Source organism: Tetrao urogallus (assembly GCF_951394365.1).
Source record: "Tetrao urogallus genome assembly, chromosome: 1".
NCBI classification, from domain to species: domain Eukaryota; kingdom Metazoa; phylum Chordata; class Aves; order Galliformes; family Phasianidae; genus Tetrao; species Tetrao urogallus.
This window is the reverse complement of record NC_136813.1, coordinates 181,472,169-181,616,347: the sequence shown is the minus strand read 5'-3', so window position 1 is coordinate 181,616,347 and position 144,179 is coordinate 181,472,169. Positions and strand designations below refer to the sequence as shown.

General features: G+C 39.2%; 3 protein-coding genes across 3 annotated transcripts; 2 read left to right on the top strand and 1 right to left on the bottom strand.

Annotated features, from left to right (window-relative positions):
* Positions 1 to 29,233: 29,233 nt before the first annotated feature.
* On the top strand, positions 29,234 to 74,769 carry GSAP (gamma-secretase activating protein; the record flags this gene model as incomplete). Its single annotated transcript, XM_079548683.1, has 31 exons — positions 29,234 to 29,318; positions 32,050 to 32,123; positions 36,135 to 36,191; positions 36,843 to 36,912; positions 37,295 to 37,351; positions 37,473 to 37,561; positions 37,966 to 38,035; positions 38,678 to 38,727; positions 39,921 to 40,025; positions 40,938 to 40,997; positions 41,616 to 41,659; positions 44,268 to 44,353; positions 48,596 to 48,673; positions 51,928 to 52,005; positions 52,432 to 52,524; positions 53,768 to 53,985; positions 54,293 to 54,362; positions 55,071 to 55,153; positions 55,797 to 55,850; positions 59,804 to 59,929; positions 60,343 to 60,398; positions 60,748 to 60,779; positions 62,979 to 63,040; positions 64,576 to 64,671; positions 68,665 to 68,735; positions 69,265 to 69,359; positions 70,577 to 70,696; positions 71,576 to 71,637; positions 73,415 to 73,519; positions 73,626 to 73,719; positions 74,669 to 74,769. The coding sequence occupies 31 exons, from the start codon at positions 29,234 to 29,236 to the stop codon at positions 74,767 to 74,769; spliced, it is 2,541 nt and encodes an 846-aa protein (XP_079404809.1).
* Positions 74,770 to 76,095: 1,326 nt separating this feature from the next.
* CCDC146 (coiled-coil domain containing 146) lies at positions 76,096 to 142,104 on the bottom strand (the record flags this gene model as incomplete). The annotated part of the gene is made up of 18 exons (XM_079547306.1): positions 76,096 to 76,299; positions 77,260 to 77,508; positions 78,426 to 78,563; positions 79,691 to 79,819; positions 86,151 to 86,379; positions 86,989 to 87,213; positions 89,196 to 89,360; positions 89,455 to 89,543; positions 90,902 to 91,072; positions 92,274 to 92,369; positions 95,550 to 95,736; positions 96,652 to 96,879; positions 98,314 to 98,387; positions 99,017 to 99,193; positions 99,818 to 99,875; positions 107,671 to 107,880; positions 112,953 to 113,035; positions 141,949 to 142,104. 18 exons carry the CDS (start codon positions 142,102 to 142,104, stop codon positions 76,096 to 76,098), a joined length of 2,868 nt encoding a protein of 955 aa, XP_079403432.1.
* Positions 128,063 to 132,228, top strand: FGL2 (fibrinogen like 2; the record flags this gene model as incomplete). Its single annotated transcript, XM_079547317.1, has 2 exons — positions 128,063 to 128,801; positions 131,522 to 132,228. 2 exons carry the CDS (start codon positions 128,063 to 128,065, stop codon positions 132,226 to 132,228), a joined length of 1,446 nt encoding a protein of 481 aa, XP_079403443.1.
* Positions 142,105 to 144,179: the final 2,075 nt, after the last annotated feature.

Here is a 144,179-nt window from a genome sequence, read left to right as displayed (position 1 = left end):
TGTGCAGTACAGCACTGCTCAGATGCAGAAAGAAGGCTGCACACAGGCTTCCAGAGTGGTCCAGAAATACAGTGGTGACACCATGCTGGCTCCAGTAAACAGGAAATCAAACCAGGATGTAAACTGGACTGCTTCCATATTCAGTAACGCTCAGCTAAAAATAAACAGCTTGAATAGAGGTAAGAAAGCCAATTCTCTCTGAACTCATTTTTAAAATGACAGTTTTCAAGATCTGACAGAACATTTCAGATTATATTTTTAAAAAGTCTTAATGTTGACTTATGAATATTTCTGTGATGAGATTGCACTTATATCTAGAGGGGCTTGCATGAAATGGAGAAGAGAAAGCCTTTTCTTTCAGAGAAAAATAAGGCCCTGGAGACAGAAGTTAAAGATGGGCATGACTGCCCTATACACACATCAAGGTATTTTAAAAAAGAAAAAAAAAAAAAAAAAAAGAGAGAGAAGATTCTACTTTAGCTATTAGACAACACTGTCATGAGAATAAATAAATTCATTGAGAATGAAATTTAGAAATGGTTAGGTATCTTATTCCAAGAAGAATGAGGAGTTCTAAAGCAGCCCATGCAGAATGGCATCACACATTTCTCATGGCACCCCCCACACTCTTTATTTCCTTATGAGTTTTCTGATTTCTGACTATGCCTCTCTCAGAAAACAAGTCTTTCAGAAAAGGAGTAACTCTGCAGCACGTATTTAAGCAACTGTATGGGAACTGCTGAATCACGGCCTGAACCTCTGATCGACCACCTGAGGTGAGCAATGAGTCAGCCCTGGGAGCACAGGTGAAGGTAATTCACCTGCCCTACCAGAAGGGGTGGAGCCCGACTGCACCTCTCCTGACCCCATTTAAGAGCTGACTACCAGTAGGGAAGGATCTCTTTTGGAGATGGCTTCTCTTGGAGTTTTCTTAGAGAACCCAGGGTGATGGTAAGCTTTCCATCTGTTCTTCTTTGGTGTAGTAACTAGTTTAGCCTAACTACCTCATTATTTGGAGAATTGAATTAAATTGTTAAGCTGAATCAATTCAATCTTTCTTGAATAAGGGTGATTAGATATGTGCTAACTTTCAGATTATGTTTTATTGAAATATTTTCCTACTATCTGTGTCTGCTTGCCAGGGATGAAAGTTAAAAGATAACGAATAGCAGCAATGTTGATGGAAAAGAAGACAATGCAGGAGGAAGGTTAGAGTCTGTCTGCTTAATAGTAAGTAAGAGTAGACTGGCATGGCCCTGAAGGATAATTCTTGATGCCTGAGAACAGCAGCAAGGAATGGTCACAGGAGTGAAGTGAATTACCGTGATAGCCACCGGTATCCCCACCATAAAACCTGTATTGCAACAGCAATATGGAGTAGCCATCAGTTAGCCACAGACATTCCTGGCACATTCCATTAACAGCTAATCATTGATGTGAGTTTTGTGACACTGATGTAGGACATGCAGCCAAGGAAGCCAACTGACCCAGCATTTGAGGAGGTGTCTTTCTTCAGAAAGTCTGATTCAATCCTGGCTCCTCAGACCCAGTGGGAGTGCTGGATAAGTACATAAGTCACCCCGTGTTTTCTCCCCCTGAAGTCCAGGAGTGCTTTTTTAGGAGGACAGGGCCTGTGGGATGAGGAACACAGACAGTCTTGGCTGTGAGCTGAAGATCTTGGTTCTGGAACCATTGTTCTGAAGCTGCTTTGAGGAGACAGGTGGGGCCTGGCTTATTTGAGGCTCCAAGATGGGTATCTTCAGTGGCATGGGCAGAACGTAAGCAGAAGCCATGAGAAAGAGGAATCACAACATAATGGGATATGCAAGCACAGAAGGTAAGGGTTTTTACACAGCCTAGATGATGGTAAGATGTAAATGCAGGCTCCATGACAATGCAGTTCGATTGAAATTCTAGCCTGTTTGTATTCTCAGTGTCAAGGACTTCCTTTCTTCATTGTTGCTCTACTATTGATTTAAATATGTCTTTCATGTTCTACCATAAAAAAATGTCATTAGTGCATTATTACCTTTGCTTGTTAGTGAACAGAACTATTGAATGGTGCTGTGCCCAAGACTGCATTTTGAGAGATTCCCCTTGTAAGCAGCATCCCAGGAGATCACCTCCTAAGGACAGCCCACTGCTTTCTTTGTTTTAGAGATTTTCATATTTACCTTACACTCCTTGTACTAATCACCCTTGACTGAGGCTGCATAATAAAATACATGACCATTTAAAAAAAGTCATGAAATTTCAGCTTCTGCAAGCAGGCTATGATGATAGAACATCCTTTCAAAAAAGCAGATCTGCTGGCAATTCTATTGACACTTGCACTAAATGTGATAGAATTAAATAATTAGTAGAATCAAAAATATTAGCATGATCTATATAACATCCAGTAGATAATGCAATTTCATTTTCTGAGTATAGAGACTTTGGGCTTCTTTGTTTTACAGTAACTAAAATAGATACTAAAATCCATAAATTTATGAACTAAAATAGGAAGAGGAAGCAAACAATGATTCAGCTGTGATAAAAGAATACTTGCACAAAGGATGAGGGTAGAATTCAGTGCAGCTGCTACATTTCAGCATTAGCAGGGGGGCAGAGCAGCAAACAAAGTTATGCTTTGGTACAGTCAGCATCTTGTCACATGTTAAAGAAACAACAAACCCAATTCGAAGGTGTGCACAATAGAGAACACACCTGAGTACTTCTTAATGATGGCAATATTTGCAAGCAATACACAATATATGAAGCAGATCTTTTCCATCAATATTTTTCTGAAGTTTCAGCACATGCCCTGTGATAGATGCACTGCCTGAAATTTGCTATTTTTTTTGCAAATGGCCATGGGTTTTCTGTTTTGGAGGGATGTATGCACAGAAGTGGCAAGGAAATCTCCTGCAATAAGCCACGTAATTGACAAACATTTCACAGATGAAATCTGTTATAAATGTGTAGACTGTCCTATTGGAGATACCTGCAGAATCCATTAAAATCTCTTTGGAGTGCATTCTTTTCCTCCCAAATAAGTAAGAACCTGAGAGCCTGTAACATAATAATCCAATTATTATTATTTTTTTTTTTTTACTCTGTCTGGCAGAGGCAATGAATAGGTAATATAGTGCCTGAATGCTTTGAATGCTAAATATCAAGCTACAGAGAACCAAAGTACTCTCAGATCCACAAGGAACTCCTAAAACAGAATGTTAAAGAGGATGGTTGTACTGCTTAATGGCTTTAACATGCTTTTAATTTTATCCTTTATTTCCATCATAGAAAGACAGGGAAGTCAACGGACTCGTGGTATTGTAAAACTAGTAGAACAAAATGAACTGCCTTTTAATAAGCTCTGTAGAATTGCAGATCCTGAAAAGCCTGATCTATGGCTAAGTTCATATTCTCATATCTGCATGCTGCCTGATCTTTTGTTCTCCTTTGTTTCATTCTAAATGAAATTTGAATGGTCTCTTAGATTCTCACAGAAATGGACATCCAAAAAACAGCACTAGCAGACACCAGGATAAGCATGTTACAGTGAAGAAAAGGTACTGTGGTGTTTGTAAGGAGTGGTCATGCGTCACAAATCTACCCAAGTCTTCAGATAGTTAATAAGCCATGCTGGCAACATAGATCTGTCTGCTTGATACCATCTGCCTGGATTTTCAGAAGGCACTGGAACAGTTGCCTCCCTAGAGGCTACAGAAGAAGATAATCAGACATGAAGAAATGTCCAGAGGATGGGAATAAGGGAGAGGAACAAACAATTGCCTTTCACAGTAGAAAGAATCACATGTTGTGTTCCACATGGCTCTATGCTGAAGTCTGCATTGCTCAACACAGGTCACAATGATCAGAAAACTGTAGAGAAGGAATGAAAATGTTTGCTGATAACAGTGAATTAGTCAGTGATATAGACTATAGATGACTGCAGACTCAGAACTTCTGACCCAGTCACTTAATGACTAGGCAACAAAAGCTCCCTGTCAGGAGATGCAAAGTGAATGCAGACAGGATGCCAGCAATCACTAGAAAAGGAATCAAGAATATGTGAGAAAAATATCCCTTTGCTGTTGTATAAACACATGACACGCCTGCAACTTCCAGAGTGTTTGTAGTTATGCATTCATCTGAAGAAAGATAGAGAAGTATGGTAAAAAACACACAAATTAGTGCAAGCATGTGCATTAGCAAGTGTGGTTACTGATATGGAACAGTTGCAGTAAACAGAACAATTGAATAGATAAAGGCTTTTGTCAGTAAAAGCACTAAAAAAAAAAAAAAAAAAAAAAAAAAAAAAAAAAAAAAAACATGAGAAAATAAGGATTGTTCTGGAAAGGTGAGTAGGAAATTTTTTTTCAGTGTAAAATATGAAAAATCAAATAAAAATGAGATGCTAGCTTCTGAGAAATAATAATAAAGAGCAAAGTCTTAATTCATGTAATTGACCAGTTAACTGGTAGAATTTGAGACATTGTGGATGCTGAAAATGTACCTCAATTTAAAAAAAAAAAAAGTTTGAAAGAAGACACCAAGGTCTATTCAATATAGAACCACAGCATTTGGTTTAGGAAATCCTAGAATGACTGATCACTAGAAGCTCATAAAATATTTTGGAAAGGCTCTGTGCAGGATTCTTATAACCTTTTTTGGGACACTCACTTGGTGCTCGCTCTTGGAAACAAAGCATAGGGCCAGGTAAATATCTGATCTATATATATTATTTATATAGAGATAATATATATAAAATATGTATATGATCAATATATATTGCTGTAGTTTGAATTAGGATTATAAACTAAGAGCTTCTTGCAGAATGCTCCTAGAATTTCTGGGTTGTGCCATCCCTTCCGTGCATGTGTGACCAAACTGCTGGCATGGCTGCTGTTTTCAGAGAAACATCAAACCTACTGTGCACCTGGACCCAATATCTCCAATATTCTGTGAATGTCCATGTCAACCCTACATGCTCAACTGCATGCTTGTCATCAGATATACAGGGAAATGAGCTGCTGCACACCTAAAAATCCGAGATGAGTATATCTCTGCATCTGACCAGACGAGATTTCCAAGTGAGAAAGATGATATATTCATGAGAAAACAGAAGGATGGTAGTTCTACTTGGAATATCACTTTAATCTGGAGTGAATGAGGCTTCTCTGACTTGAAAGACAGGTTTTATATCATTTAGTGGTTGTTTTCATTGTCTGCAAATGAGCTGTCTTTTCTCTGCTTGGTGGTAGGTTCCTAGGGTTTAGTTTGGTTTCTTTTCTTTACCTTGCCAATTTTACGTGGTTCAGGTCATGAGAACAGGCTTATACATCTGCATTTTTTGCCAAACTCATCTTTCTGGTCTGTTACACATGTGAACAAGGCTCACGAAGGGTAGAGGTGTGGCTTGGTAGTGAAGTAAACCAAGATACATAGGGTCTTAATCATCTTCATTTGGCTTAGTGTTTGCTTTTTATTTCGACACAGTTTTCAAAGTCCGCTGACCTCTGAATAATACAGGCTTGCAAGTGTGTCTATGAAATCTCCATACCTTTCAAATATTTGCAATTCCTGAGGTATTTAATGTGTCCTGTTATCTGAAATACATTTATCATGGATGTCATTTGCTAACGCTGTCCTGTTGTGATTCATTTCCTCGCTGACTAACAAGTTACTTAGCTGAATTTCTTCAGTAAGAGCAGTGCGATACTCCACTCTGAGCAGTTCCTGGTCACAAGTGTGCTCAATTTCATTACCAAACACTTCCAGGCTCTACTAGCCTCACACATCAGCATAAACTTACTGGGACTTTATCCTTAGCATTCTCTGTAGAGTGAAGGAATCTTTTTCTTTCTTCCTCAAGTATTTTCTTTTAATTATTCTTGTATGTTCTTTCATCAATGCAATACTAACACGAGTTCTGTGGGATTTTCTCCAGATATGTGCATTTTCCTCAGAAAAAGTATTTTTTTTTTTCTCTTAGGCCTGGTCCACTTCCTACAGCTCATTCTTTCTTCTCTCAAATGTCTGTAAGAACTGAGTTTTCTACCAGCCATCCAGAAACTTGGGCCTTTTTCTTCATTTAAATCCTAGCAATATTTGTGTCTATTTCTTAGAGGTCATTTGTAGATCAAGGTAACTGCGTTGTCTCTTGTCTGCATACCTTCTACATCTGCAGTTGAGTAAGGGAGGCCTGTTTCTCAAAGTTCTTTTCTAGGCCTCCATAAGGTTACATGCTGTACTTTCTCATCTTTTAAGCTTTCTCCCTGAGAACTTGGCAGCAGAGAAACCAAACATTCCTCCAGAATATTTTTGAGGTGTTTGTTTCACAATTCACCTATCCAGGGCTGGCCTAGACTGTTGCCTTTGCTGTCACTCTCATTCTGCCTGACTTCAAGCTTTTTGCAGATGCACTGTGATTTTTTTCATGCATCTCACAACCAAACATGGAAAGTTTCCTTACTGTTCCTAAAATGACTTCCTACTTTTGTGAGGAGGTTGATGCTTTTGCCAGCTGCTGCATGACAACAGATAAGCCTTCTGGGGACAAGGTGAACCAAATCTTTCTCTGCTCAAGCACAGTTCTGCTCCCTCAGCACTGGTGTCCTCCATTTGCTCCATTCCTGCCACAAGGCTGCTCCAAGGGCTGCTTATGAGGCAGCCCAGATGCCTGCAGCATTTCTCTTGGTTCCACATGCTCAGGAGCGAGCAAGCTTTCCTGCATACCCTCTGCTTTCAGCAGTCAGTCCTGTGTAAGAATTCCAACACTAAAAAGCTGGGCCTGCATTGGTTTCAAATGCTTGACTTCTCTGAAAGGAAGCATTATACTTGTGAATACACTTTCATTGCAGATTCCTTTCATTTCATCGCTGACAGCCTAACAAATATAGTTCATCAATACTGAACAGACTAATTCATAGTTTACAAAGAATCATGTTTTAAACAGACAAATGCCCCAAATGACAAATGTGCTGCTAACAGCCCCTCCTATTTGTGCCAGGTCTTTTGCACAGCCGAGGCCCCACCAGGGCAGTGTGGGGATAGTGTTTATGGCCTTTTCTGAAGGTAATTATTTTTGTGTAATTATTTTGAGTATTTTTGAATGTTATTACTTCATTTGGTTGGGTGCATGTTATGGCCTATGAACACTAAGGATTTCATCCTCTCACTTCTTTTGTGTGCATTATTCATCACAAAGCTGTCTACTGCAAACTTCTTTGTTCCACCCTGACAGCGATCTCAGGTGGTTTTTCACAGGTAAAGCTGATTTTTAGCAATGCTTATGATAATACACTTTCTGTTACTATTTTCTTGCCACTTTTTGAGTTGGTCATTCATAACGGATTACGGTAGATGGTAACTAAACGTAGTCTTTTATTCACTAAGAGCTTTCATGCCTACAAGTTGAATAAGATTCAAGAGCCAAGCTTTAAAAAGCTTGGGTCTTACTTTATAAGCTTGAAATAGCTGTTCACGAGACAGGCAGAGAGGAATATCGTCTGGTCAATTTTTCTACCAGGAGAAGCAGTTAACAGAGAGAGAGTTTTTCCAGTGATGTCGGTTGGAATAGGATAAAATTAGGATTAGGAATTCAGTTTAAGTACAGAAAGTATAGCTTTACTGAATGCACTCGATATACATCAGTGTACGTGTAACCACAGGTGACGTCCATTGATCCTCTTCCCCGTTTCCTTCTCCTCTCAAATTCAACAGGTGGGACATGCTACAGATAATGGTGCCCCAGCACAATGGTTAGGTAACAGTCTACTAATGATATTCACTAAAAGCCTTATCAACTAAAATTATCAACTTGTTTATTTTTATGCCCCCTCATTATTTTTTGTGATGGTATTTGGTAGACACAGAGATCAAGGGAAAGATTTCAGCAACTCAAACATTAAATTTAATTGTTTCTTTCTAAAATTTCAGTAAAGAAAATAGAACATTTCTGTAGTTACAGCCACAGCTGGTCAGATCCCAGTCCATTGAGAAACCTCCATGGAGCACTCCTCCACAGCCACTGGCACACTGCAGCTGAAGGGGATCCTGCTCTGTGACCATCCTATGCTATGGTTACCAAACAGCATCTGAGAACTGGCCAGCTTCTGCTCTTGACACTATTTCATATCCAAAATCTGAGTTCCATGGTGTAATCATGTTAGGCAAAAAAGTAAAATGAACTTTATTCAATTAAAATGTGTTACCTGATAGGATACAATTTGATTTCCTTCTATCTATAACAGCAAATGGTGACCAGACTCTTCTGCATTCACAAATTCAGAGTTCTCTCAAATCCCTTCTTAAATTTTCTTTTGTAAGCTGGAGAGTCCAAATCTATTTTCTCTTTCTTCATATAGAAGATATCCTAGCTGTTCAGTATTTGTAGTTATAGCTGTCATCTTTGGCTATCTTGAATATTTTTTCACCATTTTCAGTCCTGAGAGCCGTGATTTTTTCATACGGGTTTTATGACTGTTATTGAGTAGTATCTACCTCCACTTCATAGAATAATATCCTTCATTATGAAGCTGAGAACCCTGAAGAGAATATTTTCTTTTATTATATGATACCTCAATCTAAAGACTTGGTGGGGGGTCTCAGATTTTAAAATCTTAAAACATAAAGATATCTGGGCTGACATGCAGAATGTCTCCCCGGAGATTGAGGTGGAGGCCGTTAGGGAGCTCCTCCTCCATCTGGACAGTCACAAGTCCATGGGACTGGATGGGCTTCATCCTAGGGTGCTGAGGGAGTTTGGTGGGGGTGATTGCTAAGCTGCTCTTGGCTATCTACCAGCGCTCCTGGTTGACAGGAGAGGTTCCAGAGGATTGGAGGCTTGCTGATGTGACTCCCATCCACAAGAAGGGCTGTAAGGAGGATCCGGGGAACTACAGGCCTGTCAGCCTGACATCAGTGCTAGGGAAGGTCATGGAGCAAATCCTCCTGGGAGAGATCACACGGCTTGTGCGCGACGTCCACGGGATCAGACCCAGCCAGCATGGGTTCATGAAAGGCAGGTCGTGTTTGACCAACCTCATCTCCTTCTACGACTGGGTGACCAGACTGGTAGATGAGGGAAAGACTGCTGATGTAGTCTACCTAGACTTCAGCAAAGCCTTTGACATGGTCTCACACAGTATCCTTCTGTGGAAACTGGCTGCCCGTGGCTTGGACAGTTTTACCCTCTGTTGGATAAGGAACTGGCTGGAGGGCTGTGCTCAACGGGTGGTGGTCAATGGAGTGAAGTCTAGCTGGAGACCTGTTACAAGTGGTGTCCCCCAGGGGTCGGTGCTGGGGCCCATCCTGCTTAATATCTTCATTGATGACTTAAATGAAGGGATTGAGTGTACCCTCAGTAAGTTTGCAGATGACACCAAGTTGGGAGGTGGTGTCGATCTGCCTGAGGGCAGGGAGGCCCTGCAGAGGGATCTGGATTAGCTGGATCGCTGGGCTGAGGTGAATGGGATGAGGTTTAACAAGGCCAAGTGTCGGGTTCTGCATTTTGGCCACAATAACCCCATGCAGTGTTACAGGCTTGGGGATGAGTGGTTGGATGACTGTGAAGAGGAAAGGGACCTGGGGGTGTTGGTTGGTGCTCGGCTGAACATGAGCCGACAGTGTGCCCAGGTGGCCAAGAGGGCCAACGGCATCCTGGCCTGCATTAGAAATAGTGTGGCCAGCAGGAGCAGGGAGGTGATCATCCCCCCTGTACTCAGCACTGGTGAGGCCGCACCTCGAGTACTGTGTCCAGTTTTGGGCCCCTCACTACAAGAAAGACATTGAGGCCCTGGAACATGTCCAGAGAAGGGCAACGAAACTGGAGAGGGGTCTGGAGCACAAGTCTTATGAGGAGCAGCTGAGGGAGCTGGGATTGTTCAGTCTGGAGAAGAGGAGGCTCATTGCACTGTACAACCTCCTGAAGGGAGATTGTGGTGCAAAAGGGTCTGGCCTCTTCTCCCAGGCAAATAGTAGGACCTGAGGAAACGGCCAGAAGTTATACCAGAGGAGGTTTAGGTTGGATATTAGGAGAAACTTTTTCTCTCAAAGGGTGGTCAGGCACTGGAATGGCTGCCCAGGGAGGTGGTGGAGTCGCCGTCCCTGGCAGTGTTCAAGAGGCGCCTGCATGAGGAGCTACGAGATATGGTTTAGTAGCTTGTGGTACTAATAGGAATGGGAGGGTGGTTGGACTAGATGATCTTGCAGGTCGTTTCCAACCTTGTGATTCTGTGAGATACTAGAAACACTGGGCCACCCTTGCTTTCTGGGATCTCTAATAACTTTGTGAAACAGCACATCACCTACAGAGGTTTTGTTGATTTTTCTCCAACATATCTTAAGTAGGTGTTTGCTTTTTTTGTATTATTTGTGTACCTTCTATCAATCTCCACATATGGCCTTCCTGTGTTTTAGAATACCACCTGAAGACTTGTCTTCTGTAGCCTCTATCAATAACAGAAGAAAGATTATTAATATTTGATTATCATTTATTCATTTGTTTACTGGATTATCTTTTAATCTTTTGCATTGTGTGCATACTGACTCAAGATAATTTTAATTAAAAAAATAATAAAATGCATTTGCAGAGCTCCAAATGTTTAATTGTAGAGATAGGCTTGGAGGCTGCTTGGAACTAACTCATAGCTTATGTGTGAGGTTTTCTCTTAACTCCAAAGAGCCGTAATGCATTTAGATCTTTAGGTGACTGTGCGTTTGATGCAAAGAAATATCTGCAGTCCAGGCTGGGCTGTAGAAAATGCTAATTACTGGTTATAATACTCCCTTTTCTTAATGTCAGATTTTCTAATGACTCCAGTGGGCACAGAGCACAGATGTATCATCCCATTGCTTGTTCGTTTTGAGAAGGAAAGCCCATTCCAAGCAGTAAGAATTTTTCTATGAACTCTATGTCATTTTTTGTTTTAGGGGAACCAAATCTCCAAGTCTTCACTCTGGAAAGATTTCACTGAAAGTTACTGCTTAAAGTTAGGACCACAGAAGACCATTCTTCTCCAGAAAGTAAATGCATGAGCTTAACTATTTAAAGTGTTGTTTAACCATAAGAAATATTTCTTCAAAGTAAGGAAAAGCACGTCTGGCATTTTATTGAACTTCATTTCTGGAAAATGTAAATGATCAGTGTCAAAAATGTCAAGGCCAACACTTTATCTACCTCAACATATTTTTGCATATTTCACATAACTCCTCATCGATTCATTCGAAAAAGTGCACCTTATGTGTCTATTTTCCCAATGCTTTAACTAAAAACTTTCATGTATGAACTATAATTTGCATATTAGGAGCCAATTTACAATGCAAAAGTCCATCCTAATTTCTGTATGCAATTCAAATTACAGGAATAATGATGCATAAGCAAAAAAAATCTACATTTTGAAAATGCTTATCTTATGTAGGCAATACATTGCTACTGCACCTACAAAAGAATATTATAAAACAGTTAAATATGTCTCACAAGTCACAGCAAAACACACATTGGCACTCCAAGTACTAATTTGTCTGCAGGAAAATTAGCACCAAGAAATTTTGCTGGGAAACAGAGCACTTGGGTTTTCCATTAGAGCACTGAATGCAAGATGTAGAGTCATTAACATTTTTTATTTGTTCCTGTTCTTCCAGCCCATGTGAAAATATGCACTTAATTTGAATTTTCTGTAAAAGTCCCACTATATTTCAAACAGAATACTTAGGTCTGTGGTAAACAGAGAAGACTCTGTTGCCTGTCTCCTTTCAGGGAAGGTGCCATCACCAATTCACATTCAGGAATATGATGTTTCATCTCAGCTGGGAGGTTTGGAGCTGAAGAAAGGTTAAGAGAATGCAGAATTTGCAAGTCTGTACTTTGCAGCTGTACGAGTCTCATCTCAGGTAATACTGGAGGAGGATTTGTACAGTGATCAAGCCAAGCATCTAAACAGTTATCCAGCACTGCTACTGAAGTGTTACAAAGGAGGCTTAAAGAAAGGCAGGAATACTCACACTTTGCTAGTTTTGCCCCTGCTGAGTTGCTTTGAGCAATTCCTCTCCTGAATGCCCATGTCATATCCCCACAACAAACTGCAGTACAACTACTGCCACTGGGAAGAGCCACCATTCATGTCATGGTGAGACCAGACCTTGGGTTCCGTTTTTGCCACTAACAAGAAATACTATTTCTGTTCACAAAAGGAAAAACAAGTAGCAATTGACTTAATTTATAGAATGGGAGATCTATTATAGGCAGTAGGAAAGTAATTCCAACGTAAATTCTACCAAAATAGGCTACCTCAAGAGGCTACAGCTGAGAAAGGATTTAAGAACCAGAAGTTTTAAGAATGGTTGGGCATACTTTTACTGAAGATAGTGTAGGATAGAGCTGACCAGTGCAGTATGGGGGGACAGACAAGGACTGATCCTTGAAATCCCACTCAGCTTTTCTGTGCTGTAGTTGCACGGGGAGAGGACTCTCCACAGACAGCAGCACTGCAATCAATCCTGGAATTAAATGACTAATTCAAAAATGATTATATAAGTGAATAAATTTAAGAGAAAGGAAATGCCCTTACAGATTCGTTCCTACTCTTTATCTCAAGGTTGCATATTATATTGGGTCAGCCAAGAAAACAAATACCATATTCTGATGCAATCCAGTTCTGCCTGTGCTACCCACATCACTGTTTCTTTTCCCCCTATCTTGATTACAGATCTGAGCCTCAGAAGCTTAAAATTGCAGTTGTCAGAACACGAGGTCATTTGAGTCATTGCAATTTTCAGAAATGTGGCTTATGCCCTCAGAATTTTCTCAGGGAATGCTTTATCATAAATTCAACACATTTCACACCACCCCATCTTTGCGAGACTTGAGGGGGACTTTCACAAAGTGGGACAAGCCAGCTTGGGTTTCTGCTTGTTTTCTTTGATTGTGGAAACATTTGAACAATACACTCCTGTTTTGTCCATTCTTATGGCTAACTGCCTACAGCTCTGGTAAATACATGGTTGAAATGAACAAAACCGAAAACAGCCGCCCTACTGCAGCTATTTTGTCTGCATCACCCTTTAGGCAGGACAAACCCATTAAATGGTTTGGTTCAGCTCGGCCTCTCAGCCAAAGTCTTCACTGGTGGTACTCCTTTGCTGTGCGTAAACCTGACTTTTGCTCTCTTCAGCTTTCACAAATTTACAACTTTTTTTTGGTAAAAATCCCAACTCTTGAGTTAAATATAGTCTTGACTGTTACATATGGTAAAATTAGAAACTGAAAGTTGAAATGACATATTTGAAAATACTCAGTTATTCTAAGTTAGATGAATTACTTACCAACACCAATAAGGAAAACCATCAACAAAAAACCCGACCACAAAAAAAAAAAAAAGGAACCAGTGGATAAATTTCAGACATCTTCCCCTTAAAATATGATTGTATTGCCACCAGGAAAATACCTCTCTATCTAGGCTCTGGGTAACTAACAGCTGATTTTAAATGTGCATCCATACTTTTGCCATAAGTACAACCTGTAAATATGCGAAAGGAATGCAAACATTACAAACATTACATCAAAATTTTAATCCACATCAAAACTGAATTATGTTCCAGTTTCACACCAGAAAATCCCCAGTGCAAGTCAAAAGCACAAGCAGTAGCCATGAGCATAGAAAACTCTAGCTGAGCTTTGAGCAAAAGCTTGCTGCACCAACTGCACCAAAGCAGGACTAAAATACACTGGCACAAAAAGCAGTAAAAGTAAGCTACGTTTATTCTCTAAATAGCAGACAGAATAAGTGCATAGTATTTGTAGTTCTCACATGCTTCAGAGGATTGCAGAGCATCTAGTGGAAATCTTTCAAAATTGCCAACCAAATTGATGGACAACTTGTTTATACATGTTACATTACCGAAATTGGACATTACTATATTTAAATGAGATTTTGTTGAGGTTTTTCATGTCCTACTAGTTTTAGACTAAACCAAACAGCATTTTATTGAAGTTGAAGCATTTTCTAGTCAGTCTGGCCTGAAGACAAGCTGTAAGTGACTTTAATTCAGGCACTGTTTCCATTAAAAAAAAGAGAAAGCCTGCATATACTGCACTAATCATGTTAAATTATTCTTGTTGCATACAATTTTTTCCAGCCTTTATATTTATTAGTTGTATTTCCAAGACTTTAATACCTGCCTCTAATTCTCTTTGCATTTATTTTGTATTCTATATGAGTTCTTAAAGATGAAAATCTAAAGAAAGATCTGATTATGGTATTTAAAATTCATGCTGTAAAATCTAAGTTCTTGTAGCTGCAGCTACGTACTTGTGGGACAGCAGCATTTGGGACAGTCTGAGACCAATAAGCCAACAAAATTACTGCGACATTGGATTCACTGTTGGACAGATAAAAATAGAAGATGATGTGTGGTATTTGCAGATCCTAATACAGCTACACCTTACTGTTCAAATACGCCTGCTTTAAGCAAAACTGATACACGCCTTACACACAAGTTTGTGCTAAAACTTGCAGATTTATCCATCAAGCCAGTAGTAATTCCTATGCTTGTTTGCTTTAGCACCACTTATACCCCCATCTAGTCCAATCCCAATGAACTAGGCAGAATGAGATACCCTTCACCTTTACAAACACAACTCCCTCAGCAAACTACCGAGCCTGAGCCCAGTTTAGCTCAGCAGCAGTCCCCACTCATGGCTGCAAGTTTTGCTAGTTCATTATTTGCACACACTGCTTGCATGGCTTCACATTATGAAATTGCTAGTTATAAAGCTGCTGTGAGGGAATAACTCTCTCCCTTCCTGCTCTATTGGCTAAACAGCTTCAGAGGTTTCGTTTCCTAGGTAATTCTCAATTGCTTGGATGCTTTCATTAGCCTTCGGCTGCTTCTTGAAAATTCCCTTTGTAGCCTGGAGAAGACAAAGCCTTCCTCCTTGCATTAACCACAGGGCTCTTCCTCCCCCTTAACCACAGACTGCTTCTTACTTTGCTTTCTGAAGCAGTCACATAGCTATTGCAAACTTTGTGTGTCCAAAATTCACAAGTAAATTCATGGCATTTCACCTGAAAGAGCCAGTCTGCTCTGATAAAACTGGTCTTCCAGGAACAGCAGTGTGTTTAAAAACTCCTAGCTTCCCCTGCACATAACATGGCTGTTATCAAAACTGTGCTCAAAGAGAAATCATTACAACAGAACTGCAGAACTGGACAAAACCGAAGCTAGCAGGCACAAGCAAATATACTCATATGGTGTTTTTAGTCCACTGAAAGCTATTCTTACACTGGTGGTTTGAAAATGAGAAGTATACAGTGCTCACCCTGTGAGCCTGTTTGCTTGCTGGAGAAGGTATGGCATTACAGACCTCCACATCTTAAAATGAAGCACTGGGGGGATCTCTGTGGCCTGGGGAACGTGATGCCCTGGGAATCCCATCTTTAGATCAGTAGACATAGGATAAAACTCTGGTCTGCACGTTGTGCGTTCACTCAGTGCTCTCAGGTCACCCTCAGTTGCATGAGCAAAGCCCAATCTGTGGGTTGGCAGTGCGGCTCTGCAGGACGCTGCCTAACTTTAGAGTGGCTTCATCACACTGTACTGTGGGGACAACAGCGCATCTTCTACTTTCATCTTGTTTTTAAGAACAGTTACTCCTCTGCAAACTTTCCATACATCAAACAACTTTGAACCTTTCCAGAAATGACAAACAGTATACCAGCAGTGGGCTGAATTACTTTCCACTGACTTCACTGGCTTTAGTTCAGGTAAATGGGGATGTGCTGACTTTTAAAATGACCTATGAATCGGATCTTAACATCAAGAGCCAATAATAGCATTTCAGAATTTTCAGCAAAGGAGATCAATACTGATCACGTTTGCTTGTTTTTTTTCAATACTTTTTTTTTCTTAAACTATCATAGCTTGGTTTATTTGGAAGAAGGAATGTCAGTGATGACATTGATATCTAGAATAAAGAAATCGAATAAAGAATTGATATCTAGAATAAAAGACTGTGTCATTACGAAAAAGGAAAGCCTTCAGGAGCCCAGAACATTCAGAATTCAGGTTAGGTACAGTAGAAATAACAATAACGATAATAATAAAAAGTAGCAATATGTATTTAAGGTACCCTAACGACTGTAACCTCACTTTAGCATGAAGTCACTCAGCAATCAACTCATTAGAATTAGAACATTCTTTGGTGTTTTAGCTCCTAAATAAGTAAAAAAAAAAAAAAAATTAATGCTGTATTTACTTTTGGATGTAATTTTTTTTCTAGCCGAGAACACACCTTGAAGTTATTATTCATGGAGTCCTTACGAATAAAAATTGTGAAGAAACATTCACCCTGCACAGTATTGCACAGCAGCACTCTCTTTAGGCTCAGTGCAGAAGCAATTCAGAGCAACTCATCTGAAGCCCTTGAATAATTCAGAGGAAAAACGCTGGGTGAGCATCTTGCTCCCCACAGCAGGATCCACTCCCTGTGTGCCCATCACCTCCCTGCACAGCTCTCTGCACAGCACCACCAGGACATGCAAACGTGTGAACACCGCAATATAAGGACATAAAACTATTAGAGAGCTTCCAAGAAGGGCTGTAAATATGGAGAAGGCTCTGAGGGCAAGGTGTGAGGAGAGGTTGAGCTCCCTGTGTTTGCTCAGCCCAGAGCCGAGGAGCCGAGGGGAGGCCTGATGGCGGCTGCAGCTCCTCACAGGGAGCGGAGGGGCAGCGCTGAGCTCTGCTCTGTGTGACAGCGACAGGGCCCGAGGGAACGGCATGGAGCTGCGTCAGGGGAGGGGCGGGAAAAGGGGCGCGGGAAAGGCTCTGCACCAGGGGGCGGTGGGCGCGGAACGGGCTGCCCAGGGCTGTGGGCACGGCGCCGAGCTGCTGGAGTTCAAGGAGCGTTTGGACACTGCTCTCAGGATCTGATTTTTGGGTGGTGCTTTGTAGAGACAGAATTTGGACTCAGTTATCTTGTGGGTTCCTTCCAGCTCAGGATATTCTGTGACTCTATTGAAACTGCCAGGCACGATTGGTCTGTGTGGTGGCCACTCTTCCTCATGGGCCACAAGCAGGCAAGAAAATGGGTTTGGCAAGCAGTGATGCTATACATCTTCCTACTGGAACTGATGAAATCGATTCATGTCATCGTTCTGAAGCCTTCGGTGTGGAGAGCACCAAGCGCAGCCTGCTTCTACAGCGGTTTGGCCATTCACACCAGCCTGCTGCCCTAGCAAGAGCTGCCTTTCAGTTCCTGCCAGCTCCTGACACAGGAACTGCAGCACAAATGCAGTGTGATCTCTAATTGGTAATTAACTTTAGATGGGTTCTGTGCCTGTGAAAAACAAATGGCTCATTTACATGCCTTCATAAAAGATACTTATGGAAAGTAAAGTAGTAAATGGAAATTAGAAGTCTTAGGAAAGAATTTGACAAGCAAATAGGCAGTGTTATAAAAACAAGTCACAGGGAATCTTATTACAATGGAAGAGATACAAATTTTGGATCCATGAGTTTCCCAGCAAAATAAAGAAAAACAACTACAAAGGATTAAACCTCTGTATAATATGCAGTCATAGAAAAGCACTAAGAGTAATGAGGATAAGAAGTAGAGGATAGGTTTTGTAAAGAGACATTAAACAGATTCCTTGCCTTAAAATAAAGATGAGAAGTAAAGAAATTGTGATAAATATATTTAAACTCCTGGTTAAAGTGTAACTATGCACTAGTTTTCTTAAAATAAAAAATAGGGTACAGTGAACAATATTATCAGATGGGAGAATTAAACAGACAGATGTACTTCTGCATTTTTACCACATCATGAAACTAATTGTCACAGGAATTTCTGGATGCTAAAATAATCAGTAGTTTCCAAATTGTTTTGATCCTTTCTGAATCAGAAGTAGTAGACACAGCCTTTCATGTTCTTTATAGCTATCTCTTAGCAGTGGACACTGACCACTCTCAGAAGCAAGATGCTGCTTAGATGGAATTAGATCTAATCCAACACCATCAGATTCAGTTAATCTGAAGTTTTATGCAGCACAAATAATCACTTCCATTTCGCCTTTTTTTTTTTTTTTTTTTTTTTCTTCCCAGGAGAGAGCAATGGCTAAACTCACATTTTTCTTGTAATACAAATAAGGCAACAGCAGAAGGATTGCAAAGTAAATAACACAGAAGTTAATATAAACTGATCAATTAAAAATGAGAAACAGGCACAATACATTTAACTTCACTTTTAAGAATGAAAAAATTAATGAGATAACGTTCTATTTAATTTTCTAATAGTATCATAAGTCTGCTGTGCAGCATGTGTATGTATCTACAAAATTAACACTAAAGAGATTTCTAGGAATTATACAGCGAGAGTTTTTTAGGACAAGGTCAAGTTGTTGATGGTCTCTGATGACAAACTTAAATAAGCCTAAAGACAGCGTGATGGGACAGCAGCTCTATCTCTATAAAGAACTACGCTCTTTATCATCAGAGTGTGATGATGAAATGGAAAATCAAATGCAGATACCTTATTTCTGTCTTCTAAAGAAAGTATTCCAAAACGTTTATTCAGAAGTTATCCAGGAAAGACTATACAAATAAAAAGCCTCTAGTAAGAAGACAAATTTAAAAGACTGTATTTAACTTAGAAAAGATTGAAAAGAGCACTAGACGACTAAAAAGTGCTATATAAGAAAGATGCGGCAGGAGTTTGAATTTAACTCAAAGCAATTAAATGAAGACAAGAATATTTCTTAAATAATTCTCTTTTGTACCTCTCTCTTACTTCTCATGTACTCACCAATTAGGCCGTAGATAAAAAAGATCACCGAGGCCAAAATTTAAAAAGGAATTATACATCTTTATGGACTACAAGAAGACACAGAGTTCTAATTAATCAGAACATCCTGTAATATTAAATGTTCATCTTTGTACCACATATCTGTCTATTTCTGGGGAAATCTGACAATTTAGAGATCAGAACGAAACTCAACTCCAAAGACAGTTGCAGAATATCTTTAGTTGACAACCACAGTGCTTCTTGCAACTTTCCGTGCAGCATCTGGAACTGACCTTTTCTGAAGGCACAAGGAGGGGAGTGCAGAAGAATAGATGAAGGAGGAAGCTGGCTGGTCCATGCTTGTAGGGAAATTGATCTAAAGCAATCTAAAGCAGCAGTGCTTTGGAGGTAAGGAAGTGAACCTGGAGACCTTAGGGGGGAAAAAAAAAAGACAAGGCATAAAGACTGCTCCTTTCAGACATCAGGCTCAGTGACCTTTGTCATTAAACAGGAGGACTATATAAGAGAGCTGGAATGAATAAAAGAGCTGAAATTAGAAATATAAAAGAAAACAAAAAAGCTCCAAAGGCTTGTGAAAGTATCCCAACTGGCAATATCAAGAGATGATGTCAAATGCTGATAAATGCATGACAGTGCTGATTGAAGGAACTGCTTCAACTCATCATAAACACAACTGATTCTACCTTTACTGTAACTACTCAAGGAAAAGGCCTAGGCATTTTAACAGACAGCTAACTGAAGACTGCTATACTGCTCATTCATTTTCAAAAGAACAAGTAAAATACAGGAGCTACAAACCACCTTCGTATAATATAATAATGATTCATATATTTAATAAATGTAGATTTGCCATGAGTATAATTCAAAGCAGGGAAACAGAATTGTTTGAGATCTGAGTCAAAAAAAGCACCAGGGACTTAGAAAAGCACCTGAAATGTTGGATTCTTCCACTTTAAAAGGACAAAATAGGAAAATGAGATAGGAATCATAGAATCATAGAATCATAGAATCACTAAGGTTGGAAAAGACCTAAAAGATCACCCAGTCCAACCGTTCACCTATTCCCAATAGCTCCTACTAAACCATGTCCCTCAACGCAACATCCAGTCTTTCCTTGAACACCCCCAGGCTCGGTGACTCCACCACCTCCCTGGGCAGTCCATTCCAGTGCCTGACCACCCTTTCTGAAAAGTAATACTTCCTCATGTCCAGCCTGAATTTCCCCTGGCGTAGCTTGAAACCATTCCCCCTGGTCCTATCACTAATGACACGAGAGAAGAGGCCGACCCCCAGCTCACTACAACCTCCCTTCAGGAAGTTATAGAGAGCAATAAGGTCTCCCCTGAGCCTCCTCTTCTCCAGGCTGAACATTCCCAGCTCCTTCAGCCTCTCCTCATATGGCCTGTGTTCCAGACCCCTCACCAGCTTCGTTGCCCTCCTTTGAATACGTTCCAGGGCCTCAATATCTTTCTTGCAGTGAGGGGCCCAAAACTGGACACAGTACTCGAGGTGCGGCCTGACGAGTGCTGAATATAGGGGAACAATCACCTCTCTGCTCCTGCTTGCAACGCTGTTTCTGATGCAAGCCAGGATGCCATTGGCCTTCTTGGCCACCTGGGCACACTGTCGGCTCATGTTCAGCCGAGCATCAATCAATACCCCCAGGTCCATTTCCTCTACGCAGTCCTCCAGCCACACCGCCCCAAGCCTGTAGCGTCGCCTGGGGTTGTTGTGGCCGAAGTGCAGGACCCGGCATTTGGCCTTGTTGAAACTCATCCCATTGGCTCCAGCCCAGCTCTCCAGCCTGTCCAGATCCCTCTGTAGGGCGTCGCTACCCCCAGGCAGATCCACGCTTCCAGCCAATTTGGTGTCATCTGCGAATTTACTGAGGGTGCACTCGATGCCCTCATCGAGGTCATCTATAAAGATATTGAAGAGGACAGGCCCCAGCACCGACCCCTGCGGAACACCACTCACGAGAATGTAACAATGTATTTTGGAAAGATGGTATCTGAACTTTATCTATTTAGAACATTTATAAATGGAAGAATCATTCAGACAAACTGAAGGATAGTAGACTGTTGAGAGTGTTTTTGATATAGACCCACCTTTCTATTCAGCTTCACTAATGATGAGATATTAGCTTCTAAGAAAGGTAATCATTGTATATCATAAAGAAAAATAATTATTAGGAACAACAATAGTAGTTATAGATCATGAGGGTTTTTTTTTTTCTGTTTGCTATGGACTCTTTGCATCTTTTACTTTAACATCTAGTAGTATCCACGTCTGTGATACTGGTGTATATAGATAACTGAGCTAACCCAGTGTGGCAGAAATGTTCTAACGATGTTATGTATGATTTACTGGCTAATTCATGATCGTATGATACACTGTTTTTAAGCTATTACAATCATTTGCTGTTATGCATCATCAAAATTTAATCTGTTTTTTTTTTTTCAGAAGGTTCGGCTCTTCTAACATAGGAATATTGGCATAATTATGACATTAAATGATACAATTTACTGTTGTCATGTTGAGCTTGTGCAGTCACCTCACACTGCAACGGTATTTTACTTTAAAATGATTATGTATCATTGAAAAACATGACTGTTTTATTTAGTAATAATTGTTATGATTCAGAAACTTGGTAACTGCTTTTTCTAAAGATAAATGCACTCTCTTCCAAAATAAGGAGAATTCAATTGTTTTGTTTGTAGCTGTGAAAATCTAAAGTACGCAGGCTCAGTTTATCCCCGTGGTACTGGAAGCTGAAATTGGTTGCATATTTTTCCCTTGTTTTTGTATATATAACATTGTGAAAATAATATATGCATGCTTAGGACTTGATTCTATGACATTTACCAAGTGCAGATGAACTGGGCATCAAGCCTGCAACATCATACTGATGAGAATATGCTCCCCATGCCAGGTCAGTGAACAAAAGCTCTTCACATGAGCAAGGCTATAAGAACAGGCAACAGGAGGTGATAAGGTCAGTCGTGAGTTTTGGCTGAGTCATGGTTGGAGGATAGGGTCCTTACGGATCCTATAAATACCTCATTGTTGAAAGAGGTCAGATGATAGAATTCTGAATGTATTTTGGAAAAAGAAATCGCCGCGTGACTAATGAAGTACACCCTCTGTGTTTATTAATGTGGCACTTATTGGAACTAATGTGTATAATAAAGATATTTTTAGCATGTGCCAGGGAAATGCATTCAGATTTGAGAGACTAATCTGAATATATTTGAATTGCTGTACTGTATCAAAGGAAAGGTTGTTATGATACAAATAAGGTATTAAAAACTAGTTTCTACGGATTCCAGTGGAAACAGGAAATCAGGCAAATGATACAACTATGGGATTTTGTCATCTAACTCACATTAGCTAACAGGGCATACCTGGACTGTGCTTATTGTAAGTGGGAAGAAGCACAGGCCCCGTGGACAACTAACCCAATCCCCAGGTTGTGGTTTGGCAGAAATGGAAGAGGTCCTAACTGTGCTGCAGCACTGAGACCTGCACCGCCCCAAGGCCCTTTGCCCAGCACCAGTGGTTCGTTCCCACTCCTGTACAATATTTTTGTGGGTATAAAGGTTTCCTCCGTCAAGGAGGAAACTTGATGGGTAGGTGATATTACAAAGACCACCTTCTGCTTTCTTCTCTCAGGGTTCTTTTTCAGTTGGATCACTCCTCTGGTCTTGAAGCCATGCCAGAGGTGGTGGCCAGGCAACGGCCAAGAGCAATGCTGGGTGAAAACGACTGTTTCTTTCACACCAGAAGCAAAAGGAAAATGTTAGAAAACCTCCAGCAAAGGCTCTGAATGTGCTGTGCGGCTCTGCCACTTCACTGCTGCCAGTACGGGGAGGTCTCCTATTCTTCTGTTCCCTTCCCTGCTGCCAGCTGCACATTAACAGTACTTCCTTTTACAATAACTACACTTGTAAAAGCCTTCTGTGACCTGAGACACCTTAATCACATGGCAGAAAACTAAATCATTAAATAAAAATCAACAGACTTCGTGGGTTAACAAATAGAGTTGGATCACAGAAGCACCAGATGTGCAGCAGGGCTGGTAAACAGAGGCAGGATGACCTGTGGATGAGGGAAAGAGGAAAAAAAAAAAAGCAAGCAAGCAAGCTGGGGGGGAATACAACACCTCCTTTCGAGGCCATGAGTGGTTAGATCAGCTGCTCGTCAAACCACACCCTCAGGGACTCTTTTCAAATTGCACTGTGCGATCTAATTGCTGACATTTTCTAATTGCAGCCCTGCTTTCCTCCAGCTGCATGCGGCTGGTTGGTATGATTGCAGGTGGAGGGAGTGGGAGGCCCATCCGCTTTTGGGTTGGATTTACAAAATGTGCCCTAAAATAAGTGCTAGTCTTGGGCTGTATCAATTGCTCTCTGGGGTTCTTATCTTTCTTCATTAACTAGTAGTAGACGAGAAAAAGTAGTCACACCGGAATCCTATTTTCAAGAAGGTGAAGCTCAGTGAGGGTAAATTCAACCAATATGTTCATCCTGTGCTGTCCATGTTTATAGTCCCCAGTGTATCTTGTCTTTTGAAAGAGTGTGTTAAATGTTTCTTCTATATTTTAAAATGAACACAACACTGAAAATAAAAGCATATCTAAAAGCTAATTGGAATTAATATGCTGATAAATGCATTATTACATCTATTCCTTAACAGTGATGAATCTGTTGCAGAGTATTGACAGTGTTCTCTTACAAAGCAAAACGAAGTCAAAACTGAAAGATTAGAAAGGAAAAAAACAGCAAGCTTCAAAAAACACTACTGACTAGACCTAATAAGGCTGTAGCTGGAAGATTAAACAGAGCAAAGAGTTCCTTCAACAGCTGTCGAGACCATGTGTGTTCACAGAGCTTTCATCAGTGTTAGTAGGGGTTATTCTGTGTGAAGAACAAAGGAGTCTTAGTGCCTGGGCCATGAGGAGAGAACTGGTGGGGAAAAAAAGGCCACTTGGGATATGGCCACAGATTGTGTTAGGCCCTGGTCTGTTTCCCTCCCTCACTTTGAGGAATACCTTAATTGTTTGCAAAGTCTCCTCAACTTGAAACACGTTATTGGCTCGAGAATGTCATGGACTTCAGTTGAACTATTTAAAGAATAAGGTATTGTTCAATAGAGCATGAATAGCACAACAGAAATGTTATCATTAGTAGTTAGAAGTTAGTTAGTAGTTATCCTATGATTAATTATTAAACAAAGCGTAGAAAAACATGTCCACAGAGCACTGGATCTGTAATGGATACTGACTGACTTCCATGAATCTACTCTGTTTTATGTTGACAATTTGTGGTGAAAGATAATGAATGAGACATTTTTCACATGCTGAGATAAGGATTTTTTACTCTACCACTCTTGAATCACAGCTTTAATTCTTACTACAAAATACTAATGGTATCTTATTTGTTTTTTTTTCTAGAGGATTTAGTAAACATATTGGCCATCTCCTTGAGGAAACCAACTGACTTACATTTTGTGTTCAACTGCTTTAAAATGTTCTTCAAGGAAACAACTGTGCAGACAAGATCACAATAAAACCTCTGTTGCACAAGCGGTGGGAAAAGAGGGTGGCCTTGGTAAGCAGTACTTTCAAAAGAAGTTATGAGCTGTTTGCCAGGCTGTCATGAGTTTAACTAATTATTTCAGATATTCATTCTGTCGGTTCCCACTAAGATAAGAAGTCTTAAGTATAATTTCCTGATGTGGAACACATCAATGATTTATGGCTCTGTATACAGTTTTTTCCTTCTCATTGATAGGCATGAACGAGTCTTTATTCTGTTGAGAGCTGAAAGGCATGTTAGACTGGTTAATGCCAAGTTGGCAGTCAATCATATCAGCCTCACACTTGCTTAAAGGTATGATTTTGTAATTCCTGCCTCATGATCTGTTTGTAAAGTGATGATAGGCACATGTGCAATTAGCACAACAACTTTTGCCAGCGGCAGAAAATCTTGATGCAGGTTGCAGTGCAATCAGTAGGGCCACTGTCCCTGGATGATAGCTGTGCCTATTAATGCTGACTTTGTTCAAGAACCACTTCGGCTAAAAACTCCAGGGAGGTCCTCCCATTAATAGGAAAGGAACAGATTCCTGATTAAAAAAAAAAAAAAAAAAGTAGAAAAATGTAATCTGTCATCTTTTTCTAAGAACTTTTTCTAAGAGAAACAGAATAGAAATAGAAAGTGAAATTCCTGGTTTGGTTTCGCAAAGAAAAAGGAAGAAAAAGTCAGAAATGGATTATAGCACTAATTTCACTTGGCAGAGACAAGAATAAGCATTCTTTCTTAAAAACAAGAGCTTCTTCCTCTATCTAGCAAAGCTGACCTTACTAGGATTATATCAGGATCCCTGCCTTAATGCAAAGCTCACAGAAGAAAATGTTAAGGGTTATTTTTTTAGATGTTTATGGTTTTTGTGTCAAGCTTTTAATTTTCTGTATGTGGACTGAATTGGTATCACACTCTGCACTGTTACTTGAAGTACACTGAATGAGTCAGTTTTGTGGTTTCCAAAGAATGTGTTGTGCTTCTAGGAATTCAGTCTGGATATTTGGTCCTGCAGATACGGCCTATAACACGTATAACCAGATTGCCAGTTCAGGAAATCACAAGTTTTATATAATGAGATGTAAAGCTGTGAATTATCTTTTACAGTTGTAAAGGAAATAGATGTTTGCTTTGAACATTAAAGGTGGAAGTGAGGGAAAAAAAGCATCAGATAACAAGGGGAACACTGGAAGAGAAAGAAGAAACTCCATCCCAGTTAAAAGTATTTGGCACTATTCAGGTGACAGCTGCTGTAGTGAACACTTAGGGATTATCTTGAGGAGAAAGAGCACATGTAGCTTCCTTTGTGGCACTGCAAATTCTCATGCAAGACAGCTTGCTTGCTCTGCCCCACCTTACATGTTAGACTGTACAAAAAATCCCAAATCTGCAACGGTCTGCTGTTTCTTGAAAGATGGGCTATCTTTTACATGTTAGTAATCAGGCACTCTGAGTTTCACTTTCAGGTTAACGCTGACATGAGTTCTCAGCATTTTATGATCTTTCCTATAACAATTTTTAAAAAATTAAATCAGAAACTGCATTACTTTCTGAATTTACTGCAAAGCTTGTTTATTTGAAGTATTTCTGGTATTATCTGTGCTAGATAAACACATGAACAGGCAGGCAAACCATATGTGTTCTCCTAAATATGTTTTCAGGAACTGAATGCAGACATAGACAGTCCCAATGTACACCATTACTGTAAATTATAATGACAAAGTTAAAATTCAAAAATAAGAAATTGCCAAAAAACATTGTTCATACTAGATAACTTTGAAATATCATTCATCTTGTAGTATACAATTCTTGCTCCTTCAGATTTCACTTTTATTTTGTTAATAGAGTGGATTATGTTTTAGGAATGAAAAAAGATGTAACAAATGAAAGTGTTTTCTGAACCAAAAAATTGTCATATTTTTCATATACAGTTGTGTAATTCTTTTGAGGAAGAACAAAAAGAACAGCTAATTACTCCATGGAATCAAAATTACATTCCTAAGCTCCCAGGGTTCATCAGCAGTGTTGGATCTTGAAGAGTCACAAGGAAGCTTCTATCAGTGGAACAAAAAACAAAACAGGGAGAAGTAATATCATACCTTTTTTATATGGATAAGCCACTGGAAAATAGTGGTTTTCAAATAGTCTGCTATTCAACTGAGAAACTCAGGAATTCCAACTTAATTTCTGGGAGGACTGTGTGACTTTAGTTCTAAACAGGTTATAAGCCTATGTCTTGTTTTTTCAGATTCTTTCTTCTGTTCTGGCTCCCTGCTCCTTTCGATTCCTTCAGCTCTTGTGGATCCCATCTTCCCCAGCTCTACTTTGTTGCTTTTCCTGTGTTTCTGTATCTCTGAAGCCTGACAGTCATCCCTTCCTGTTTCTCAAATCTTTTCATCTGTCAAGCTACCATTTCCTCCTATGTCTCACTGCAAAGACCGGTAAGTTCTGAGAGCACATCTCTTGGGTTCAGAGACAAACATCAGAGATGCTTCCAAGTTCCCAAGACAGTGCAAAGGAAGTGAAGTCCCACTCTATCCCAGCAGTCTCAAGAAAAAGTGTGTGTTAACTTTAGGGAGGTAATACAAATATTGGTAGTACAAAAATAATGAAGAGCCAATCCTTTGCAGTGGGAACGCAGGCTCAGCAGAAATTTAGTTTTAAATCTCTCAACAGGAAAGGCTTTTCCTTTCACACCTGATGTGAAGCCTTGTACAAACTTTTACCACAGTTTTACTGAATAAGGACTGTGGAATGGATCCCAAGCATGAGCCACAAGTGAATGAATGGATCTCTTCTATACCCAATTGTTTGTATACCTACTCACCTGCTTATATCATATGAGAATATTTTTCTTTTTCTTTTATTATGTTGACTAGCTTAAGTTCCATGGCACACTCAGCAGTTACTGTGGCTAACTCCTGCCTCCTGCTCAAAGGCCTTTCACATATTGCACAACATACCTTAAAAGAACAGCATCATCTTTTGATTCTCAGTCTCTAAATGTTAGAGAATAATTTATTCATCAGCTTTGTGGGCTGTCTTTTGAGAACTCTACTGTCAGGATTGATTTTGAAACAAAAGCACAGTGACGGTTGTTCTTTCTTTCCTTAAAAACAAAAACAAACAAACAAACAAACAACAACAACAAACCATCAAACTGGGGAGTTCTGTCTAAATTTCTTTTTTTTTTCTTTTTTTTTTCTTTTTTTTTTCCCCTTTTGCATTTGGAGAGCAGGCTTTTATCCTCCACGTTTTCTGCTTTATAGTAGGACAATGTAAAATCCTGCTATTGGGCCTCATCCTAGCCTTAGCTGAACTCTACAGCTCATGGCACAGGAGATTTTCTCCATGTGAAAATTTTCCTTTTTGCACATAGTTAGAGAATCAGTCATTTCTTGGGCTTGGCTTCCCTCCTTTGCTTTCTTCTCTTTTTGAATCAACTCCAAACATTTTTGCATTAACTCCAAATAGTCATAACCATGAATTATCCCTGCCTCATCTCTTAGAAAAAGCATCAGTTAGGGATCTTATATCTGTTCTCTGCTTCTACCTTTAAAATAAATATACCAGTCAAGACCTATTTCAAAACAGAGAAAACATCAGCTGAAAATTCTTGCACAATCACTTGATCCAATTTTCTTTAAGAAAAATACTCATCCTGAAACTTGTGATAGAATTGTAAATGTTATCAATAGTTTGAGAGAAAGCAAGTCTGCTTTGCATTTGAGTGACAACGTGCTTCTTGTCTGCACTCAGCTAATGTACCTGATTCTGGCCTGGTCTTTATATAGCCCAAGCTTAGCAAGGAGGGTAAAAACTCAGTACTGGCTGTTAGAACTGGCTGAAGCTGCTCTGTCCTTGCGGTGCAGTGGTTTGGTACGTGCTACTACGGCCTGTCCACATTTGTGCCACTTTTAGCTGCTGACATCAGCGCGTGCCAGAAGGGAAATGGTAATTACAGGCAGACTATAGATAGCCATGAACAGCATCTTATCAGTGCTACAAGTATTTTCAAATGCTAAAAAAAAAAAAAAAAAACAAAAAAAACCAAAAAACCCACAAAAACCCACCTAAGCAAACAAAAACCCAGTAACTCAGCCTGAAGACCCTGAGGATCTCACCAAGCTTTTCCCCCTCTGCTGTTTTGAGTTGGATGGAAGGAAGGATCTGGCCAGGCCTGGTCTCAGGGTGCATCCCACATTCCGAGCTGCTCTGTCAAAGCCATCTGTGCTGAGAGGCTCAATGTGCCCAGCACACACCTGCAGGGTGTGTAATGACAGAAAACAGGGACTGTGCAGGGACGGGAAATGCTGAACGCTGCTCAGCCAAACGTGGGGCTGCAGACCCACAAGCAGGGCGTTCTGTCAGTCACCGCTTCCACATTCGTCTCTGACACCAGCCCTAAACCATAGGCAACTGCTTAAAGTGCTCTGAATCTTTCTTCGAGGAAAGCCTGAGACATCAATATTCCTCGCAGCACATCTCAGGAGAAACATCTCCTTCGGCCCCTCATCTCTAACGGACAAAACAGACCACCTGAAGCCACCAGCCGGCTGCAGACAGCGCGCGGGGACTCACAAGCGCGGCTCCCGGCGCCAACGTCCCGCAGGTGGCAATGGGAGCCGCCGGGCTCCGGGCAGCACCCGGACCGCTAGCGGGACCCGCACCACCGCCCCGACTGAGGGGGGCGGGACCGCGCTCGGCCACTCCGCGTGGCCGCCGGTTGATTGACATTCACACCTGCCAATAGGCGCCGAGCGGGCCGTAGGGACCGGCCCGTGGCGGAGGCCGCCCCGCGGCAGCCGGCGCGGTGAGAGGCGGCGGCGGCCGGAGAGTGGCCGGGTTGGGCCGCGGGGCTGCCATGCTGCTTCGCCTGGCGGCCGAGTTTGACCTGCAGAGGGACGTGGTGCCCTGGCTGGCGGCGCAGGGCTGGGCCGCGGCTCTAGGTAACGCTGCGCTGGCGGGCGCGGGGCAGCGCCGAGCAGAGCCCGCTCTTTCCTTCCCTCCCTTTCACCGCTTCTAGCCGCTGTCCTCCGGCAGGCGGAGAAACCGGGCCTGGCGGGAGTCCCCGCGAGCCGCTCCCGGCGCGGCCTCACCGCTCCTTCCGTCCGGGCCGGGCCGCCTTGAGGCCACAGTGGGACGGGAAATGGCGGCGGGGCGGGCGGCCGACCCGAGCTGCGTGGGCTGAGCCCGCCTGTCCCGCTGCTGTGCGGGGCTGTGCCGCTCCGAGCTCCGTGGGCTGAGCCTACCGCCGTGTCTGTGTGTGGGGGGGGGGGTTTTGCCCTCCGTCAGTGCGGCCCAGGGTGGCGCAGCCGGTGCCCTTGTGGCACTTCTCACGTCCGAAGGAACTTGTGCTCCTCGCACATCATTTGGTTCTTCACGCGTAGCCCTTTCTTCCCTTTTGTTCCAAAAGGAATTTTAACGTCCCTCTTTCTTCTGCCCCACAGCCCTTTCTTGGGAAAGAAAGAAAAACAAACACAAAACCAGCAACACAAAAAAACGCTTAGCCGAAAATAAAGCAACCGAAACTCCCCTTCTGTGTGTGTGGTAAATAAGTGCTAATTAAAATCGGGCGAGAGCAGGTGGTTGGGAGCAGTGAGTGTGCCGTGTTGGTGGCCCTGTGGTATCGCTGTTGTGCTCGTGGTAGTTCTCATCTGTCTGCTAGGAAGCCGGGAGAGTTCTGCTTTTCTGAAACTGCTGAAAGCCTTCGTCTGAACATCGATTTGAACAGCACGATAACCGCGGCTGTAGTAGGAACACGGGCTGGTTATGCACTGTGTCCAGGTCCCCTGGTTGCTTTTAGTTAACTAACTTACCTCCCTCTTTAAAGGTTTGCTGTCCCACGGAAAGCCTGTGTGGCTCTAAGTCAGAGCGTATCAGCTCCTTTGGCTTCATAAACCAAGATGCTTCCTATGGTGCCAGTGACAAAATCTGTTAACATTTATTTCACTTACACCAAGAAGTACACAGAGGAGCTGTGAGGCGTAGGGTTTCCCCCAAAGGGTTTTGAGGTAAAATTCTGAAAACTCATGTAATCAGTTAATCTCTGTGTTCATTGTGGAGGTGGCAGGAAGGCATTCACCTGTGCTTGGGAGTGACAGACTTTTTATTCAATAATTCTGATAATATGGAATCAGAATTTGGATTGGAAGGGATGTCTGACACAATACTAACGTTTCTGCTAACATTGCATGTTAGCTTCTGTTTGTGTATACTCTTTGTTTCCTCTGAATGTGATGCTGATGTATTAGGAATGTGTACATGGGAGGTTGGAATCTTTAAAGATTACTTTAAATATCAGAGAAATAATATATAATTATAATAATCAGAAAAATAATTTTGCAGAAAGCAAGTCATTTTGGGGCATCCTGGTCCCTCTGGTCAGTGATTTCAGATATTTCAGTTCTCTGCATTTAACTGTTTTATTTTCTGAAGACTTGAAAGCCCTGTGATAGCATGTGAGAATTCCTAATGGTGTGAGAGCTGGGAGTAGCTGTGATCAAGGGAGAGGAGTGGTAGGTGAAGAGAACCAGCCCAGCTGTCTTAATTCCACTCATTTTTGTATGATTTCCATATAATGGCTTTCAGGAAATCAAAACACGTTGTCTTGAGCACGTTGATAAGACTTGTTTGCTGGGCAGGCAGGTTGGATTGGATTTGTTTGCAGCCCTTCATCTGCTTGGTGAAGCTGTGAGATGAGGAAGAAGTTGTGATCCTGCATGCAAAGCTTTACTGCAGGACTTTCCCAAGTCAGGGTTCATTGCCACTTCTCCTTTGGTTACATATTCCCACAGACAGCGTATGGCGACATGTAATTTGTATCAAACACCAAGCCAGTAGAAAGTGATGTATTGTTAAATATTGGCTGAGGATTTTCTCTGTCCTCCCACATCAAAATTTTTCACCTCTGCTAATGTTTCTGAACAGTTTTTTTCTTACCACCACAGTCTGCACTAGCAATGTTCATAGTATTAGGCTTGTGAAACTAAGTTTCACAGTGCTTTCTCCAGTTAAGGCTTTGTGGTAACTGCAAAGTAATGCTTGCCTGGAGTTGCAGAGAATTCTTCTTGTTCATATTTACACACTACCTTTATCTTAAAATCAAGACCAGTCATGCAGCTCTCAAGCTTACTAAGAGCAAAATTTCTTCTTTAAATATAAGTTCCATCCAAGATAAACACACTTTTGGTGATTACTGTGATTAGAATACAAAGAATTGAGAAGAGATGCACTTTTGTTATCTGTGCTATGGTATCTTACTTTTTTTTTTCTTTTGCCCCCAGTGTTTTCCTTTCTCTTGTCCTGCATTGCTTAATTCTCTTCTACCTGTAAATATATTGCATGTATATACAGTTTGGTGTTGTGGCTCTTGTTTTTGTTGTAGAGCTGATCTCTGAAGGCATCATTTATTTCTAAGCATTCCTTAGGGAGCTGGGGCAGCTGACATTTTTCCTCATGCTCCATCTATCTCTGTGTAGTGTTCTGAGGACCTTTTGTTTTGAAGTTTGAGAGTTAAATCACAGCATAAGAAATATTTTATCTGTTTTTTTTCAAAAGGTAGTCATTTCTGGCATGTACAAATACATATATGTAAAACGTACCTGGTATCTTTGTTTAAAATGTGGCTGTGTATGAGGAACTAAAGTGAAAATCTTGTGCCTTTTGTTATCATTTCAGATACTTCAGAGAATTCATCAGCACTTTACATTGTAAATGTTGAAAGAAATGGAAAAATTATTTATACCTGGAAGGTAAGTCTGTCTCGGAGCTTTGTGAAAGTATTCCTGAGAATATTACTGTGTGTTTGCCTGTACTTCCTGGAGTCCTTGCATGAATTTATTTATTTTTCTTGCAAAAAGAACTAGAACATAAAAACCTAGGTTGCAGCTTGGACATTTGGGCAATGGGGAAATATCCATCTCCACTTCAGACAAACATTAAGAGGAATGAAGTGGAGAGTAAAGCAGTTGATTTCTGGGGGCCAGAATCTCTCCTTGAATGAAAAACTATTTCCATAACAGATAGAATCTTCATAAGCAGCATGTTCTTTCACCCTGAGGTTTTTTTAGGGAAATCTGACTGCTAGATTCATATGCGCTGCTTCAATTAAATATTCAGTCCTACCAATGTGTATGTTAAGATGCCCTATTTGTAACTCTAACTCTGCTACTACCTTTTTGTTGCTTTAAGATGCATCTGTAGCACTTCATTGTGTGTAGTCTCAAGTCACCTTAGCTTATTCAATGTACTGAAGTACTAGAGCTATCCTTTTCACATCAGGTTGAAATTCATGTAGTTCCAAGAAATTTCTGAATGGTTTGGGAAGGTTTCCCCTCGAGGAGACAAGCTGTCGTTCTTTGCTGTGCAGCTCAGAGCAATCTGAAAACTCGGGTGGATTCTGGAGGGTCTTGGCTCTTGGAAAGCACAAAGTGGAGATAGTAGGCTCCAGCAGAATAGAGCTGCTTTTCATTCCCCTCTCTCTCAACTCTCCAGCTTACCTAGGGTTAAGGGAAGAGGTGAGGCCTTCATCAAGGTATAACAGACTTTAACTGTGGGTGGCTGTTTCCTTTAGTACGTGCCTAGGGAGGAGAATCTGTAAGACAACAGTAATCATAAAAACAATACTGAAGAAAGTGTCAAGTTTTGCATTGCTTGAAGTTCTATCAAGATTTAATGAAACGGATCCATCTAGCTCTCTACAGGAGACCTGCATATGTGTGATGTTGCTGCTTTCCAGTGCCAGTGGAAGCTTTGAGTGACTCCTTCCTTTCTTGGGCTTTTGGTAGAAGAGTCCAACTGCCTTGAGTGTTGTTTGGGCTTTTGCAGCTGGTGAAAGGGGTGAGATGTAGCTGGACACCCCACCTCAGCGTGGGTGTCTGCTTGCATGCTAGGTGTTTGAGCTGACATTGTAGTTGGTGCAGATGTGACAGAAGCTGGAATTTAGAGAAATGGCCACCTGTAGCATCCCATCTCCCACAGCCTTTGGGAGAAGCTGTACAGAGTGGAGGAGGCAGACAAATATTCACTAGGCTCTGTTGACTGAAGTGCCAGAGATGCTGTGGAGGATTCAAATGTGTAAACTTAGCTCCCTGAATCTGGAAGTGAAGTTCACCCAAGGAGTTACAGACATGTTTGCTGTGGCTTCCTGATCTGAGGAATAAAGGGATCTCTGCAGCTGGTGCGATGTGTGTGGTTGGATGAGAAAGTCCCAGAGCTGAAGGTAGCAAAGTGCAGGGCTGTGCTGCAGTTGATCAGCCCTAAGGAGATGACACTGTTGCTTCTTTTCCTGTTCTTTTACTGCTACAAAGTAGTCAGATCTTTCTCTTCTTGGGTGAATCAGCTGGCACAAGAGCCAGCACCTTGGTTCTTCCTCTACTGAGAGGGAGCTGGGAGTGGAACAGACAGGGACCTGAGTTATTAACGCTGAGCCTTCTGTGCTCTGTTAAATAAGCTGCAGAAATACCTTGGGATGGTGATACTTTAAAGCAGTACTGAAATACTGGGGCTGATTTTTTTGTCTCAAGATTAGAATGGTGTTTCTAAAGAGTCTCTTAATGAGAAAAAAAAACAAGACAGGTGTTGGTGGGGCTGTGTGTCCACATTTGTCTTTTTACTATTAACAAGGATTCAATGCAATTGTTTTCTTTACTGATACAGTCCATTGATGATGTATGCATACACTTCTGTGCTTCTGGAGTTAACCTTTCAGGAGGAGTATCTGTTCATATTTATAAAGAAAGGAAAAGAGTGTATGTGTCTTTGTGAACAAGGAGTAGTGTCAGGCCCCAGTTTGACACTTCTTTTAGATTGTTGCAGGCTTGTTCTAAGTGATGACTATTGATTGCACTTGGCTGTTTTGTTCTATTAATGAGTGTCATCAAACTAGAATGCTTACTTGGAGAAAACAGAGTGCCTTTACTATCCATCTGTTTCCTTAAACTTACTTTAGAGAAATCACGATTACTGTAACTACAACTACAACCAACTACAGATCTTACTCAGTTCCTGAATGAAGTTCAACCTCTCTCTTTTTCTCTCTTCCCCCTTTCTCTACAAACTATTTATAACTCATGAGCTATGACTGTTGCAAGAACAGCTATATGTGATTCTTTCCTCAGCAAACTTTATCAGTGACACTGTTGGTGAGGACAGTGCACAAGCAAGGATGTAAACTAAGCAAAGCTGGCTTGTCCCCTAATAAACGCAAATGGAAAACAGCCTTTACCAAATAGAAGAAAGCCAAGTGCATTCCCCTAAAGCCAGGAATAGGTGGAGAATGAGCTTTATGTCAAGCATGTTTTGGAGTATTGCACGTAGATTTAAAGTGTCTGTCTTTTCTTACACTGAGAGTTGGCTTAAAGGAAGATATTTTTAACAGTTATGCTTCTGTTTTGCAAAACTGTAGGAAGAATCTTTGCAGAGAAGCTGATGGCAAGTGTATTAGCTTATGTACAGAAATGGGCACTGGCAGTGCTGCTACCAATCTTGTAAACTGTATTTTTCAGTAGCTAAGTACTGTGGGTAAGAGTTTCAGACACTTTTGGAAAGAATGGCTGTTTGTGAAATCATTTGCTTGATATTAAGTTAGTAGGCCTGAGGCTTGCATCTTAACATAAAGACATTTTGTTTTCCTTGTTTAAATTAGAAGAATTTTGTCATTGCCACAGCAATAATGAGATACTTGCAAATAGACCTTTGAGAAAGAGAATACTCACACTTTTGTTTTAACATCACAAAGCAAGATGCTTTGTAAATAACCATAGATTTCTACAATCTCCCCCCACCCCTCAAGCAGCAGTTAAAAACAAAGATGTTTACTGTTTGAGTACAAGGCTATGTAGATGGATGTAATTTCAATTTAGCACATGTACTTACAGTATGCAAGTGAATTACAGCTTCATTTGAAATGAAATGTGTACTGTAGGGCAGAATTGATTTTTTTTAATTAAAATGTACTTTGAAAATTTGAAGTGTGGTAAAATGCACCAGGAAGAAAGTTGTCTTCTCTAAAGCCTTAGGAGTATCCAAAACAAAAGAAAATCATTGTATGGTTTGTATCAATAAGCAGCAGGCTAACGGTGTAATTTGCACGCATGAAATATGTTTGACTTTCAAATAATTGTTTCTTAAGGCAGAGCTGAAATCCTTTTTCCAACCTGCAGCGAGGTCACTGGAAGCTGTTGTGTGATGATGTTTCTGTGCTCCGTTTTGGAGCAGTGAGGTTTGGATTCCCAGCCTGCAGGCTTCCTGGGCCAGCATAGTTTCAGGTGAATGGTTGGCTGTGTGATTGGTGCTGCTCTCAGGGCTTTGGGTTCTGTGATCTCAGATGCACCTTTTAAAGACCAAGCATGTTGACACAACATGGGGCACACCTCACCAGATGTGGTCATCTTTAAGTTCTCTTCTAACGCTGTGCATTCTGTGATCCCTTTTGTTCTTAGAGTTATCTTTTCCTTCCCGTACTGCCTATAACTAAAAACAGCTGAGAACCAAAGTCAGAGAGGGGCACATGGCATATAGCACAGCTTGTTGACTGTGTTTCAGCTTTGCCCTATGTGTTAATTCTCAATCAGGAAAAAAAAAAAATGTTCTTGCCTTCTCTTCTTGGAATGAGATAATTAGGTACCAAGGGAAGTGTAAGTGGGTGTGTGTCAGTGAAAGAGGAGAAAAAAGAGGAGAGAGGAGTAGGAAAAAAAAAATTACCAAAGGTTGTGTTTAAATGTGTATATGCATTGTCAGTGTTGATTTGTTTTCATCCATAGGGAAATCAGAAAAGTACCCATATTGGATTGTATGACATTCAAACTAAAGAGAATGAGGTGAGTCCAATACTTCTGCTTGGTAAGGACAATGCTGTAGAATTTTAGGTTTTGATGCCTTACAACACAGTATGTTATGTCCATAAGGAATTATGGGTGTGTTTGAAACAGAGGAGAGAATGGGAAGGTTCTGAAATTTCACTCAGTGCTGTTAAGAGTAAAGAACCTCTGCATGACTTGGGAGCAGCACTGTGTCATGCCTTGAGTCTTTGTTTCTGTACAACTAATTGAAGACCTCTTTTCTCTCTGAGCACGTCCTTAAAAATAAATGTTCTTCTGTTTTGTTATGTGTATCTCTTCAGTCTGGTGCTTCTGCTTATGGTTCTAAAATGGAAGGTCCCACAGTTCTGTGGCTGGAACCATGATGAAGGTCCTTTGCAAATGGGTGAAATTTCATATTGCTGTAAAAGTTTGCCGTGCAGCTCCAGTGGCAACATGGAGCTCAGAAAAGCTAATAAGAAACAAACAAATGAGAAGAAGTAGTAGTACAATTGAGGCTTAAAGTATGGTTTTTCTGGCCTTGGAATTATTTGGTTCTGAAATTAAAAACACAACAAGAACTGGTCAGCAGTGTTTTCCTAGGGAGGAGTAATTAAAAGATTTTCTTGATATAATTAAAATATAATTTATCATAAATGTACTTCTCTGTAGCATCTCTATACGTTTGAGAAAGATCTACGCATAATCAGTTGTTCAGTCAACAGTGAAAGGACGTTACTGGGTAAATATGTTTCATCAATTTTTTTTTGTCATGGCAAAGATAATTTAGTTTAGTAGTATGTTGTATTTGTGTCTTGAATTACTTCAGTCTGTTTTGAGCCATATGTTGCTCACAGCAGTCTGTGCATTTGAATGGATGCATCACCAAAGAATGTAATTGATGTACAATCAGTACAGCTGTTGTTTTTGTTGTTTTATTGAAAGAAAAATTTGGTTTGCTTATTTCTGTCACTTGCATTTATATATGCCTCCTACATGTAGTGCAGCTCCTGCTGGTCCTTAAAATACAGATTTTTTTTTTGGTAGAAGTTTTGGGATATTTATTCTCCAAGAATGCTCAATGAGATTAATAGCAAACATGCTGTGTTTTTTCTCTTGCTTAGCAGTCAGCTTCCGTCAGTATACAGAGGAAGAAAGAGTGACCCAGCTGTTACAGTCAGGTACTGCAAGTGCATTGTTTTAAACTGTTAGAAGTAATTTTTTTCCTTTTTTTTTCTCCCTTAGCAATATCACTTTGTACTGTAAGAAAAGACAGTTACCTAAAACATGTCCTTTTTGCAGTGTCCAAGTATTTAACCTTGCTGATTGAAATTCATCCCGTTAATAATGTGAGAGTCCTAAAGGCTGTGGATAGCTGCGTTCGAGTGCAGGTAAGTCATTCAAACAATCTAAATACAACTTTAATAATTTGCTGTGCAAAAGTGATTGAGTGCAGAAATGTCTCATGTTTCTTGGAATGTTACAGAGATTATGTGCCAATGTTTTCATAAATTTGAAAAGATGAGAAACATAAAATGTTATATTTCAAACATTTCTCTTGAAGCCTGCTTCTTTTTTTTTTTTTTTTTTTTAAATCTCTGCAATTCACCTACTCCTACAATAATAGTGATTGATAACTTATAGTCTGTAATACTAGATGTTCTTATTAATTGAATATCATGCATGTGCTTGGCTTTATTTAAACATACGTAACTATTTGGCTAAATAGATATTGTAGATGAGTGTTGTAAACAACTTTGGTTATTTACTTACTTCTGTAAAACTTCCTGTATAGTTTCTTTATCCAGTGGAAGGCAGAAATACTTCTACAAAAAGTCATCTTTTGCTCGTTTCAGAAGATAAATGTGAGTTGATATTTTGAGAATACGTTGTCACTTTTTTACTTCAGTCTGATCGTCATGGATTATTTTGTCATAACCTTTTACTGTGGGGAAAAAAAAACAACGAGAAGAAAACCATTCTCGGTGTCCTGAATGTCTTTCAAAAACGGTGTGCTTCACTGAGGCTTTTTTCCAGTGTTAGCAGAATGGCCGACTTTGCATTTTTTTCCCCTTTGTTCATGCATTCATTGATCATCTTAACTTTTAGAAAAGCTGAATTAAACTTTTGTAGCTGTTTGTATAAATTCAGAGCAGCCCAGTTCATTATGACAGATGGTTTATGATTTAACAGCATAACGGAAGGGATAAGAAAGGGACAAAAGCACCTTGGATCCAGCTAACTGTGTGTGTTCAGCCTAATCTAGTGGGATCTTCACTCTGGTGAGAGTGAGTGGATAGAGGGGGACACTTGCAAAAGGCAGTTCATCCCTCTTACCTTCCCCTCATGTCAAAGAATGAGAGGCTTTTCCCATCTTTTTGGAGAAACCCATCTTTGCTGCTAACCTAGATGTCATCTATAGGTTCCTAGAGATTAGATTAATTAACTATATAAAAGCATTTGAAAATGAATGGCTTTAACTTTAAATGTTTTGTGTTGTTTTAAAGACATTGAACAATTTGATATCCATGTTGTCGCAGAAGAGGAACACAGAGTGGTAAGTCTTGAAAAATCTTGGGGTTTGAGGGTTGTTATTTTGCTTTAATTGACAGTTCAAGGGTCTGTTCTGTAATTCTAGCTGATTATTTTTGTAATTTGACAATGTATTCCTCTAACCACAAAGCTGATTAAAAAAAAAAAAAACTATTTAACAAGTAATTTGTGAGGAAAGTTAGGGTTTTTTGTTGCTGTTGATCTAAACTTGTCTGGATGTTACAATTTGGAAGAAGAAATTGTATATATTTCTTTTTAAATCTTTCAATATATTTGTAAAATCACCTTCCTAATTTTTCCTTCTGAATGCCCACGTATCCCAGGAAATAATTTATTTAAAACAAACCCTTAGAACACAGTACTCTCAGTACTGTGAGTGTTTCAACCTTTTCTTTTTCCCCTGTAATCTTTTTTTTCACATTTTAAACATTAGTTAGTGTTCAGCAAACTGATTGTGGATATTCTGCTTAAATTACTAATCAGCATACTTCTAGTATAGTGACAGATTGCATCATAATATCCAGTGTTTCATTTTATGGAGAAAAACTAGTCTTTGGATGGCAAAATATTAAAGTCCTGATTTTTCATCATTTTGAAGTCTTTCATGGTATTCTAAAAGTGTATCATTGCTTTTAGAGGCGATGGATTTTGCGTGGTGGTTGACAGTGGAATAACAAGTCTGTGCTGTGATGACATGAAATCTCTCTCCATCTTTCAAGAGAGCATTCATACAGTCCTAAAAATTGTCCAAAATTCTGGCTTGTACTCTGCTACCAGTACTCCTCTCTGTCACGAGTGAGATTTTAGTTTGAAATCCTTTTCAGAGCTAAGCCATCTTCCCTAAATAGTTAATGTAGCTGGTTCTAAACTGGCTGTGGTATTTCACTCTTCACCCCTTCTCTTGCCTTTGATGAAGGCTGACATCTGTTTTTCTTCATATACTTTGCGCAGCAAAAGCGGTGAATTTCTTGTAGTCAAGGATATCTCAGAATATTTGACAGTTGGAATACCCTGAAAACTGATCTTGAACTTGAGCATCTTGCACACAGCAAAGGTGGTTCTGCTGCTACTAACAGGGGACATGCTCCCTTCAAGTACCATAGTATTTGAGCCCTTCTGTTGTTGCACAAACGCTGTGTGTAATCATCAGTATAGAACCGTGCTTGATGACCTCTAATGTTCTTTCTTTCCTTTTAGGTGATTCAGAACTCAGGTCAGCTTCCAAGAGCCAGAGTTGCAGATGATCTCATTTGGGCACAGTGGGATATGACAGAACAAAGACTCTTCTACATTGTTCCAAAGGTGAACTAAATGTCATTCAGTTTTTTTTTCCTGTCTCGTGGCAACATAGTTTTGAGTGTATGGGGTAATAATAGAGCTAGTTGGGTTTTCATTATAGCAGTCTTTATTGTCAGTGTCTCGAAGAACCCAGATCAAAAGCAACACTTGCCTTGACTGCCATTTGTGTGCATGCATGAAGTCGGATAGGCTCAGTGGTTCCTATAAAGATTGGTGAATTTGGTAGTTTTCTTTGCTTTAAAGCAGTCTTTTATTCAAAAAGATCTAAATCTACTGAAAAGCAGTGAGTATATTCCTTCTTTTCTACAGAGTTCGTATTCAGAAAGAATGTTGTACGCGGACTTGTTGAGTCCAAATGAGGACAAGTTCATGGCTAGAAATACCCAAGTTCTTCACTTTTTTTTTCTTTTCAATTTGACTGAAGGACTGTTTGCACTTGATGTATTCTGCGTACATAAAAATCTGCTTTTCTCACCTCTTAGCCACCAAATATGCGTTAGGAAATAACAGGAAGCAAACTGTAATTGTGAAACAGATTCCTGGTTTTGTTTCTGAGATACCCTTTTTCAACTGGCTAAAGCCAGATATGGTTCCCTTTTCCTCATAGGTAGCTGTGGAAAAGTATTTTTAACCTAGTGGAGAAGGAGAGAGAGCTTGTGTGAGGTATGCTTCAAGTGAAGGCCCATGCAATTAGAGGTGATTGGTAGATAATGATCTAGGACAGGAAGGAAGTTTGTCAGAGTGCTATTGTGGGGGGGTATATGTGGTTTTTAATGTCTTCTTTTGTCCGCTAATTTCTACATATTTGTTAGCAAAGAAGCGTGTGTGTGGAACAGTGCGTTGTCTGGTCACTTTTCAGTCTGAGAAATACACTTAATTTTTTATTAGCTACAAAATGTATCCTCTTAATTGTAGGAATCAAGGAGTACTTTAAAATGTGTCCAGTTCTACCCTGATGAAAATTTTAACTCAACAGTAAGTCATTAGTATTTTTTATATGATAGTTTTGGGTTAATTTTGTCTTCCAAATACTAATAATGAGATCAATCTCAGTGTTTGTATAATCTCCGATAGTAGATGTTTTGCAGAGGGAGACTGGTTTGGGATTTGCCTTTTGGGAGGGAGGATGTTTGTCCTTGTTTTATGTTATTTACAAAAATACATTCAGATTCAGGTTATGCCATAGTAAGGTAATTTCTGTGCCACTAGACAGCTATTGACCTACAAGTAAGTGACATTCATTACATCATGCTGACACGGTACTCAAGTGTTGAAAAATGGGGTTATCAAACTCACTAGACAAAAGCTGGATAACCGTGACAGTTTTAGCTATCCAAAGACAAAGAGCAGAACATAAAATTGTTAATATACTTCCATCCCAGCAGCTGAATTACTTGCAGTTGATATATATATTTTTAAATGATCTCTTTTCAGATTGATTTTTTTGTGATGGTGATTAGAGGATACATAAACTTCTTTGTTAAAATGTTCAATCTGTTGAAATGTGTGTGACACATTTCACTAGGATGAAGTATTAATCATGCTCAGTAATTATACTGACCTCAGTAAATGACAATTTTCTTTTTTTAACAGCTGGAATCACAACTGGATATTTCTGTAAATGACAAACGAGTAAAGTAAGGTTTTTTTTGTTTTGTTTCCTTTTAATGTATGGTCTAATACTTTATAAACCTTGGTAAATTTACTGTTAGAACCATGTATCTGTGTTTGGAGTTACCTGTGTTGGACTGGTACATAACAATTATAGGAACACCGTCCAAACCTCCAAACCTCGTATTTTCCTCAAGGATAGCAGTAAAATATAATTCTGCCCTTGTCTGTTTTTTTGGTACTATTTTTGAGAATAATTTTCCTGGAGAGTTAGCCATAGGCTAAAGAGTCCTTTCTCTGAGTATTTGGTGCCTATTTAAAGGGATTTGCTTCATTCTTGGACATGCTGTATTAGCGATGTTGAGATTCCTGTCAAGGGAAGCTCTCTATTTTAATTGTTGTGTTACATGTTTTACTGATTGGTAGCTCCTTTTTGTTGTCCATGAAGCAGTGCCTGTGTTCTTTTTATTCTCCAGTATGCTATTTCCAAGCAGCCTGCAGTTTCAAAGGCTAAAGACACTTCTGATTCTGTCTGTGACTGTGGTGCACATGGGTGCATCTGAGCTGGTCTCCTTGAAGCTTCCTTTGAAGTGAAGAAGAATCTAGTCAGAATAGTCACTCAGTCATTTTCATCTCATTGTCACCTTTCTACACGCAGTTGAATTTATGTTTCAGAAGGGCCTGTGTTTCTTCATCAATAACAACGGAGGTAAAAGCTACAAGTTCAGATGTCAGTAATCGAAGGTCTTACATCCTGGACAGAGCGTCTCAGAAAGCTCAGTACAGTGCTGCTGCAGTTGTAGGTTGCCCTGAATGAGTACTATGTATTTTGCAATTAGTACTGAAAAAAATTCGAGTCTTGTAAGAGCTTCAATACTATGTACATGCATATATTTTAATAGGTAAATACATATATCACAGAATCACAGAATTGTAGGGGTTGGAAGGGACCTCCAGAGATCATCGAGTCCAACCCCCCTGCCAAAGCAGGTTCCCTACAGCAGGTCGCACAGGTAGGCATCCAGGCAGGTCTTGAACATCTCCAGAGAAGGAGACTCCACCACCTCCCTGGGCAGCCTGTTCCAGTGCTCCGTCACCTCACTGTAAAGAAGTTCTTGCGCATGTTTGTGCGGAACTTCCTATGCTGCAGTTTCCAGCCGTTTCCCCTTGTCCTGTCTCCACTCACTACTGAAAACAGTCTGGCCTCGCCATTCTGCCCCCCACACCTTAGATATTTATAGACCTGGATCAGGTCCCCTCTCAGTCTTCTCTTCCCAAGGCTGAACAGACCCAGTTCACTCAGCCTTTCCTCATAGGAGAGATGCTCCAGGCCCTTCACCATCTTTGTGGCCCTCCGCTGGACTCTTTCCAAGAGATCCCTGTCTTTTTTGTACTGGGGAGCCCAGAACTGGACGCAGTACTCCAGATGAGGCCTCACCAGGGCAGAGTAGAGGGGGAGGATCACCTCCCTCGACCTGCTGGACACACTCTTTTTAATGCTCCCCAGTAAGCCATTGGCCTTTTTGGCTACAAGGGCACACTGCTGGCTCATGGCCAACCTGTCATCCACCAGGACACCCAGGTCCCTTTCCGCAGAGCTCCCCTCCAGCAGGTAATATATATGTAATATGTATGTGTGTGTGTATATATATATGTTTAAATTCTTGCAGAAAGGTATAAATATCCACATAGAAGCAAAATCATTTTGGGAGGGGCAGTGGGAAACCAAACCAATCAAAAAAACCCCAAATCCCCAACAAAAATAAAAACCAACAAAGCAGATGGACTGCAGTTTTCTATTGCATGTTCCACGTGGGAAACATGGTACTTGTTTCTTTCAAAGATATGAAAATGGGAACATCATGGAACTGCAGTAGGGGAGGAGGTTCAGACTGGATATTTGGAAAAAGTTCTCCAGTGGATGTTCAGGCTCTGGAATGGGCTTTGCAGGGCAGTAGTCATGGCCCCAAGCTGCTGGAGTTCAGGGGGTGTTTGGATTACACTCACAAACGTAGGGTTTGATTCTTAGGTAGGTCTGTGTGAAGCCAGAAATTTGGCTTGATGATCTTTGTGGGTCTCTTCCAACTTGGGATTTTCTATTACTCCATGAAAAACCATTAAATTACAGCCAGCACAAGATTGAAAAAGGATGTTGTGGTAACGTAGGATCCATCTGAGGATGATTTTATCCTTTCCTTTTCAAGTACACCCACTGAAATTGGTGTGCTTACTTGCAGATTTAGATGTAGCTTGAGAGGTACAAGAGTGGTGCAGTTGGGCTGCAAAACATTCTGAGTTCTCAGGCACTCTGAGTTACTGGATTTTACATGCTTCATCAGAACTAACTTACATTTCAAGCATAGGAATGGTTGGATTATACTGCAATAAATGAATATGAAATCATGCAGTTGTATTAAAAAAAAATTTCTAATAACAGTGCAGCCTTACGATTCTCATTTTTGGCAACATTGAGATCATCGGTTGAAGCCTGATTTAACTTTCATTAGACAATATTTGATTATAATTCAATTAATACGTTTTCATTACGTTATGACTGTTCTCATGGTCTTTCTGTTGTGATAAATCCCTGTGGATGAAGGACTGTTTTATGTAGTCCTCTGTATTTGCTCCTAGATTTGTGAATTTTGGATACGATGACTGTGAAGACCCAGATGTTGCATCCAAGTCTTTGAATCTTCAGGTTTTTACAAGTAAAGCAGGTAATGAATGAGTGCAAATTTTGTGATATTACGGTCATCTCCACATGTAATTGTCATATAGTGAAATCATAATTGATAACTACAAATTCCTTTGTGAGGCATTATACACATTTTTTATTTATTTATTTATTTATTTATTTATTTTTTGCAAGTGTGAGACTTGTTTATTCCTTAGATTATGCCTGACGGAAAACTGGGGAGAAGGCAGCAATTGTGCACTACTTTGTTGTTGTTGAGTTTATTTATCCTCTGAAAGCTTCATGGCAAGTTGAGCTGGAGACTAACTTGGGTTTTATATATTAGCTCTAATAATAAAGCTGTCAGCCAGAAATGTTCTGGTAGCCTAGCTCCAAAAAAGTGATGTAGTGTGTCCATACAGCAAAACAGGTCCAAGCATGTGATACTAAGGACATTATGCTTAATGGTTTAATATGTGAATGTTGTGGTGTTCCTGAAGCCTTTAGGATTTAGGGCTCTGCCTACATCCTAATGCATGTTATGAGTTGGTGTTTTGTTTTTTTTCTTAAATACTGGACTCAAGAGACATCCGTTCATCACAGATGTCTGCAATTTCAATTTCTAAATTAGACCGTATGGCCAAGCAGAGAAGGTATATGATTAACTTTTAAATGGTCTACAGAGTCATCTAGAGGCACAATTTGTTGCAGAGATGCTTTTACATCTCGCTTTTTAAGGATGCTTTTATGCATGCAGGTGAATTGCTGAGGCTGTACTGAAGTGCCTATTAATGCAAATAAAGTGAAATACGGTTTCCTTTTTTCATACAAAAGCAGATGATACGGTTAAAAAGATTAGAGAGAAGGAATTAGCGGTAAGAGAAAACCACATTTCCATTTACCAAATACAGGTTAGGTTAATTTTGTTCTGTTAGCAAGACAAAGTCTTTTTCAGTTGCATTTCATACACAGACTGCACGTACAGTAATGGAAGAAGTTATTGATTTGTGTATACGTGTTTCCTTTTCAAACTGCGGTTTGATAAGGTTATTTTAGATTCAGGCACTACCGTTTAGATCAGGATGAGATTCAGTCTTCCTCCCTCTAGTGTATTATTTGATTACCCTGAAGTAAAAGGTTTTTGTTCCATCAGACAACGCCGTATTTAAGTTTTGTGGAACCTTTCACAGGCTGAACATTGTGCTTAATGTAAAACATAATTTGACAGTTACACTTACTGAATCACTTCACTGTATTTGGCTCTTCACTGAATGTTGTTTGAAAGTGAGGATTACATTGTACAATTCATTTTGAGTAATGACAGTTTGAAAAAAAAATGGTTTTGATGCTCAGACCATATGCAGTTGTTGAAGGACAGTGTGGGTAATCACTCTGAAGTTCCCTTTTGCATTTCTCATTTGTGGTAGCTTACAAGATGACTGCAGGCTCTTTGAGGCACGAATTGTGCCTTCTGTGGAGCTGCTAGCATGCTTCAACTGTTAATGCTGATATCCCTATTTGTATCGTTTAGATATCCCTGGCACAAAATAATTGGCATAGCTTCATAATTAAATATTCAATGTAATTTCCCTTTTGGTTGTTATTGAGCACCACCAACCTGACCTCTGAATGAAATCATTCTTTCTCAAACTTCTGTAGTAACAGAAAAGTAGCTCTGTTCCTTAGAACTCACAAGACAAAATGTCTCCAGATAAGATCTCCTGTGTACTTCCAGATTAGCTGAGATAAGGCAATTCTGGTCTCAAAATTACCCTTGTATGTTAAGAGTTCAATTGTTATTTAAACAGCACTGGACTGTAAAGTTTTCTTTTAACACTTTAGAAGTACCTTTCAGTTGAATTTGTTTGGTTCTGAAAAAAATGCAAGAAGTAAGATGGCATAAACTGAGAATTACTCTCACCAAAATGTAACTGCCTAAAAGCTAAACATCTGGACTATAATTCAGGAGAGAAATAGGCTCTCCAGAGGATGGTTGCTTCTATCCATATTTCTTCATTAGCTGTGTAGTGGAAGTCTAGATGAGAGCTGAAGGATGGCTGAAGTTAGTCAAAGCAAGTCACTCCTGTGCCAGTACGAGTAAGCAATGCGCAAGTGCAGCGTCATCTTCAACTTGTGGAGCTCGATTGCCATGCTGAGAAATTTTTACAGCCTTACATCTGTTCTGCATGAACCAGAATCACGAATTTGAAGTTAAGGTTCCTACAGGAAACTATTTGTCTTCGTGTGTTCTTCGTGTGAGACTTGCTGTTTCAGTGGTATGATGTTTGCTTCTGAAATGGCAGAGCTGTAATTGTTGTTTTCTTACTGCAAGTGCAGTAACTCGCTGCTGCCTAAAGCGTTAGTTTTAAACGCTGCTCTTTTTTCCCTTTGTTGTGATTATTTTCCTCCTTTTATTTTTGAGAAGATGTGAGTCCGAGTATGTCTTCATGTGAGTCTTCTGATATTGTGGCTCATCTATTTGTAAGGGATTTTGAAGTTGATAGTATAGGAGACTTGGTTATGCAAAGGCAGAAAGCTTTAACCATAGAGATGCAATAGGATAACAATACAAGCCTACCCCAACTCTCATTTGCAGAGATCACTGGTAAGGGTAAGAAAGGAACTTCTCTCATGTTCTCAGTCTTTGACTGCACTAATAGGACTGTCAGGACAGTATCAGATGTAATAATGCTTGGACAGTTGCTGATCTGAGTGTTTTCATCTGTGTTAATAAAGCACCATTTGGTATTTCCTATTGTTTGTAGTTCAACTTACTGATATTTCACCAGTATCCTAGTGTTGAATATATACATCTCATTAACAGTTGTCCATAGCCACTGTTCTTTGTGATCAACTTGCATGTACACTCACTGACACTTCAGTCTGAACAAATTGACTTGCACAACTGCTGTACAATTTAGAGAGCGATGTATACAGTAGCCTCCTGCATGGAAGAAAGACATTTGCAGTTGGAAGGGAGCTGTTCGTAATAAATCAGCATTGTGGATTGCTGGAGCTTTTCCATTCTTCCTCATGAGTCCTGATGCTGCTATTTTAAAAATTATGCGTTTTCTGAGAGATGCCAAGTGCTCTGGCAGCATGCCCTGTCCATTTAAATGACTCAAATATCCAAGCAAAACTGTATCAAGCTTCCTATCAAAATTCAGTCAGGTAAGAATAAAAAAATGACACCTCAGGAAAGGATTTACCTTCTCCAGAAGTGTGGTGTGTTTCTGCAGCTGTACCAAGGCTGTGGTCTGAAGTACTAGGCATTTAAACAATAGCATACCTTGGTGACTGCGCTTCTGTATTTGTACTTTTTCTTTCTTGTGCTTTTTTTTGTGTGTATGTGTGTATTCCTTGTATATACAGGCCTTTATTTTTCACAAAATTGTATTTGTTTGTTGTTAATTTTATTTATTTATTTTGTCCTAAGTGATAAACTTTCAGCAAAGGTAAAAGAGCCAACAGTTACAGTTCTCTTTCCCAACTATATTGGGATAATGTGGTTAAGAAGCTGTTTCTGGTATGAATGCTAAAGCAGCTTGCCAAGCATTGGTGAAAGCTGATTAAAGTTTTTATAAGAGATGGATGAAGGGCTACCAGCCAATGGAATCAAAACAGTCTGTCAGTCTGATTTGGAATTAAGGTGGATGGAGTAGAGGGAGCCGGTCTTGCATGGGGTACTGTATTGAAATACTGACTGAAATAAAATTGAGACAAACTTTGACTTTTTCCCTAAAAAAAGAAGTAAATAAATAAAAAGAAAGTAAAAAGAAAAAAAAGAGGTGATAGCTCTTCGAACTGGAAAGGGAAGAGTGCCAGTGATTTTTAGTCAGAAAGCTCTACTAACATGCCATGCTGCTGCCAATATCGAACTACTGATTGGAAAGTAAACAAATTGTGTTTTGCTGTGTTCCATGCATATTTGACAGTCTCTTAACGGAAAATATTTAGATATTAAAACAGGCTGTGGAGAGAAAGGCTTGGTCAATGTTGTGGCTGCAAGCAAGGCTTCTACTGACAAGGTCTAAAAATGTGCCACTTCTAAAAAGAACTGGTCATGTCAGAACTCTGAATTCCATTGTGCCGCTCTGCCTCCTCTCTTCTCCCTTACTGTGTTTCCCTAGGTAAATGATGCTTCGAGATATGTGGTCTACGTTACTGTAACTGTTATTTTTTTTGAGAGGTTGTTATTAGGTTTTAAATTGAAACAGTCTTGCTTTAATTTTGTGCATTGTGGACAGTGGACCAGTCAACTTCCTTTTCCTTTTTGTATTTTTAGGAGGATTGTGTGTGTGTTGGAGTCTTGCTTTGGATATTCCTGGGGAAATAACATACTCCATATATTTTTTACATAAAGGTAAAATTGACTTGTTAATTTATACTTCCTTTGTTTTGGAGAATGACATTTTGCTGGAAGAGTGGCGGAATGCCTTGTGAAACGACCACTGAAATCTGCAGACAATAAACTGCTGTAGCTGATGTTTTAAAGACTGCAGCTGCGTTTGTCTGCAGACTCATCTTTCCTGCTGCAGACTTCCTGCCTGATGCTGAGCTAATAGCTTCAAACCAGTGACTTCATGAGTGGTTATTAGTTGGATCCCTTACTTCTAGCCAGATTTTTTGACATGTTGAGCACAGACAACATCAGTGAAGTCTGTGGGAGCTGCAGGTGTGTTGTGCTGATGCCTTGAGGCATTTGTATGGGAAACAGAACCAGCAGCTCTTAGCTTGAATGTGGGTTTAGAGTTCCAGTTCAGCATGTCATTTTCACAGCAAGAGGTGCAACACCCATTGGTTTTAAGAACGGTAGCTGTGTAAGTGGTGTTTCAGCTCTTAATTTTAAAATCTGTCTTTTTCCTTGTAAATAATAACATTATTCTGATCAGAGCATGGAACTTCCGATTGGCAAGATTTCTTTCTCATTTGATACGTGGAGGACAGAGGTGAATTATATCTCGAGTGACAAGCTGCATAGTATGGGGTAACCATGTTCAAGTGAAAACATGCTTCTTCTGCTTTACTTTAAGTTTTTGCTCTCATGTGTGAGGAAACTTTCCGTGAGTTGGTTGCTCTAACACGTCACTTTGCTGCTGGAATGTTGTGGGATTGGGCAAACTGCATTTTTTGGTTCTTGAAGGCATTAACAAATGGAACAGTCCATTTTTTGTGTGCCAGTACTCTGCATTATTGCTGCTGCTTATCTCCAGTGAAGGACTGGCTTCTTCAGGTGTATGTCCTTCACATGTAGCTGAAGGGGCACCGCACTGCTTGGAGTCAATCATGGCCTGTATTTGTATCAGGAACAGAGTGAGGTTAAATAACTGTGATGCTGACCAGCTGCATCTGAAGTGATCTTCATGAGATGGAGTTGTTGGTGTAGAGTTGTTTGTAGATTCACGTAAGAATCACCATTCATGGATGGGATTTATAAGACTGCTCTTGAGGTGATGTGTACAAGCAGCAGAATACTAGAGCATTTTGAAGACATAAGTTATTTTAGTCTGTTCTGGAAGCTTTCCTCTTTCACCTGGAGGAGGTGTTGCAGGTGAGGCTATACACTCATAGGAGAGACGCAGCAATGTGCTGATGAATGTTGCCCTAAGTAGTGATTTAACAAAGCAGCTTTGTTAACTTAACAAATTTGTTAACTTAACAAATTTGTGATAACAAGGTTACTTGATTATGTACTGAACAGAGAACAAAGTCTGACAAAACTGTAAGGAGAACCCTCCTGTTGAGACTTGAGGTTGAGGATGAACCATCTGGCCAATTGTTTATGTCTAAAGCATTATATCTTCAAGTTTTAGGCCATTCCTACTTGTCCTATTGCTGTGCAGCACTGAGGAGATCCTCCCCTTATTCATTTGTCTCCCACCTCCTGTTAGATATTTATAAACATTAATCAGATCCCCCTTCTGTCTTCTTTTCCCCAGGCTGCATATACCCAGGTTACTCAGTCATTCCTCATGAGGGAGATGCTCCAGGCTCTTGGTCATCTTTGTGGACTCCTTCTAAGAAATTCTTGTCTTTTTTGAACTGGGGAGACCAAAACTGGACAGAGTACTCCAGATGTGATCTCACCAGGGCTAAGTAGAGGTGAAGAATCACCTCCCATTATATATGCAATAACTCCTTCATATCACTCAGTACTGAATAGCAAGGTAGCAAGCTATTAGCAGATAAGTCTTTCAGTCTTCCAAGATTAAAGTTTCAAGAAGCTGGCTATTACTCATCCATATCTGTGACAAGTAAGGAATCTCTTGACCTTGAGGAGTAACCTTGAGAGGCATCCCTGCCTCCAGGGGAAGATCCTGGTGTGCGGATGTGCAGGGATTGCTTAATAAGCTCTGGGCTGTCCCTTGTTCAGAGAGTATGATGTCTGACTACCGGTTCCATCTGCATACCAGCCGTGTGTGGTGAGTGTGTGCTGTCTGAGCCTGGTTCAGCAGTCACGACCAGACACCTCCATCGCAGACACTGCTGATGATTGTCGTCTGAGCAGGGTGATGAGTGAAAGGTCAGGGAGGGCGGGGGGGAGGATGCTGCCCCCACAGGAGTCCCCTCAGTTTCTTGTTGTAAAAACAGAAGTGATGCCACGGGTTCTGTAGTGGTGGTATTGGTGTGCATGTGTGTTCAGGCTGGCAAGCAGCAGAACAGGGTGGTGAGGTATGCTGATTCATTTCAAGCAAACTTCAGTTGGCATCTTGTATGAAAAGCTATTTTTCTTAGAAAACCCTTCACCTTTAGCATTAGTGTTGGTCTTGGAGATCTCACTTTTCTTTTTTCTTCATCAGAGAGAAAGCATATTTCTGTGCTATGGTCAGGAATAGAAATCTATCTCCTTGATAATTTTCATATTTTTTCTTGATGGTTCTGTAGACTGTGGACATATGTTACCTTTAACTTTCACACAGTATTAAGTAGCATCCTGATCATGACATCATTCAGCGTTTAGGATGTCACAGCATGGAGATCAGTCATTTTCTCTTTAGCCGTTTTAATCTCTAACTTTTTTGAGAGACTGAGAAAATGGAAGAGATGTATGTCATTCCTACCGGATGCCAGAGGAAGTTTGGTGCAAGCCTGGAATAAAATAAATGGTTGTGCTGATGAAAAACCCATGCAATCAAGGAGAGTCTGAAATTTGCATATGTTTAATCAAATCTTGAAGTAAACTATAGCAATAAAACATGATCGAACTGGAAATTTTTAAAAGCAATTGAAAGGTCACCAAAATGTGAAGCTCAACTATTTAAAGTATTTGGTGGTGTTTTTGTTGTTGTTGGGTTTTCTTTGTTTGCTGAGGGTGGTATCCTTACACGGGTTTGCTCTGTGTTGGGATGGTTCTTTAAGCATGAGTATAGGCTGTGCATTGTGTGGCCAGTTTCCTCGCTCCAGAGAACTGTGTTGTGTGGGTGAATGTCTGCTAAGAATACAGCAACTATGTTTAGTATGAAGTAAATCCATCTGTGCAGAGAAGCCTGTAGAACAGTCTTAAAATATCGCTGTCTGGGTATATTGACTGCTGAAATTTTAATCTATGAAGTTCTATATACTTGGCTGGTAACAGATGGTGTTTCTTGTTTCCATTTATTTATTTATTTTTCACAGGGTTTAGCAAAACTTTTACAGTTTCTTTAGAAAGACCAGAAACTCCTCAATTGAAGGAAGTGGCCTTTTTGAATCTTGGTAAGCTACTCATGTTACTTCCCTGCTTGTTATTGTCTGTCCCCAGTAGTGGAGACAAAGGAGTAAACTTTTTCTAGAAGGATTTTTTTTCTTTCTGAAGTCGTTACATTACTCGGCATTTGATATTGCTCTACCTTACTGTTAGTTAGCAACTTCCTTTGCAACTGATGCAACCTCTGCTCAGGAGATCAGCTGCTGAGTTCTTGAGTGTCTTCAGCCTCTTGAAACCTCCCTTGGAAGTCTGAATGTATTGCCTGCATTTCCTGTGTTAATACAACAGCAGATTCTAATTAATTTCTTTTGTATTTCCTAGTTGTAATCAATCCATAAAGGAGAAATGGGCTAAGATGAGAATCAAGTGAAACATTCGCTTATTTGCTTTAAGAAGCTAAGTGCTAAATTGACCACTGTGATTTCTTTAAATAGACTATTATGTGGCTGCTTATTTGCCTGGACAGTTCCTGCACCTTCTGAATATTCAGCATCCTGACCTGCTGTGCTATAGTTTATTTCTGACAGGTACAGTACGACTGCTACGTGAAGTTTTATTGCATTAGAGGAAACTTATTAAAATCTCTTTATAAGGAAGTTGCATTTGGTCAAGGCTTGGTTTAATGCACAGTTCTGAAAGAGGGAGACTGAAAAACGACTGAGAGATGTTTTGCCACTTTCCATTTTAAAAAGTGTTTGTGAAATGACACTTCATACTTCATCAATTACATACTTCTTGCTTATTATGAAATGGAAGGAGACCTTTCACTGAATTAGAAATTCTTTGCTTTAGTTGCGCAGTTTCCCTTCCCCCATCTTTGCACATGCTTCTCAGTCCTCTGCTGTTCTCAAATTTCACATGGAGATGTAAATTTGATTTTACATTTCCTTCCTCCAATTGAGTTGCTCTAAATGTGTGTGTTTGGAGGATGTGGGGAAAGGAAATCTGTGTTTCCTTCACCTGATCAGGCTGATGCAATTGGATTTAGAGTCTCATCTGAGGCATGTTATTTCATTTCCAATAAACAAATCTTTATGGGAAGTGGGTTATTTTTGGAAATGGAGGACTTTTGTTTGGAAACAGAAGCCCTTTCTTCTAGTTGGGTGAAGGAAAGGTAAGTAATGGGGACTGGCACAGGGGTATCACATGGAGCTAATACTTGTAAATACCTGATTAAAAACTATTCTGCTAGAGATGAGTACAAAGCATGACAACTGTGTGGTGGGCCCACTTCCTCTGATGAACAAGGTCTGTAAACATACTTTATAGTGCTGTGTTGGTGAACCTTGGAGCTAGCATAAGTGAAGTGGCTTTGTCTGATGGTTCATTAAGTAATTGTAGTGCAGAACTTTTCTGTTCTGGCCATTGGGAGACATGGTAAGCAGTCCACCAGCACAAGGTTATATTATGATTCTGAATTTTCTGAATTTAGGCAGTTCTGAACTGTGCTTAAGTGCCAATTCTACTGTATCCCTGTTAGTAACCCTGTACTCTGTTCCATTCTGTGTACTCTGATTTGTGTTATGACTGGGTTCTGAGCCTCAAATCTATGCATCTCCACTTCAGCAATTAAATGTGGACTGGGCTCCTGACTTAGTTCCTTTACCTAGCCAGAACTATTCCATCTTCTCTCTAGAGCAATATCAGGCAATTGGAGCAAGAAGCAAACTGTTTCTTACTGTTGGGGATCTGGGAGTCTTGAGAGAAATAATGGTAGCAGGCAAATTTTATATTCTTAGTCCTTTTTCTTCTCAAACCTATGTTATACAGGTGAGGATGCAAGAATTGACATGTTGCCAAACTGCTCCATCCAGTCCCCACTTGTGTCAACGGTCTTGGATTGCGACGTAGGAAGAATGTATGCAGTGAGCATCAGTGACAACGCCTTAATGAAGTTCCTGCAGAACAGCAAACGAGACAGTGAGAGGTTGGCAGCTCTGCACTGTGCTCTTCTGTGTGTCAGAAGTACGACAGACTTGGAAATGAAGGTGGGAAAAGAATATTCGCTGAGTTCTCTTAGTGACTGATGGTCTCATACTGAGCTTGGTCAGGGTTACGATATCAGTGAAAGAAGAAAAATTCTGATTCGTATGTACTTATTGCTGGTGGCAAAGGCTCATCACCCAGGCTACCCAAGGTGCTTTATTGGTCAAAGCTGACATAAAACGTTCGTCTTTATGTCATGACTTCATGCAAAGTGTTAGTAATGAAACCAAGGTTTCTGCAGTCCATTTTAAGTCCCTTACTTGGCTTAACAGAGAAATGTGAAAATTTCCTTTGTTCTCATTCTGACAGATTATTTGGTGGCTTTCTGAGAACCTATCAACGTGTCATTCTTTTGATCCTATTCAGGAATTTATTATTGGTAAGGTATTCCTTTTCCTGTATGTTAACTTTTCCTGCATAATCTAATTATGACTTAAGGAGAAGCCACAGTGCCATAAACTGACTCTCTTTGAACTTGTTTGTTATGATCTACATTAGCTGACCTGCATATTGTGGCGTTGGAGGCCATTTCAGTAGTCTAGAATGTTATACATTCTCTCAAAATGAGAATGGTAGTATAACTTTTAAAGTGCATTTTTCCGTCTAGTGATGCAGATAGATTTATCAAAATTTAAGGTTACTGGAGAGCGAATTCTCCATCTGGCTTATGTCTGATATCTGGGGTGTAAATAACTGGGATTGGAGAGGAGGAACAAATCTCTTTCAGCCCAGCCCAAACCGTTTTTTTCATAAGGACTTGGCATATCATGGCGTTCTCCTGTAATAGCTGATTTGTCAGCCTATCTAGTGTGTACACTGTGTGCCTTGAGCCTACATGAAAAGAACCCCTGCAGTGCTGAGCTGTAGCCAAGCAGCTGACTGGGCCCTGCAGCCATCTGGACTTCCCTTCCTCCTTTTGTGCAGAGTGGGATGAGTTCCACCATGAAGGAAGCTGTTTCAGAGACGGCAGCAGGATTTGTCCCTAAGCAAGTGTTACATAGATAAGGAACTGACTATGAAGCCTCTTCTTGATAACTGGTAGTTCATACAAATCTCACCCTTCTATATCTTTTTACGTTGTGTTCAGCCTCCCTGTACTGCAGAATGTGTCCAGAAACCAACAACCTGGATAAACTCTTGCCCTACACATCACTGCTTGACTGGACTGGGGTAAGACAACAGCTGGTGCTATAATAACTAGAGGAAGTTTGTTTTTTTCCTGCTTTAATAAAGCCTGTAATTTACTTGTATACATCACCTTTTCTTAGACGTGGTCTGAATTCACATCTGTGTTTTATGCACATTTTATATTGTCAAGTCTTAACCCCAGTGATGTTTTCCACGAATCCTGTATTTTGTCAACAAAAAACAGCATTTATGAAATGAGAGGAGCTGCTGTAATGGAATGGATAATTAAATGTAACGGTTTTCGTAATGAAATACTAATTTAGGGATGATTTTGTTAAGTTTATAATGAATACAAAACATGCTTGACCAGCAAAATCCTGAAGTTGCTTCCAAGGCAACCAGCATTGCTAGAGTTAAGATTCGTAACTTTAGGCAAGAGCAAATGACACAACAAATAAAAAAACTTGATTTTTTTTTTGGTCTATAACTGTTTTAGTTTTATCTTTTTCTAGATGGGATGAATGAGAGACATATCTTCCTTTCTTCTTTTTGGCAAACTGAACGTACAGTTTTTGCTAACTAGATGATTTTGCAAAGAAAACAAGTATTTGGATATTCACTTGTATACCTTTATGGGTGTATGTATTGTGTGAAATTATTTATATTTTATCATTTCTATTGGTAGGTTATCCCTGGAGTAGCATGTGCAACAGACATTATTTCTCTACCTGTGCTAGAGGTAAATTCTAGTACAAAACCACAGTTGCTCATATTTGCAGGTTATGAGCTGCTTTTCTGGGGGGTGGGGAGGAAAAACGGATGATGGTGGTGGTGGTGGGTGTAGGCTAAACACTAATGAAGTAGTGTCACCACAGCCCTGTGCAAAAACAGAGGTGAGCAGAATCTTGCTGTTTGAAATGGCTTATATGTTTACTAAGATGTTGGTTAGCCTTGCTGACGTTTGCTGGCTCAAAATGGTGGGTTTTTTTACATGCCTTTTCTGAATAAAAATTTTCCATTCACCAGAGAAGTTCTCCAAAAACTAATTATTTTTAAATTTAATTGATACCTCTTCATTTGTGACTTCATTAGATTGAGGCAACCTTGACACCATGAATGTGTAGGATTACATAGCCCCACTTTGATATGCTGGAGGGTTAATTCATAGTGCTGCTGTTGGTACCAGTGGTTCGTGACCTGACTTTTTGTCCAAAGCATCCTGTGATTGCAGTGATGTCAGGGCTTTAGCTATCTGAATCTAGACAAATTCCTGCACTGTGTGGAAATGGTGCTGAGCTGGATAGGGAGAGTACATGCTGTAAGTGTAGAAAACTCTATTTTCCATTTAAAACAAGATGAATGATTCTTCCTGTCTTCCATTCCACTCCCTCAGATCCATTTTGGAGAAACATTTGAAATCTTCTTAAGTGCTCCCCACAAAATCTGAAAGATGCTTTTAATAAGCAGCATGTTGTGGGGACTAATGTGAAGAGTCAGTGCTTGAACCCAGCAGTACTGGCAGCGTGCAGCAATAGACTCTGGATGCATGAGAATTTTATTTCTTTAGCACTTTAGAAAGGTGAGAGGCTGTTTCCTCCCTGACCCTTGCAATTAGCTCAAAAAGCTTAAATTTTCATAATATCTTTTAAAATTGGTGAAATTACCCCCCTACTCACTCACTCTTCAACAGTGCCACAGATATCCTGCTGCAGATTCCTGTGACTGCTATCAGGGAATTGGGCATTGTGTGCTTTGCTTGAGAAGGCTGCCCTGAGAGGTGGGTCACCTGGGAGAATCAGATCTTGGGAAATTTTGTTTCTAGATAATCCCTGTCAGTTGCTGAGGCCAAAGTTAGTATGTGTTTAATTTGTCTGAGATTGAACCTCAAGCCCCTGGGGGCAAATGCCTTTAGCAGCTATACTTCCTGATTGTGGAACTCATTTCCTATGTGTCTGAAACCTAAACAGATTTAAAAGGTCAGAGTTGAACTAAAGACAGATATTTCCTGCTATTTCTGACTGCAAATTGCTCTGTCTACTAAGTCCAAGTATGGTAGTACACATGACAAGGCTTAATGCTTTGGCTGCATTGTATTTCAGAGCCACCATAGCTGGTGGGTTCACTTAGTCGTTGTCAGAAGTCAGGTGTTGGTGATGAATCCGGTTCTATACAAGTATTATTTCTTTCGCAGCAGGTCTTCTGGTATTGCAGAGAAAAGTGATGAATTATTGACCTGAAAAGCTCTTTAGTGTCCTCAAGCCCATGAATTGTTGAGAGCCTTTGGAAAGTTTATATTAATATTCACAACAAAAAAGTTTTGTTATTTGGATGAAAGTGTTTTCTATCACTAAGTTCCTGTTCAGCAAGTGATAAGGAGATCAGGGGAGTTGGAGTAGGTGCCCTTTTATGGTCTCTTCCAACACAAATGATTCTGTGATTCTAATGGGGTGACAGTCAGAATAAGATTGTCAGAAACCTTTACATAAGGATTATAATTAATACAAGCCTGATATTTAACTTTGAGCACAGAAACCAAGCTTAAAGGAGTGCAAGTAGGCTTTATGAGAAGGGGGAAAGAAATGGGTGGGAGAAAGAAGGGAAGAAAATGGAGGAAGTCTAGAAGAATACAGATGTATTGTGCAAGCAGTTGTCACAGAGATCAGAGCAGGCTGAGCCGAGCCACAGAGGCTAAGAGTGAAGCTTCATAGTGTAGCTGTCTGTGCAGTTAAATGATAAGTTATGTGGCTCGGAGTGCCTTTGCTGCTAGCCAGAAGTGTCCGTGCAGTTCCTCAGGAGAACACGTGTGCCTCGTAGAGGTCATTGGTATCTTTCAGCCCTTCACTGATGTACAGTAGACTGCTGTCTCCGGCTGAAGCAGCACTGCTTATAAAAAGGCTTCATGGAAGTTTTTCATGGATTGCAAACTGGAAAGACCTGACTAACTTCTGATAGTACAGTGCCTTCAAGGTGTCCATAGGTATTAACTCAGACTCTTGAGATGTCTGCAAAATAAGTACCATCTAAGACACAGGGGGGGACCTTCTCTTTCCAGCTTCTGGACTGATGATCCTCAAGAACGAACAGATTTAAAATAATCTTGTATTTTAAACTTTTTGTCTCTTTAATAAGATCTAATACAGTGCAGGTTTTCAGTGGTGTCTGTTTTTAATTCCAAAGTTTACCACTTCCTGTTGCAGAGTCAGTGTATTAAAGAAATACACTGTATTACTTCCCACCCCCATCACACATCAAATAAAATTCACCGTGGTCTGAAAGCAGTTTTGCTGTGATGCTGCTGTTGCAATTGCATGAATTGGTCACTAGATGATATCCTTACACTGTATTCTTGATGTTTGTCTAATTTTGAGAGGTAGCACAGGCAAGATGCTGCTGTAGTAGGTTGAAGAGCTGATAGTTGCCTCCATCAGGGTGAACACGTGGTGCCATATGCATGCCCAGTTTTCAGCTGCTTAGTATAACATAGAGCAAAAAGTACATTTATTTTTCTGCTGCATTTACAACAATAAAACAACAGTTAGCTCTGTGGCAGCAAGAGAGAAGCGGCTAGCAGAATTGAATCTCTGCATTTAATTTTCCTTGGCTAATTGTGTTTCATAGTAGGAAGTGGTTTGAAGGGCTTTTGAGTTTTTTTTCTAAGGTTATTGTAATTGTTGAAAACTGGAGGAGAGAGCAAAATCCAGTATGCTATCTCAAGTCAGATGAATATTGAGGACTGTGTAGTTTTAAAAACCTTTCTGCCTTCAAATGTCAATACTGTAATATGTGTATTGAGGAGATAAATGTGTTTAAAAGGGACAAGAACTGTTGGTACGATCAGTTGTTTTAAAAAACTGCCACAAAGAAGTGCCTTAATCTCATCTTTTCCTCAGTGATGACCACATTGCTCTTGCTTAATAAACAGTGGCCTCAATCTTTATGCCCAGTCAGTAACTAGCTCAGGAAGACAGTGGGGGTTTATTTAGTTCTTTTTTTTTCCCTCCTCTTTGTTTACAGTTTAAATTAATTCCAGCCTTACTGTCAAAGGCTTTGGAATTGCTGTGGAAATGTTGGGATTTTGTTTCTTTTCTGAGGATAAGGCTCTGTTACTTGAGGCTGGCAAACAGGAGTTGGCAATTGAAGTATTTGAGCAAACTGAAGACAGTGGAAGCCTCCATCCAGATGCCAGAGTCATGGAACAGAAACCCAGAGTGGGGCTTGTTTGACCAAATGTAAACACTCCTGTTCTGAGTCAGGTGCCTAAGGCTCCTTTTACAGTCAAGTGAAACTCTGCACAGTAGAGCCAATGTAATCTGTGGTGCAGTTCTTCCCACCCAAAACCAGCCATCAGAAGTATGTCAGATGAAATCAGACCTAGAAGTACCCATGTCTTCCCAGGAACTTAATAGAATTCTGAGGCATTGCACAAATATGTGCATTGCAGGCATGAGCTCAAGTAGATAAGTGCTACTTGTGCTGTCAAATTAAGGAAATAAAACTATTGGAAAAAAATAATGCAGCTGATTTTGTTTTTAATTTTTTTTTTCATTTCAATTACAGTGAAGCTACATTTACTGCAGTTCTTTCCAATTACTTTGTGGGATAGCCATTAGATATTTCTAATAATTTTCTGATATTTCTAACAGATATTTCTAACAGTGCATGTATTTATGTTTTCCCTGCAATATTTTGCAGATCCAAAACTCTAAAGGCTTCTGGGAAAAACTCGACTCAAACTTGGAGAGTGTGAAGTATGCAGAGCCACACTTGCATTACCACAATAATGTGCTCAGGAGGGAATGGCATAGTCTCTCAGAAGAGGTAAATATGTGTGCACTGAAGCAGTCTCCAGAGCTGCTGCTGAAGAGTGGATGTTTTAAACCCAAAGACGGAAAGGTTTTTTGTTTTTTTACTACAGGGATAAAGGTATGGAAATCTGATTATGAGAAGTGCAAAGACTTGCAATCATTTACTTATAAGGTGGTTGCCTGTAGCTCTGACTTTGTGAAATCAATGCGAGAAAGTAAACAAAAGCAGAACTTAGAATACCTGTGTTGTTAGGTGGGTCGGTTATGTGTGTCTGTGGGCATCGGTATTTGAGAGGTGGGCTGAAGAATCACTAAGTGTTATTTCCATTTAAAATGACAGCGTCATTTCTTGTGTGCATTTTATCAGGAAATATTTTAATTGACCTACTTAATTTGTTTTGGGATTTTTATTTATTTGTAAAACAGCCAGAAGAGAGAAGAGCCTCAGCATATTTAAGGAGTATATTTGAAAACGCCAAAAAGTAGGTATCGTTTTGCATATTTACTCCTTCTTACTTTGTTGAAATGTGGTGAAGGGTTTAGATTTGTCATTTAAATAGCTGATCTGGTATCTGATCAGATATCCTGCTCCGAAGATGAGCGTCCAGCTGAAGATCATTTATGACAGTCCTTGTAGTTGCTGCAGGATGATCTGAAATATCTAGGCTTCTAGAGCTCAGGAATTTATTGTAAATGTGACCAAATGTAGATTTCTTTAATTTCATTAGCTACCTTTGAAAGACCAAAGGGTTGTTTAAGCTTTTTAATGTCCTTACAAAACACTTTAGAGTAATGGTTGTGAAATAAACTGATTTTTGTTTCAAACCCCAGGGTGCTTTCTCATCTGGATGCTTGGGACTCTGGTAAGTAAAACTTTTGTAGGCCTTAGCTCTAGTGTTTGTTAGGATATTTCCATCCAGCTGTTGTCAGCTAAAAGTAAATAGTGTGTGTTGCCAGAGTTTGAGCCGTTAGTATGAGCAGCTGTTAAATAAACACTACTATAAAGCTCTCCTCTAAGGTTGTATACTGTCTAGAAAACCTTTCTAGTTAGGTTCTTCTTTCATAGTGAATCTAGCTTAATATAAGCAGTAAGCCCTTGTTTGCCTAAGAATTTCTTCTCCAGAATTTTTCTGCGAGTATCAGTGATACGATGTTCTGTTGTATCTTGCCCACTTAAAGCTGCCTTCACAAGTGTTGATCACATATTTTATTGCAAAGAATTTTCACTGTGTTCATTGCCAGCCCCTAGCACTTGTCATTTGTGCTGCTGCTGATTATTGCAGTGAGCTCTGATTTTTAGGGCCCTGTATCAACTTTGGTTGCCTCATGTTGAAACTACTGACATGTTTTCTAAAGGTGCATATTGATAATGATGTTCAGCTGTTTATAAAGAATTTCTAGGTAGCTGCCAACAAGTAATAAGCATCAGTGTAGTGCATCTTGCCTGTAGATCATCCTTCAGGTTCTTTAAAAATAAAGCAATGGAAGTCTTTTAAGGTGAAATAAATGTCTTTCAGGGTGCATGCAGAGATGATTAGAAAGGGCTTTATAAAAAGTTAGCTGTTCTCTAAAATACTGACTTGATTTTATGTTATGTGGTGAAATAGAAGTTTGTTTCTCTTCCTTTGCTTTCAGTACAGGAAGAACTGATGAGGAAATCTAGAGTATTAAATTTCAGTAGTTATTATAATCTCCTTCTGTGTAGTTGGAGGGTTGTGTTCCTTAGTGGTCTGCAAAAGGAGAATCTCAACAGACTTAAAAGATGGGCCCGGGTAAACCTAAGGAGTTTCAACACAGTGAAATGCAAGGTTTTGCACTTGGGCTGGAGGAATCCCAGGCATCCATACAGACTGGAAGGAGCGATCCTTGAGAGCAGCCCTGTGGAGAAGGACCTGGGGGTCCTGATGGATGAAAAGCTTAACATGAGCCGGCAGTGTGCTCTTGCAGCTTGGAAAGCAAATGGTATCCTGGGCTCCATCAGAAGAGGGGTGGCCAGCAGGGACAGGGAGGTGATTGTCCCCCTCTACTCTGCTCTTGTGAGGCCCCATCTGGAGTACTGTGTCCAAGTGTGGAGCCCTCAGTACAAGAAAGACAGGGAGCTGTTAGAGAGAGTCCAGAAGAGGGCCACAAAGATGGTCAGAGGGCTGGAGCACCTTCCCTACAAAAACAGGCTGAAGGAGCTGGGCTTGTTCAGCCTGGAGAAAAGAAGGCTGCAGGGCGACCTCACTGCAGTCTTTCAGTACTTAAAGAGAGCCTATAAACAAGAGGGGAATCAACTCTTTGAAAGGGTTGATAACTGCAGGACAAGGGGAAATGGTTTGAAGTTGAGGGAGGGAAGATTTAGGTTGGATGTCAGGGGGAAGTTCTTTACAGAGAGAGTGGTGAGGTGCTGGAACAGGCTGCCCAGAGAGGTTGTGGATGCCCTGTCCCTGGAGGTGTTCAAGGCCAGACAGGATGGGGCCCTGGGCAGCCTGGTCTGGTATTAAATGTGAAGATTGGTGGCCCTGCATGTGGCAGGGGGGTTGGAGATTCGTGATCCTTGAGCTCCCTTCCAACCTGGGCCATTCTGTGATTCTGATTCTGTGAAATCTGAGTAACTAAAGCAACTGTGGGAGAGAACCAGGCAAGTGGGAGGTCATTCTGTGGTGTTTCTACTTTCTGTCTATCCCTTTCCTTAGAAAACCCATGCAGCTCTTTTGCCTTTTATTAGTAAATAACAAGGTCTAAACAGTATATGCATTTGCACTGTGTGGCTGGGAGATTCTCTTTGTATTCCTTCTATACAAAATCACCACGGTATAATACATCTCCCATAAATATCAAAGGAAAGAGTAATGTCAATGAAGTGTAAAACAGTTTGACAGCTTGTGTTCCTCCATGCTCATTGTTAAGTGCAAAGATGGCAAATAAGGGGTTATGTTCCATTGCTCGGTTTTCTCTTATGAAGTCCTTGATTCTGTCACTGTGTTAGTTCTGTATGTGAGTAGATATGTTAACAGAAGGTGGAGATTTGTGTTTCTCGGCGTCATGCCCTTGAATGACTGTGGCTCTGTTTATTTCAGAGGAAAGACTGGTACCCCTCTTTCAAGAGGAAGATTATCAGCAGCAATTACTAATGGGATTGGTATGTGCTTTTGTCACAGTGTGCACTAGGGGACGCACAACCTCAAAAAGTGTAAAGAGTAAGATAATCAGTTCCAGTGCTGAGTGGAAGCTCACTCAGAGCAGCAAGGGGACAAAAGCAGTGTTTCCTAAGTTTTGGAGTTCTTCATCGTGATATCACAATATGATCTTAATAGGTCCTGGTATCATTAGGCATAAGGGAATAACAGGAATGGAAAGTTGATCTGTCCAAGTGGTTTTCTCCACTACAACTTTTTTTTTTAAACTGTTTTTCAGTATCCCTGAATTTCATCTTAATCTGTCAATTATTTTGGGACTACTTCACATCATTCTAACTTTCTCCACCTTCTACTTCCCTCAAAAATATACAGACCTTGCTTCTCGACACCTTTTTACTGTCTCCCTTTCCTTCTGCCTCACTATAGGACTGCTATGGCTATTCTGAGGTCACTCCTCTTTTGATGTTCTTTTTTTTCCCCCCTGCTGATGTTCACTAAGTATCTACTATCTTTATGCTTCTGGTACTAAATCCTTTCTTACATCGCCACCTATCCTCCCTCTGTTTAAATATGCATCTTTTCTTATCTCTTGCTGTCAGATCTAAATACAGCTCCTCAGCTTGCATTGGAAAGTCTTCACATATGAAGAGTGTATCAACACTATTCTGTCAGTCCAAATCTAAGGCAAGTTCTCATTCTTTGCAGTCTTGCTATCTTTTTTTCCCAAGTTTTGCCTCTCATCTTCTGAAATTTCTCTACATCTCTTACCTTAAGTAAATTCAGTGAGATCCAAAAAAGCAGATCATCGCTGTCCTTTGTGCTTTCCTGCCAACTGTATTGTTTTCTTGACATGTGGAGATTAATCTGCTTGAAGATTCCTGAAGTCTGAGATTTTATTTACCTCAGTTTTTCTCTGAGCTTTGGGGGAGGGGGGCGGGAAAGCACTTTGTTGTAATTCTCAGTAAAGAACTGCATAATGAACAGGCTATGTGAGGTCAGAGTATTTCAGAAAGGACAGGGTAGGTAGTGGCATGGACTGTATGGTAGCAAGTAGCTGATTTTAAACACTTTGCAATGAATATTTAACCTGAAGTTGTCATTATTCACTCATGTTCTAAGTCATGTTCCATCACTGCTAGCACAAATTGTACTTGTGCTGGCTTTCTCTATTGTAAAATCCCTCAGATTTATTCATATGTAATAAACACAAGTCAATGTTGGTGTTAAAATCTTTATTTCACCCTGTTTCCTTGGTTTGATCCAGAGAGATTTAAGAAGTGTTAGCTTTTTCTCTTCAACATCATTGACAGTAGCACCCATTTTCCTGAATTTACACCAAGTAACCGTATTGAATATTTAGATCTGCTATTGACTTTGAAACCCCAAATTCTCACACAATCTTGCCAGTCCAAGCTGGAATTTTGTCACAGGAAGAGGGTTGTGCAGGTTGCTGTTGGTAAGGCCCTGCAAATGGTGGCGCTTTGGCATCTTTTTGAAGAGACCACAAGGACACTGAATTGTTGGCTTCTTTTCCTAGATGTTTGCTCAGCTAAAGGATCATCTTATGAGACATCTGCAGTATGTAGGAAAAAAGAAGATTGACCAAATAGTGCTGGATTATGTTTCAAACCTGGTTAGTTTTATTTTGCTGTTATTGGTGTGAGCAAACATATTGCTGGGTGGGGAAGTGTGGTGTTGGATATGTGCTGTGTGTGTTTTGTATGTTTTCGTGGGAGAGGGTTGTTTCTAAAGATGTTAAACCATAATTTTTTTTTGTTTTGCTCAGTAATGTGTATGTTGATAAGGTAAATAATACTTAAAACTAAAAAAGAGTTGTTTTGGACTCCCGGGATACGAAAGAAAATTTCCTTTACAGATTGTAGAAATACGGTTTGCTCCTGGAAGTGAAAATCTGAATTCATCCTGAAAGTTGGAAGAATGGTCTTTGGATTCTTTTCAGTTCTTATGCAGTACATTGATGCATACTTTAAGAAATTAAAATGTGATCAAGGGAAATAGAAATTAGGAAAAAAGTTTCATTCTGATATGAAATGAGAGTTAATTATTGCTGTTCCTGCCTATTGGCTTCATTGGGCTTTTTGTGTAACAGATCCATTTTGCTTGAATCCATATGAATTATGTTGAAAACTTCCTTTCTAGATTCCCTGTTTTTCATTATGTTAAGAGAAACTTAAGAAAAAAAGCTGTAAAAACTGTCGTGCATAGAAATTATCATACCTGTTTTTATCTGTCTCAGCATCAAATCCCTTAAGTACACAATGCAGAATCCGTAAGAGTTCATCTGGCAGCAGGGAAATCATGCTCTTTGTCTTCTTGCTAGTCCTGTCACCAGATTCAGAATTTGATCCATGCAGCTCAGGAAACTTTCAGGATGTGGTGCCTGCATCTTTTGTGAAGTCCTTTGCAGATCAGTTCTGTTGTGAATGTTCTCTGAACTGCAGCAAGTTCTGCTGGGGTTACTGGCTTTTTTTTATTCAGGCCTTGCTCTTGAGCTTTCCAATCACCAGAATATATTTTCCCTGTCTTTATAGGAAAAAAGAAAAACCTAGTGACTGATGAAAATAGGAACAGGGCAGCTTGAACAAAAGCTTCATGGCTGATAGCGGTGCTGAAAGAAGCAGAATTGAAGTGCTCATTCTCCTTTCATTTGGTTTTCAGTTATCATTTGTTTGTTATTTATCTAAAGTAAAATAAAATAAAAAGCACAAAACCTACTGAAATACTTTAACAACCTTGATCTGCTAGACAAAATTATTGTAGACTGAATCTTACAGTCAAAACAAATCTCAGCCCTTCACACCCCCACCATCATTGAAATCTTAGGATTAATATTTTTTCTTTTCTTTGAAATTTCTCTTACGGCAAGAATTCTTTCATTTCCATTACAGACTTCTTATTCTTAGAAAAACTGCTATAAACAAAGATCATATGTCTCTCAAAATTACTTCTGGCCTTTGGTGGGTACATGTTGCTGGGTGCTCTTTTGACATCTTTAAAAATCATTTAATTGTTAGGCTTGGGTTTCCTCGCACCCAAGGGTGAAACTGTATCCTACCTTTTGGGAAGTTCTTTTGGGAAATGGAATATTTTGATTCTTTCTAGTTTTCTATAACCTCAGCAGTGTGTAGCTGAGCCAAGGACGCAGGAAGAGATGTGAAAAAAGATTTACTCATCTGTTTGCTTTCTCAAAGGAAGCATAGTGATCAGACAGCCTACTGACACGGAAAAAAGGATCAGGATAAACTCTGTCTCTGTAAGTCTTTGCAGTGGGTGCACCTCTTTAGTAGATAAGCAGCCACAGACATCAGATGTGTTCTCAACTGCAGACAAATAATAGGAAGACATTTGTATTTGACTGTTCTCTGAAGAACATCTGCTTCATATTCCCTTCCCAGGAAAGGGGATCTAGAAAACAGCAAGACCATATTTTTCTCCCTTTTCTCCTTTGCTCCTGATCCTTCTCTTTTAGTCACCATGTCTTTTCTATAGAAACAGAGTTGAGAGAAAAAGAGTTGAGGATTTGTTTTTTTCAAATGACTTCAGTGAAACTTCCCTTCACTCAGCACCTTTGCCTGAAAATGTAAATGTTCAAGATAGCAAAGTACTTTGCAAATGTCAGCTGAGGGCCTGCTGTGTGCCCAGTCTCATTGTTGATCATGGTTTCTGTTGCTAGTTTTGAGTAGTCAAAGGGAAATGGCTTCTGATACTTGCCTCTTGTTGTACCTCCTTACTGAATAAAAAATGATTTTGCCATGAAGGCTTTGGTTTAGCTTCATTTTGTTCCTCCAGAGACCTGCTGCTGGCTCTCAACAGGAGGTTGCCTGCATTCCTTATTTAAAAGAGACGTTTCCTTTCTTGTATGTACTTGTGGGTGGTATGCTGAAAACTGTTCAGGATATGCCTTGTTCTGTGTGATGTCATTTGTGACGGATTCCAGTGAGCTGTGTTCTTGGTGAGGTTGTCATGTCACAAGTTCTTAGTGCTTAAGATTTAAGTAATAAATGTAATAAGTAGGTTGGCTATGATTTTAAAAGATGCTTTCTTTCTGTACGCTGCAAAAGCTACATGATTGGCTGTGTCCTAAAGCAAACGGTGAAAATAATTTTGTTATACAAATAACGAATGAGTCTGGTGTTCAAGAAGCTTTTCCTCCACCTCAGATATTTATCTTCAGATCCATTTGAAAATGCAGCAGAGGCCTTCGCTGCACTCTGTGCTGGCTAGAGAGGGAAGTCATTTTGGCAGCAGGTGTGGTTCTGATGATCCTTCTCTGAAAAGTGGAAATCACTTATTTCCTGGAAAATGAGTGGAGAGAACCTGCTGTTCTCCAGGGATATTAAATGGAAGCTTTCCATGGCATCCAGAAACCAAGTATGGAAAGTATCAGGTGTTTGTTCTAAGACAGCCACCTCAGTACCTGCTGTGCAAGGCTAGATGAAGTCCTGAAGGGTGGAGGTAAAAGGTGCTGAGTTTTCTGGCCAGTGCTGCAGAGGAGAGCACTTGAGAGTGGTAGTGAAGAGCAGTGTTCCTACTCTGATACTGACTTCTCTTGTGTGTCTGCGCACCATCTAGGTCAGAGCCTGTGACAAGTTAGAGGCTAGAGTGGGCTAGAAGGAAAACAAAACAAAGCAAAACAAACAAACAAACAAAAATTCTCTAGAAAGAGAAATAAGAATGGGAAAAGGCATTCCTGGATTCTGGCCATCTTGAAGGGAGAAGGTTTGTTACTTCTTGTGACACCTGTCTGCAAAACAAGGATCAGCCTTGTTTCCTGAGAGCTTCCTGGGGTTGATTTATTGCAGTTTGAGGCCCAGAGATAAAAGGCGTAGAGGAAGTGTCTCAGCTGTGTGGAAATGAGATGTGGAAGTCATTACATATGACAGCCATAAGGACTGGCTGGAGGGAGTTATTTCAACTCTTTCATGCGTGGTTTCTCTCTTTCAGCTGCTGAATGCTAGAAAATCCAAGTTTGTAGCCTTTGCATGCTGACATTGCTCTGGAAGCCAGCCTGGGAGCACAAGGATCAACAGTGTGGGCCAAGAGATTGTTTTAATTCACTATAGACAAGAAGGGAACTCAGTAGAGCCAGATGAGCATTTGCTTGTCTCATGTTTCCTCCTTGCCTGGGTTAGATCTGTGATTCACCCTGTAGACTGTTTTTCAGCAGACTGAATATTCTACCACCTTCAGCAGCATCCAGTGCTGACTGAGCCACAGGCACCTTTCCTTGCCAATTGCTCAGTCAGTTGGATGTGTGGTTTTCAGTTCCTTGGCAAATTGGTCCTTAAGAATTTGATGCGAGAGCATGAGATCGGTTGATTGCTGAGAAGCAGAATGTGTGAGAATGTGCTGTATGTCTTGCATAATGCTTGGATGAACTGAGAGCACTTACTGTAAACTTCAGGAATGGAGCAATCCAGCTACAGTTCAAATGTAGCAGTTTATCATTTTAAGCCCCATAGAAAAATAAAAATATAAATGCTGAAGTTTTAGTGGGAGTAGTCCTATGATAAGTTCACGATCTAAACTAGTAGTGAAATAAATGAAAGCTGGGGACCTGCTATATACAGGCTTCTAGAAATGTTTGATCTTTTTTTTGTTCTAGCTGAATCTGGTACATCGAATAATGAAAGAAGTTTGGAAGCTATATCAGCTTCATTCCTGCATCTTCTGCTTGTAAGCAAGTCTTTTTTTTTTTTTTTAAACTTTTTAAAATGTGCTCATAATAATTTTGGCCTTGAACAGTCAGTGCTGTGAGTGTCACTATGGCTGTAATTCAGTCTTGCTAATGGTCCTGCTGGCCCTATTGAAGCCAACGTGGATATTAATCATACAGGCAGTTTTATGACTAGAGTTCAAAGCTGCTGGGTTCACAGTGCTCTCCAGCTGGATAGTGGGTGTTGAACAGCTATGAAAGCCAGGTCACTCACAGCAGCACCCAGAATATTTCACCTGTTGATACCGGGTATTGCTAGAGCCTTGCAGGTATGCAGTAGTAGGGATGAAGGAGAGGGCATCACAGAGACTTTGTGTGTGAGCATTTAGAAGAACATCTAGTGCTGCAGGGTGACAGATGCTGAAGAAAGAAAGATAGCATTCCATAGTGATTAAATGCAAATGCACATTTACTGCACATATTGTTTGACCACAGTACTCTGGTATGTGGGCATTTCAATTCCTAATATGCTCCTGTTATGTTAAATAGTGATGAGAGAGGAAGTGAAGCAGAGTTCAGGGTGTTTCACATCATGAGTCGAATTCTGGAAGCTGCAAATGGCATGTGTATGCCTTTACCTCCTGGTAAGTGCTATTTTTTACTGTTGTAACGCATATCAATTCCTCCCAGGAGAATACAAGTTGTAGCATGTGTGTCAGGTTAGCTCTGGCAGTATTTAAATCTCTTCAAGACATTTGTGGAGGGAAAGGTCCTCCATAAATGTGTGCAAGTGAAGTGAAGCGTAACTGAATATCTGATACAAATAGAGACAACAAATCAGAGGTTCAGTTAGCTGTTTTCAGTTTCCAGTGGAGAATGTGGGTACAGCCATAGCTCACAACTAAGATTTAGATGACTTTCCCTTAGATTTTATAAGACAGCTAGATTCAAATGTCAAGGGCGAGAGGGGAAAATCCTTTCCTGGAGCAAAACCAGAGTGTTTTTTCTCATGCTGTTGCTCTGCAAATGTTTTTCAGTTTTATCCTGAACAAATTGCCCCTGGTCTTTCTGAAGGAGATGATCTGTAATTGCTTACAGTCTTTTCAAAGCACTCAGTTATTTTTGTTAGGACAAGGCTTTTTAACATTGAGTGCTTAGGTTTTCTGTGGCTGAATTTGCCAATACAGACAGGGAATGTACAGCCAAGCTGTAGATTTGGACTGGATTCTAATCCTTTTAAGAATGCTCGTACAGAAACATTGAGCTTGCTGTCCTGCTGTTAAGCTGTCGGACCAAGGCCTGGCCTGCCTGTAACTACAGAATGACAGAAACAGAAGAGTGTTCTGAATTTTATTAGAAAAAAATAGCTTTTGCTTTCTGATTCTCTTTGAATCTCTTTCTAGTTAGTGTTTTTGAATTTGGTTTCAATCTGGTTTTGGTATGAGGCCGTGCCTCGAACTTACACTGTGTGGGGCAAATGCTGCTATGTGATGGTGTTTTGTGGTTCAAGACCATCTGGCTGATGCTCAGTGAGAAACTGAAGTCTTAACATGGTCTGTGGGAATGTGTGGGTAGCAGCCATATACTGCGTGTGGCGAGGCCTCAGCTTTGATAAATAATGACACAACTCTGATGTAAGCCAACAATAAGCTTGGAGAAGCTTAATGATTTCGGGTCCTTAGCTTTCCTCTTTCTGATAGGGTTGTGCTTGACAAGACTTAAAGATAAACTCATTTCCTTACTAACTTGAAATGCTTAGAAGTTGAGGATAGCGTTGGCTTTAGCTACAGTAATGCTAGTCAATGCTACAAACTTTGAAAGATATTTCCTTTTCCCAAACAAATTTGTCTTTCCTTCATAGGTTTTCATACTCTACATTTGGGGCTTGGTGTTCGATGTCTTCCCCTTCATACTCTCCTGCACTATATTGATAATGGGGTTCTACATTTGACAGAAACCTGTGTCAGGAAACTGCTGAAAGGTACTGTGAACATACTTGTTATGTTTCATTTGCTTAACAGACAACTTGTTGGGTGTGATGTCCTTTCAGCCATTCAGATACAGCCACCATATATCCTGATCAGGAGACTCAGCTTCTTCTTTATGAGTGCTGTTACAGTGAGGAGTGTAACTGTCTGTGTTGCTTGGCTGAAAGGAGAAAATTAAGAGTCATACTCTATGATTGACCCTTACTGTAGTAAACAAAGAAATATTGGAGGATTTCTGTGGTCATTTATAACTAGAAGCCCTATATTAGGAAGTTAAATAGCAAAATAAGTAAACAAAGGCATAACCTGACTTAGCATCCCAGTGTTTTTAGTAAATTTAGTAATTGCAAGTTTAGTGTACTCTAAACATGAATCTATTGTAAATGTATCAATATGTTAACTAAAGGCAGGGGTTAAAACCAGTTCTGTATCATCAGGAGCAGCTGTTTGTGACTTTCCCCTCAGCAGGAGGTAAGCAGTGTGTTTCTACAAAGGAGGCTTAGAAGCAAACTAGCATACAATAGGAATAATTGGGGCATGAAGCACTGGAACAAAATGGGGAGTGGTACAAAGTAGCAGTTGTAGGTGCAGTTAGAATCACAATGGACACAATGTTTATATTAATCTATGCCTGATTTTGATAAATATAATTTGAATTATTGTACAAATCATTACTTAAAATAGTGAAGCTGTATGCAGATGTCCAGAAGAATATTCGTATAAACTGTAAAAGTAACACTCCTACTAACCCTTATGTGAAATAAAAATTTTTGTCACAGAAATAGTATTTTTTTGTATGTCTTCAGAGGAATTTGGAAGTTATGTGTTTGCTACTAAAGAGTTTGAGTTTTTTTTCCACCTTTCTCTTGCAGATCTGGATGACAATGAGAAGAATGAAAAGCTGAAATTCAGTATTGTGACAAGGCTTCCTGAGGTGACTTTGGTTGTTAGTTCTTAGAATTTGGAAGTGGGTATGAAATTCCTCCCTGTGCATAGGATCCAGTCAACAGAAGACTTAGCTGTGACTCACAGAGGACACAGAAACAGACTGAACCTCCAAAGTTTCTCCATCTGCTGTTCATAACCTATAGGGTACCTTGGTAACTTAAATTTTAGGTTTGTCCATAGTTTTCAATGTGTCCACTATCTTGCAGCAATCGAACAGACAAGACTGTTCTGAGTACTCACACATAAAATAGTAATAAGGGTTTAGAGAGAATTTCTAAATATTTTTGTTTGTATTTTCAGTATCCACAAATGTCTTTCTTATTTGTAACCTTCTTGTGCATTTTTTGTTTGTTTGCTTATTTTATCAAATGCTTTCAAAAGCTGGTACAGTAGGAGGTGTAAATTCTGATCAAATCAGAGATCTGTGGTGATTGAATTACAAAATCTTGGCCTCACCCCTTGGTAAGGTGTTTGGGCACATGCTCTTGATGCTCCTTTGAAAGTTACAACAATGGGAGATTGCTTCTTTCTTTTCCTTATTCAATACTACAGAGGAAGCACAACATCTGTGAGTGAGTGAAAGAAAATCAGGGATCCCCCTTTGGGAGTGCCTTGCTGTAGAACAGGCTTTTCTGGCCATAAATTGCTTATTGTTGTTCATTATGGACTGTTATGTGTAGTTCAAATGGCCAGAAGTGCTGCTAGAGTTTTCCTCTAACAAGGGCTTCTTTATTTGGCAGTAGTTTTGAGAAGGGGTAGGGAAGGAGAGCTTTACAAAGTGCTCTTTGTCCTCTGTATCTTGTTTTGGGCAGGGGTTGGTGAGTTGAGGTCATTGTGGGGACTCTGAGCTGTCAGCCCCAGGCCTGGTGGGTGGGGAACACCATTCCAAGTGCTCTGACTTGTGCTTCAGGGGAAATGCACTGCTAGTTACACACAGTCAGCTCAGTGCCTTACTGTGTCTATTTACAGCTTTGGGAAAAAATGCAGAGAATAGTTTGTTTGCTTAAAAGGACACTTTGGGGTGACTTGGACTATTTTGAGTTCAGGTTACATTCACTAGATGACTTCAGAAGCAAGTATTTCAGCAACGCTGAAAACCCTTCAGCGTTTCTTACATGAACTCTTTCAATAGTCTGTATTTCATTACAATTGGAAGTGAGAGGAAAAAGAATTTAGACTGGGAGAATAGCAGGAAAAGCTAATTTCACAATGTGTTCATGTTTGCTTTCTTACTGATTAGGATTGGAAGCTTTGGAACAATTCGGTTTGGATTTCTTGGCTTCAGGAATGTGAATCAATTTTGCCATTTCCCAGACAGTGCCCTAAGTAATGGGATATAAATTCTGTTCCCAGTATCTTTCCTTGTTGGCATTCTGTTTTTGTAAGCTTTCTGCTGTTCTGAACACAACACTGATAAGTTGGGCATTATTGCTCTTTCTGTGAGAAGAATGATTCTGAACCACAGTCGCAGTAAAAAGCAGTCATTTTATGCCCCAGTTGATATTTCAGTACACATGCAAAGTGGGACAGATTTAATACTGATTGATTGATTGAAACTTAATGAGTAGCTCAGTGGGCGCTGAGTAGCAAGGATTTGATCATTCCCCATGTTCTGGGGGTTTGTGATAATCTCTTAGTTACTGGCAAAGTAGTCTGTGTTAAAGCCTAGATTTCATTTTTTTTTTTTCTCCCCTCCTATTTTTTCTCACTATATTTCCACTGTTCTGTTTTGTTACTGATCTTTTGGGGATTTTACTTACTAGGCTCTTGGTCTAAAGGCCCGTCAGTTCTGGGATCATCCAACAAATGCTAATTTCCTTGCACGGAAGTATGTGAAACTTTTGCTTGAAAAGCTGGGGACCAGGCAGGTAAGACATTGTTAAGATTCCTGACCTTGCTGTCTGCCATAAGGCACTGAAGGTAACACTGAAACTTGGTAGCGTGCAAACTAATCTGAACTGTTCTCACTTACAGTGTAGCAGGCCTGTCCCTGAGAGATACCCAGTCCCTATAGAATTTTTGCCTCTTAACTACCTGACTAATGTGCTGGCAGAGATAGAGAATCAAGGTAACTTTAATTCTGTACTTTGGAAGATTGGTAATTGCTACCCTTTAATGCTCACACTGCTATAAAACTCTAGTGATGTCTGAACATGTAGGTTTAGTTGTTGACAGGAATCAGAGTGCTTCCTCACTGCGTATCTTCTCATTCAGAATCCTCTGTGTTGAATGCAGTTGCCAAACTGGCATACAGAGTGGTGATAGCTGTTATTCTGTGTTTAAATGGGGAGAAGGGCTTGTACATTACTTTTACAGCATGGTAGCTAAAGCATTGCCTTTTGTCCAGTAAGTAGAGGTAGATCAAGTCAGATCTTCCACTTCAGAGAAGAATGCTCCAATGGGGGGTGTGTTTCTAAGCTGTTCCTTTTTGTGAAATGAAATTCATGTTAGTCACGGTACTTGCTTCATGCAGTGAAACAGATGCATCCAAAGATTTTGAATTCCACTGAAAAAGCAAAATGCCCTAAGGAAGCATTACACTGCTTAGTGCAGTTGGCTATACTTTTACTAATAAATGAAGTAAAGGTGTGATAGGGACCTGAGTGTTAATACAATATTCTCATGTATGGATATCAGCCTATTTGGAGGAGGAAAAAGTTAAACCATACTGATGCATATAAGAACATGCTAGCACAAACAGCTACTATGCTTAAATCTTATTTCACTTTCCAAGGTAAAATTAGTATGGAAATTCCTAGCAGCCTCCAGAGATAGTCTAGCTTTCTTCCACATGGGGCATAATTTACTGATATCCCACTAACAGGAAAGCGTATGCCATGGGTGAGCATCAGACAACTGCACTGAAAGCTGTAGGTATTTTATTTAGATGAAAACACAGTTCCATCTAACGCCTTACCTTTTGGTATTGTGGGTCAGGATGTTTAGTAGACTGCAGGACTTACTGTACAACAACACTTAGATTTGCAAATACTGATTTTCTAATGGTGTTTTTCTAGGTGTGCATTCGTATGAAAAACAAGATCATATTGATGTCAGGTTTGTGGAGGAAGCAGCGCTGAAACACACGATGATGCTCTTGGGCCTCAGATATTCCTGAAATGGCTTTCTTCAACTGCGTGTAAATTGTGGTACTCAAAATCATTCGCATACAAGTGTGCAGCCAACTGTGATTTTTTTTTTTTAAACTTAAATGTCATGTTTGCTAATTAATCTGCAGTTTTGAGTAGGCCACCATTACTGACATCAGCTACTCAAAGTAGCAATTGTCCAGTGCACTAAGACTGAAATTACTGACCTCTAGGTAAATTGCAGAGAAATGCATCTGACGCAGACCTGGGTTTCCAACACATCTGGGGTTTCAGGTCTGAAGTGGTCAAATCAGTGGAACTAGTGGGTACCAAAACATGCTGTGAAAAAATATTACTCTCAACAGTCTCAATGAGACAGACAGTGCTGGAAAGGGTAGTCCAGCTGTACAGTAACAAAAAATTGGCCACTGTTTACTCACTTAGACTAATAAAGGCATTTCTTGATGTGATGATGTAAAATAGGTAAGAATAACAAATGAGGCATCAGTCTTTGTATATAATCATCAATAATGATACTCATTCCTTGTGGTGGTCATGTATTGTCTTACGGTACTTCTGCCTTTGGAGTGGGATTCTAATATATTGAGCTATGTAATTAGCACAAAATGTAGTCTCCTTAAATTATATGGGAGAGGGATTTTATGTATTTTTTTTTTTTTTTTAAGATGCTTATAATATATTGAATGCAATGCAGGACAAGAAGAAAATTCTTTGGAAATGTATCTTCACAGCAGCATGGAATGAGGTTTACTGAATTTTTTCCTTCTAACTTTTAGTATTATGTTTCAAAACTCAGCTTCAGGAAGAACTGCTGGAGGTTGTTTTCTCCTCATTTTCAACTATTATTTATGAATAATTGAAGTGGGTTTAGTTTTTGGTGTGCACTTTTTCCAATTTTGAACAGTGACATAAATTTTTGTCAGTTGAATAATTTTTTTCAGTCTTGGACTGTGGAAAGCTGTGGTGGTGTATTTGTGTAATATGTGGAGACTTCATTCATGTGCTATTGGTAACCAGAGAAGATCTTCTACCTTATTCTTTTTAATGAAATGTGCTGTAAAATAGATGCAATAAAACTTGACCTGAAAAAACAAAAGTGTGGTATGATAATTACTCATTTTAAAATACTGCAGTGCATTTGGCATACCAGGCTCCACCTAGTCAGAAGGAAGGAACTTGTATCACTGAGTATTCAGCTGTGCTTCTGGCATTAAGTACTACTTTGTTTACTGTGTGGAAGTTGGCTATACTCTAATGGGCATTTCATGTAGTCTGAATGCTATTGTGATACTCAGCAACTGGTAAGGGCTTCTCTTCCTCCTTGTGTTGTCTTCTCAGATTTCAATTGGCTTTATAATTGGTTTTCTGAAATGTCTCATATTTGAACTGGGTTCGCTTGGCTTGAAAGGAGCCAAAGCGCCGTAGGGCCGTGGCACTGGCAGGCTGTATGCATCGTCTGGGACATAAGCAGTTGGCCGTGGTTCAGCTGTTGTGAGGACATGGCCGGGCACTGCAGCTTGTTCCTCTTCTGCAGCCTGCTGTAAAAGAAATGCATTGTGAGCACATCATGCCTACTTGTTTTAAGGCTGCAGTCAGTACTCTTCTGAGCCAAAGCAGAAGATGCCCAATGAGCAAATAAAATGAGTCTAATTCTTAGCAAATCAAGAAACAAGAAAACACAGATGGGTATTTAAGTGTTCATTGAAAGGAAAGCATGATTTATTGACCATGTAGGTATGAGTTTGTCCTTTTAAATACTGTGTAGTTTGGGCCATATTGCTGTTGTTGAGAAAGAAAATTAGATGAACTTGCAGTAATTGCAATAAGTGTGCACAGACCATCTCAGGAACAAGATAATGGTTAAGATGATAATAGTTAAGATGCTTCAAAGCTCAGTTTGCATTTATGCTGACAGCAGCTGTTCTTGAATACTATCACTGTACTGAAAGGAAACTGGGTCATAATATGAAAAGAGTGAGTGACAGAGGTTTCTTATTCTAAACCAGGTGACCTGCAACAGTTCTTCATGCCTTCAGGCTCTTTAAATGTAGGTACTATGTGTTCCTCTCCCAGCTTTGTGTTCATTTCAGATTTCTTTGGAGAAGGGATCGTATAGCAAAGCCAGTTCCTACCTGCAGGTGTTCTCTCAATTATTGAATCTCAGTTGTATTTGGCTATCTTATCAGTTAACTCAAAACACTGTCACATAAAGCAAGATCTACTTTTGATTATTGAAGTAATTTGAGTGTAACATATCCTCTGCTTAAGGTTTTTATGACCTGCTCTATGAGCAGTGTGCCATACTGCAGTTTGTAATTCCAGAAATCCACAGTGTGCTGGTTTTGTAGTGGCCTCTGTCTGTCCCATCATCTCCACCAGCTCCTGGAGCCCATGGTTGTCAGTGAGCAGCTGTGCATTGAGTTAGTGCTGCTCTTTCAGAAGGACAAGCTAGAGCAGGGAAAAAGGAGGAGCCAAAGCATAACACAGCAAAAACTTACTCTAGCTCTGGCCTCTGCTGCTTCTTTGTGCATCTTCTCATTGCGTAAAACCTTCAACCATTCAATCTCTGTCTCTTTAGGAGGAGGAAGGCCTTGATCTATCCTTGATGAAACAATCATCAAAAACTCTTCTCTGTCTCTCATTTCCTGCTGGAGTTTAATGGCAAGTGCTTGCTTCATGGATAACTCTGCCACAAGAGCCATCATCTTCCGGGTCCTGTCTTTTATCTTCTTCTGTAGTTCATTTATCTGGAATCAGAAACCTGAATTATTCTTAGCAGGGGCATGGACAGAAAGGGAACAGAGTGGGAATCTGTGATTCTGACTGCAGAGACGTTAAAAATGAAAATGTAAAAAAAAGCATAAAAGAGCTAAAATGCTGTTTTTAAAGTAACATAGGGGATTGGTAGAGCCAGAGCATGAAACTTCTGGCACACTGCCATTTGTACAGTAATTTGTTGGCCAATGGCTGTAATTTCACAAAGGCAAATGGCAGCCATGTTATTTCTTTCTGTAGAAAATGAAAGGTTTCCTCTAGAGATTTTAAGCCTGAGTGCCAGAGATAATAACAAAGAAAAGAACATCAGCCCTGGCCTTGTTGTACGTTAATTACATCACTGTTGTTTGTTTTTTTTTCTCTTTCACTGGGTTTGGAGCTATTTGGAGCTTTTTCATCAAGGAGGTGGGAAGATTTCTTTTTTTTTTTTTTTTTTGGCTTCTACTGTGTTATACACTTCCTAAGCAATCTCAAGTAATTTACTTAAGGATCAGGCCTCCTGTCCTTCCATTTTTTGCAGTTTTTGTTTAATATCTGGATTAGCTTGCTTTATGAAAGTATATGCCAACTGCATAGCTTCCCTTCCTGCTTTGTATCTCGTGTCTGGAAGCACTTGATCTGAGAAATAACTTAGTGCACATTTTGGTGAAAGATCAATTGATGCTGCAATTTTCTTTCAAAAAGAGAGTCCATTCAGTCCATTCCTAATGCTCTTGCTGTGCCTTTATTACTGTGATTACTAAACGTCTGTCATTTCTTCAGACTAACGTACAACCTGCCCGTCACTGATTCCACCTGCTAGTTCAGTAATTTGCAAGCAAGTCATCTTGCCTGCTGCCCGGATAGAATTTTGTTTCCTAGGGGCCAGTGAGCAGAGTGCCCTCCTTACCCTTGTTGCTAACAGCAGCGTGCCCTGCTTCCCGTTCTCTGCTGTGGCACGGATCTTGTCCGTGAGCCGGGCAACGTGTTCGTAGATCATGTCTGTCTCCAGCAGCTTCTCCTCCTTCTGTACCAGCTCCACCTCCAGCTGCAGTGGGAGGAATATGCACAGCACAGGTAAATGCTGGGGGAAAGTGAAACGGAAGGTGTTCCTGTGGCTGCTTGGAGACACCTTTGGAATTAATGTACTTAAGCAGCAATATTTTTCACCAGCAGTTTTCCCAAATTACATCAGCATTACTACTGCTTTGCCATGATTTTAGTGAAAACCATGATTTTTTTTACTAGTGATTTTTTTTGTTTTGTTTTGTTTATAAATTTCTGGTTGAGTTACAGGCATTAAAAGTTTCAGCTCTTGCTTGCAGTAATCTTCCCCTGACACCTTGCTGTTAAAAGTGAGCTCCAAATACAAAGAAAGTACTGTGCAACTGAAAGGACTTTAAAGCATAAGGCGAGGTTGAATGGGAACATTAAATCTATGTTATGCATTCACAAAATCCAGTTTTCTAAAGTTGGTGAGGTTGGTACAGGTGGGCTATGACCCTATGCCCACCCAGCCCTGTTGGGATCCCTCGCCTGCCAAGGGACACGAGGAAGTTAAGCAAAAAATGCAAGGGGCCCCAGGAAGTGTTCCTGTTGAATCACTGCAGTCAGCCCTTCAGTAGGAGGATGTGGGTGAGAACTGCACTGTGCTCGCAGGTACCTGAATACCTGCAGAGCAGAGAGGATAGTGCATTGGGATTGTCAGACCCACCTGAAGAACAGAATAGAGCAGGTGTGTTTGTTTTTTTTTTTTTTTCCCCTGTAAGTAAGATAGACAATAACTAAAAACATCATGGCTGCTCCTTCTGTCCCTTTTCCTTTCTGACTTTGTGCAATACAGGAGGTGCCCTGAAATTGGCTTTTGTATTGGACTTAATGTTTTCCTATGCAGCTCCAGGGGGAAAGCACCACAGGGGTGCAGCTGGCCTGGGAGCCTTTGGGTACCAATCTTTTCTGGGTCTCTGTTTGGAGTGGGGACAAAGCAGAAAAGCCAATCACTGTGGAGAATGCTGGTTTAACCCTATGTCACGTGTACAGGTGTTATGTTGAGAGGATGGTGGGCCTGCCTTTGGTTCACATGCATTAATGGTTTATTATTTTGCACACCCTTTGCTTTTTCTAAAAGAACTCAACCTGCAGTGTTAGGGGCTGTGCAGTGAGACCTGACGCTACCTGTTCAATCTTCTTCTGCAGTTCAGGTGGAGACGGGTCCTTCCCTCCCAGGTCTCGCTTTCTGCTCTCATTCATGGGGTCAACAAAGATTTCCTCCATCTCTTTAATCCTGTCCTTGCACTGGGAATACTGGCAAACAAAAACACGCAAGGGTTACTTTCCTGACTAGAAGCAAAAAAGCCCTGTTATTGCAGTGAGGGAAGGTCTTGGTGTGCCTGGTGTGCTGTGCCTCTGCAATCAGGGTGCTCAGGTGCACAGCTCATGGCCATGCTGCACTGCCTGAGCTCAGAAGCAGGACTGCAGCCTTGTTGGGAGTGCCTGAGGTGCTCTGGCAGCACAGGCCTGTGTCAGTCTGTGCTGGTCCAACACTGAGAACATTTCCCTACACTGTCAGAAATGGCACTGTCTTGTCCTATTGGTAGTGAATGTGAGAGCTTGTGCCACAGAAGGGTTCTTTCAGGTGAGTGGTTTTAAAAGAAAAGAGGGGAAATTTAGGTTAGATGCTGGGAAGAAATTATTTACTCAGAGGGTGGTGAGGTGCTGCCCAGAGAAGCGCTGGGTGCCCCATCCCTGGAGGTGCTGGGTTGCATGGGGCCCAGCACAGCCTGAGCTGGTGGGGCAACCAGCCTGTGGTAGGGGTTGGGGCTGGCAGGCTTTGAGGTCCTTTCCAACCCAAACCATTCTGTGTTTCTATGAAGGTCTTCTTTCTAAGACATAAATACAATTTCCTCTCAATGATTCCTTGAGCTCTTGTTCTCTTGACTATGTGTGCAACAGAGCAACCTGTGTATCAGTATAGCAGTCATGTCAACCAGGGTTTTTCTCTGAACCACCAGGTATCCTGAAAAGTGCCTTGACTGGAAGATATTTTTTACCTTCTGAAAGTTAGGGAAAAAGCAGCAGTCCTGGGGGTAGATGGTCAGCATTGGCCATGCAGCCAGGATGGGAAGCTGGGGCTGGTCACATCCCTTGGGCCAACACAAGGGTGTGGATGAGGGCCACCCTCCATCACTGCTGTCAGTGAGTGGCAGGGCCTATCTGTGCTGCAGATGGCTGCAGCTCTGGGCAGAGGAGAGGGGAACCCTCATGGAGGAGAGCGAGTCCTGAGGACCAGGCTGGATGGGGTTCAGCTGCCCGGCCTAGTGCAGTGTCTGCATCCGCAAGGGTGGTTGTGAGGTGAGCCCAGGCAAGTCACTGCTGGCAATGAAACGCTGAATGTGTTTTGTACCCAGGCTGGATGTGGCTCTGGGCAGCCTGCTCTGGTGGTTGGCAACCCTGCACATAGCAGGAGGGTTGAAACTAGATGATCCTTATGGTCCTTTTCAACCCAGGCCATTCTATGATTCCCAGAGTACACAGATGGAACTCCACGTCCTCTCAGTTGCTTGCTGAAGGAGTGACTGGGAACATTTCCTCATGTCTGGACTCACGGGGCAGGCCACAAAGGCTGTGTGCCTGATGTGCACCTGGCTATCTGTCAGCACACCGTCACACCCTCTGCATTTGTTGGAACACAAGCATGGTGACTTCCCTGTTAGTGCTAACCTGCAGCAAGGGGTGGTGACATTGTCGAGGAAATGATGCTCACAGCTATGGGAAGGGTCACCACAAATACAAAGTGATTGTTTTGCCATTGCTATAGGGACAGGGTTTATTCACTGGAAGAGAACAATTCATGTTCAACTGCAAATTGGAAAACTGACAGTTATTTGCAGGTGATAATGAAGTGTCAGCACTGTACTTGCTCTAAGCAGCTCTTTTCTGGGAAAAAGGTTCACGCAAATCTTTCCTTTACACTTTGTCTAAGAACAGACAGAGTAAAAGCCCTCAATATCTGTGCTGAGCAGCTTCCTTGTCAAATCGTGGTTTGATATAAAATGCATGCCCTTCTGCATGCAACTCATTTCAGGCGTACTTAAAGGTTTATTTTAATTTTAAACAGCTGAAAATGGAACCTAGCAGTATCTGAGAACTACAAGCGGAAGAATGCAAGAACAGGGTGAGCACAAACAACAGGATGCAGTGCTGGTGCCAGAGATCTGGGGCCAAAGGGCTCCAGCAGCAACACAGCTGCAGGCACATTGCTGGAGGTGGTGGTACCTCTGTGGGATTAGTACAGCTCCCTGTGTTATACAGGTTTGAGTTGTTACTTCAGAGAAGGACTGGTGCAGAACAAACACTGTCTGAACCAAGAAAAAAAAAATCCAGGTTTCCTGATAAATGCTTGGCTTACTTTTACAGATGATGGGAATTAAATAGAAGCTAAACCAAAAATATGGAAAGCAAAGCACATTTGGAGATAACTGTGACATCATGTGTGTGCTTAAACAATGTAAGGATAGGTAAGTCTTAAAACCAGAAAAGACCTTTCTTGGAGTGTGTTTGATACAGGGAATGGGAAAAGGCCCTACGAGAATGGCTTTGCTGTGCTTGACTGTAGATAGCAAGAACTGCTGAAGAATGAAAAGATGAGAAGGAACACGGAGCAGATAGAGGGCTGCTCGGAGAGGGCAGGGCTCATGTTGATTCTGGAAACCTCAGGGAATGTAGGGGGGTATCTCTTGCACTAGAAAAGAGCAAATATCACATCTGGTTTTTAAAGTGGGGGGAAATGGAGCTGCTGAGTATAGATGTTATTAATATTTATGGATGTAATATATAGAGATATAATTAATAAATCACTTTCTGAATAATAAATATGAAAAAAAAATCATGAAGCTTTCTTTGTAAATAGCTGGAAAATAAAAGACTATGAATAATAGCTAACGTAGTTGTGCCAAACAGTTTGATCTCCTATTATTTAACCTGAGCATGGATGAGAAATGGTAGGTATCATACAGTTTGATCTTTACAGAAGTTCAGTATTGTTTCATATGATCTCATCATAAACAAGATAAGGAAACAGGTTCTGGATGAAAATGTAAGGTAAGGACTACATCAGGAAATGTACTCACAAAGCAAATGTGAATCAGTACATCATGCTGTTGCAAGAAGGACTACCAACATACTACCAACATAGAAGGGCGTGTAAGCAGAAATGCCACCTGCCTGAATGAATCCTTTTGCTCTCAGCCACTGCCATTAGGTGCTGCACTTGAAGGCAGAAAGAAAGGAAAGTAGAAAAGAAGGATTGAAGCAGTGCTAGCTCTAAGGGCTGATGCAAAGGAGTGCATCAGTGTTGGGCTGTGCAGCCCAACAAAAGCATGGGAGACGAATGTGGCTGACTTTATTCCAGGAACGTGAAACGTTGCCTCAGGGAGGAAGAGAATGATCTGTTTGTTGTGTCCCTGGTGGATGAAAAAGAAATCTAAAGGCCTACACTGCAGCAAGAGCGGCTCAGCTAAAGGTTAAGAAAATTGTTCCTGTGTTATGGAAGTGCTGGGGCAGCTTGCCTGGGGAATAGGAGCTTCCACCAGGAAAGAGCAGCTGTGCCCTCATGAATGGCAGGCAGCCCCACTTGGGGCACAAGCAGGACTGCCACGAAGCTCTTCTCTCTGCTAGCCCTGGTTTTCTACAACTGATGCTGTGGTCCATAGATTTTCAGAGGCTGTATTAAAACTTGGATAAACTGATGCCAAATGCTTCTGTGCAATTATCAGTCCCTGTGCATTAGTTTAGCTCAGAGGCATGAAAGTGCCACCTGGAGCACTGTGAGCTCAGCAGGTCTGTTTGTTGGACTAATTAATGATTAGTGCCAGGTATTTCTCACTGTTGAAGGTAGATTAGTCCTCATGGGTTGTTTCAGTCAGCAGGAACGTGATGTGCAGTCACAAGTAAAAGCTGTATAGTTTGATGCCCAGCTTAAAACCTTGTCAGGTATTTATTGTGTCAGATAGAGGAAGTGCTTCTAAATATTTCTGATTTTATTGCTTTACACTGAATGTAACAAAAATACCTACTCCGTCTTGGCAGTGCTTTTGCTTAGAACCGATCTAGTGTTGCTTGAGATAAAAATCTATCAACACCTGTCATTTTTTTGAGAAACTACATGGCATTTGATGGAAAGTGTAAGAATGGAATATCCATGGTTTGATGATCGAGCAACTTGTGTGGAACACAGGAGGACCACGTTACATTTTTGTTCTTCCTGTTTTGCCATGCAGCCCCAGTCTGTGCTTCCCCACTTCTGAGTGGGTACCACAGCCACCAGGCATGGGGTCGGCAACTGTAGTCTATTGAATATGATGCATTCATTCACCTTCTGGTCAGAGGTGCATCTCTAAAGAAGTAGATAACGCATCTTAGAATAGCTAACTTACTGATGATGAAAGGATCTGGTGGGAATATGGGAGGCTTAGATTCAAATGATGTCTCAAAAAAAAAAAAAAAAAAATCAAAAACATTTCCTTCCAGCTTGTTTTCTTTTCCTTCAAACACAATCCCTGTGTTTGAAGTGTTACCTCTAATGTATCTGTGGATGGAAGATTGTTCTGCATTCAGTGCCAGAAAGTTCAATTCACATCTAGAGTGAGAAAAGGGGACACAGTTCTGGGGTAATGGGGAAGCTGGGAAATGTGGGAGAGAAGAAAAGCAGTACAGAAAAGAATAAGATGACAGAGTTTGGAAAATACCCGAGATTTAAGGAGACAGGCAGTGTAGGAAAAGAGGAAAAAAGAAAATGTGAAAGGTGCAGAGACAGGATTTGTCCTGCCTAATGCAGATAGTCTAAACTGTATTTCAAAAGTAAATGCCTTCTGAAATACCTTTCCTACATGATTCAAGGATTCCTGTGCAGTCCACAAGGAGAGGTAGGTGCCCTGAGGACAAAGACCTCCAAGAGTTGTCAGGATCTCCTCCAAAGGCGAAGACACCTAACTCTTTTTGTTAATACAGAGCCCTTACCATTGATCTGTATAATTTGCCCAGTGGGCTCTAACTTCAGGCCAGAATGCCTGTTACCACTTCTTTAGGCTTCAGCTTGGCATCAGAGGTTGGGTTCACAGGAAGGATGGATTTAGACCTGTACTGACCGCATCAAGTCAAGGTCGTGTGCAAATGAGCATTGCTGTAAAAGGCTTTGCACATTGTAACCAAGTGATGCTGTTGGATGTCAACATGGGGCCAGATCTGTAATCAAGGCAGGAGTTAATGATCTGATCAATGCCAGAATTCAGTTTAGGCTTATGACTTTTATTTAAATCAAGGTGATAAAGCCAAATGATTTAGAGCGATTTCTTAGTAGTCATAATGGTTATTACCAGTAGAAGGAAGAGTATTAATGCTAGAATACCTGACAGCACAGGGAGATGGCTGGGCTGGCAGCCAGCTTGAACCACGTAATGTTCCATAACCACAATATCTAGTGACAACTGATTATTTGCCATTGTTTGCTCAAAAATCCCTAACTTGGGAACATGCATAGAGACCGTATCACAACACTATTTTCATTCTGTTTTACTTCATGCTAAAAGATTTAAAAAGCTTGTAACAGCAGCCTCCCTTCAGCTCTTAACACAGACCATCATCACAAAGGAGAAAGTTTCAGGAATGCAGAACAGAAAACTTAACACAGAAATCATCTGCGCTTTGTTGCTGCGTTTGTGACTCTCAGTCTCTTTCTAAGTCTTATCTGGAAGCATTTCTTATTTTCTTCAGTCTATCATCTCTTTTTATGTTCTTTTTAATTCATCATTTAAGTCTGTAATTGCACTGTGAAGCTCTTTGAGGTATGATTTGCATAAGGTATTGCACAAAACTGTATTTTATTAGCTGAGCATACAATCTCTTTAAAAGACCAGAAATAAGAGAACAGTGCAAGCACTATTTAACAGCGAGGCACAGCTCCATCCATGCAATTACAGATGGCAATGGTACACCATAATTTTGTGTAGACATTAACAGAGTACGTGTGGAAAAAATTACCATCTGGAGATAAGGTCAAAAGTAAATGGGCCATTTCAGAAAGCGGGGAAAGAATGCCCAGAACAATGACCAACGCTGCAGTTTGTTAATTGTTTAATGTCATGTTGTAACTAGAACTAAAACTTACTCTGTTTTTGTATAGAAGGAAATGTATGCGGCATCACTGTGGGCAGCAGTTTCCAGAGTAGGCTCAGGGTCAAGGTTGAATTGGGCTGTTATTTTAGAAATGTGAAGAGCTAAGTATATTCCCCAGCCCTCCACCTACCCCATCAATGCAGCTTTAACAATTTTTATCTCTGTTCCCATATTTTCCCCATGACTGCCATTCTCCAGCTTAGTCATCTTGACATTTACGGCCCTGGGAGTGCTAGCTGGGATGGAGGGTATGCACATGGCAAACGGCGTCAGTTATACACGAGCTAGGAGCTGACACATTTCAAGTTACAAATACACATCGGTGCTTTCCTGGACTGGTGTATTAATGAACTTTCTCTTTTAATAAGCCTTGTACACGCTGACATATTTTATACAATAATTGTTTTTAAATACAGAATTAGAGAAAACAAAAGGGGAAAAAAGGGGCTTCTTTCCCACCAACCTGTATCTGAAGTATGACCAACTCTGCGTCCAGGGCTCTCTTCATTGGGAGCGCTTTGAGCCAGAATTTAATCTGTCTCTCTTTCTCAGCCACCTTCATCTTCAGAAAACTGATTTTTTCATCCATAGCTTGCATCTCAATATCTCCTTTTCTACACAAAAACTCTTGTACATTTATTTTTTCATATAAAATACATATTTCTTCTTCTCGACTTCTAAGCAGAAGGCCACTGCAATAAGCCCAAAAGGAAAAGGTAGGTTTTTTTAAAATTTTGGTTGATATTCCTTGTATTTCATTCAAGAACATAAAAGGTAAATTTAAAAAATGATAGCAATAATCTGGGAAATATAGCAAGATTTCACAGATGCTATTTTAATATCACCATAGCATTTTAAAAAGAGAACAGAATTACAAGCTGAAAATCGGAGAACACATCTACCAAGATTGCTTTGGTGCTTCATACCATTGCTACAAGCTTTTTTTGCCCTCTACAGCATTCATTTGGAAAGTGGAGTAATGTGATTGGAAAGCTTTTCTCTACACCTCCATATGAGAGTGGTGTACAAAGCACAGAGAGCAGAGGCTACAAGCTCTCAAGGCATTCAGCAGACAAGGTACTGTGCTGTCCTGTAAGAGATCTGAAGAATGAATGGCTCCAGCAGTGGAGAACCAGCACACACATCCAAGACACACAGCAGCACAGGCGTCGCAGGCTGCTTGCGAGGCACCGCAGTGAAGGTGTCTTTGGTATTCTTGGTTAGACTTATCAGAAATCGAAAGGTATCGCTTCATGAATTTCAGAATGACCCACTTTACTGCATCACATTTACACACGTACCTCTCGTTTTGTTCCTCAATGGCTCTTTTGTACTTTTTGTGCAGTTGCGCAATTTCCTCTTCAATGCGGATAACAATATTGGTAAGTCTGTCAAGATCCAAAACCTGTTGCTTTTTCTTTTCGTTCATTTCATACATGACTTGTATGACTTTGGAGCAATCGTTTTTGAGACTCTCCTTAATTGCTACGTTATTTTTATTCTTCATGTGTTGTTTCTGCAGTTCTCTTTAAGGTAACAGAAAAGTAGGAAAGTTTTGAGTCCTTTCAATTTGAAAGCAATTGCAGCACAAAAAAGCAGAGCTTAAACTAATTGCTCAATTGCACAGAGAATCTTCTATGTCACCCTGCTTCAAGGAAGCGTGACAAGAGGTAGAATCCTTTCCTGAGAATCGCCTCTGTACGAGCTCTTTCCAACTTGAGCAGATCTGGACTACGGCCCAGTGAAATGCTGTAACTGGAGCCTGCACCACAGCTCTTCTGCCCTGGGAAAAAACTTAAAGAGTAGAAGTGTGGACTGCAAGTTCTTAATGTGCAGTAAGCCTGTCCTTCTCTTCATTTACAGTTTGATATTTAAATAACACGGTTGTGACTGAGGTCTCCAAGCTTATAATACACTGTATCCCAACATTCACACGAGATAGAATGTTATCAATCCTCCTATTTGAAAGATGTGGGAAAAACATCATAACAAAAGATTAGAGATAAATCACAACCATGCATGAAATTGAAGAAGAGGCATTGTTTCTGGAGACTGCCAGCCACTGGATGATGGTGCCTTTGCTCAGAAGACAGCTTCTTGTTGCCATGTGGAGCATTGCTTTGGTAACAACAGGGATTCAGACTTATTGCATTTAAACTGCACTAAGTGTCACTTCTGGACTGAGGCTACTTTGTGTACACTGGGAAGATATTTGTTAACGTACAAAAGAGGTAGTGAAAGAAGAAGCACTGTCTCCTATTAAAATATAGAACAGCAGATGAAATGCCCTGCCTCTCATTCTCAGTTCCGTCATGTAGCTGCTGAATTACTCTGTGCAAAGCTGTGAGATTCTTTCTGGTTCATTTCTGCTTTTTATTGGAGAAATGCAGTGAATTATTTAATAGAATATGAAAAAAACTATATTTTTGGACTGATACTCTGTCTTCTAAATTGAGTAGCTTGCAGTTAAGTCAGGGATACCATGATGGATTTTTATCCTTCTTTCTCTTCTTCCTCTCACAAGTAGTTTATTAGGAAGGCCTAAAACATTTTAGCACAAAACATCAGCTTGCATATGTCATCAGAATCCCTTCAGTCCACGAAGTGCCACTTCTTTTCATCTTGCTCCAGCATGGCTTTGAACTCAAGGAACATGGAGATTAACTACACATATAGATTGAATTTATCCTGAATGCATTCTTAGGCATGGCTGTGCAATTTTTTTTTTGATGCCAGAAAACAAAGTTTTGGGCAAAATGAATTGTTTCTAAACTTAGTTTTGGCTGTGCTGTTTTGCTCCTTTCCCAGCTCCCTGCTTTCCTGGCTACTGATTTCAGAGACGCTGTCACTGTCTGTATAGCACCAAGCAGAAAATCACCACTTGGATGACAAAGATGGCAAAAAAACATCTCCACCAAGCAATGACTGATGAGAAAACAGAATCACACACACCAGCTGCTCCTCCTCAGCTGTCAGTGTAAGCTTTCATTTTGATCAGGCTTGCCTAGAAGTTGAAGCCATGTTTTGTTTGATCTGAAATATTATCCAATAGACTACAGTTTGAGTTTGAAACAAGAAGCTCATTTCTAATTTAATAATTAATTGGCCATATTACTAGCTAGTGACTCATTTACTGGTACCATCCAGTCTATTGTGAACTGTGTATGGACCTCCTTTTGCCAGAGGATGAGCACAACAGAATTGTTCATACTCATATGCTAGGGGCTTGAGAACAGTTATACGAAGAAAGTATAAATGCAGTTTTTCACTTGAAAGGATAGGAAAATGAGAAAGAAGGCAGACAAACTTCAAAAAGGTTTCCTTCCCATGCAGTAATGCCCAAACTAATTGTAAATTGTTAGGATTGGAGCAGATTCTGTAAGGGTGTTGCAATATTTCTTTGTTTGGATCAGGTACTAAAAGTCAGGGTAATAAGTGAGAATAGGATTCTTTCTAAGAAACATTTTCCATTTCTACATCTGTGATTTACAGCTTATTTAAAACTCACCTTTCTTGGGTTATAAGAGTATTCCTTAAAGTTTCTCTTTCACTTGCTTTTACTTTTATCCGGTCTTTAATTTCAGTTGTTTTCTGCTGAGCAACATGCACCAAATGTATACATTTATTCCTTTCACTTTGGATTATATCACACATTTTAGCAACTCCTTGGAGTCTGAGGAGAAGTGTGAAAGAAATAATTTTTATAAGTTTAGGCATACATTATCTGGATAAAAATTACTTTATCTAGTGTGTAATTGTTTTCTTACTCTTTCTGGACTCTTCTTTTCCTCTTTTTATACTGTTCTATTTCAAGATCCTTTCTTTTTATTTCTTTAATAATATTTTGAAGTTGCATCTGAAATTTAAATAGAATTCAGTAAGTGCTTTAATTTTTCAAAAAGAAACAGAGCAGCTCTCCTAGATGAGGAAAATATGGGCAGAATTCTTCCAAGAATTTGTTTTGATTACAGTGAAATGCCTTTATTGTAATAACACTAAGCAACCCAGTCTCTCTATGTATACTATAAGTCTTACAATGACTGCTAAAAATGTAGATAATTTATTTCATGCTCATTTTGAAATGAATGATCCCTGCTACCTGTAGTTCTACTGTTTTTATTAAACAGCCTCCAGTTCCATCTCAGTGTAGTTGTGCATATACACTGTTGAAGTTTTATCTTGAATTTATGATGCACTTTTTTTAAAGAAAAATTCTTTCTTTACTTTTCTGCCTTCTCAGTAGTCACTGGTGATTGAGTAGCATGGCACACTTACATTCCATAAGGGCTCTGCACATCTGATTTCAGTTCCATTCAGTCCTTACTAGTTTGTGTCCTTAACATTCAGTGGACAGACCTTCTCTCGCCCACTGATATCAAGAGGATGATATAGGTATTAGAAAAAGCTGGTGGATGTCTGGTTGCAGTTCTGAACAGGAGCGTTTACTAGCAAAATTATATTCTTAATGTTTTGGTCCATTTATGGACTTATTTTTATTCAATTTGCAAAGCCTGAACTGCTCCTTTGACTCTATTTCTTTAGACAGTCAAAAATTCACAATGTGCTGTAAGGATAGCCTACCCAATTTATTTTAATATGGACATACACTGTGGAAGTGTAAACAGTTTGTTCCTGGTATTTAGCCAGAAGAATGGGGGATTTTTCCCTCTTCCTTCAAATTAATAGAATGATTTGCATATGGAAGTGTATCAGGAAAATAAGAACTGGTGTCTCTCCTTGGAGTGAATAGTAGTTCTGGGTATCTTCTGATGTCCATACATTTGCAAAACAAAACAACCTTCTTGTACTTCCACTGATCTCAGTTGGGGCTATCTGCTTTTCTGCCTCTTCCGTAATTGTTCATTTTATTCTGTAGCCTTGAAAGAAAACATCCTTTCAAACACCTTATTTCAACTGTAGCATGATATTTTAGTGCACTGTTGTACTGCACCATAAATTGCTACCAACTAACAGAGTACTGTGAGCTGCCTGTGTTAATCATGGAATCCTTAGAGTTGTAAGGAACCTTTAAATGTCATCTGGTCTAACTCCCCTGCAATGAACAGGGATAGTTGTGATGAACATTTCCAATGGAACTTCAAGGTAAAGTGGGAAACGAGAGCCTATAAGGTTTTTCTCATTAGTGATTTAATTTCTTCATATAGCAGCTTTTGCTTTAGAGCTGACCTTCAATTATATGAGATATTTTGATACCTGGACTTTCTGCACTTCCCTAGATTTCTGTTCCTTCTCTTCAACTTTCAGCCAAGTCAGCTGTGCAAGTCTGGATAACTCGCTGCGGCATCTTTCCTGCTCCTTGAACAGCCGGCCTTCTTCAGCAATACATTCCTCTAACGTGCGGGCATCCATACCCGATACCAGCTCCTGAGGAAATCAAAGTCAGTTCTTATGCCCTGACGTATTACCAGTGTTTGAAACACTTTGGGTTTATTTACAAAGCATACCTTACATGGATTTAAAAATAAATGAATAACAAAACTGACTTAAAAGTACCATTTGAAGCACCACGCACAATCCTGTGGTAACATCAAAATATTTTAGCACTTACAAAGTTTCTGTTCCTCCATCCAGCAGCACTTCCAGCTGCTGAATATAAAAGCAAAGAATCAGGGCATGCGGTAAACTGTGCTGCAAAAGGCTTGGAAAACACCTTCTATGCTAAGAATCTCAAAGAGCTTTGTGTCCTTAAAGCAAGATAACTGTATAACGAGATTGGATTTTTTTTTTGTAGACGTACAGTGAACAGAAGTTTGATAACAAACTCCTCAAATCAAAGGTCAAACACTTAAAAAATAGAGTGACTGAAAGCTGAAACTAGTCAAACTCTGATGACAGTAACCAGACATTTTTAACATGGATTAACCCTTGACACAATTTGGCAGGAACTGGTCCTTTCTCTCCCAGTGTAATTTTGAAATCAAGATTTGGCCTTTCCCTAAGTCTTTGCTGTAGTTCAAAGGAGAGTTTATTCGGGGAACTTCTATGATCTGTATTGTACTGGTGATCAGTTCAAATATCCAGAACGGTTCCTTATGTAACCTTCAAATCAGCTTATTTCAGGATGAGGTGAATGGATGAATTTCTGAGCTCCACCAGCTATGGCGGACCATTAAGGACACAAACAGTGACATGTATGTACCTATGCATATCCAAACACAAGCTGAATCCCACCTGACAATTCTAACGACTTCAAAGACAGCACAAAAGAAAATGTATATGAGAATAAGATAAGAGAATATGAACTTAGGAAGAAAGTATGTCTAAAATTTACTGCTTATTATAAAGTCATCCAGAAAGTGGCAAGTAGTAATACTCTTGTGAATGAGACATCTGCATTTCCAGCACATTTGACCCCGGTGAATATCGACAGACATCCACACATCTAGAGGAAGATGTCTGCACCTGTGGCAGGGAACTGTAACTAGAGGATCATTAAGGTCCTTTCCATACAGATCAGTCAGAAACTATCACCATTAAAAAAAAAAATTAAAAAATGGTTCCTTTATTCTCATGACAGAAAACCAATCATTACAGGGAATTAATATGAGAATGAAGAACTCATCACCTGTTTAGCTAAACATCTCTTCTTCATTTCAATTTCCTTCTGCAGTTCTCGTCTTCTTTCTAGTAATACTCCATTAATTTTAGGGATAGCTTCTGCCTGCAAAAATAAATCAGGCATTCTCAATGATGGCAACAAGAGGTGTGAAAAACGCAGAAAATCTATTTCAATTACTTATACACATGATGAAATTATTATTTTTCTGTCTTGTTGCAACTCTTAATCCAAGAGTTACTGGTGGCTGAGCAGAATTCCTCAACACCATGCCCAAGTTTCTGAAGGTTTTCTTAAACATTACAAAGCCCAGTTTAAGTGATGGAATGCATAAGTGTTATGTTATCGGTTTAAATTGTGAAGGATTTTCCTGTTTCCTGTTTCTCCCTGAGGCTCCAGGAAGTCCAAGTAAACAGCATAGCTATGTACCACTTTTTCTTATACGTTATGGGAGAACCTGTTTATTCAGCCAGATTTTAGAAAGAAATGCGAGAAGGAAGAAATTACTTTCTGATTAAATCTGAACAATCCAACTAAAACCATTTGTGTGATAGACCTTGTGAGGCACCAGGTTTTTTTGGCCTCACAGCACTCTGGTATTCACTTGCACTAAAAGAAAGGATAACATGGCATGGTAAAGGTCAAGCTCTGAGGTTACTTGCTATTTGATTCCAGCTCTAGGACAGGTCAGATCTGACTTAGATTTGCTAAAAGGTCAACATAATCCACGCTAAACAAATTGCTTTCGCTCTCATGAAGGGAGTGAACACAGCATTTCTGCAGTGTACATCAGTTACCACTTCTGCTGTGCTGTTACCACTTCTGCTGTGCATTTTTGGCTGTGGCGGATGCGGACACACATTTCCAAAATGAGATTCTAAAGGTGCCGTCAGGCTCCTGTGTCTGGAAGCAGAAAGCTCCTACCAACATCTTTCATCCATTAAAGTCTTCTGTTGGCATCAGGCAAGACTCAAGTTTGGCGCTTTTGGCAGGAGACCAGGCCAGGGAGAAGAGCAGCAGCCCTGCCCGGGGCTGGAGGCAGCCGGGGCCGCCAGTTCTCTTTCACACAGAATGTCACTTTAGCAATAGCTGACCTTTCACAACTTACTGAGAAGAAAAAAAGTTGAAGGAAGTGTTCATGTGATTTCCTTATTCTACAAACCACTTTGTACTTAGCACATCGCTTAAACTAGGAGAAATCTGGGGAAGCATGTTGATGGACTGCTGCCTCTGCAATCACACTGTTATATTAGCTATTATTCCTGGTGAGTTTTTTGCTTGGAATCACCTTGAATATTAAAATACGTCAACTTTTGTGCTCCCAAATCTTTCAAATGAAAATCATCTCAAGATAGCAAATGAAAGCAGAATTGAGCTTGAACTGCAGTTCTCACTCCAGTACTGCATGTGAGCTGACTGCTGCAGGGCAGAGGTGATTTCACATTTTCTCATCTAAAAGAGCCAAGAATGCTATCAGAGAAAACACAGACAATGGGACAGATGAGCTGAAAAGACTGTACTGTCCTGGCCTGTTCACGTTGTCACACAGCAGCATCCTGCAGCTTCTGGAGAATGATTCTACTCTGAGCTCCACCTTTATCTCTGCTGGCATTCCCTCTCCCGCACACCTCGTGGTGCTGCAACTTGCAACACAAATTCAAGCCTGCAGTATAACCCGGTGTTAGCACTGAGGGAATCCCCTGCAATGCAGCTAAACCTGTATGGTTCCATTGCAGGTCTCTGGCCCTTTCACACAGTGTAAAGGGGTTGGGTTGGGATCTCACCCAGCTCAGTGAACTTTAACCACATCTCTATCAGTGAATGACGGGGCTTGGTTTTAATATCGCATGACTTTGAACAATTGTGATCCTCCCTCCAGAATTCTTTCTTCAATAGCAACACAGGACAAAATTCAGCTTCCCAGATTCTCTGAGCTGATACCAATAGAAACGCAGCATGATCTTTAAGATCCAAGTCTGGAATATGTGCATCCCTTTAACCAATAGCTCAAGAAATTCGGGTTAAAAGTTTAGGTGTGGTTATATAGAGCTTTTCCTCTTCCCAAGTGTGCTACCAGGTAATTAATGCACGTGTGAATTCAGGAGAAAATGTCATCTTCATGTATAGAAGAAGACATTAAAAAAAAAGTCTGATTGTCAAAGATTAAATATTACTGAGTAATGTTTAGAGTTGGAAAAAATAGCAAAGCCAAGTATACGTGGGTTCTGATACCATAAAGTTACGTAAAGAATTTTATAGTGATGCAACAAAGAGTTCCTTTTTCTGCTTAGAAGGACCAAGAAAAATGGTGCTGACACAATGTCATGTTAAGAAACATCAACTCCTTGTACTTCCAAATCAGATAATTGATATATTATTATCCTGCAAAAAAAAATACCGACTAAGCATGGTGAATTTTATGAGTGACTTACAGTCTAGAAAGAAATGTAGGAAAAAAGCTTAAGAAAATGGGATTAGAAGAACCAGTGATGAGAGGAAGTTATTGGGAAAAAGCAGACAAAATAATGTTTTAAGAAAGAATGGGGAGAAGAAAAGAAAGGAAATGCTTCAAGTAGACAAGCAAACTAAAACTGCTCTTTAATAGCAAGGTAATAGAAGGCACAAAAAATAGAGTAAATCGGTATGAGAAGAGTAATGGGTGATACACTAAAACAAGGAGGAAGCTGAGAAAAGAGAAAGTTCAGTGGAAATGAAGGAAACATAAGGAAATATATATATATATATTTTTTTTTACCAGACTATATAGAGTGCTAATTTCCTGCTCCCAGAATAATGTTAAACACATCATAAATTATTTGCAGCAATGTTCAAGCAATCTTCAAACTTAATAAAGATGATCATTGTTATCTGATGTGAAACCCAGGACCTGGGTAATATGTGGCTATGTGGCCTTATTTGCCTGATACAAACTTTGATGCCAGCAAGCAAGCCGCTACGCTACTGCACATAGAAAATGATACAGTGCCTCAAAGGAGGACATATGCCACAGTGCCAATATAATCAGTGCCAGCTCTAATTAGGATGCTCCTTTAATTACTGTTTCTTAATAAGAGCCCCAGTATGGGTTCACACAGTATTCTCACTACAGCTATAAAAACTGAGAGCATCCTTAGTCAGTAGCTGTGGCACTCTTAACACTTCTCTGTGCATAAGACTTAGAAAAGTCTTATCCTACTCCCTCTGTTAGGATTAGTCCAAGTATATCATACATGAATTTTCTGCAAGAAAGTTTGGAATTCTTATGATCAATGTGTTCATACAGACCTCTAATTTCAATGTTTTGTGCTGTGACTTGTCTTGTTCCAAGGACTCATAAATCATGTTCAGCTGTAGCTCCATCTTTTTCAGATTTCTCAGTTCTTTATCTTTCTCTACTTGCATGTGAATGAGAGTTTCCCGTTGTTGCTTTTTGTCAAGGATTTGTTCCTTTAACGCACGGTTCAGAGAGTCTCTATAGAGATAAACAGAATTTCAGAGACAGGTAATTTGAGCAAGATGTGTTTGCATCAGGCACAATCATTTTAATGGGGTTTGAGTACAAAGTAATTATCTCCAAGCAGGAAGACAAAATCATGATGTACTGCCACAAGTCACCTTACAATTAGCCGGTGACAATTTTATAACTTTAAGAAATGATAATATTCCTAATTATGTCAGTGAGGTCTCACAACCTGTTCTAAATCTGCTACAAGTCTGTAGAAGATGAATTATTATAGGAAGAAGACATGGTTTTTTGGTATGTTTACATGGTCATGACCCTCAAATATTTCAATTCACAGTGCCGCTATCCTTTAACATAAAACTTCAAAGGCAAAAGCATTTGTGCTGGGAATATGACCATGATTATACCTGTACTTTGTCCTCAGGAGTCAGTTGAAGCTTATGACTGACTTAACAGCTTATTTTAGTTTACCAAGTACATATAAGATCAAAATTTCAAAGAGAATATGAAAGCTATGAGTGGCCAATTCCCACTGAAATTATGGAGTATGGGGCAGAAATCTATGAGTCTCATCTGAAAATGAAACAGCTGAACTTTTTTTGCTTAGTTTGCTTTCTGTGGGCTACACAGAGAAAAAGATATTGTCACTGCAGGGAGAACCATTTTCCCTTTCAGAGCAAAATGCAGAGCTTCACTCTCCCAGGATTTTATCAAACGTTTCTACTTCTTGATGTTCTTTTCTGAGCCAGATCCCAGAGACCAGCAGTTTATAGAAACATTCCTGAAGACAAAACCAACTCTGGTATTTCTGCTCCATCATGGTTGCCACATAGAACTTGAAAACATAAGCAAAGCAATACAAAAAGAGATGTTTCAGAACAAAGTGCTCCCTCACTCTACACAGCTTACATCTACTGCTCTTACCTCTCTACCAGGATCACCAGTTCCTTTTCTCTGCCAATTTCTAGCAATCTTATCAAAGCAGCACACTCTTGTTCTTTGCTCTCCTGCAAAGCTCTTTTTCCATCCAATTCCTTCATTACATCTTCTCTTTCTTGCAAGATATTTTCTGTCCCTTTGTCAATGTCTTTCAGGGCACAGTTTAACTCCTGCATTTGGTTATTAAGGTCTGCATTTTGATTCTCTGCATCGCTGTGGATATGTGTTAACAAAAGAGTAGAGGTTGACATTGCTACATGTGTATTTAAATGACAAAATTTAGGTTGTCAGTGTTCACAGGAGCACAAAATTATTTCAAAGCCACAGCTATCTGCTTGAAATGTACAATAGCAAGCTACTAATCTTCACATTGCAAGACAGTTCTGCATCAAACTACAAAGGATCGCGGGGATCTTAGCACCAGGACAGTGTTAAAAAATGGTAACGGAGCTCTGTCAGCATCACTGGATCCAGGGTTGTGATGCTTCCAGCCGTCATTCCAAGGCTGGAAGCTCAGAGTTTGTGTCTGTGACCTGTCTCAGGTAGAAGGACTCATTTAAATACTCCATTAATAATCTACTAAGTGCACTCACTCTTTAAAACTGCTTCTCTGTACCACAATAGGGAAGACTTCTTGTACGTACAATAGCAGAGTCACATTAAACATTAAGCAGAGTTTTGAGGAGAAAATAAAAGAAAGCTATCACATAAATCTTAAAATTGAGAAATTTAACATAGTCAACCACCAACTTTATTTCTGACAGGGACTGCAGGCAGGCAAAACAAAACTCTCTGTGTATCCCTGTGTGCTAGCAGGGCACATGTGCTCTGTTCAGCTGGATGGGCACTTAGCTTCCAACAGCTGGGAGCAACCAGGCTGACACTGCAGGTACCAGATAGATTTTACACATGCAGAAAGCAGCACATTATGCTCTGATGGAGGACAAAACAGCCACGAAAATAGAGAAAAAAAAAAGGCTGCTGACTGGCTGGCTTTCCCAGCTGAAATATTTGACAGAGTTCACACTGGGACCTTATAGTAAACAGCCTCTGCCTGACAAACCGCTGTGTATGCATGGAGGGAAAATGCTTGTTTCCTTGGGTCAGACCTCCACCTGTGTGAAAACTGCTGCAGTTTCCCTGAGGCCAGTGTAAATAAACTTATGTGCACTCACTGAGATCTACAACATATAAAACAGGCTAATTGCTGTGTTACACACTGCACATAACAGCTTAACTTATTAACCATTGAAAATCCACTAAGCAGATCTGATATATTTTAATTACTGTAGTGCAGTAAGATGGTTAAATAATTATCAGCTTTGTTCTCTATTTTTTTGTGTGTGCTTAAATTATATACAAATATAGAATAGTTTTGGTTGAATAGACCTTAAAGATTATCTTATTCCAGTCCCCTGACATGGACCGGGACATCTTCCAATAGATGAAAGTATTTAAATGGAAAGTATTTCACTGCATAAGCAACATTTTTTAGAAGGGTGCATTGATTTTGAGTGGATTATCAACACTGTTTTAAATGATGATCCTAATTTCAATCAACAGCTACTCTCTAATGCCTGTGTAACAAATGGATGAAAACAAGGAATACATACATACATATATTTATTTTATTTACTAAAAGCGTACATTTTTTTCTGATTCATCTTCTCAGCTTCCTTTCTAAGTTGCACTGGAACACCAAGGATCTTAACTAATTCATCCTAGCAACAAAAGACAAAGGTTAGGTTCATAGCCTCACAATCTTGGGTGATTTAACAGAATTAATACTTATATAGAACTGCTGTGAAACTTTGCAAGAAACCTATTTTCAAATTATTTGAGCTTATCTCAGGGAACTGTAGCTGCTGCTTTTGAAAATAATTACTGTTATTTACCATGTCATTATGTCTGAAAAACAAGATTCCCACTTGGATGCAATTAATATGCCTGCATATGTCATCTATATCATGAAAAGGAAAGCTGCAAAGACCTGGGTGCATTTTTTAAAATTCTCTGGACAAATCTGCACTAAGCTGGATGTGTTAGAGGAGCCTTACAATAACACAACAGAGCAAACACGACATTTTGCAAAGCACTTTTACTCAAAACCATGACTTCTATTATTTCCTATAGGAATAACAGTGAATATGGGACAGCAGTATATCTCATGCTTATTGGAAAATGATAAAATCCATACTGTAATGCCATTAAATGAGTTGGAATGACAAGCAACATCCTCTGCATCCTTAGACTGCACTGTAGATTCACTGCATCCTTAGACAAGAGCAGGCACCCACACACACATACATGCACAAACACAAAGATATGTGCATAATTAATTCTGTGTTACTTTTAAACCGTCCTGGACCTCCAGAAGCTTTTCCACTTCTTTCTTATCTATTATCATCAGCTTCTGCTTGGATAAAATGTCTTCTTTCATTGCGTTAACTTCTGCTTTCCTTTCGATTACTTCTTTGAGGAGCTCATCACAATCTTCTTTCATTTTTTTAATTTTCTTATCTGCTTCCTTTAAAAATGAAGTAGGAGATGAGATCCCACAGAATCACAGAATCACAGAATCACAAGGTTGGAAACGACCTGCAAGATCATCCAGTCCAACCACCCTCCCATTCCTATCAGTGCCACAAGCTACTAAACCATCTCTCGTAGCTCCTCATCCAGGCTATTCAGATTATTTATTTCATTCATTCAGATATTACAGAATTCACTGACACTGAATGATGCTAACATTTTTTACAAGGTATAAAATATGATCTTTTCTTCTATTGATAATTAGCAGAATTTTATTTCCAACAAATATGCATGTGTTCATCAGAATTTGACTGCAAAAGTATTTTGCATACTCACGTCCTATAACTTGTAGCTATCTTTACCCATTTGCTGCATACTGTAAAAAAATACTGAGTAAACTTAGGAATATCCAGATCTTTTATCAATCAAATAAGCACTGCTTCGCCTACAGTCATCAGACCTGAATTATTTGCTATCATCTCCTATAAAATCAACTATCTATCTTTCTACGTAAGTTAAAGATGTTTATAGCCACGCACTGTGAAAATATTTTCAGAGATGTTTTGGTATATTAGCAGACAGAACAGAAAACAAGTCTTTTCTCACATTTCATACTTACACCTTGCTTTGGAATTCTTTCATATTCTTTTTCCAGAAGTCCTTTCTCTTCTTGCAAACTGCAGGAGAATCAAAGCAGAGCTAGATGTATTAGTAATACGTCAAACAAGCTCAAAACTGAAGCCTCTGTTCTGCTCCACCAACACACATGGTGAGCTATCATCAGGGACAGCTTAAGGGTGTTCAGATGTAAACAGAGATTGCTCTCTACTAAAAGATAGGTCATATTGAAGCAGCATTTTTTCTAGTTCACATATCTAACCATTTGATCTGGACTTTCTTAGTCTTACCACCTCCTGTACGGTTGCTTTTGTTCCTCCTTCACCCTTGTGGTAACACTAACAAAGTTAGAGAATCAGAAACATGCTACACACTTCAACACACTTCACAGCACTTCAACATAGAGCTGAGGAAAAGGAAAGAGTAGGTGTGGAACATATATCCACAAAGAGATCACATGCCAATGAAAGAGCACTTGGGGGTATGAAACTTTCTTCCTTTGATTGCTCACATTCACACTGTAAACAGCTGAAAGTAAAGTTCCTCAAATCTAAAATGGGCTCCTGTGACAAAATACTCCTGAAAAGTGACCAGGGACATAGGCTAAGGCAATGGGACGTAGTAGCAAACTATACTGAAGAGCCAAGGTGACCACTGAATCATAGAATGGCCTGGGTTGAAAAGGGCCTTAAAGATCATCTATGTCCAACACCATTGCAATTTCATTTCTGGCATCAGAGACAGATGATGGAGAGCAGAAGGAGGAAAGGAAATATAGGAGAGCTCTGGGTGTGTTTTCAGCCATGTTGCCCTGAGAAAGTTGAAGAAGTGGCAACAAAAATGGAGCTGAGTGAGCAAGCATGTTAGACTTAAAACAGGAGCTTCTTGATGGCAGATAGGTAAAAACTGCCAAATATCACAAACTAGCCTTGGAATTAGTGAGGGAATACATCAGTACAACCCCAGTGCATGCAATGAACAACAACCTAAATGAGGTATATGGTCTACAGCAGCTTGCATGTTAGCACAACCAAATTGAGCTTTAGTCATTGTAGCACTGGCAGGGGAATTAGTAAGCAGGTTCTCTCAATACAATTAATATTTGTGATGACACTTTTTGAGTCTCAAGCTATAAATGAGTAATGATTACAACTAAGGAGCAAGTGAAACAAAATTATTTGTCCCAGATATACAAAAGAATCAACTTCAAACAATAAATCTGTGTTTTGTTTCTCCAACATGAGGATGTGCTGGTCAGTTCACCTGGAGCCTCAGGGTTGTCTGCAAGAATCTGCTATCCCACTCTTTAAATAAAGGGAGAATTAACAGAGGCAGACAGGCTTTCATGAAATAGTTGTGTCACGCAAAGGTGTAAAGTGTGGCAAGAGAACCCTGGAGCAGCCTTGACTGCGCAGAGCAGGTAGATATTACAGGTCTTCTGAATGTGGGTCACACTGAAGAGAGGCCACCCATCAGTATTTCTTCGATACCTTCCAGGGGCAGCTTCAGTCTTTGCAAGGCGGTGGTTCGCTTTTTGGGTGGTAGCAATGGTGGGGAGAGATCAGCTGACTGGTGGCCTCCTCCTCGTGGAGAATCCTTTGGATCTCTTGGTCACTTCTTTATTAGTGTTTTTTGTTGTTGTTGTTTGTTTGTTTGTTTGTTGTTGTTTTTCCCAGTAACTGGTTTCTTATGTTTTGTGTTTTTTTTCTTCAAACAAAAGGAGCAAAACTTCTATGCATAAGCCCCAGATAAAGACTTTTCAGTCAAGGGAATAAAACAGTTAAAAGAGAGCTGAGCTGACAGTGTTGCAATTCAAATGTTCGTGAAGAACAAGGTCTGACTCAGATGAAGAGCAAAGAGGAAATAAAGACACAGAGTAGAGCTTTTTATTTACAGTACGTACGTACATTTGTTTGCGCAGAGTGCAATAATACCTCCATGGGAACTGCTGTGTCTGAAAACTGATCTGAATGCCAGAGAGAATGAGTGTAGGAAAAGTTTTTCAAAGAAAAACAAATAATTTTAGATCAACCGTCCCCCCCCAAAATGATGAAAATATTTATAAAGGAAAGTTCCATTTCAAAATTGAGAAACTGCAAAGAACAAGATCACAGACACAGGTATATCTTGCACTGTACAGTGCAAGTATAAGTGAGCAGACAGAAACATCGGGTGGTTTCTTTGCTGAAGTTGGTTCAGGAGTTACTGCTTTTATGTCCCACTGGTTATAGACAACAAGGGATCAAACTGTGATGAAAATTGAGCTACTTTGATTTGGTGATAGAATATTTGTTCCCGTGTACTATGCCTCTGAACTACAGCTGAGACCTACGTTGAAATGCTGTGCTGGTCAAACTCAATATTTCCACCCACTGACAGGTTTTCTGAGTGTATTAATAAGTTAACAGTGACAATTTGTATTCCCAGCATGTGTGGGCAGGATTCCTAGCAGGACTCCTTGGGACTTGCATAATCACACTAATTGTAATGAATGTTCACTCTGCACAAATACCCACAACTGTCTGATTGCCACAGAACCTGATTAAATAAGTCCTGCTCAAATGGATTAAAGACGTACTGCAGTGGTCATCATCAGTCTGCACTGTGCCCTCTTTTATATTGTGCCAGACAATCAAAAGAACAATCAAAAAAATTAGGAGGAGAACACAGTTGACACTGCTTTTCTTTTGTCACATTCCTCACTCATGAGGACAGATTCCTGTGGAGCCATTCCAACCTCACAACAAAGACTCTGCCATCCATCAAAAGTAAAATGATTTGAACACCTCGTTTTCTGTGACATAAACAAGGGCAACAGGACACTGCAAGCACCAAGTGAAGTTGCCAGAGGAGCTGGCATGCTGACTTCTATTACACAGAAAACAGTGAAGGGATAAAAAGAAAATGGGGGCAGAAGGAAGAGGTGAAAGACAGGGCAAAAAGAATAGAAAAATGAAGAAGGGAAATACTATTTTTGAATGTAATAATTTCAAAAAATGTGAACATTTAAAGAATTTACTACATTAGTTTTACATACTTAACATTCACTTTTGCAGATTGCTTTTTTTCATTTTGTTTTGCTAAAATTCGTATTTTCTCCCTGACACTGTTAGTTTTTTGGCAAAACATTATTTTAGTTTCTGAAAATTGTTTCCATTGGATGCCCTTTCAAAAAACTGCCTTTAAAAATTGCATTTCAAGTTTAAAATGAATTTTAAGTTTCAAATCTGGACTTAAGTTAGGTGCTAAAACAAAACTCTTTCTGTGCATTCAGTGAATGCTATTGGTGTGATTTATCTTACCCTTGTGAGGATATGGTTTCATGAATTGTTATGACTCAGTTTAATAGATTACCACCAGTAAATATTGAGCATCTCAAAGCTCCAGGTTTCTCCTCAGCTCTTGGCCACAGAACTCTCAAGGCAGCTCCAGGGTTCCTAAGAAACTACTCTGTGAGCCAACATAAGTCATTAAAACAGCTAAAAATCACCAAATCAGACTTTTTACTTCTTTTTCTCTGTTAGTGAGTTTAACTGGGTCTCAGAGTTGAAGTGACTTATGGGTGTGGACTAGGGCAATGGAAAGGGAGAGGAGCATACATCTGGGAGCAGGAAAGGAGTGTTTGTGAGTGTTTCTTACCTTCTACTTATCTTTGTGAAGTTCAATAGCAGAATCATGCATTTAAAGCTATCACGGATGCAGATGTAATGAGTTAAAAAAAAAAAAAGCATGTGGAAAATTGGACCATTAATGAAAATGCATTCCAGACTTTTCCCTCAGAGATGTCTACAGCTGCAAACTGCTGCAGAAATAAAATAAAATTGTCAGAGAGATTAAGAAATGCAGTGGTAGTTGTCAACAGAGGTTCATTTCAGTTCCTCCGCAAGCAAAAGAACATTCTCAATGCCATGAATCCCAACACACAAGGAAGTGAACTTCTTCAACTGCTCTTACACATAGTTGGGACTGCTGAGGTACCATAGAAAGTGCTCAGCACTTCACAACTACAAACCTCCCAGCTAGTGACCACAACAACATATCAGAGCTGACAATTTGCCAGCGTGGCACTCCTGTAAGGCTCTTAACGCTGTTTAGTTTGTACACACTGGAGAATGCAGTCATAAGATGAGCTGGTACCAACTTCAAACTGTAATCTAACTTATTTATTAATTGTAATTCTTTACTAGATAAATTACGGATAAAAACTTTTCCCTTTTTAATTGCTCAGTGACTAATACTGAAATAATTGCAAGCATTGAAGCAATTTTCCATACTTGTAATGCTTGTACAAGGACAAAATCTGTTTTGCAATCCTGATTTGTCTGCAATAGCACACAGAACTTGAGTGAGTAGCCATTTTGTGAGCTGGGTAACTGGCTATGAGGGCTGCGGGTTAGACTGGGGCTTTGGGAGAAAATTGTTTTCAAGAATCAGGCACACTTAACCACACAGACTCTAGGTATAAATAATTTAATTTTAAATTAATTGCTTACTATTTAAAGTTTAGGTCATATATTCATTTATATGACAAATTCATTATTAATCAGTAATGAGCAATAACTGGTGCTATGATCTAATAAAGCAAAGCAGCACTTCCTTGTTTTATCTCAAAAGCCAGGGCTCCAAACCTCACATGGGCAGTAAAATAAATTTTTTCGTCAAGACAGAACCCATCTTTGCTGATCATATCAATCCATTTTCAGTCTATATTCTTACTGAGGCACTTCCAGTTGTACAAAACAATAAGTAATTAAAACAAAAGATGAAGTACCACCTTCAGATGTTGAAAGATGTATATGATCTGGAAAAAAAAAAAATGTTTATAGAGGCAAGAAGACAGGAAATGAAAGATGGAAGCGGAACAGAGAGAAAATATTTAAGTGACAAAAAACCCCAACAGTGCTATGCTGTATCACGATCATTCTTCAAGAGAAAAAGAAGGGACTACAGAAACAAGGAAATGGAAGGTCTTCAGAGTCTCACACTTGCTTCCATCTAAGCAGGCAAGATCTTACTTGAGACTCCTAAGATAAAGATAAAGCAATAGATAAGAGACACAGATTCCCTTCAAAGGCTTTTCTTCTTCACGTTCCATTCAAAAAGGTAAATAAGCAATATGTTTGTTTTCAGGCTAAACAGCCATTAGTCATAATTCCCGAAATTTTGTTGTAAGTGCCAAGCACAGCTGGGACTGTTATATTAACACAGTTGGACAGCAAGGGAAACTGTGCTCCAGAGAGACCGATGGCCCAGAGAGACCGGACTGCGAGAGGAGATTCTATCCTTCTGAAAAATGAAGGGAACCAAGCAGACACCTAACACCTTAAAATGACTCTAAGACACCTTACAGTATCTTTGGTGAGGTTTGCCCCCAGGCTGTGAGACTGCTCGTGCAGACCTACATGTCAGAAGGTATAATTTATTATGTGGAGAAAACCATCAGGCACAGAGTTCTTCATTTTACATCAATGCTTTTCTTAGAGAACCTGCTACTCATTACCCTATTCTGCAACGTCAGTTCCACTTATTTTACTCAAACCAACACATTCCTTCTTTACAAACATATTAACATCTGCTGTCTGTTTTTTCTCCATAGCTTGTTTCTTGTTTCCACATCTACATTCATTTATTCATTCCTCACATTGATACGCTACTCTGCCAGTCCTATTCATTCTACCCTTCTTTGGTAAAAAAAATCCCTCTCATCTCTGGCAAGTTAGTGTATTCTCTCCCAGAGCGCAGATCCACAGGTAACTGAGGCATGGTCAGTTCACACCAACCCCACAACAGGCACGAGACCTGGTGCTGCCATGAGGCACAATGCTGAATAAGGAATATTTTTAAAATCTGTGGCTCTTCAATTTAGAATGTGGATAAATGAGGGGGAATGCAACAGTGACCCATCAAACCGTCCTGCAGCACTGAAGACAAATAGGGGTCCAGATGTCTGGCCTCATCCAGTACAACTATCAGCATGAAATGAAGCTGCTAGGAGTCAAAACAGATGATTTAGGCTTGAAATAGATAAGTGGAAGTGCTTGTGGAGTTAATCTGCGGAACTCATTGCCCAGAGTGTTGCAATGCCAGAAGTTTATATTGGCTTAAGAGGAGACAGGAAAAGTTGAAGGAAGAGGGATCAGCTGAGGATTCTTAAATAAAGAGGAATGCATTTGGCTTGTGAAATCTCTGTCTCACAAATGGATGACTGCTGTGCTTTTGGTCGCTCTTAGGTACTGTGCCATATGGACTTCGGATCAGACCATACGACTGGGTTTGATCTCATGCAAAGCAAGAGGCCACAGAGGGGAATCATAGAATCACAGAATCATAGAATGGCCTGGGTTGAAAAGGACCACAATGCTCATCTAGTTTCAACCCCCTGCTATGTGCAGGGTCACCAACCACCGGGCCAGGCTGCCCAGAGCCACATCCAGCCTGGTCTTGAATGCCTCCAGGGATGGGGCATCCACAACCTTCCTGGGCAACCTGTTCCAGTGCGTCACCAAGCTTCTTATAAAAGTGAAATAACATTTTTCCCACTATTGCTGACCCAAACCATATATATTTTTAATTGACGCTATAAGATTTTAAATTCAAATTTAAGGATCAGTGAAGAAAATGTTCAAGGGTAACTGAATATCTAAGTTGTGTTTCTGCAGGACATAGAAATCTCCATTTAACTAAAGGTAAAAAGTAGAGTATGAGTAGATATCCCTTAATCATACAAAACCCACCATTTCTTTGGAAATGTAATACAAATTAGTGAGAAATGTTTGTAATGAGTGAGGGGAAATGGGTCAAAAAGCATGACATTTTGAACAGTGTGTTTCTGGATTGCTTGTAAATTTCAATACATTCTGTATTTAATAATTTTTCAGGAAATCTCATGATGCTTAGTTATCTCATAGCAAATAATTTTTTCCAGATGATTTCTCTATTTCTCCCACTCCCAGTTTACTTCCTTCTCAAGTTTCCCTCTTAGAGAAAACATTTGGCTCTTCAAAAAATATCAAGGAAGAACTGCCAGAAAAATCTACTCCATGCAGCTCATACACTGCCTCTGATTTCCTTGTAGAAGATTAGTTTTAACCGCTGACTTGCTGACATTACTTATCTAGCTTTATGTGCCAACTGAAGTATTGCTGGTTTGAAGATAGGTAAAAATGGTGAACACTCCACAAAGTGAAAATATGAGCTCATCTCCATAGGAACGTATTTTTAAAAGTACAATGGTGTTGTTTGTAATTTTACTGTAGAAGCACCAACTACAATACACTGATGTGTAAATGATTCAGTACAATACTGTGTAATAATTTTTTATAAAATTTTCAATATTCACATCTTTCACAGCAAATTTCTCATTTCTCAGATGTGAGAGTATAGAAATGATTTTCCTATTTTAAATAACTGAGTAGAAACTCCTGAATAAAATGTGTTTTTGATGTTAAAATAGTGTTGAGTCTATTTATGACATTGTTTCCATAAAATCCCAGTCACCAGAGCTCTGAGATACTTTAGCCATTAGCACTGAAGGTGTCCTTAGTATTGAAGTTATCCTAGACTAGAAACTGGTGCTGAAAGTTTTGCCTCTCCAAACATTAATGGTACAATATGATAAAACTAAAGTTGTATTTCAGAGGATACCTTCTAAAATAAAAATTATCTACAAACCACACACGGGAATAATTTTATTAATCTCTGAAATGTCCTTACTAGGCAAGTTTGTTGCAATTTGCTTAAAAATAGCTGTCAAGAAATAGATCCACGTATAGTGGAGACTGAAATTACATTTTGTTATTATCTTTTTAGATAAACTATGATAAAACAAGCAGAGATTTGATTGTTATCACCTACCATTTTATCCTGAACTGAATTTCATGCTCTCTTTCTTTAATAACGTTGTACTCATTTTGGCAATTAAGAAGCTGTTGCCTTAATCGGCAGACTTCACTGGAAGATTCTTCAGGGAACTGTTCTGCTTTTTCCAGTTCATGCTTCTGTTGTTCCAGCTCTACACTAAGACGTTTGGCTTCCCGCAACAGCTGGATCTCAGATTCCTGTAAGCTACATTAAGTAGAAAAACTTAGATCTAAGCACAAGCGTTATACTTACATTACTTTACATTTCTGTAGTATATAAAGCAATGTTTTGGAGATGAGACTGGATTAAGTCATGTGCAATCTGGGTGGATCTCATGGCTGACCCTGATCAAACAGGAGGTTGGACCAGAGACCTCCTGAGGTCAGTTCAAACCTGTGTTGTCTCACGAGAACAGTGAGACTTGTTGAAAGGGGATCTTCTGCATCTAATCCCATTTAATTTTAACCAGATAAAAGATGGTCACTTAGTCCAAGTTATTCAGAGTTATTCATCTAGCACCTCCTAGAATCAGTGAAGAGATAGCAATTCTTTTTAACCCAAGGGGTGTGTGGTATCAGGTAGTGGTTCAACTCACGGATTACATGGAAAGCATTCTGAATAACTGAAATACTCTGGAGGGATAAGCAACATTTTACTGCTTAGCTTCGGTAACTACACAGCATGCAGAAAAGGACGGAAGTGAAAATCTGGAACCTTTGCTTCCTGGCATGAGAAAAATGCACTTTTTCTCCCACGTGACCAGCAGTGACAACAGACAAGTATGAAGATGAAAACCAGAATTAAGGTTAAATCCTAAACAATTAAATTCAGGAGTAAAAGTCCCATTCACAGAGAGTAAACGCACCCCTTTCAGCACAAGTTACTGACTCAAGAACACAGGAAAGGGATTTGATCAACAATACAAAATGTTTTATCACATCAGTGTGCTGACCAGTATCAGGGCAGTATTCACCAGTACAGGGCCCAGCCTGGGCTGTGCAACACCTCAATGTTCTTAGCTAACTCCCGGACATGTACCCAGTGCTGAGCCATGTGTTGCTGTCGCTGGAGTGTTACCAGCAGCTGAAGCAGCTCACCTGATGATCTGAGGCTGCAACTACATTTGTGGACTTCTCTGGAAACATATTAGTGGAACTGAGGGATCATCTGAAATCACCTGTGCCACCAAAGTTTGGCTTCACGAAAACAACAAATTGTAATATTCTGTCAGTGCTAACAGACTGGTGCTCACAATATTCTTATGAGTCTGCATGGCGACAGCCAAATAATGGATCTTAAAAGCTGCTATTAAAATACACTGGTAATTATGGAAGAGTCTTGTTGAACTGCAGCGTGAAAATTATTATACATTGTTTGATAGACCAACTTAGTCTTCTTGCTATTGCTATCACTGTACATGCCTTCTCAATATTATTGAATTGTAAGCTGTATACAATGGCATGCTACAGTTAATCAGAAGTAATGAGGAAGAATAAAGAACTTAATCACTTGCCCTTTATTAATTAAAAAATGTAATTTATTATTTTTTAAAAATTATTGTCTCCTGTACTGAGAATCTCTACACCAAATTCTAGCTGAAAGATGACAATTGTGAGTACATTGAAAGCTAAGTAACAACAAAATTACATCACACCAAAGAACAGAACTAGGATGGTAACTGTAAAACATAAAATACACAGCCGACTACATGGTACAAACATGCTGAAATAACAAAGAAAGAGTTTTGTTTTGTGTAACATTTCTAGTTAAATAACCACTTCCTTTTTTAGAACAGAAAATAAGAAAACCACAGAGAAACAGGATATAAGAGTGTGTCTTTATCATGAACTTCATGCTTTGACGTATTTATATAATAATATTTCAAGGAGAAAATTGTTTGAGGTATCTAGGCAAGATCCTAAATAATGCTTAGATCTTACTTAAATAAGTCAAAATAATGAAACTGATCTGGGGAGAAAATATAATTGGATGCAATAATACACACTCGTTTATAAAATAATTCCTCCATTAAACATAAATTAAACATAAATTTTATATAAATAATAATTATATATAAAATTACATTAAAAGTTCTTCCATAAAAACAAAACTCTTATTATTTATTTTTTTCAAGGTAATAAAAAGGAAAAAGCAATTAAAAAAAAAAAAAGAATAAAGTAAAAAACAGAATCTATACCAGATCTTGTTCCTCATAGTTACCAACAGTATTTTTTCATGTGAAGGTTTAAATTCCAATGAAAAAATGATTAGAAATCTACACAAAAAATGTTTAGACCCTCATGTGTGCAAAAATATGTTTGCCCAGTGTGTGATGTAGCAGCTTGTGGATTAATGAAGTGACTAACAATTTCATATAGACTTAAGAAGATAGGATTCCAAATTCATCAATGAACTATTATTACTTTCTTACAGCTTGTTGTGTGAGAATATTTGTATTTGGCTCCTCATTGGGCTTTGGGCAGTCTGATCTAGGGAGAGATGTGCTGGCCCATGGCAGGAGAGCTGGACTAGATGATCTCTAAAGGTCCCTTCCTACCCAAAGCATTCTATGATTCTGTCATTTTGTGCAACTCACAATTGAGCCACATGTCTGTTTGGCCAAAGAGGTTTTCTAAGATGAAATATGAGGTAAGGTACTTAAGCTTCAGATGCAGCCTCACTGCAAAACAGATGGGTGAGACAACAGCAGAAAGGGAAGGCAGCCTGTTCACAGAACTTCAGTAGTGCAGCAGACTTTCAGCAACATGTAACAGCCTGACTCAGTGTGTCAAGGATCTTGACTGCCAGGTGACATCTCTCAACTTTTCAGAATACCAAATTAAGTAAAACTGAAACCAAGAAATAATGAAGTATTTACCACTAAGAAAAGGACCACAGTATGCCCTAACCAGTGTGTACTCCATCAGCAGCCTTAAAACGATCTGCGCGCTTACTAATTCCACTCATCACATTAGACAGACCTGCATTATATACCAAGAGGTCACTTGCAATAGTTTGACAGAACTGTCACAGGGATCTACACTCTTCATGGTGCATAAATCTCACGTTGTTACCTCTGAGATAGATGTATGTAAAATTTTATTCATAAAGTCATAGAACCACAGAATATCCTGAGTTGGAAGGGACCCTCAAGGATTGTTGAGTACAACTCCTGGATCCCACACAGAATCATCCAAAATTCAAACTCAGTGTCTGAGAGCACTGTCCAAATCCTTCTTGAACACCAACAGCTTGGAGCCATGGCCACTGCCCTGGGGTGCCTTTTCCAAGCCCATCTCCCTGTGGTGAAGAACTTCTTAAGTTTCTTAGTTACCATTTCCTGGTAATTAATGATAGGAGGCACAGTAATGGTACGAAGCAGGAGATGGTCAGATTGGACATTAGGAAAACTTTCTTTACTGTGAGACTGGACAAGCAATAGAACAGGCTCCTTAGAGAGGTGGATGGTGTCTCACGCCTGTCAGTGTTCAGGAGGCATCTGGATAATATCCTCATTAACTTTTGGTTGGCCCTTAAGACAATTGGGCTAAATGATCTCTGAAGGTCCCTTCCAACTGAACTATTCTCATCTAGTCTAGTCTAGTCTAGTCCAGTCTAATATTCAGTCTGAACTTCCCTTAGGTTATACCAATGACTAAAAGAAAGAACTACATTCAGTTTGAAGACTTTCTCACCCAGCATCACTTTCTTCTGCACAGCATTTAACAGTGCTGATCAACAAAAGACATTCTGCCTTGGGGATCAGTTAAGTGATGAAATTTAACTGTGATAGGTGTAAAAATGAGTTAGTGATCCACAGAGTTTTACTGAAGAACTAAAAATTAAAAATTTGTATTGATTCTTCTTAATAATTGTAAGAAAAGGACAAATGCCTCACAGATGATCCCAAAAGGTCTTGCTCAGTACAGACTGAAAAGAGGGTGACACGAGTCATAAGCACACTAGAAATTTTATTATTTTTCTGCCTTCAGAAGTCTGATTTTTTGGAAGGGTGGGCAGGGTTTCATCTCAGTTGACTGAGACCAACAGTATAAACATGTACTCACCCTATCATCTGGACTCTGATTATAGTCAATGGACAAAAATAGATGCCCGGAGATGTCTGTCAAAGAAGAAAGTGTACGGTTCCTGATATTGAGTATCAATGGCCTCTAGGTACGTAGTTCAGCTGTGTGTATCTACAGAAATTCGGGCAAATGAGTCTTGCCTTTACTGTTTGGAAAGTCCTCAAATATAGCAGAGATTGTGATGAATTTTTGATTATTGATTTCCCTTGCTTTCTTCCAGAAGTAGGAGGAATTAATCTGTGGAAATTAGCATTAGTGCATTCATGTGTAAGTGTTTTGCTTTAACACATGGCTAATCCAAGTAAAGAGTGCTTTGTGACTCCCTCCAATTGACTTTCTTGCAGAAATACAGCAATTGCATACTTCTGTGAGAACAATGAAGAGAATGAAGGCTATAATCTATCATCCAACACACTTCTGGTGCATGGCTTAAAGCAGTTTTATGTATAAAAGAAAGGAGTTTGGTCTTGTTTTCTCTCAGGCAATATTTCACCTATACTACCTATAGAAAAAAAGTTGCGATTATAAAAATATATGTTTTATATTAAAAAAAAATGCTATGAAAATATACAAAATAAAGTAAGTATAGACATGATTGAATTTTTTTCCAGCCAAAGACAGGTTTCAAATTAACACTGGCTAAATGTAGATCATGTTTAGTAGCTACTGGATTTCTCCTTCATCTCAGTGAACACTGGTGTGCTAGAAACATTTTCAATCAATTAACCCAAAATCCACATCATATGTTTAGCTCTAAGCATCAGCCTTGGAGCCTCTACGGCATTGAACTGGTTTAGAAGTGCTGCTTTAAATGTTGTTTCTCCAAAATACTTGATGTGCACTGATCTGAATAAAGTCAAATGACTTTTTACACAGCCAAAGCCTTATTCTAGCTTCCCATTTTATTAGGATGAAACTAAGACTTTCAACTTTAGGATCCTGTGTTTTCAGGATCAAATATATTAGTCACAAAGACTTGCAAATATTGGAGTCCTGCCACTCTATTCAGCCCAGTAACACAATACTATCTACTCTTCTTTTCCTTCTACTCAAAGAAGAGCTCAAGCCTGGCACAAAAGTACAACCACAATCCCTTGTCTCAACAGAGCAGGGCAGACTCACAGCTACCACACCTAACTTCAGACTTTGAAGCTTCAGGATATACTTAGGAAACTGTAAATATTGTACCTTCTCACAGTTTCATGCAGCAGGTTGTACTTTGCCTTCAGCTCAGCTACTCTGGAGCCAGTAAGTTTTCCAGCAGAAAATAGCTAGGGAAGAGAAACAGACAGTTACAAAATCTGCTAAGCACTAATATTTTCATTATGCTGTAATTTTTATAACCATAATTAACTCCCTTAATTTAAAGAGGTTTTGGTCATGAAAAAAAAGCAGTTTGGCTCAAGCTGGACTACACCAGGCCATAGAATGTGTTGCCTTATGTATCCATGCAGACCTTCAGCAAACTCTGAGAGCAAACTGCTCCAGTAACCCAAAGCTACAAAAGCCATGTATCTGAGCTGCAGCTTAGACATCTTGTGAAGATTCTTCAGGTGTCTTCAGGACAGTAATTTGGCCTAGAGAACCAATGCTTAATGTAAATAGAATAGAATATGTAAATAGAAATAGAATATGGACCCAATTTTGCCAATGGAAGAAACAGCAGCAATACAATGGCACATGATCTGGCTCTATTGAATTTGTATTGAGTTCATGAGGCCACAGTCAGCCTTTTGGGGCAGCAAGTCAAATATGCAATTTCCCGGAAATCTGCCAAAATTTTGCTTGTGCAGATCTCCTGAAACAAGAAACAAATCTTAGTTGTCTTCTGATGCAGCACCAAGAGAAGAAACCCAAAAGTGCTTATGTCCTCTAGTCCTTTAGGCCCACAGAGAAATGCCTTTTCCCAACGTGAGCTTTTAAGAGGACCATTTAAGAGATTCATATGTGGCCTTTTCTATAGATGCCTTTTTCTTGAATACCCAGGAGAAACTGTCCAGAATTAGTCCTACAGATAGGAAGCAGACATCATGTGAATGTACCAGGGGAAGCATATATTGTGTTGATAGATGTTTTACTTCTTTATTTATTTAAGATTTGCTGCAAAATATTTCAGGACAGGACAATCTTTATTTTATGTAGCTCTGAGAAAAGGAAAGAAGATCTAATCTGGTTTTCATTTCTTTGTGTGAGATGAAAGATAAGCAACTCTCAGATATTTATTTTGGCATCTTTTTCAAGCTAAAGATGCTGTTTACTTGAGTTCATAGTACTGATTAACTCTTCTGTGAGAAAGAGTTTCCCCAGCTCTACTCCCATTAGCCTCCTGTGAAAGTATTGTTGTTCTAATTAGGTATTATCTCATTATTGTCATTTTCTCGTGTACATGTCATCCATACCTCTGAGTTCTATTTTTTCTTCCTGCTTAGCTTCTCACTGTGGACATAGGTCATGAACATCTCAGAAATAAACTTACTTGTCCTTGAGTCTGTGTTTTCTCCTTTATATGCGTTAGTTTTCTACATGTCTTACACTTAATTTCACAGTTCAGTTCAAAGGTAAAAAGTCTGTTCCAAAAAGTTCCCACACTGTGTGGAGACACCTAATCTTGAAAACTATAAGGCAGGCTGTATGGATAGCATAACCACCATGTCAAAATGGGGCAATGCTTGTGGAAACTGTCATCTCCATACAGATCTCATTACCATCACGTTACCTGGGATCCAAAGATTTATTACTGAAGCCCAGCAAATTGTTTTCTCCAACATTCTTTGGAAGGAAGAAGGGAAAGAAAGGAAGGAAAGAGAGTACAGCTTGAGGAGAAAAATATTTGTAGAAGAAGGGAAGAAAAGTGAGAGTTAATTGCAAAAAAAATGTATCTGGTGATAAGATATATAGACATATATATATGTCTATATGATATATATAGATATAGGATTTACTGTTGAGGCACAGGAGTAGCACAAAGCCAAATTACCTTCATGTGACCTGGTGTCAACTAACTTTTCACCAGGTTACCAGACTACTCACTCCTATCAAACTGTTTTTTCTTTCTCAGGAAAGTATTTTCCCTGCTAAATCTCCTCATTAGCACATGATCTCAAATTGCTCTTTATTCCAATAGCATTCAGTCATGTGCACTGCTATTGCTAAAAACTTGATTTACCAATGTCAAAACCCAATTCATGGGTTTAACTTACGTTGAAAATGATCTTGGATTCACAAAAAGTTCAAATTTTAAGTACAGTAGCTATTCTTTTGTTTTTCTCCAGAGTTTCGTAGAATATTTTGTTGTTATTCCATGGTACAGAAACAAAGACATTTTTCCTTCATGGCTTGTAATTCCAGACCTTGCATATCTTCTTCTGTGGTGACATGCTTCTGCCCCTGACATTCCATTCCAGGTCATCTCATCGCATATCTTTCCCGTATATTTTTGTTTAGAAGGGCAAAAATTTTATGGTGGAGAACAATATAATCTAAGTTTATTTTTAGCCAAAAAAAAAAAACCAAACAAACAAAAAAAAAAAACCAACAAATCACATGGAAAATCTGAGGGCAATGATCCAGAACAAATCTGTACTCATGAGAAGAAATTTTACTTTTACAAATTGACATAAATGGGGATACTTGAAAGAGTGAGCATTATTTGCATAGCTAATGGTTGAAACACTGATTCTTACTATACAATCTTCAAATCAAAACATAAATAAAACAAAAATCTACATCTTGCTTTTTCTGCTTACTTTCATTAGGCTTTAAAAGAAGCTGTTGGAATCGAAATTTAAGTCATGTTGATAATTTTCTGTGTTTGGGCTTAAAATGGATTTTGTCCCAAACGTTGTAAAAGATGTGATGAGCATTCTTTTTCTATTTAACCTTTTAACAAGAAATTCTGAATTCTGGTGAAACCAATATAAATATCAACAGTAGAAAAAAATAAATTAAACAAATTTAGCTGAAACATAAAGCTTTGAACTGATTAGTCAGCATACAGCCTTAAGAAGTACACTGTAGACAAAGTCCAAAAGAACTGTAATAAAACCGAAAGATTTCCCTGCCTCACAAACTCCATTTATTTGTACTAGGAATGGCTACCTATCTCTGCATGAAGACAAAGAAAATTTTCCACCATTTTTATTTTTATAGATTGCACAAATACGACTGTGGAAGGAAAAAAAAAAGAAGCCTATATTGATACACATACATTGGTACCAAGGACCTTTTTGCAATTTATTGCAAGAAAGAACAATTTGAAAAAGGCTCAGCAATTCTTAACTGAATAACATTTATTCTGTGAAGGAAAATCTTGTACCACGTAACTGTATTTTATAGAGTTTAGAACACTGCCACGAGTCCTGACATGCTTTAATCTGACGGTTAATTTTATATAAATAGTCCTCCTTTCCTTGGCTCACAGACTTATTCTGTTCTGAAATAAGAGACATGGGTGATATTTCTAACAGGACCTGTAAGGCCGTATGGTGTATAACAGTAATTCCTCCTAAGTCAGAACAGTTAAAATCTCAAGCAGGAATATTAAGCTCATATATTGAATTCCTGCATGCCAGCTGCCCTCTAAACTACAGGTTTCACATTTGGATCTCAGAGAAGTATATAAAAAGTCTTTTTTATAACCAGATGCCATAATATAAAACATTTCTACAGCTTTATTACTCAGCTTCAGCATTAGATTTCTTTCTTTTATGTCTTTTTTTAAACACTGAAAGCTAAATTGGAACTAGAATTCATAAATATTTCTTTTTACTTCTATTTTTGAATGTGGACAATGGATGACTCATATTTTCCTTTGAGAGTCTGCCTGATTTGAATTAGGGTCACCTTTGTCTTTTTATCATAAAAGGCATGTTTTAACACAGGATAAGAAACAAATTACAAATAACAACAAATAACAACAGTTATCCTCAGGACACTCCTCTCTCTGACCTGGTAATCTCGGCCGGGGAGCACACTAACCCCCCTGTGATTCTGAAAGAAACAGTCAGAGACCTACTGCTCTAACTGGACTGTCACAAGTTGATGGGGCCAGATGAGATCCACCCAAGAGTGCGGAGGGAACTGGCGGAGGTGATAGCCGAGCCGCTTTCCATCATCTGTCAGCGCTCCTTGTTGACTGGTGAGGTCCCAGAAGACTGGAGGCTTGCCAATGTGACTCCCATTTACAAGAAAGGTCGTAAGGAGGATCCGGGGAACTACAGGCCTGTTAGCCTGACCTCGGTGCCAGGGAAGGTTATGGAGCAGATTGTCTTGAGGGAGATCATGTGGCATGTGCGGGATGAGCGGGGGATCAGGCCTAGCCAGCATGGGTTCGTGAAGGGCAGGTCCTGCTTGACCAACCTGATCTCCTTCTATGATCTAGTGACCCAGCTGGTGGATGAGGGAAAGGCTGTTGATGTGGTCTACCTAGACTTCAGCAAAGCCTTTGACACTGTCTCCCACAGCATTCTCCTGCAGAAGCTGGCAGCCCTTGGATGGGTACACTCTTGGCTGGGTGAGGAGCTGGCTGGAGGGCTGGGCGCAGAGAGTGGTGGTGAATGGAGTCAAATCCAGCTGGCGACCGGTTGTGAGTGGTGTTCCCCAGGGGTCGGTGCTGGGGCCTGTCCTCTTCAATATCTTTATTGATGACCTCGATGAGGGCATCGAGTGCACCCTCAGTAAATTTGCAGATGACACCAAATTGGCTGGAAGTGTGGATCTGCATGGGGGTGGCGAGGCCCTACAGAGGGATCTGGACAGGCTGGAGAGCTGGGCTGAAGCCAATGGGATGAGTTTCAACAAGGCCAAATGCCGGGTCCTGCACTTCGGCCACAACAACCCCAGGCGACGCTACAGGCTTGGGGCGGTGTGGCTGGAGGACTGCGTAGAGGAAATGGACCTGGGGGTATTGATTGATGCTCGGCTGAACATGAGCCGACAGTGTGCCCAGGTGGCCAAGAAGGCCAATGGCATCCTGGCTTGCATCAGAAACAGCGTTGCAAGCAGGAGCAGAGAGGTGATTGTTCCCCTATATTCAGCACTCGTCAGGCCGCACCTCGAGTACTGTGTCCAGTTTTGGGCCCCTCACTGCACGAAAGATATTGAGGCCATGGAACGTGTTCAAAGGAGGGCAACAAAGCTGGTGAGGGGTCTGGAACACAGGCCATATGAGGAGAGGCTGAAGGAGCTGGGATTGTTCAGCCTGGAGAAGAGGAGGCTCAGGGCAGACCTAATTGCTATAACTTCCTGAAGGGAGGTTGTAGTGAGCTGGGGGTCGGCCTCTTCTCTTGTGTCATTAGAGATAGGACCAGAGGGAATGGCTTCAAGCTACGGCAGGGGAGATTCAGGCTGGACATGAGGAAGTATTACTTTTCAGAAAGGGTGGTCAGGCACTGGAATGGACTGCCCAGGGAGGTGGTGGAGTCACCGAGCCTGGGGGTGTTCAAGGAAAGGCTGGATGTTGTGTTGAGGGACATGGTTTAGTGGGAGCTATTGGGAATGGGTGAACGGTTGGACTGGATGATCTTTTAGGTCTTTTCCAACCTTGGTGATTCTATGATTCTATGATTCTAAATCAACTCTTAAGCACAAAAATGTTGTTTTCTATAGCAAACTGATGTTGACTGTGGGGATAGATGGAGTATAGACATTATTCTTTCCTAGCCAGGATTCTACATCATGGTAAAAATTTCAGACAATTAACATACATTAAATACACAGGTATGTGCAAATCCTAAGTGCATATACACTTTCATTAATTTGCCTTTGCACACAGATGAGAAGGCCCTATTCCATTTCATTTGATCAGTAGCAACTGTTACACGTAATCTGACACATTGCTGAGGCAGGGTAAATAGAGAGCAGCTCAGCTGCATAATTAAAGTCTGCATCTGATATCGATCTGATTATATTAGTTTTGTAAAAATTATATAAAGTTATACTATATCTATCAGCAATTAAATAAAAATATACTTTTTCCATAATATCTATTATAAAAAGCATATACAATCATTAACTTGACCATGTTTTAAGACACAGCATAATACAAACTAATTTTTAAAAAATTATTTGAAATGGATTAAACAAATATTCACATTGCTGATGCTTTTCTGCTCATTCAGGCCAAATTTGATTTTGCAGGCAAAGTTTTTACATAAAATGATTAACGAAGCTTACTAAGACTTACTATTAAATTAAAAATATACGTATAGATGGACTTTGAACAAAGACATTACAGTTCTCATATATCATTTTGGAAGCAAAATAAAGTTAATCACTTGTTTAAATAAATTATAGTTCATCTTACAATGAACCTGGTCTAGTAGCAGCCCATTCTATGATTCCATAAACAACAGACACAACAAAAACAGCAGTGTACTTCTGCAGTGTAACTGTAGGTGTTTCCGGGTTTCAACCTTAGGGAAGTAAGGTTGCAACTTTGTTCAAGGAAAGTCATCATTCAGCAACACACAATTAAAGCAACTGATGATAAAATAGACAATGGTATTTACATTCCTCCACACATACAAACATTTCTAAACAAAGGTTTGTGATAACTTTCTTTGAGTTTGTTGGATCCGTATTGGCCACTTTAAGGAAAAAAAGAAAGCAAAAAGATGCATACAAGACAGAAGTCCAGAGTTTAAGAGGTTATAGTCAATGTTCCCATTCCCTAAGATGCAATCACAGCTCATTTTACTGCTTGTAAGATCGCACATTTCTAACTAATACAGTAGTTGTCTTCTGCTGTATTAATAAAGGTCTATATTGAAATTAAGGAAAAGAATGGGTGAGAAGCTGGAGTAGTGAGAAAGAAAAAGAGCTTGTGAATGACAACTGAAGGTGTCTTTTTTCTGCTCTGTGTTAACTACAGTGTTCTGGAAAGAACTGAGATCACTTGGTTATGTTGGCCAGAGTGAAGCTGAAGTCTGCAATCTGGCATACAGCCAGTTCTGTAACTGTTGAGTCTTCCAGTCCCTGTTTGTATCAGTTATTCTAAACCGTGTTTTGCTTTTCTCAGCTTTTCTTTCTCATTATACAATACACCAGAACGTCATACATTTTCAAACACACCCAAATTTGTTAGATAATCTGGGTAAGCTAAAATAAATTTTCATTATCTAAATAGAGAATAATTGGAAAAGTGGATGAAGATTTGGCAGCTGCCTGTAGGTAGTTGCCTGGAAATTCTTTTTTACTTTTTTCCCCATACTCCCATAAAAGTAATTACATTAAAAAAAAAGGAAAGCATGTATCTTTTTACTGGATTTACTTTCACCTTTCTGTTTTAACTTATTTTTTCTGTTATATTAACTTTATACTATTACATTACCCTTTCTTTTACTTTACTTATTTTTAAGTAATTAACATATTACACAGCACTAAGTGGAATCTTCTAATTTTATGTTTTTCGTGTTACTTTACTATCTGAAGCAAAACAGAACAAATTATTTCATCATATCCGAAATAAATGCGCTGCCAGTACTGCATAATCCTGCCCTATGATAAAGACTGGGGATGCAGATTTTGCTGAAAAGGACAGGAACCTTTTAGGTACAGGAATCCATGAGTGAAACAGAAGAATGCTTATGCTCAAAAAACAAAATCACTTGTGCTTAAGTAGCTGTTCTGAACACTTGCATAACTCTTTCCTATAACCTTACTAGCAATAAGCTTTCTAACAACAGTTTCTCATCAGAGCTGTCTTGAAAACCTCATGCAGAAAATTCCAGGAAAAAGTGAGCACTATCCAGGAACACACTGGATCTCAGGGAGTCCTTTCATATGCTTTAAACTTGACTTCTGGTTCGTTAGCCCCTCATATAGCACTACTCTAGTTTTTCTGAGGCAGTAGGTGGGTGCAGATAAGATGTTGATAAGAAACAGAATATGAATGGGAAATAAGAGTGTAGAAAGAAGAGGATCTGCTTGATAAATAAGATGCACTTTAATGTGAGCAAAACTAGAGAAATCCATCTCTGAGTTCATTAAACTCTGTCCACAATTACTTTCTTTGTTTTAGTAGACTATATTCAATGTTTTTGTGAGCCATCTCAAAGCAACACACCAAGAAACTCGCCTGTGTTTTTAAAACACATTTTCTTTAACTCTGATATGATGTAAGTAAGAACTGTAAGAACTTTGACTTTCCTATTTTTTACTTTGAAGGGTTTTGAACTTCTTTCAGAGCTCTCCATAAATAAATAAAATTAAGCCACGCTTTAAGATTCTGCAATCTGAATACTGAACTAATTCCTCACATGCTTTTGAAGAAAATACATCAAGAAAAGAATGAAGGTTAAATGTATCAATCACAAAGGCAATGGTGATTAATGCCAATTACTCATAACATAAAGAAAAGGAATTATTTGCAAGCTTCCTAGAAAAGACTCCATTTATTGATTCCCTATAACCTGTGTATTTCAGAGGAATGATAAAGCCAGCGTGTGTTTCTAATTAAGCTTGCAGATACTGCAAAATAACTAAAATGTATTCCAAGCTATAATAAGACATAATAATGCCATTTTCCACCTCTTCATTCCAAACTGAAGGTTGTTTAGTTATAGCAAGGCACTGTGACTACACTTACTGTTATTTTATTGCATAAAATAATCCAGTGCTTTATATTATTTTTTTTCTTATTTCAAACATCTGAAATGTCTCTTCAAACAAGTATTCTATCTTACATTATGAGACAACAGAAAAAATTCCAGGGATTAAGGTATTTTATAGTTTGTGTACACACAGGATTTCAGTACAGTATTAGCCACTTTGCAAGTGGCTCTTTTTGCCAGCCTGCTGTGTGAGGTTTGGGATTTTTTAAGCTGTTTATTTGAAGAGCTCTTCTTAGTTCTTTTAATATTTAAATGTTTAAACATTTAGAGAAGAAAAAGGGCAAATGTTCAACACGGAAAGCAAAGCTCTGTATCTCTGTCAACTCCTTCTATGTCCACACTGTTTGGACACTTACTACACAGCTGGTATTAACATGGGGAGAAAGCAGAGCTGTCTCCTAACGATTTTTCAGAGACTGTGTCCACACTGCAGGGAGAGAACAGGTACAGGAGTGCTGAAACCACGCAGTGACTCTGGGATTTCTATCCACAGTGCTGGTTAACAGTTTCCAGAGAATCAATTTCATCCTTTAGAAGAAGAGAGCTAGGGATATTTGCTGGTGTTTTACTTGTTTGTGTCTGATACCTCCAATTAAATTAGACAAATGCTTGGACCCATGACAACACACTAGGTGACTCAAAGCTTTCTCTTCAGGTTCTGCCCATATTTGGAAGCTGAAATAATGTAAGTATTTTAAGAAAAAAAATTTTTGTATTTCATGAAATGGTTCAAAATTTTGCCCTTTTCTATTTCTCTAAAATTTCAAATGCAACAAATAAGATATAGCTGTTTTCAAATGTGGCGTATCATTATTTCGTAAAGAGAATACATAAAATTTAAGTTTCTTTCAACTTTGTTTAGAAGAAAGTGACTGAATTGCATTGGTTACTCATAAAACAACCCAGTAACTCAGTTGACGAAAGTCAAACACTATAAAAGATGAACCTGAAGAAAAGATTAACAGCTACATTCTTTACTTTCATATGGGGTCTCTTATAGCAATATACCACTGAAAGGCTTGTAATCTACTACAAGTACTAGATACAGAAAAGCTGTATGCAGACGATGCTGCATAGGCCAGACACCACTGAGGGCTGAGGTCATATAAAGGCATAAATTAAATACATTAATATACCCTGCTATGGTAGGTAAAGCAGTACATTTCCTCATGCAGGACTTCTACAATTTTAATACTTTTATTATGCATGGATCTGTAGGACATCCTTCAATGAAAAATAAACTGCCAAAGAGCTTTCTAAAACTAAAACATAACAACTGGGAAAAATAATACCATATATTTGTTCTCAAAGCATAATTCATAACAGTAACTTATATCCCAGTTCATGGGAGAAAGCATTCTCTGCATGGAAAATATCAGAATTACCTTCTATCAGTATGCTACAGTGGATGAGAAAACGTTGCATCTGATGGTCAATTGTGTCTTGCATGGCTCACTAAAAGGGTGGGTGCCAGGCTGCTTAGATAGGCATTCTAGGAGAAAAGGCAGCTTGCTTGCCTGCTTGGCCATGAATTTTGAAAGAAGCATACCTAGTATCTGGTAGTCTTACACTAACACTCGCTGGTTTTATTGGAGCAGGGCTTTGTAGGAATCAAAACTGAATTTCCCTGAAAGGATGTTTCAGGGAGAGGAATTAGATAAAATAAAATCACATCTGCAGATGTTGCATAATGTACAGAATGAAGACACAGGAACATAGTTTCATAGGGATTTTTCTTTCTTTCTAAGGTCCTTGCCCCAACAGAAGGAGTGATGTTCTCTGACCACATGAATTTGGTAATGTGTGATATATTTACTTTTTTTATATATAAATATCTACTATGTTTATGTCACTGTCACCTTTTTGCTTGTTAACAGAATTTATACAAAAAATGAAAACCAATTACAAATGGTAAGTAATACATGTGGCTACTTGTTCTACCTAACTTGCATCTGAATAAACATATTAAAAATTAAAATAAAAAGGCATAGGACTGTTTGCATTTTTCTGCTCTGATTTGTTCTCCCAGACACATGAAGAAGTTGAATAGCCAGTAACAGAATTTACTGGACATGTAGTCTTTTTCATTTACAACATGTAGTCTGCTTTCATAGGGAATGACTGCTGAATTGAAAGAGAAAACAATCTAAAAGAATCCTAAATCAGAATTTGTTTCTAGCATGGAGTTCTGGCATGCATTCCACATTGTGGGAAAAACTGAACATGAATCTAATTACTTTTCAGCCTCTTCATCAATATCCTGCTAACAAAGAACCACTGAAATCTAAAAAAAATTTTAAAAAAATTTAAAAAATTACTGCAGAAGTTGAATCTTAACACCTCTCACCTCTGCCACAAAAATGGTTTATGTCAGTGAGCTCAAATGTGCTTCAGGTTTGTTCATACCTACTCACACTGCTTAAACAAACCAGGGCGTTTTGCAGCTCTGCTGCAGGAGATGGTAGCTCCCAGAATAATGCCAGAAATCACATGGCAAGCTGCAGTGTTTTAAATTGCCTTAGTCACCAGCTCAATGAACATCTGCATGCAGTCTTGACTTTCTTATTTTCTGTTTGACCGATATTCCACGATCTGCCAGCAAATGCAACAAAACTTGCTCCAAAAAATCACGGGAAATGGTTATTCTATTTTGGTAAATATTGAATAAACAGCCCTAAGGAAGACAAGTTTGTCAAACCAAAATATATTACTGCTTTAACCTCACAACCATTGGGGTAGCTCTGGGAATGGAATTAAAATCTTCAGTAGAATTTAAAAATATCGTGATCTCTTGCTTATTTTCCTTATCTTCAGGAAGACATGTCACTAAGATTAAGAACTCTTTTCAGTACACAGACAGATAAATAAGTTCTTGAAAGAAAGACTAAAAGGAATTAAAAGCTACAAGAAAGACCTTTAACTAGACAAAAAAGCCTTGATAGAAAATTCTCACTTGTGATCATCAGCTTTTTCTGTTGGATCCTTATACAGCTGGAAAAAAATGTCTTAAAGATTCTTGTTTGGATTTTGTGATTGCTTAACTACTTGAAGCTGTAGTTATTATACAGAACTCTCCAGGGATCTAGGAAAGCCCCATCTGAGAAGAACATTGTTCATAAATAAACTCTGCAGTTCTGTTTTGATCTGGTCTTTATTTCTCTCATTAATTACTTCTGCCATTAGTTAAGCTATTTCAGCACTTTGCAGTGTAAGATTGCTAAGTAACACTTATAGGGGCAAAGACTTAGAAAATCTGAGTTTTTAAAGATTGTTTCTTTTCCAAGGACAATAAGAGGCATGGAGCACAAAAAAAAGCCTTCATATAATACTCTAAGTTCTTAAAAGAAGAATCAAGGCCAGTTGAATTGTTGGAAATGGACATTCCCTCACACAATGGGAAGAAAGTTTGGTCCTCAGTAACAAGAACTTTACAGATAGGAGAAGCATACAATTACCTGATGGAAAGGAGTCTTTCACACTCCAAACAGGCTGCTGGTAGTATAGCAGCAGAACACCAAATTAACAATAATATGAGGGTGATAGCAAAGCATCTCAGGATTACAAAAATCTCATCCAAAGAAGGAAGTAAACATCCCAAAATAAAGGCATGTAAGGGAGAAAGGAGTTAACGTCTTAACACAAAAATGTTTGAAGGGTTTGATACCATTATGTTACTATCTGATCTTTCTTTCCTTTGACATTCAGCATTCCTAGAAATTTCTCCCTTCCTGAAATCATTCAGCCCTGATGACACATTCAGTGCAGCATAATTGACCTATTTATGTTTTTTTAATATTTATTAGTCTTTAATTTTTATATAAGCCTTTCAAGGCAATTCATAAGATGTGGTCTACAAACGTAATTATTATTAATTTTACAGACAGATGCATTTGTCCAATCTTAGGTCACACAACAGGTTGTGGAGCTCTGCAAACTGAATGCACAACCATGTGCAAAGAGAATATGGCATGCCACATAACAAGGATTTAGGAACTCTTTTGTATTTCTAATGCTCCTCAAAAAAAGGCTGGTATAGCTTTCTTTGGTTTGGCAATAGCAGCCATGCAGGAGAGCAAGGCTCTATGAATACCTGATTTTAGTCTGACAGAGAAACATCACAGAATCACAGAATTGCAAGGGTTGGAAGGGACCTCCAGAGATCATCGAGTCCAACCCCCCTGCCAAAGCAGGTTCCCTACACCAGGTCGCACAGGTAGGCATCCAGGCAGGTCTTGAACATCTCCAGAGAAGGAGACTCCACCACCTCCCTGGGCAGCCTGTTCCAGTTCCATTCTGCCCCCCACACCTCAGATATTTATAGACCTGGATCAGGTCCCCTCTCAGTCTTCTTTTCTCAAGGCTGAACAGACCCAGTTCACTCACCTTTCCTCATAGGAGAGACGCTCCAGGCCCTTCACCATCTTTGTGGCCCTCCGCTGGACTCTTTCCAAGAGATCCCTGTCTTTTTTGTACCGGGGAGCCCAGAACTGGACGCAGTACTCCAGATGAGGCCTCACCAGGGCAGAGTAGAGGGGGAGGATCACCTCCCTCGACCTGCTGGCCACGCTCTTTTTAATGCACCCCAGGATGCCATTGGCCCTCTTGGCCACAAGGGCACACTGCTGGCTCATGGCCAACCTGTCGTCCACCAGGACACCCAGGTTCCTCTCCACAGAGCTCGTCTCCAGCAGCTCATCCCCCAGCCTGTACCGGTGCATGCAATTATTCCTCCCTAGGTGTAAGACTCTACACTTGCTTTTGTTGAACCTCATCCGCTTTTTTTCTGCACAGCTCTCCAGCCTGTCCAGGTCTCGCTGAATGGCAGCACGGCCTCCAGGCGTGTCAGCCAATCCTCCCAACTTCGTATCATCAGCAAACTTGCTGAGGGTGGCCACTATCCCCTCATCAAGGTCACTGATGAAGATGTTGAACAAGATCGGACCCAGCACAGACCCCTGAGGAACACCGCTGGTTACAGGCCTCCAACCAGACTCTGCACCGCCAACAACGACCCTCTGCACTCTGCCAGTCAGCCAGTTTTCAACCCACCTCACTGTGCACTCATCTATCCCACACTTCCTCAGCTTTGTTATAAGGATGTAGGTTCATATCAAGCAAACAAAAATTCTAAAATTTTATTCACTAATTAGAAACCTTAATTTCATCAGCTGCTACATATATTTTTGTTTCATTTCCGTTTGATGTATCTTTAACAAAATCAGCGTGATGGCACTGTTTTACATTCATATTGCTGCCTAGGGACCTCACTGCTGGGGAATTGGAGGAAGACAGTTTTAAAGCACACCTCCCAGCAGAATGCACAGATAATTGCATTATGTAGAGAATGGAAGGAATTGCTTTAGCAAGTGAGACAGTTAATTGGTTTTTTTGTTTGTTCATTTGTGCTTTAAAAAGAAACAACAAAACAAGCCTCCTTCCTATATTGTCAATATTTGCTTGTGGGCTCTATAAAAACTAGTAACATTTCAGAGATCATGAACTTCCGGAGTATGTGTGTGACTGTCTGGTTAATAATTAATCTGCAGTATGAGTAATTGCAAATACGATTTAGTAAAATAAATCATTTGGGTTGGACTAATTCAACAAGAACTGGTGTAAATGTCCTTTATTCATGCATGTTATTTGGCTCTTGACAGCACAAAGACATGTCCATTCAGCCCTATTTCAGGCACAAGGAAAAAGATCTAAATCATTAAAACTGAGTAAGGACCATGTGAGACTTGTAAAGGCAGTTGTAGAACAGAAACAAGGAAGTAGATATAAGCTGTCACCTGAAGCTAAAATATTCTGTTTGGTTTGATTAATCAGGCAAAGTACATGGATAACTCCTAAAGCTGATACAAGGCACAATAAAAGAGAAAAAAAAAAAGCAGGAATACAGAAAAGAATCCTCCAGATCTACAGGCCCATATGAACTCCTTCCTCTGCAATCAGCCTGACTTTGGAGTTTGGGGTATCATTCAGATCACCAGGTTTAGCTTTGGGTTTTCTGGATATCTAAGCCAAAACTTAGGATCCCGGGGAGGTGCTGTGGCTTAAAATTCTCTTGCTTTTGCATAGAAATGTTCAATAAGCAGTTCTCAGAATCAGATAACAATCAATTTTAACTCTGAGGCCCCATACAAATAATGAATATTCCAGATATTCTAGGCAATGCTAGGCAGAACTGGGAAAAAGAGCTTCTTGTCCTCTTTTCATAGTGACTCTGTTTTGAAAAATACTTGGAACCAAAAGTATACGCGTTTCAACATGCTGTGGAATTTAATTTTCTTGAATAACAAATTTTAAAAAGTTTAGGAAGAAGGGGGTTCAGTGTAAGTGAAACTATTGTTGTAATAAGGCTCAAACTGGAAAAGAGGTTGATTCTCACCTTCTCCACCTGCTGTGGTAGAACTAGAGTCTGGTTTTCAAAAACAGTTTTAGAAACTCAAATATTAAGAAGCAGATGTTAAAAGAATATTATAACATAGCTAATAATCCCACAAAACAAAACAAACAAACAAACAAACAAATCTGTGTACGAGAAGTTACACTGCACAAATGATCAGCACACACGCATTTCATCATTTTGCCTACATGCACAAGTTCTGAGTCAGAAGTAATCACTGAAACATGCTACTTTTGCCAAGCACTACCTACTTTGCTCTGCTATTAATATCGCTTGTGATGCAAGAACTCCCACCCATTTCTGAGAACAGTGCAGGCAGTCTGATAACTCACAGGCTTCAAGCTGCCCTTATAAAGTTGTTCCACTTTTGCATACTTCCTCATACTGCGAGTTTCTCTGCAAAGATGAAGCAGCTTGTTTACTTAGTCTTGCTTAAGACAGCTCTCCTGGCTTTAACAAATGTGTTTGCAGTTATTTTAGAAGAAGAAAAGGATGCTAAGGAAGAAAAAACTACCAGTACTTGCCCTATAAAGCTCAAAACTAATGGGAATTGTGATGAAGGAGAGGACTGTCCGTATCAGATAAATCTGCCGCCAATGACCATCCAGCTACCCAAACAATTCAGACTGATTGAGAAGACTCTCAAGGAAGTACAGACCCTTAAAGAAGCAGTAAACAAGCTGAAGAAGTGTTGCCAAGACTGCAAGCTGCAGGCAGATGACAACCAAGAAAGAGACAGAAGTAATGAATTCCTTCCACCTAATGCAGAAACTCCAGCAGAAATCCAAGATAACAGAGTAAAGGAACTGCAAAGCAAAGTGAACAGAATGGCAACCAGTCTAAAAAATGCAAAGAACCAGATTCAGACACTGCAGGGCCGTTTAGAGAAGATGAGCCTTGTGAATATGAACAATGTAGAACATTATGTAGACAGCAAAGTTGCTAATTTGACGTTTGTTGTGAACAGTCTTGATAACAAGTGCTCTTCTCAATGTCCAGCAATGCAGCCAAGCCCTGGTACGTAACCTGTTTGTTCTTACTGCCTGCGACATAAGCTTTCTGTGCATTTTAGAAATACTAGGTAAAGAAATTAAATATATGTTAGTCAAGTATCTGTGCTTCTAACTGTACAACATAAGTATTTGCCCATTTACAGTTTGTTTATATTCCTGTGCAACTTTCCACCTGCCAGTAGAGGGTTACTGAGAGTTGCAGGTGTTCAGTTTCTGCTGTGGCTGTTCCTTATTACGGAACCTAAATCACAACATTTTAAAGGACATTTTTTCCCCCGTTCTAATAAGCAATCATGAAAAATGAAGGCATTCGTTTACACCATTCATGAAGGATATCAAATATCAGTGAACTACCTGTATTTTCTCTTTGGCTGTCGGGGACAAATTTCCTCCTTAAGTATGACTGACAGTACTGCATGTTTTTTTCAATGTGAAACTGCAGCTATTCTGAAATAGTCTACAAGTCCATTTTTAAATATCAAGTGGATCTAGTAAAATGTTTAGTTCTTAAGGGATGGATAATTAAGTTTTCTAACGTCACAGCAAATATCAGAAAGGCTTCACTAAGAAAGCTTATTAACTATACTTTTCAAGTGGGTAATATATATACCCCCATTTGAATGCGTAACCTTTAGTATGACTCCAATATTTAAGCAATATAAAATAGAAAACACGAAGTGTTAACAATGACAAATGCTTTTTCTTTCACTTCTTACCTGTTCTAATTATAATAAAAAATAGTATTTCTTCCTGATGTTCACCATTCATAAAGTATGACTAAAATATTTTTTGCAAACTCATGTAGTTTTTCTATAACGTATAAGAACTTTTGCAAACAAGAAATATCCACAATATTATAAGTGTATTCTAGCACCTAGATATCATACATGTGAAGACAGGGGTCTCTACAGGCAAAATAGAGAAATAACAGAATGCACTTCAGTTTTTAAACCCCTGTGGTTTAGCATTCCCACTTCAAAATGAAACTGTTCTTCTGTCTGCCCATAAAAAACTGAACAACTGAAAACTGGTACAGTGTGTGTACAGTTGAAATTCCCAAAAGAGCAAAAAGAGCAAATGAATAATAACAAAGGTAATGCTTTGACTGTATCAACAATCAGTTTCAAACAGATACAAATCAGTATAAATTAATTACTGCAATTCAGATATGAAGCATTCACAGAAAGAATGAGTGGTATCTAGTCTGTTGATAATGGGCAATGAATCACATTCAGGCACAGTAGCTCTTGATGGGCTAAATTCATTTTAGATGTTTCTCTTTCTTAGTGAGCTGTTGGGTACTATTCACAGCACAGCACACAATCATGTAGATGTTCCTTTCATTCTACAGCAACTGATGTTATAGATAGAAAACTAGCTACAACTTTTTCCCATATAAAATTTTTTCCTACCTCTTCTGAAAATTGCAACAAAGCTTTATTTAAATGGGAGTTGAATTGGATTATAAAGTGCATTTCAGCTGAGATGAATGCTTCCTGTCAGTATCTGCTCTGAAACTTAGTACAGTAAAGACCTTACACAAGTGAAATAAATGAGAATCAGTGTCTAAATGGTTTTGACTCAGAACTGACAGATGGAAAGATCTCTATCGTTTCTTTAGGAACAAGGAATTATAGTACAATCCATTCTGAATACTATTGAACACAATGTCATTACTAAGTAGATCAAAAAAGGATTTTTACTCTGCAGGAAGCATCTGGGGGTGATTTTCTTCTGAATAAAATGTACCATTGAGAAGGGGAAAAACTGTGTTAATGGCAGATGCCAAAACTTTTTCCTTACTTTAAGGCCAGTAGTGTCCCATACACAGGAAAGCACTTAACTTTTCTAGCTTCATCTTTCTAGGAATTTGTAGTATTACTACAATAGATGAGATAATTCTATAACATTTCTCCTGCTTCCTTAATTATTGTAATATTAACACATGAAAGATTCCTAATGATGCAATGTTCTGAATCAAACTGTGGCTATTGAAAAACAGCCTGCTTAAAGTTATTCCCATATGAACAAAGATTTTCTCTGACACACTGCCAGATAAAGATTTGAATTATAGACACAGAGTGATGCTGTACAGTGAAATATTACCAAAAAAAAAAAAAAAAAAAAAAAAAAAAGGAGCAAGATTTAGAAATATGGACTGAAGAAACTAATATGAATTTATTGGAGATGACGAAAGGATGAGGAAAAGGGTAGAGAAAAGGAGAAAAATGGAACCCAATGGCCAGTTTTGAGTTAAAAACAAACAACATCATTTAAATGGTTTCTAGTAGTCATTTGATGCAGAGATCCTAGCTGATATCTATTACAGAATAAACTTGATGGAGAAAAAGTTTGTTCCTAGAACTGAAACTGCAGCAATACTATTTCCTATCTAGAAGTCTTTCCAATCCAAAAGACTGAACATATGCTTATACCTCTTCCAAACAGATCTATTGGTCTCCACTCATTAGATGTACTAAAAGTAGATCCAAGTCGAAAATCATGGCAATGTAACAAGTTTAGATAATATTTGACTTTTCTTATTTAACCATAGCTGTGGAAATTATGAACTTGGTAAGAAAAAGAGCCTATATGAAGAACAGATAACAATAGAGTCTGCACAGCATTTAATATGTTCTATAAGCCACATCAGCCTGGATAAAATTTTTGCTTGTTTTTAAATTGATGCTGTGTTTAAACTTACAATCTCTGTTTTTCCACCAGTTATACAAGTAATGCAGAGAGACTGCGCAGATCATTATGCAGCAGGCAAAAGGAGCAGTGGTATCTACCCTATTACCCCTGACCCCAGAAACAGCACCTTCCAAGTCTACTGTGACATGGAAACACAGGGAGGTGGCTGGACGGTGCTGCAGCGGCGTCAGGATGGTAGCACTAACTTCAACAGAACGTGGAATGACTACAAACATGGCTTTGGAAACCTCAGCAGGGAGTTTTGGCTGGGGAATGACAAAATTCACCTCCTGACAAAAAGCCAGGAAATGCAGCTGAGAATTGACCTTGAAGATTTCAATGGTATCAAGGAGTATGCCAAATACCAACATTTCTATGTGGCCAACGAGTACCTGAAGTATCGTCTCAGCGTTCACGGCTATAGCGGCACAGCAGGAGATGCTCTCCACTACAGCAGGCATTACAACCATGATCAGAAGTTCTTCACAACTCCTGACAAGGACAATGACAGGTATGCATCAGGGAACTGTGGTGCATTCTACAGCTCTGGCTGGTGGTTCGATGCATGCTTGTCAGCCAACCTCAATGGCAAGTACTACCACAAGAAATACAAAGGTGTTCGCAATGGAATTTTCTGGGGCACGTGGCATGGTATTTCTGATGATACTCCCAGTGGATACAAGCAGTCCTTAAAATCAGTAAAAATAATGATCAGACCCAAAAGTTTTGCACCATAATTTTAAACCTTTTCTTAACAAATTTGCATTGGATTGCACTCAAGATCATACTTATTCAGTATTATATTCAGAATTCAAATATTCAGTTATATTTGTCATAACATAGTTCTAAACAAAGTAACATATTTCGACATGCATTTCTAGAGATGGTGTTTCCCGTATAACATATGGAAGACAACAATTGTTGCTAAAACTTAGCATAGGTTAAGTTGTGGTATTGTAACCTAAATATTCTAAACATTGCTTTTGGTGCCTTTACTGTATGTGATACATCTTCTACAAATTGTGTCTGAATGAACACCTGCATTTTTACCTGGATATAACTCAGAGGTACTCTGAAACACCCTAATTTGTTAAACGCTTAGTATGAAACATTATAACTTGCATACTGCCCAACACTTTCTACTGTCTTTCCTTCACAACCTCAAAGACGTACTATGGGAATGTCAAAATAAATTAGGAAAAGTATGATACATTATTATATTAAAAGGAGAAGGGAATAGAGGGCCATGTGATTAGCACAAAGACACACAGAAAAAAGGTTGAGGAATACTTAGACTGTGAATATTTGTCCTAAAACATTATTCCCTTTGTCAAAAACTATTCAAACAAGCTGGTGAAAGAATTGGATAAAAGCAAGTGGAAATAACGCCTAGAGAATGTAATGAAAGACCCTTCGTGCTTGTTTTCTTCTGTTCAACCTCAATATCCTTTCCATCTTATGTGGGAGAAAGTAAATCTCTTGTAGATGATCACAGATTTATACGGGGGAGTGGACAGGTAGGAAGAAGACACATCGAGAAGAATCCATGTGTTTGTATTAATCCCTCTAAATACATACAATAAATACATTTTGCTTTCTTTTCTGAATCTTTTAGGCAAGCCAGACATTGCAAGATGACACTTGTAGGGACTCAAGCTCCTATTTAAGTACTTCTCACTATATGTATCATTAGTTCTTAAATTATACATTAATTTTATTTTGTAACATAAGATTACATTCTCCCCATTTTCTGAGTACTGCTTTTGCAATGAAAGAATCGTGAGTAATCCACTGGCCATTAGATGCAGAAAAGAGAATATGCAGAGGGCTTTTTTCTTCTAAAACATAACAAAAGAAACAGGGCACTTTTCTGATTGCACTTTGGGAAGTGCAATTTAAAGAAACTGTTATTATATCCCACATTGTAGATAGCAAGCACAAATTTGCCTTCACATACCTATTGTCTATGCTAGAAAAGACATGTCTATAATTACGGTGACTAACATTCTGAGAGGACATGCCAAATATCTTAGCATGAGATATTTTGCTATATAGCTAATAGCAATTCTCAGATGCAGATAAACTATATAAAGACTGTATTTCTTTACTGGTAAAAGTATGGTTTTTACTGGCATAGCATTTTTTGCTAGAAGAGCCATTTGTTGGTAACAGTAAACAACAGAACTGTGCTAACAAACCTATGAGCGCACATCTGGCCTAAAACTTTACAAATCAGACTTTAATTGTTTTTAAGATAATATCCAGAACTATCATGGTTACAAGCTATGGACATGAGCAAAAGTGGCAATTGCTAAATAGCACAGTATTAATATATATATTTGAGAGAGTAAATACTTTGAAGGATATTTCAGTGTGAAGAGTAATTTGGTTTACTGTATTTCAATTTTAAAGACTAATGGAAGATTTTAATTGTAAGATGTATAACCAGTGCTTGAAAATGTTTTGAAGTCATAGAATATTTATTTTGTGATAAAATGGATTGTCTAAAAAAAAACAACAAAAAAGCAATTTATGAAATATTGGTTAGAAGAGCAAATATCTAATTGTGTGTGATTGTATTTAATAATTTTGCACGAAATGCACAATTTTCTCCTGTTCATTACAAGCTAACTAGCTCTGTATGATTTACAGTATCTATAAGCTTCTACTTGAAAATGTCTTTTTCCTGCTAATTTGTTGGGAGGGAAACTGTTTCTTTTTTATCGTGCTAAAAGGAAAAATCGTAAAAATGAAATTTCATCAGGATAAACAAATATGATTAATGTCACCTACAAAACCTTGATCAACTTCTTAAAAAAAATAAAAAAAAAAAAAAAAAAAAGGGAAAAAAAATAACAACAAAAAAAGAAAGCCTGCCTGGAACTGTTGTACCTGAACCTCCAGCAATGTGTATTAGTTTTACAAAGTGTAACTCCATCTATTTGTTGCAAGCTTTATTTTATAGTTTTCTTTGTTGTAAATAAAATTGTCACGCTATTAAAGCTATACTGTTGTCATAAATTTTTACAGGGACTAAGAAAAAGGTTCTCATAAATGGTTTACTGATTTTTTGTAAAAATTGAAGCAGTCAGAAAACAAAGGTATAGGAAGATAACTACAGATGGTCTGCAAAGATATACGTGCCATGTGACAGGAGAGTTACAGAATTGCTGTCAGCAATAATTTTTAATGGATCCATTCAGCTGCCAGGTAATGCATAGGCTCTTCTTGAGGCTATACATATTTTGCAAGAGAAAAAATCAATTGCCTACTCAAGTGTTTTTACAACATGTATCTTTGTCATGAAACAGGAGACAGAAACTCATCTGCTTTTTTTAATTATGCACATTTCAGAAAACATTCAAGTTTCAGGAAAGCGTGAGGATAGATATAATACTCAAAATTTAAGCATACAATTTTATATACAAATCAGAGCACTGGTCTCTGAGGCTTTATAAATAAAAACATGTATTGTAATGTACAGAAAGCATCTATGTAACAAAGATTATCACAAGAAAACCTTGCGGCTTTGATCTTGCTAATACTTAAAATGTGAGTATTAGTAAAGAAGATTAGTAACAGTGGGTTTGCTAGTAAAATTCATATGAGTTCCACTCCCCCCCCCCAAAAAAAAACCCATCAATCCATCTGTTAATCGTGTAATTGTATAATTAATAAAGCAGGCTGTAATATCTTTGTTTTCTGTGCAACGTTTAAACAACAACAACAGCAACAACAACAACAAACAACAGAGAAGAACTGAAAAGAATCAGTCGTCATAGAATCCTAGAATGGCTTGGGTTGGAAGGGACCTTAAAGATCCTCAAGTTTCAATTCCCTGCCAACGCAGGATTGCCAGCCTGCAGATCAAGCACTTGACCAGGCTGCCCAGGTCCCCAGACAGGCTGGCCTTAAACGCCTCCAGGGACACGGCATCCACAGCCTTTCTGGGCAAACTGTTCCAGCACCTCACAGCTTCCTCAGTTAAAAACTTCCCCCCAAAATCTACTCTAAATCTCCTGTCCTTTAGCTTAATACCTTGTCCTAGCACTATCTAGCCATGTAAAAACCACATTTCCCTTGTGTTTATAAACTTCTTTTAAACACTAGAAGGCTGCAATGAGGTCTCCCTGCAATTGTCTCTTTTCCAGGCTGAACAACACCAGTTCCTTCAGTCTAACTTCATAGGAGAAATGCTTCAGCCCTTGTACAATCCTCATGGCCCTCTTCTGAACCCTGTCCAAAAGCTTCTCCTACTCTTGAGCTGAGGGCTCCAGACCTGGACGCAGTACTCCAGATGGGGCCTCACAAGAGCAGAGTAGAGATGGACAATCACCTCCCTGTCCCTGCTGACCATCCCTCTTCTGATGGAGCCCAGGATACTACTGGCCTTCTGAGCTGCAGGAGCACACTGATGGCTCCTGTTCAGTTTTTCATCAACCAGAACTCCTAGATCCTTCTCAGGGCTACCCTCAAGGAGTTCTTCTCACAGCTTGTATATATATCTGGGATTATCTTGACTCAAGTGCAAAACCTCATCTGAAGAGCTGAAGATCTGAAATGATTGTTCTTTAAATATTTTTTTCTGTCCTTTTAATGCAAATATATTCCCTTAGTTGTGTTTTTGGGGAAACACTGCAGTCAGCTGATATTTCTGTAAGATTTAAGAGCAACTTATAGTTTGACACTTCAGTGGAAAATAAATTTGCAGCTGTACAATTATTTATGAAGGAAATTCAGATGGTTCTCAAACACATACCTAGAACCCATGTTTGTGACCTAAAGCAAGATCAGTTTTAAAAGTGCCAAATTAACTTAATTTCTATGTCATGCAAGTCATAAAAAAAAAAACCAACCAAAAAACCAAAAAAACCCACCAGCAGTAAAAGAAAAAAAAACAGCAAAGGTGTTAAAGTTTTCACAGAGATTGAAGACAAGAAATACAATCTGACCTACGGGAAAAAAAAAAAAAATATATATATATATATATATGTATATATATATTAAAATATATATATATATATATATATATATATATATATATATATATATATATATATATATATCTACTCTTACAAATACGTTTTGTCCTCTTTTTTTTTCCCAAGAGATAAAATAAAAGCAATATGGTATACATGGGCCTGAAAACGCTGACATATGTTTAAGAGAAAAATTCCATTCACAGTCCCTGATAAATGCAAACACTCCACCTACTAAGCAGCTAGGCTGCATTCACAGCATTCATGAAACTGCTATGGAGTTATAATATTTCTGTTAGAAGTGAATTTGGCCATCAGCCTCAGTGTTAACCAGAAACAGAAAATGTTTTAAGATGATGTGTCACATCCAACACTCAAACAAGTCATGAGATTAGGATGTGAATCAGTTATTTTTGAAGTCCTTGTTTACTATTTCTGATCTCAGTATTACCTAATTATGTCCACACAATTAAGACAAACTGTCAGTCTGGTGGTACGCCTCTACCCAAACAGTATGCCAGCATTCAGAATTACACAACAGAAAATTGTATGTATGTTTTAAGTGCTGATTTCTAAGAATTATACAGAACTTATGACTTTTACAGAGAAGTAGGATACACCCTGAGAAACAGAAATTCCCATCCCTCTGTTTGGACAGAGCATAAAAATCCCTGTGCATACCTCTGCAGTTTACCCAAAAGATTATATAAATATAATATAAAGATTATATAATAATAATTAATTCTTCTTAACACAGATCTTAAAGGCTCTGCTCACTTATGAGTATTTGGATACATAGATTTTTTTTAATTAGAAAACTAGAAATCAACGTGTTAACATTGTAAGTAACCAGATCTATAAATGTGATGACTCTCCATGGCTGGACACATAACTGAAGTGAGCATTGCTCTGGCTTCCTCGCAACACAGCTGTGTTGACATCAATACTCTAAGCCAACGCCAGATAGATTTTAGCACAAGGGTGCCCTAGTTTGGGATATCTGGTCTCATATGCATATTTAGAGTAAGAACAGGGGCAGAGGGAGATAGCTTTGGAACAAAAGACAATAATGAACTTGTCTTTTTAAGTCTCAAGAGTGTCAGAAATTTCAGTGGAAAGGTGAAAGAGCAAGAGGAGAATACAATTACAGATTATTCTTTCCTTCAGCCTTTCTGTCTTCAGGAGCTACTTCCTCTGTGTGGCACAAGATCTGCACTTGATAGCAAAAAATAACAACACATTGACAAGGGTGCTCACTTTCAAACATGCTGTTTGATAATCAACAGAAATACTACTTGCTTTGTGATAACCTCATTATATTCAACAGCCTCCTGGGTTTATTTATACTCAATTTCAACTGACAAAAATAATCTCTCTATAGAGAGAGCATACTATATTGAGTCTGTTCTTGCTTGTGTTGGTTAAAGGCATCTGTAAATTCAGTCCACTCCTTTACAGCTTCTAATAGGTATTACCTATTACAATTAGAGCAATCAGTTTTCCCATCATAGTCACTAATCAGGGTTTAACGTTCACTGTGCAGAACACTGCTTACTAGCTGAAAACTTACAGCCACATTATCATCCCTAACTGACTTTCCAAGTGACCATATCAACAAAGTAAAAAATGTTTGCTTAATTAACAGTTAGATTCCTGTGGGTGGAGGTGGAGACAACATCTGTCCTCCCTGTCTGCGCCAACAGATTTATATAGCTCTTTTGCTGTGCCAGAAGCCCTTGAAGCACGTAACGTGGAATACGCCAGGATCGGCTTAAGTTATAAAGTGCTGTTTGCATTCAATGGTTGCGTTAAGATTTTTATATATGTATAGCATATACACACTTGAGGAAAACTCAAACAAATTAGCCACTGCTGTGGTTACAGAAATGTACTTCTGAAGTCTATTTTAGTCTACCAAGCTAGCTTTTATAGGAAAAGTTCCATTTAAAGTTATACCAACGTTTTTAATCTAAAAATAAAGTTGTTTACATCTGCCTTTTAACCTGAGTTAAGAATGAACTAAAGTTAGATGCTCTATTTTATAGAGTGGCATTGTCAGATGTTAGAATATTATTAAAAAAAATGTAAATTAATTGATCTTAGTTTTCATATTTGAAAGCTGTAGCTGAAGTTTAAATAACAGATGAAAAAGAAGCATACTCAAGCATTGAACGTATGCATCCTTCTGTGACTTCAAAGCTCTTCCAGCTAACAGACCCATATGAATTAGCCTCACACCAGCAGCAGTGAAACTTGTTTGAGAATTCTCTGTCACTACATTATTCTATCTTTTGTAAGCACAGAGACTTTGCTCTATGTTTCCAGTAGAATCAGGAATCTGGTTAACAGATATTAATGGTTTTAATAACAGCTCTTCTTTTTTGGCAGTCAGGGGTAACTGACTGTTCAGCTCCATAACCTCAGAAAGAGTTCAAAGATTCAAAATAGGGATGAAAAATATTTGCTAGTCACTAATAGAGTATTGTGGAAGGCTCTTTCTCCTTCCTGGTGGATAGTGGCAATAGGATGCTTGGACACTGGCAAAAAGTAACATCACATGATAATGACAATTTCCATTAAAAAAAGCAGTGCAAATGGAAGATACGGTGCTGCCTGCAAATATGGTGCAAAATACATTTTATCATTCTACAATACAGAGTACACCAGTCTGCATCAGACCAACCAGAGAAATCTCCCAAAGGAGTTTGTTCTTCCGCAGGTTCAGATTCAGCACATAAATGGACTGTGTTCATCAGCAGAAAGGGATTACTGTGGTAACTTCCAAATAAGGTACCAATTCACTGCCTCCGGTAAATAATAAAGTTATTTTTATTCAGAAGCATTTTACAGAATGAATAACTCTCTTGTAATGTCTTCTACAAAGATATGCATGATAAATATTGTAGAATACTTCTTCTACAATTGTTTAAAAAATCGATGTATGCCTTTGAGAGAGCTAACAAGTATCTTTCTAAGCCAAGAGTACACCAGCAAATGGAAGAGAAAGCACAACATAGAAAAGCTTAGAGACATTACTCTTGAACATAACCCAACAAGAACTGCTGACAAGTGAAGAAGGCCCCAAGCTGGGGGAAGTTACTCTCTTGCCATTTCTTCATCCTTTATTTTTATCTTTTTTTTTTTTTTTTTCCCCAGAAAAACAGGATTTCCATAGAATCATGGAATCACCAAGGTTGGAAAAGACCTCTAAGATCATCCAGTCCAACCATCCACCTATCACCAGTATTTCCCACTAACCCATGGCCCTCAGTACAACATCTAAACTTTTCTTGAACACCTGCAGGGACAGTGACTCCACCACCTCCCTGGGCATCTGTGTCACTGCCTGTCCACTCTTTAGAAGTAGGATTTCCTAACGTCCAATCTGAATCTCCCCTGGCACAACTTGAAGCCATTCTCTCTCATTCTTTTGCTAGTTACATGGGAGAAGAGGCTGACCCCCACCTCACCACAACTTCCTTTCAGGTAGTCTATATGTATTTATAAATAAACAGCATTAACTAGACAGAATAAAAAGATATTAGTCCCTCAAACTAATTTCTTCTTCTTGAAAGAACCTGAAGAATACTGAGTTTTGGACAGTCATTTCAATAAGAAAGATGAAACAACATATTTTGTAAGGAGATCATCAATTTTATCAAACCTTTGTAATTTTATAAAGATATATAGTAGCTGGAAAATTGTTCCTGGAATGTAGCTGTCAATTATTCACTATCAAATTGAAAAGATGTATAGAGTAGAGCTCTTTTTTATATGCAGGATTTAATCTTAATTGGGTTAAAAAAAAAAAAAAAAAAAAAAAAAAAAAAAAAGGCCTAAGTATCTGAAAAGGATTTGGAGATTGTAATAGGTTAAAAACTGAATACCAGCAGCATCATTAGGACAACAGACACACAGACATTTATTAATTTATGTTCTTATTAAAGGAGTCTGGATCAAGTGGAAGAAAGGAAAATAATTAGTGGGAAATAATGCTGCTACAGCACAGGGAAGAGCCAAAATTATGAGGAGAGAAATTATGAGAGTAGGAGGAGGCAATTTGTTTGTAATTCATTTCCATTGCTCTGCTCTCTTCATTTTGAGCATTTATACCAGTTTTGTGTCATGCTTCGTAGATTTTTCACTGCAAATGGCAATTTCAGTATCTCTTGTGTTGCTATAGCAGTGAAAGCAATGTAACAATGATGACACAAGGATAAAGAGAGTTGCAGGTAGAGGTGAAATATATAATTGTAACATCTGTTGGAAAAGAAAGCAATTTGAAAGCAAAGAAAGAAAGACTAGCTTCAGACTAGCATTTTGATGAAGCCAGTTACTAGTAGAATATTTATTTTATAAATTTGTTAATATATCTTAAAATTGAGATAATGGACATGACAAAATTCAATATATTTGCATTGCTTTTAAGAATACAGTTGCATATACCTAGTCCATAATGCACAAAATTCAAAACTGACTAGCAAAGTGTATAGAATCTTTATGTAGCATTTATCCAAGTGGTGTATTTGTTACATACTGTAGGTACCAGAATGTGTAGTTTTCCCTTACACTTATTCACATCATACAGATTTATTTATTTCTGAAAGTATATACTAGAAGAGAACAGGATTATGAGTTAAGATACATGAGACAGGAGAATCAATTAGAAGTGTTAGAGCAAAAGTTGTTATTTCAAGGACATAACAGCAAAGGCTAAAAGAAGTGGAAAATTCATTTTTTGAATATGTGACAGTCCTGTAACCAACAGCAGTGGAAGTACTGAGTTATATTTGATGTCATCTTGGTGATAAATAAAAACACTTGATGAAAAGAAGCAAGTCAAGATGGACTGAGGGGCTTTTGTTCAAACCTCTAGCCAGCTTTTAATAATTTTCCCAACTCTACATGACTGAACACTGTTACTATGTGTTATTAAAAATGAAGGAGAAAGTTCTGCAAGCTTGATTTTTTGAAATTTCTGCTATTTTCACAAGAAATACATGACTGGTTTGGTTGGAAGGTTTACTGCCAGAAGGACTATATTTGTTCTCAAATAAATCTTAATATCAAAAGATGTTCCTTCTGATAAGTATTTACTGCTACAAAAGTATAAATGACTAGCTAGTAATTCAGAGAAAATATGATACAAAATACTTTGTGTGGAAAAATTTTGAAATATTCCAAGATTTAATCTAGTATCAATGCAACAACCTCTGTAGTGATCTATTAAAGCAACACTCCCTGAAAGGAGCAACATGGGTATCCGTTAGGCACACCATCTCCAGCAAGAAGTATATGCTTGGTCCTTCTTCATAAAACATTCTTATGCCTTAGAACAAAAATTAGAAAAGATAGGAAAGCTACAGATAGCCTATGGTAATGTGCTTCAACTATGAACAAAAAATATATGCATTTTCACTTATTTGATTTTGACATAATATGCACTGCTGTAGCTAAGAAAACTAGAGTACATGATACCTCATCTAAACACTGAAACGCAGGACTTGATGTTACATCAGTGGATCCTTCATCTCGGGTATATACTGTTGGAGCTAAAGCACAGATAGGTTGCTCCTTTTCGACTTCCAATTCTTTTTCATCGGAACTGGAACTTTCATCACCAGCTTGACTCATTCTCTGGAAATCTAGGAATAAAAATACCAAAATTTGGTTAATTAGGTCCTGGGATACAAGTGACCATGAAAGATAAATATGTAGTGTAGAGAACACAATGTCTACATGCGAGACTCACACATTAAAACCAGAATGATAGCAATTTGGGATTCTTTGTAAGTTCATGAAAGAGAGGAGACAGCACTACCCCTCTAGCATTGTTTGAGTATTTTAAAAATCCTCAAACAGTTGGCTAAGTTCTCCTTACATAAGCATTTGACAATGTGTAAAACAATACTTCTTAAAGGACAGTCATTGAACAATAGCTCTAAGTTGGAAAATGCTTCAGGAGTCATCTCTCCTCTGCATAGCAGGGCTTACTTCAAAACTAAATCAAGTTCGTTAGGGCTTTCTTTATCTGAGTTTTGAAAATCTGTTAAATTGGAGACTTCAGCTTCTGCCTTATAAAGAAAACCCCAAGGTAGAACTATTGCAGGTTTCTGTTGTCTCCATAGTACTACACAAAGAACTTGTCTCCCCTCATCTCCAGCCACATCTGCCACTCTTTGCAGCATCTCCTGATCTTCTGGGGTACCAACACACAGAACAGGAGCCCCTTTGCAGAACACAGAGTTCTTGAGGAAAAGACGTGGTCTGATGTGTGTGGGTAATATCATTATTTGTGTTCATAAGTCATTGCATGGTCATAATGAACAAAAAAAAGAAAGAAAAAGACAAAACAAAACATCAAAGCCATACAAAATGCAAAAATATGGTATAATATCTGAGAACAAGAGGTAGATATATAATGAAATCTGGCACACAGAAGTCTTGCTGTGCCATAGCAAGACAGGAGAGACAGAGCTTGTTTGTAGAGCAAAATACAGAGGGCAGGGGAGACAGAATATGTATGGAAGAAATCAAGCATTTCTTCACAAGTTCTCTATAGTTGGCCTTAGATGCAGTGGACAGACAAATCACAATTCGGTATTTCAGTTCAAAATGTGGGGAGAAAGGTTGATTATGACTGCAAGTGTTCACCCGACTCTGACAGTTCTAAGGTAACTATTATGTAAAGCAACACTTGCAGAGAACATTATTGCTGCAGTAATGATAGAACAGGATCCTGACAGATGATAAAATGCTGAACTCACATTAAATTATCTAGTCTTGTCAATATTCTCCTTTAAGAAAATCCTTTTTGTTATAAATAAAAAATCCACAATAAAAATGAGGGAATTTTTTTGTGAGTATTTTAATAGTATACATCAGGTTTCTCCTGATGAAAAACAGGAGTTTTGCATTCCAAAGTTAGAAAACAGACAGCAGAATGTGATTTCTTTTTACAGCTGTGATGGGAAAATGATATAAAAATGTTTTGTTTAGCATAGCCACTTCTTGAAAAATCACTTGTCTATAAAGGTGGACCACAAATTGTCTATAAACCACACTTTATTCAGCGCTGTTTAGAATTCCTTCAAGAACAGTTTGACTTTTAGAGAGATTTCAGCAGTTGTATTTGCTTATGGAAAAAAAGAAAAAGCAATTTCATGGTCACTCCCAAAGGAGTCAAAACATTGTGAAACAGCTGTAAACATCACCAAGGCCAAGAAATAATTCTGAAGCACTGTACATATACACAATTATAAAATGAGACTTGCTTCTCATCTACAAAATTGCTGAATATTTGAGAATACACATTTCACCTTTATGGCTGCTGTTGCTTTACTTGTGCCTCAGCACAAATTTCTGGAAGAAATGAGAAAGAGTGAAAAACACAAGAGGAAAAAGCTCTAAGCAGAGCAATGCCAAAGACTGGGAGCTTCACCTGTGCAGACATCTTTATTTACAATTTACATGAAACAGACTTAATGTGTGTGAAAAAATACCCAGGTTAACAGCTCTTCACAGTATGACAACCCCAAAAATGTTTTCACCAGAGATTCCATTTTGCTGAGCAAAAGGACAACAAAATCTCCTGAATCTGAAATGCTTGTAATATAATGATAAGATGCAAATCATCAGACAGAGGAAAACAACTAGACAGCCTTGGCTACTGTAATAAACACTAGTCTCTATTGCTTTTCAAGAAGGAA